Source organism: Thermobia domestica, chromosome 17 (assembly GCF_964235325.1).
Source record: "Thermobia domestica chromosome 17, izTheDome1.hap1.1, whole genome shotgun sequence".
NCBI classification, from domain to species: Eukaryota; Metazoa; Arthropoda; class Insecta; order Zygentoma; family Lepismatidae; genus Thermobia; species Thermobia domestica.
Genome location: NC_137470.1, coordinates 149,075,690 through 149,219,868, shown reverse-complemented (window position 1 = coordinate 149,219,868; position 144,179 = coordinate 149,075,690). Strand labels below are relative to the sequence as shown.

Here is a 144,179-nt window from a genome sequence, read left to right as displayed (position 1 = left end):
TCATGCAAACACGCAACGCACGAAACCTTCAGCAGACCTCAATTTTGATTACACCCGAGATTAGTGCTTCGTTAGTACTTGTTAGTGTCACATATCCGACCGTTAGTGCTTCACATATAACGGATACATTTTTAAAGAAATACATTTTTGGCTTTTTAATTTCATGCCTGCAGACCGGGGACGAAATATTGGGCAGATCACAACTTTTATTACACCCTTCATTTGCTACGCTAGTGCTACTTACAGCTGTATATCCTATGGTTGGTGCTCCACAGATAATGGCTACATTTCTTTAAAAATAAAAGTACATTTTCACCTCCTAATTTCATGCCAAAAATCCATGCACGTAATTTACATCAGACCACTATTTTGATTACACCGGTCATTAGTGCTTCGCTAGTGCTTGTTAGTGCCGCATATTCCATCGTTAGTGTTGACACGAATAACAGCTACATTTTTTAAGAAGGAAGTATTGGCCTGCTAACTTGATGCCATCAGAACAAGGACGAAATCTACAGCAGGCTACAATTTAGATTACACTCGCCATTAGTACTTCATTAGTGCTCGTTAGTGACGCATATCAGACGCTTGGTACCTCACAGAAAACGATTACATCTTTCAAGAAAGACATTTTTTGCCTGCTAACTTCATTTCAGCAGACCAGGGACGATATCTACCGCAGACCACAATTTTGATTACATCTGTCATTAGTATTCCTTTAGTGCTCTTTAGTGCCGCACATCCAATCGTTAGTGTTCGTTAGTGCTCCATATCTTATACTAAGTATTCCACATATATCGGACATATTTTTAAGAAAGACATTACTGGTCTGCTAAGTTTATGACAGAAGATCAGAGACGAAATCCACAGCAGAAGATAATTTTGATTACACCTGACATTAGTGCTTCGTAAGTATTTTTCAGTGTTGCATATCCCACAATTAGTGATCCAACGATAACGGCTACATTTTTTAAGAATGTGGTTAGTGGCTTGCTAATTTCATGGCAGTTGACGAAGGGCGAAATCTAAGGCAGATCACAATTTTGATTACATTTTTAATTAGTACTTAGTTAGTGCTCGTTATTGCCGCACATTACACCGTTTGTGCTTCGAAGACCAGATACATTTTTCAAGAAAGTCATTCTTGCTCTGCTAACTTCATGCCAGCAGACCAGGGACGAAATCTACGGTAAACCACAATTTTTGTTACACCCGTCATTAGTGCTCGTTAGTGCTGCATATCTCATCGTTAATGCTCCACAAATAACGTTTACATTTTTTAAAACATCCATTTTCCCCTCCTAATTTCATGCCAAAACGCCACGCACGAAACCTACAGCAGATCACAATTTTGATTTTATCTATCATTAGTGATTCATTAGTGCTCGTTAATACTGTATATTATATCGTTTGTGCTCGACACATAACGGCTACAATTTTTAGAAACCATCATTTTGTCATTTTTTAGAGACCAGGGACAAGACCTGCTGCTAATCACAATTTCATTTACAGAAGTCGTTAGTGTTTCGTTAGTTCTTGTTAGTGCAGCAGATTGCATCGTTACTGCTCTACAGATAACGGCTATGGCTAGGTCATTACTGCTTTGATATGCCGCATACACTATTATTAGTACTCACATATGATGCCTATATTTAAAAAAAAATATATAAAAATTATTCGCCTAACTTCTACCAATAGACCTGGCACAACACCTACTTCAGAACACAATTTCAATTTCACACATCATTAATTAGCCCTTTCGGGATCTTATGGTACAATTTGTACCATACGGGTGTTTTATGGTATATTGCGTTATAACTTTCCTATTTGAGCTTTTTCGTCCGTTTATTTTTGATTTATTTATTTATTTATTTATTTATTTATTTATTTATTTTGTTTTTCAAGTCCAGAGGCATTGTAGAAGACCTTACGTATGGTTTCACACCTTCCTGCGTCGAGACATAGGAGGTGATGACGTCATAATTTTAAAATATATATTTTCTTTCATTAAGCCTATGTTCATTACTTTTTGGCGGGCTTATTTTTGCACGTAGAAGATTGATATTTTGCACAAACATTCATTCCACCGAGTAGTATTTATCAGATTTTTTTTCAGATTTCTGCTCAGGGGGGTCCAGAGGGGCAAAAAGTTGAAAAAACGGATATTTTTACAAAAAATCCATTTCTTCGGGATTTTCCCGCCTTAGATACATGATGAAGACATGTGAAAGGCAGTTCAATTCTGAAGAGAATGATTGGCGGATTATAGTCCTAGGGTAATTAGAGATGTCTCAGGGATTTTTTAAAAAATATGCTTCTGTAATGGGAATATGGGACATTGTCGGTATATATTTTTTTGGAGGGCTTACTTTTGCACCTAGAAGATTGAAATTGTGCATAAACATTCAGCCTATCTAGTAGTATTTATCAGATTTTTTTCAGATTTCTGCGTTAAAACAGGGGGGTACAGAAGGGCAAAAAGTTGAAAAAGGGATATTTTGACCAAAAAATCCTTTCCTTCGAGATTTTCCCGCCTTATATACATGATGGAGACATGTCAATGGTACCGCCTGAAAGGCAGTTCTATTCTGAAGAGAATGATTGGCGGATTATAGTCCTAGGGTAAATAGAGATGTCTCAGAAATTTTTTACCTGAGATCAGGGTCTTTTGCGGTAATTTGGAGCATTGTGGGGATTCTTGATATTTTTTTTCCCGTCCTTACTATTCAAGATAGAAACTTGAAATTTAGCACACGTATTCAGCCTGTTTATCACATTTTTTAGGTCAATATGTTCACACAGGGCCGTTCCAGAGAGGACCAAAGTGTGAAAAAAAATTCACCCCGAAATTTTCCCTTTGACATCACTTTTCCCTCTTCTGGTATTTGCTATGGGAATGAAAGTAGTACCATTTGAAAGCCTGTTCCATTCTAAAGAGAATGAGGTATGAACCATGATCCTAAGATAAATAGTGACGATGCAGTAGCTGCTTGACTAAAAGTCTAAAAAAAATACCCCAAAAACCCAAGATCCCGAGAGGGTTAGTGGTTCGTTATTGCTCTACGTTCCGCAAATTTCATCGTTAGTGCACCACAGAGAACACCTATACATTAAAAAAAATCATTATTGGCCTACTAACTTTTTGTTAAAGGGCAGGCAGGCATAACACCTATGTCAGAGCACGATTTCGGTTTCACACATCGTTGATGATTTCTTATTGGTCGTTGCTGATGCGTCTCATCGTAAGTTCCCCGCAGATAACGCCGACATTAAAAAAAAATCATTATATTCTTTCCAACTACATGTAGACGGGTCTAGCATTCTACCTACATCGGATTTTTTTTTTTTTTTTTTTAATTTTACACATCGTTAGTATTTGTTTACTGCTTCTTAGTGAAGCAAATTCCATCGTTAGTGCTTCACATATTACGTTAACTTATTAAAATAACATATTGGCCAGCTAACTTCATGACAATAGAGGTGGCAAGCCACCTGCAGCGGACCACAATTTCGATTGCATATAACGTTCAGTGCCCGTTAGTGCCACAAATCTTATAGTTAGTGCTGCAAAAATAGCGCACGCATTTTTAAAACACTGCTATTGGCCTACTAACTTATAGCAACAATCCCTACGGCAGACCACTATTTTGATTTCTCAAATCGTTAGTGTTATGTTCTTGCTCGTTTGTGCTGCAACTTCTATCGTTTGTGATACACGGATAACACCTATTGTTTCAATATAATAGTTATTGGCCTGCTAACATAATACCAACAAATATGCGAGCACTAACGAACATACAGTCAACCACAATTTTTACTTCACACGTCGTTCATGCTTCGTTAGTGCTTTAGTGCCGCAAATTCATTAGTATCAAGTTGGTCCCACCACTTTTCTACGGAGAAAAATAAATAATGCCATTCGTTTGTGCTACGTTGCGAGTGGTTGTAGTGCTGGTTAATGCCCACATAAAAACACTCGTGTTATCCAAATAACAATGGTGGGTCAATCCATGCCAAGTGATCGAGAAAAAAGAAAAATTTCAGCTCGACCTTTTCAAAAAGATCTAATTTTTTCCTTAATGTTTATACTTTATCAGGGTATTTCAAAACCACAACACAATTAATTATTTTTTTACAACATCTCCTAGCGACGCAGCTTCTGCCGCCATTTTGCGTTTTCTCCATTTCAATCGTTTACGTTGTATTGAATATCTCAGCATATGTTTGTCCTAGCAAATTGAAAATTGTTGGGCGTGTCCAACTTGTGCAGAGCTTAAACTTTGTCCTCTTAACATTTTTGCCTGAAACCACTTGAAAGAGGTGAAATCAGGGCCTACAGTAGCAACATCTTTGGACATTGAAGACATGTTTGGGAAGGGGAAGCAACTGACATAGAGGTCTGAATTTTTGTGTGCAAGTAGTCCAAGATCATAAGTTTATACTAAAAAATTTGAAGACCTGTAGCTGCTCTCAAAGGCCTGAAAAAATATCGTAAATTTGGGGAATTATGCAAATTTGGCGTATTTCACTGTCCAATATCTCCAGTGGGCCTGGATAAAAAATCTGAAATTTTGGGAATAGTTACTCCTTTAGCATACCATAACACAAAACAAAGTACGTTTTGAATTTTTGAGCAGAAGGGGATCAAAGTATTAAGGGATGACGTTATACTGTAGAAGATGTTTTGTTCACAAATTCAACTGGAAATTCGTTGTTGCTGAGATGTTCAAAACAACGTAAACGATTGAAATGGAGAAAACGCAAAATGGCGGTAGAAGCTGCGTAGTTACGAGACGATTTAAAAGTAATTAATTGTGGTTTTGAAGTACCCTGATATAGTATAAACATTCATGAGAAAATTAGATTGTTTGGAGATGGTCGAGCGTCACATGCTTGATCACTCAGAATGGATTGACTCTGTTACGAAGAATTGAAATTTCGGAGCCAACTTAATGTCAGGTTGGCCTCGCATTTCTCTCTAATTGAGATAGAATTGATTTACTAATGCCAACATTTGTGCTGCGTTAGTGTTGGTTAGTGCCCAAATTTGAGCGTTAATGCTGTTCAAATAACGCCGTTATAATGAAATTAATTTTCGTCAAGTTGGACCTGATTTTCTTCCGTAATTGACATAGAATTATTTCCTAATGACAAACGTTTGTGCTACGTTAGTGCTGGTTAGTGCCTAAATTTGCACGTTAGTGCTGTATATCGAAATGATTACGTTATACGAAATTAATTTCCGTAAACTTGGCACCAGATTTTTCCTGATTGATAAAGAATTGATTTTCTAATGTCAAGTGTTTGTGCAAAGTTAGTGCTTAGTCGTGCGTCAATTTGTCCATTAGTGGTGTTGAAATTACACGACCGTGAATTTGAACCCCAACATGACGCACTAACGATAAAATCAGTGTCAATTGTTAGTGCATCGTTACTGCTTCTTAGTGTACCAACAACTAACGGTAGTGCTTCCCTAGTGTTGATGATACAAGTAAAAACCTTTGGGGGGCAAAGATCAGGCTGCCCCCACTTCAAGCACTAACGAAAAAATTGCTGTCGTTCGTTAGTACATCGTTATTGCTTCTAGAAAATACTAATAGTTTTGTTAGTGCTTCACTGTTAGTGTAGATTAGGGATGGCCAAAAATTTTCGGATCCGGATATCCCGGATCCGGATCTTGCCGGATCCGGACCTAGATCCGGATCTCGGATCCGAATCTCAGATCCGGATCTCGGATCCGAACCTCAGATCCGGATCTCGGATCCGGATCCGATATTCGGATCTCGGATCTGGGTCCGGATCTCGGATCTGGATCCGAAATTCGGATCTCGGATCTGGATCCGAAACTCGGATCTCGGATCTGGGTCCGGATCTCGGATCTGGATCCGAAATTCGAATCTCAGATCTTGATTCGTATCCAAACCTGCATCTGAAATTGTGATGATAAAATTGAATATCTAAAATTCGTCAAAACTTTTTTCAGATTCACTAATATAGTAGATTGCTGTGCTTTTAAATGTTTCCATAACACGTTTGTGCTACCTTTGTTCTTTATTTCATTTTGACCTTGCAATATTTACATCGAAGTCTCTTTAGTAAAATATTTCCAAGTTTGCCTTCTTCCCATTTGAGAGTATACTGAATTGTCTGAAAACTGATCTAAATGGTAACAAATTCTTCTGTTTAGCTCCTCTTCGAAACTTAATGTTAACTTCACATTGAAAATATTTATTTTATTCTTAGAAAATAAACTTTCTTATTTACTCATATACAAATGAAATATCTTTTAGATAGACCCTTCTAATCGCAGGAATACTGGGCAAAACAAACTCTTTATTAATAGTAGTTTCTGACTCAGTAGAGTCCAACCATCAACAAATGTAATAATGAATATCTTTCACTTCGAAGGTACAGCAAAAAATATAGACTGGTTGGCGTGGAACAACAGTAGATTTGTAAACATACACACGAGAATTTCAGAAGAGCGATATGGTTGTGTAGTATTATTAGTATTAATAAAAGTGTTCGTTGCATGACTTTATTACCTAAGTTATGGCTTGCCCTTCTGAGGTCAGGAGTTTGTTGAATGAGTAAATATAAAAGAGATTTCTGTTATTTTTCTTCACCCTCCAGGTTTCTTTAATCATACATTGCAGGACGTAACCAAAACATATCCATGCATCGTATCATTGAAGCGTTTTGTGTTTTGTATATTAAAGTGTTCAGAAATATTTAACATATTCGCATTTCTTCATGTGATCTCAGGTTTAATTCTCGGTGGAAAATACATGAGAAAATTGAAAGCTGAAACAATATGAAAATAGTATTTAAAAGTCAGGAAATTGATATTAAAACTTTAGCTATCTGTTGGGATTGTAAGGCTGTAGTTAAATTAACCCACACGTTTCGTGAAGATATATTACGTCGTTATTGTTTATTTACTATAAGCTACCAGATACATCCTCAGAGGCCACTTTACACTGTAGTACTCAACAGATGAAAACATTGGAAAAAGAATGGAAGGAAGGTCTCCAGGGCCTTAGATCAAGGTACTAACCTAGCATTTGCCCAGTATAACTGAGGAACAACCCTGGAAAATCCTCAGTCAGGATGGCTGGTCTCCGAATTCGAACCCGGTATTATCCAATTGCGAAGCAAGAATCCTAACAAGTAGCCTGAGCTCACTCCGTATTATGCTACGATCTTGGTACTAGCATATGTTTTGGTTTCCAGATCTCAAATATTTATATTTCAGCCTGATTCTATGTCTGAATCCGAAATTTCAAATCTAGATAAGGGGCACCAAAATTCATAGTTTATTCTCGGTGCTCATATTGTGATTTACTAAATAATTATTAAATCTAATTGTAAAATATACATTTGATATTTTGAGCAGACTGAGCAAGATAAATATACGTAAAAACTAGTCAATACTTGTCTTAACTGTTTATATTTTCTTAACTGTCAATGAAATAGGTGTATTGAGGAATATTAAATATTCGAGTTTTGTACTCCGGTTTCAAATATATATATGCATGTATTTCATCTCGGTCCTGCAACAGAGTGGACCTAGATTCGACATTCGAACTCTCATCCGGATCATTTTTTTTTTTTTTTTGAAAGTAAGCCAAGCATTTGATCTTTAGAGTAGAATGAAGGAAACAAATAGACTTGCCAATATTCGTCTTAATTATCTATTCTCTTCTTTACTGTGAGGACTTCGTGAAATTACTTTCGGCGAATTTTAGATATTCAAGTTTATCATAATTTGGGTGGGATGTGGGTTTGGATAAGAATCAAAATCTGAGATCCGGATTTCGGATCCAGATCCGAATTTCGAATCCAGATCCGAGATCCGAATCCAGATTCGAGATTAGAGATCCGGATCCAGATCCGAGATTCGAGATCCGGACCCAGATCCGAGATCCGGATCCAGATCCGAAATCCGAGATCCGGATCCAGATCCGAGATCCGGATCCAGATCCGAAATCCGGATCCAAAGGATCCGGACCCAATCAGATCCGGATCTTCGGATCCGGCCATCCCTAGTGTAGATATAGCCAGTTATATGTCACGAAACTGCCATAAGAAATGCATAGAGAATTCTCCATTGTGTCAAATTCCAATGAAATTCAAAAGCACTGATGATCTCTTGTAGTGCAATCGTTAGTGCTTCGTAGTGCATCAACCCCTAACGTTAGTGCTTCATTATGTAGCTGCTACAAGTAAAACACATTTAGAGGGCCATCGTGGACTTGGCCCCCATTTTAAACAATGACGAAGAAATAAATGCCATTCGTTAGTTGATCGTTACTGCTTCTGGAAAACACTGATGGTTTCGTTAGTGCTTCACTATTAATGTACTTATGACCAATTACATATCACGAAACTCCCATAAGAAATGCATGAGGAATTTTTCATTGCGTCAAATTTCCCCAAATTCAAGAGCACTAATGATATCTTCTTGTGCAATCGTTAGTGTATCGTTAGTGCTTCTTAGTACAGGAACCTCTGACGTTAGTGGTTCATTAGTATAGGTACTACAAGTAAAAAACCTTTGGGGATCAAGTTTACGCTGCACCCACTTCAAGCATTAACGAAAAAAATACTGCCATTCGTTAGTGCTTCTTAGTGTACCAACCCCTAACATAAGTGCTTATTAATGCATTTTCTAGAGCCAAAACAATGTAGGAGTTAATTACAGGCTGTCCCCCCTTTAAGCACTACTAAAAAAGTAGTGTCATTCGTTAGTGGGTTTTTAGTGCTTCTTAGTGCACCAACTCTTAACATTAGTGATTCAGTAGTGCTGGCTCAAAAGCCAAAACATGATAGTGGGTAATTACACTTTGGCTCCCACTTCAAGCACTAACGAAAAAATTAGTATCGTTTGTTATTGTATCGTTGGTGCTTCTAGAAAACACTAATAATTTCTCTAGTACTTCACTATTAGTGTTGATATCGCCAATTACATGCGACGAAACTCCCGTAAGAGATACATCGGGAATTTTTATTGGCTCAAATTTTCCTAAATTCAAAACACTAATGATCTCTTTTAGTGCAATCGTTACTGCTTCGTTAGTACTTCTTACAGCACCAACTCCCAACATTAGTGCTTCAATAGGTTGGACACTAGAAGCAAAAATCTTTTGCCTCCAAGAAAGCACTAACAATAATACCTAGTGAAATCGATAGTGCATCATTATTGTTATTAGGAGACACTAGTAATTTCGTTAGTGCTTCACTATTATTGTAGATATAACGAATTACATGTCACGAAACTCCATAAGAAAGACATGGGGAATTTTTCATTGTTTCAAATTTCCACCAAATCTGGAAGCGCTAATGACATCTTCTAGTAGAGTCGTTAGTGCTTTGTTAATGCTTCTTGGAGCATTAACTCCCAATGTTAATGCTTCAATAGTTTGAATGCCAGAAGGAAAAAATCTTTGCGAAGCCTAACTGCGCGTTAGCCTTCTGAGAAAACACTAATGATGAAAGCTAGTGCAATCGATAGTGCATCGGTCGTGCTTCTAGAAAACACTAATAGTTTTGTTAGTGCTTCACTAGTAGTGTAGATATGGCAAATTATATCACGAAATTCCCATAAGAAATACATCGGGAATTTTTCATTGGGGCAAATTCCCGCCAAATTCAAAAGTAGTACTGATTTCTTCTAGTGCAATCCTTAGTGTTTGCTAGTGCACCAACTCCGAACATTAGTGCTTCATGTCGTGAATGCTTTTATGGGGAGGGACTAGCAGCGTGTAGTTAGCTTCCTCTAAGTTTCATCTTTTAGCGTCCATACAAATGAAGCACTAATGTTAGGAGTTCTGCAATAAAACCCACTAATGTAATAGTTACCATTACACTATATATGTTCATTAGTGCTTTTAAATTAGTCGGGAATTTCACAAAATGGAAATTACCACTTGTGTAAATTTAGCCCCGCACGCATCTGAGTTTCTACCAAAACATGGTTAGTGCTTCGTTAGTGCACGTTAGTATACTAAACACTAACATTAGAGCTATTATAGTTTAGGAGTTATTAGTGAATAGCTCTCGTGGGGCTAAATGAAATTTATTGAGTTCTACAATAATTGTCCTGTGATAAACGTTAACAGTTAGTGCATCGTTATTGCTTGCCGAAACACCAAGCACTAATGTTAGTGCTATCATAGTTTAGGAGTTATAAGTGAATAACTCACTCGGGTCTTATTTAGTTTTATCGAAGTTTACAATAATTGTCCCACAAAGATGGAGTAAACGCCAAAGGTTAGTGCATCGTTAGTGCTCCAAAAGACGCTAAATATTAAGGTTACTACTATCGTAGTTTAGGAGTTATTAATGAGTAACTCTGGCGGGGCTAATTTAAACCTTTCATTTTTTATAGAATTTTACACTACTTGTTAGACAGAAATGAAACAAAACCAGCGGTTTGTCGTCCTTACTCTATACACTAACATTAGTGCTTTCATAATTTAGGAGTTATTAATGACTAACTCTCGCGAGGCTAAGTTTAAATTTATCGAATTTTACAATAATTGTCAATAAAAAGGTAGGATAATCGCTAAATATTAGTGCTTTGTTAGTACTCAAAAACAGAGTAAACACTGGCGATAGTGATATCATAGTTTAGGAGTTAACTCGGACAAAACTCAATTAAAATTTATTGAATTTTACAGTAATTGTGTAAAAGTTAAAAACCTGATTTTATCCCCACCGAGGTACTTATTAGCAGCTCCTAAACTATAATGGCACAGCACAAACAGTGCCCTAACATTGGCGCTATCCCACCTTTGTGGGACAAATAGTGTAAAATTTGATAAATTTAAATTCAGTCCTGTCTGAGTTTTAGTCCTTAAATTCAGTCCCTAGTGTTTTATAGAGCTCTAGCAATGCATTAAGCTCTGGTATTTGTCCCACTTCTGTAAGTGAAAAATCTAAAGTTAACCTCTCTTGAGTTATTCATTAACAACCACTAAAGTCTGATAGCACTAACGTTAGTACCTTGTATTTTTTGGAGTGCTAAGGATGCAAACCTTTAGCGTTCGTCCTACCATTGTGAAACAATTAGAGTAAAATTAGATAATTTTAAATTCAGTCCCGTCCGAGTTATTCATTAATAACCCCTAAACTATGATAGCACTAACGTTAATGTTTTGTGTTTTATGTAGCACTTACGATGCACTAATCTTTAGCTTTTGTCCTATCTTTATGGGAGAATTAATATAAAATTCAATAAGTTTCAATTCTGTACCGTCCGTCTAATTCAATAATAACTCCTAAATTATGAAAACACTAACGTTAGTGCTTACTGTTTAATGGAGGCCCAACAATGCACTAACCGCTGGTGTTTATCTTATTTCTGTCTGACAATTAGTGCAAAATTCTATAAAAATTGAAAGATCTAAAGTTAGCCCAGCACGAGTTATTCATTAATAAGTCCCAAACTACGAGCTCTCCCAAACTAACATTAACTTTAGTGCCTAGATAGCACGAACGTTAGAGTTTTTTGGAGTACTAACGATGCACAAACCTTCGACGTTTGTCCTACCTTTGTGAGACATTGTTTGGAAAATTCGATAAATTTAGTCATGTGTGAGTTATTCGCTTATAACTCCTAAACTAGATAGCACTAACCTTACGGCTTAGTGTTTTATAGAGTTCTAACAATACAGTAATCGCTGGTATTAGTCTCACTTTTGTGACACAATTACTGTAAAATTGTGTAAAAGTTGAAAATCTAAACTTAGCCCCGCTCGAATTACTCGTTAATAACTTCTAAAGTATCATGACACTAATGTTTATTAACGAAGCACTAAACATGTAAAAGATTTTAGCAGCATTTGAAAACCGTGTAGGGCTAACTTTTGAGACGTAGCATTTTTCATTTTGTAAAATTACCGCCAAATTTAAAAGCACTAATGACCAAATATAGTGTAATGGTTACGACTATGTAGCTAGTAGAACTTATTACAGAAATCCAACATTAGTGCTTCAATAGTATGGACGCTATAAAATAAAATTTAGGGGATGCTAACTACATGCTAACCCCTCCCTACAAAAATATTCACGATGAGAAGCACTAATATTCGGAGTTGGTGCACTAGCAAGCACTAACGAACCAATAACAATTGCACTAGAAGAGATCTTTACTGTTTTTGAATTTGGAGACAATTTGACCAATAGAAACATTACTATGTTTTCTTTATGAGAGTTATGTGACGTATAATTGGCTATATCTACAACAATAATAAAGCACTAACGAAACTATGTTTGATGCACTAATGATGCACTAATGAATGGCACCATTTTTTCGTTTGTGCTTAAATTGGAGGCAAAACTGTAATTACCCCTATCATTTTTAGCTCTAGAAATACACTAGTGAAGCACTAACGTATTGTTTGGTGCACTAAGAAGCACTAATGATGCACTAATGAATATCACTAATTTTTCGGCACTGCTTGAAGTGGGGGCAGCGTGAACTTGGCCCCCAAAGAATGTTTACTTGTAGCATCTACACTAAAAAACACTAACGTTAAGGGTTGGTTCACTTAGAAGCACCAATGATGCACTAACGACTGCACTAGAAGAGGTCATAAGTGCTTTTGAGTTTGGCTGGTGTTTTCTAGAAGCATTGACGGTGCACTAACGAATGGCTTTAATTTTTTCGTCAGTGCTTAAAGTGGGGGGAGCAAGTTGAGACTAGCCCAACAAAAGTTTTTTACTTGTAGAACCTACACTAATGAAGCACTAACGTTAGTATTTGGTGCACTGAGATGCGCTAATGATGAAGTAGCGATTGCACTAGAAGAGATTATTAATGGTTTAGAATTTGGCGGGAATTTGACGCAATGAATAATTCCCCACATATTTCTTATGGGAGTTTCGTGACATGTAATTCGCCATAACAACACTAATAGTGAAGAACTAACGAAACGATCAGTGTTTTCCAGAAGACTAACGATACACTAACGAATGACACTGATTTTTCTTTAGTGCTTGAAGTTAGGGTCTACCATTGTTTTGACTCTAGAGCCTACACTAATGAAGCAATAACGTTAGAGGTTGGTGCACTAAGAAGTACTAACGATACACTAAAGATCGGCACTAATATTTTTGTTAGTACTTGAAGTGTGGGCAGCGTCAACTTGGCCCTCAATATTTTTTACTTGTAGCGCCTATACTAATGAAGCACTAACGTTAGAGGTTGGTGTAGTAAGAAGCACTAACGAAGCATAAACGATTAATACTAATTTTATCGTTGGTGCGTCAAGTGGAGGGCAAGTTCACGGACGTGTAAATTCAATTCTATCTCAATTAGGGGAAAAAAGCTAGGCAAACTTGACGGAAATTAACTTTCTTTGAACAGCGTTATTTGAGCAGCACTAACGCTCAAATATGAGCACTAAGAAGTAATGACAGATTTAAACAAAATTATGGTCTGTCGTCTATTTCGTCGTTGGGTACGCTGGCTTCATGTTAGCATGCCAATAATGGTTTTCTTGAAGAATATAGCCGTTATCTCTGAAGCACTAACGGTTTCTTATGCGGCACTAAAGAGCACTAACGAAGCCTAATGAGGGGCGTAATCAAAATTGTGGTTTCCAGTACATTTTGTCCCTGGTCTGCTGCCATAATATTAGCAGATCAATATTGGTGTTCTTAACAAATGTAGCCTTTATCAGTGGATCATTAACTATGGAATATGCAGCGCTGAAGCGTACTGACAAAGTACGAATTACGGGTGTAATCAAAATTGTGGTCTCCAGTTGATTTCATTCCTCGTTTCCTGGGATGAGGTTAGCAGGGCAATAATGGATTTCTTAAAAATGTAGCCGTTACGTGTGCAGTACTAACGATGAGATATGCAGCACTAGCGAAAACTAACAATGGGATGTGCAGCACTACCTAACGCAAACGAATCAATAATGACAGGTTTAATCAAATTGTGGTCTGCGTAGATTTGGTCCCTGGTTTGCTGGCATGAAGTTAGCAGGCCAATAATGGTTTTCTTTAAAAATATATTCCTTTTCTGTGAAACGCTAACGGTGAGATATGCGGGAGTAACCAAGCACTCCCGAAGCACTAATGTCCGGTATAATCAAAATTGTGGTTTCCTATAGGTTTTGTTCATCGAGTATTGGTATGAAATTAGGAGAGGGAAATCGATTTTTTTTAATGTAGTCATTACCTCTGAAGTACTAACGATGGAATATGCAGTACTAACGAGCACTAATGAAGCACTAATGACATGTGTAATAAAAATTGTGATTTACCGTCCCTGGTATGCTGGCATGAAGTTAGCAGGCGAATAGTTGTTTTTTGAAGAACGTAGCCGTTGTCTGTGGAGCAGCAACGATGGGATATACAGCACTAACGACCACTAATGAAGACTAATGAGGGGTAATAAAAATTGTGGTCTGCCGTAGATTTCGGCCCTGGTCTGCTGGCATTATGTTGAAGTCATAAATGCTTTTTCTTAAAAAAAAAATGTAGTCTTTAGCTCGAAATTATTTTCTAAGAACTTGGCCCCATTTTTTGCCTAATTGAGATAGAATTTATTTTCTAATGCCAAATGTTTGTGCTACGTTAGTCCTAGTCAGTTCCCGAACTTGAACGTTAGTGCTGTTCAAATAACACCGTTAAAACGAAATTAATTTCTGTTAGTTATGGAGCACTAACGATGGGACTTGTGGCATTAACGACCATTAACGATGTAATAAGATAGATGAAATCGAGATTGTGGTATGTTGTAAGTTCTGTGCGGCGTGTTGACATGAAGTTAGGTGGGGAAAATGAATTTAAAAAAATATATATTTCCGTTGTCTTTGGAGCACTAACGATGGGATATGCGGCACTAACGAACACTAACAAAGCACTAACGATATATGAGGTCGAAATCGTGGTCTGCCATAGGTGGCCTACCAGCTTCATAAAACGGACCCATTTTATTACCCTAAAAACTATATACAGTATATAAAAGCACTTAGTCAGTGTCAAGTTTGAACAAGTTGTGACACGCTAGTTGGCTTCCAGAGGCATAAGAGTGAGGACTTGTTAAGAGTGTATGTCGAGCCTCACATTTATTTTTATTCTAAACTGCAATAATGTGCCAAAGAAGCTCACGAAATGTCAAAATCAGTGTAGGCGATGAAGCAGTGGCATTGAAGACTGTTTACAAGTGGTATGAGCGATATGAGTGATTCAAAACCGGCAAGGAGTCGATTGAAAAGAAGCAATGATGAAAACGTTCTTTGACGACAAAAACAGATGAAAACGTGCAAAAAGTGGCACAAACTATTTCTTCAAACAGGCGAATGACTATTCGAGTGCTTTCCAAAGAACTAAACATCTCATTTGGGTCCGTGAAAAGCATTTTAAAAGCCGATTAATGGGCAAATGGCTTCCTTCTTCATCATTAAAACGCGCCGTTCCACATCTTGATTTTGATCCGCGAGTTTTTGGCTGAAAAATATTCCTGTCTGTCCACATTCCTGTGCTATCCAGATATAGCACCATGCTACTTCTGGCTCCTGCCAAAACTTAAAACCCTGCTTAAAGGAAAATGTTTTAACACCATTCCTGACATTGAGAGTGTCACAAAAGAGCAACTGAAGCCCTTTCAAAAGAAGCCTTCCAGAAATGCTTCCATTCATGAAATCAACGTTTGGATAAGTGCATTGCTAGCCGAGGACAATACTTTAAAGAAGATTAAATCAAATTCCATGTAAGCTTATTACTTTTTTTCTAATAAAATTACTTACCCTATTTTTTGATCACACCTCGTATTCGTTATACACACCGGCGCAAATCCCGGGGGGATAAGGAGGACATGTCCCCTCCAATCTTGGAACTGGGAGGGACTGTCCCCCCTATAATCCGTTTTGAAATGTGTATTTTTTGGGGATGATTTGTGTGATGATTTGTGTCCTGCCACAAAGAAAAGTGCGATTAAATTGAAGTCCCCCAGAATCTGATCCTCCATAGCATTGTTTTTTAACTTCATAAATATTTTGAACATCGCTTTACATATATATTGCAACGGTCTTACCAATGTTGAGGGCAGATTTGCGCCGCTGGTTATATATACCGTTGTGCTGTTGATGTTATTGACGGTCCCCAAAGAGTTCATCTCACACACAACACAATTCAATTGCTGTTCCTTGTCGCTGATGGTCTGTGCAACGATTATCTTCTATTTACAAGGGAAAATCCTCTACTCAGAAGTGGTGTAATCTCAACTGACCCAGAGCAAGTGAAATTCATAGAGATCTCCTTGCGAAAGGAATCGGAGGGCATACTGATACTATTTGTCGGAATTATCACTTTTCGTGACCTCTCTTCCCCATCACCATGTGAAGATTAGTAGTCAGATTCCGACAAGCACTAATTTTTGTGTAATTTTTTTATATTTTCTATTTTTATTTATTTTTTGTATTTTTATGGGAATATGTACAGTATTATCTCCATAAATGATTATTCAGTATATATTTTTACATGAGGTGATATATCCAACCTCGCCTACCTGTTTTTGTGTTAATGTTTAAAATGAAACAATTCATGCATTGATGGCTACGAAAGTTTCAAATCCTCAAAATCCAAAGTTGATGCTGTTTCATGCTTGATAAGTATTTCTCAACTCATTGTGGAACGCAAGTACGATCTTATTTGCTTCATTTTACGTTTTTCTTTTTCAGGTACAGGATCTCTTTCCTCTTTCTCTAATACGTTGAAACTGCATTTTAGTGAGCCTTACAATTTCTTGAAAGTCATACAAACCCAAAAAATAATCATGTACGAACGCAAAATTTGTATCACTTGGGAGGCCAGCCATAGCCAGTTTTAATTCTGAGCAACGAAAGAAGAGATGAAGGATAATGATCGAAAAAAAAAATGGAATTTAGATTTCAAGAAATTTAAACCAGTGGCGGCAGGTGGATTCTGGTTTTGGGTATTGCAGTACGAATGATCGAAGACAGAAGAAATAAACTAAACTCATTGATTAAGTAGCATAACTTTAAATGCAAATGCTATGTGACATATGAAATTAAATTAAATTCTGTTTATTTTTAAATAAAAAATAATTCAGAACATTTTATTCGGTCAGTCACCTTATTCAATTAGTATGTTCATTCTCTTCTCTCTGATTGGAGTAGATTTGTTTAATGCATGCTGATTTAATTCTGGTATTCCCATTATCAGGTCTTTTTCGATCGAAAGCATTAGCAATGGTGATAAACTTTCTTGGAACATTCACTTCCTTGAAAGTGTCAATTCTTTTCGATGTGGATAAACGCGTGTCTCCTTTTACTGACGTCATAGTTACAGTTAATATTAATTTCAGAAGCTTTGTAGATTCACTAAATATTTTTTTCTAGATTATAGCGAACAATTCATTCTAGCAAACCCACTCCCTGACAGTGATCCAAATTCATCTGCAGTAAAGGCTGAAGATAATTCGTATTAGAGATTAGTGTTATATATAAAAAATGTAAATTGAACACTCTTTATTCACAGATTATCTAGGAAAATTTAAAACAAATTGTGTATACCTAAGGCAAACAACATTGCTACCATAAGATGTACTGTGAGTTTGAACCGAATTTTTCTCGAACAATCTTCTGAATTGCACTTTGCTTGTTTTGTCTAAGCCTTAATTGCAAGCTTTTCCTCAGTGGAGAGCTGGGCACTTCTTTTTTTTAATTTTGTAAGTTATTTACAGAAGTCATGGTATAGAATTCATTAAAAATTTGTAGATTATTTATAGAATTACAGCACACACAACTCAAGTAAATCTAATAACTAAAAACCAAAACAGCTGATTCAGAAAAAAACAGCTGATAAAAGAGAGGTATATGAATCGCGATGTCACATGTACACTAACCAACACACGTACGTAAAAGAAAAGCTACATTCCAAATCGTCCGTCTTGGTTGTGAGCAATGCACGATGAACAAAATATATTTCCACTAGAGAGAAAACAATGCTTTCAATGTGATACGTTCTGAAAAGCAAACTTTGAAACTCGCCAGATGTAGGATCAGCATGTAACAGAAGCTAAAATTCAAAGAACGTCAAAACAAACAGCATTCCCATTTCCACACCAAGAAATGTTTGCTGGGAGGCGTCCAACATGTCTATATGGTATTAAACCTGTGTTATTCTGCACCCGAAAAGACGATAAGTAATTAATAACGGTCACCCATATTCTTAGAAAAAAAATGATAGAACGATTAATTTCACAAGAAAGTACGTGATGAGGTGTAAAATAAAATATTTAGTCTAAATCAATCATTTCTTTTTTAAACAAGTAGAATTCGTTAAGAAAGTTTACAAATATTAGTCGAGTTTCGAAATTTTTGGGAGGTGCGGACCCTTTGGACACCCTTCGTAGCTGTGCCCCTGAGCATTGCTAACTAAACGGCATGACAAACATCTTGGCATTTGAAGGCGACGCTCCAAGTTCCCTTTAAATGCTGCTAGCAAATGAGAGGCCAGCGGTATTGCCATGTTTATATTGTACACAGCCACGTCTATCCCCTGTCACCTGATTGCGCTGTAGTTTGTCTCCTTAGCCATAGCCATACCCCTTTACTAGGCAACGTCGCGCCAAAGCTTCTGGTTTATTCGTTTAGCTGAAATGCCAAGATGTTTGTCACAGGCTTTAGTCCCAAATTCAATGTGACGTTTCTCATCATACAGTTTTATGTGGAAAGTTATCAAGAGTATAAAATACATTTGTTTTATAAAACAAATATGTATATACCAAACTACCATCCACAGAGGGGGATTCTATATATTGACTTATTAATATTTGGTTCACAAATTACTGTACAAGAAGCCTTCATTAACAATATAAGCTCAGAATTAACTTGTAAATGTGTGTTTATTTTCATTTCTTTTCTACTCTATTAATATTTCTTTCCTCTATTTGTAATTTTGCTATCACTTTTTTTAATTGTCATTATATTGGTTTGCTTTAGTATAGTCCCGTAATTTAAAAATATGAATGCATAAAAATAAAATCCATTTGTAATTGAAGGTGAAAGAAAATTCAGAAATATTTAGTAAAGAAAAAAAAAACCTTATCGTTGACTGAAAACCGTGCCGCGTTCTTGCAGAACCACTGCAACGACCAGAGCCTTTAACTTCTGAGATAGGGGAAAGGAGACTTAACCTTTGTTCCAATTGCCGCGCTGAAGGAAATTGGTCGTTGTATGCTCGCTGCAACGCAACATAAATTAGAGAGTCTCTGACGGATTGTTTCTAGCTTTTTAAAATGGATTAATGGATTTTACAGTTATATGAGTAAAAAATATGTTATTTAAAGCATATATAGGAGTATCAGAAAGTATTTTTTCCGTTCTTTATTTTTACTGGTAATAATATTTATTCTTGAAATATAGGAAAGGGGGGCAAGAGTACGCAAATTTTAATTAAACTTATATATTTTGGTAAAAAATAGTTACAACGGAAAACTTTTACATGGAACACAAAACTTGAACTCTCCTTTACGAAATGTGAACTCAACTTTTATGTACCTCTATTCTTAGAGGAAGTAGAACTCATAAAATGAAAACATTCAAATTCGTACTCTTGCCCCTATATGTGGGGCAAGAGTACGAAATGAAAGGGGCAAGAATACGCACCCAAAAGAGCATTAACAATTATCACAGATGAAGGTGCTACTCCTTTATATGATGTGCATTGTTCATGTCACCATTCATGGCATCAAGCGCACTTGATCCAGTCTTCTATTGGTGGATCACTGTAAATGATATTGCATAATTGACACTCGTACACTACTTCCTCACTGACCTGAGGAGTTGTAGCTACAATTTCGGTTGTAGCTTTCCTGGTGCAAGATGATGTTTGCCATTGCTCTTTGGAGGGCGCCGTTTCGAAAGTAAGTTCTGCTTGAAAGGAGAGGATGCAAGAATCTCTGATTGACATCAAGATCTACTGGTTGAGTGCTTGGTAGCAGTTGGAGGAGGACTGACAACCACCAAAGGAATGCATAGTGTAAATGGTCCACATGGGCCCCTGCTTACCTCCCTTACTCCTAAGATCTAGTTTACTGGTTGAAAGTTTGGTAACCGATGAACGAGCAGCCAGCAGATAAGTGTTTGATGTGGATAATCCGCATGAGCTCCTACTTGCTTCTAGTGAGAATCCAGTGTTACTGGTTGAAGGTTAGGTAACAGATGAATGAGAACGAGCAACCGGCAGAAGAGTATTTGAAGTGGACAGTCCGCATGAGCTCTTGCTTGTTTCTAGTGAGGATCTAGCGTTACTGGTTGAAGGTTTGTTAACAGATGAATGACAACGAGCAACCGGCAGAAGAGTGTTTGAAGTGGACAGTCAGCATGAGCTCTTGCTTGCTTCTAGTGAGGATCTAGCGTTACTGTTTAAAGGTTTGGTAACAGATGGAGGAGGACGAGCAACTGGCAAAGGAGTGTTTGATCAGGATGTACCGCATGGGTCCCTTTTCACTTCCAGTGAATCATCTGATGAACGATTTTGGGCTCTATTCAGGTCTGATACTTGATTTTTTGCTTCAGGAATTCTTTTGTCTTCAGACCTGGCTTCTACATTTAAGCCTATCACATCCACAATAGAAGGAAGAAAATCTTCTTCAGTGAACACATCTGGATTCAGTAGGACAACTCCAGATTCTTGAAGGCTGGATACCAATGGTTGCAGCTTTGTAGTCATCATCATCATAGGTATTCTGCCTTTATTGGCAGGCCACTTACCGCAGCTGAGAAGCTTCCATGCTCCACGCTCCTCCGCTAACTTCTTCGTCTTCGCGTATGATCTTTCTGTTTTTATATCATCCATTAATTGTAGTCTCCTTCGCCCCCTCCCTCTCTTTCCCGCCACCGTACCCTCTAGGACGTCCCTCATGATACAATATCTTCTTAGGCAATGTCCCAACCAGTTTCTCTTCCTCTTCCTAATAACATCTAAAAGTGTTCTTTTCTCACCCACCATTTCTAACACTCTCTCATTCGTTTTACGCTCGACCCAATTAATTCTTTCCATTCTTCTCCACACCCGCATTTCGAAGGCTTCCAGTCGATTTTCATCACCTTTACGTAATGTCCACGTTTCCGCCCCATACAGTACAACACTCCACACGAAGCATTTTATGAGTCTTTTTTGTAGTAAGCCTCAGTAAACAAACTCGTGGGATGTTGGGATGGATGGTTCCTCATCCATTTATCACACACAGTTGAATATCAGGATTTCATCGGGTCAAAAAAAGGAGCGATCTAATAGTTTCAAATTATGACTGGAATTTGGTGGTAAACTCAACATCACTATCCTATTTTGCCTGCAGAAATCAATCGCTTCGATTGAAATGTGAGAGGTCTGATTGTCAACAAGTAAAAATACCTTTTTCGTAACCGAATTTGATCGCACATGTTGGTGTAAATAATATAACCATTCTACGAAAAGTTGTGAGTTGATGAACCAGAATTAGATATTCCCACAGAACATGGCGGCGAGCCATCGAATAATTCTTGTTTCATTTGTTTTGTGGGAAATATCTGGGGAATAAAGGAACCAGATGCACTCACCATGAAACAGCTGTTATGTTAACTCCAAAATCACTAGATACAGTTTTATTCACAACTGATTTTTAGTCGACTTTTGGAACTTTATGAGGAACCGTGTTTATTCCAGTTTCGTACATGTTGTAGATATCCCGTGGAGAAAAGAGTTTTGTCTTACAAGATCTTTTAGACAATTAAAAAAACATTCAACTTGTGGCTTGCTAAAACCACGAACTCTCCCCAGACCAGTCTTTGAAGGCTGTTGGAAAGCAATTGTTAAATGCCTACGACGGAAAGACTCTGTCCAATCTCTTTCTGCCATTCGATTCACACGACTAAAGGATATGGGGCACCTAGTTACGTTCAGCAAAATTGTATGCCATTCTTCTTAGATCTTTTAAAGTTAATTCATAGAAGAATTGATCCAGTAATGTGATATATTACACTAATTCGTTCTCCATTTCTTCGGTAAATAGGCCTACTGGCTTTATTGTACCTAAAGACGTTGCAGATTCTCATTCAAAAAAAGAAAAGAAAAATCCTTAATTCTCCTTATATCAGTAATAGGAATGCATAGGATACAAAAAAAATCAGATAATATTTAGACCCTTTATAAAAATATATTTCCAGCTTATTCCATCAGTTACAGGATGCTTGTCACCTACAAGGGTAACTTGAAAACTTCCCGACCTATCCTTGATGAAGCTACATATTGTCAAATGTTAGGTTAGGTTAGCTTCATATATCTTTATAGAATCCCTTACCAATCATTGGACTGATACCGCCTTATGCAGAGTCGTTTTAACGCATGATTACTAAAGGACTGACCACTACAGGAAACATACGGTAGTCGAACTTTTTAGTATGGCACTAATCACGCGTCAGAACGACTCTGCATAAGGCCCATTGAAATTTATTACTGAAGACTACTGACATTTAAGATAAAAGAGGACAAAGCGTAGTATTTCTGAAACCTGAATAAAATAAGGAAGCGTAACGTTATTCAATAACTGCAGATGTCACTATCTCGCACGTTTATCTGTTTCGAAAACTCAGACACCTCCTTAGATACTGTTATGTAAGGAATGGAATTTAGAATAAAAATTTATTACTCGTACACAAGAAAATATCAGGATTCTTCAGAATTCTTAACGTTAGAGGCTACATATGGGAACCAGTATTCTTAAAGTTTGCCGTCACTCTCTATTACAACGGAATCTACATTCTTTTTTGATTGTTAGTTCTAAATCAAATTGGATTCTTTTTCATAGAACAGAAGGGGCAAGAGTACGCACGCGTACCCTTGCCCCGTAGGTATCTGCGTACCCTTGCCCCCTCACTACACAATTGACTTTCCCGTGATGTTGTACAGCCAACTGTTGGAAGAAAGTCAATTTACTCCATCCTGTCAAACAATGGATATGTTAGAAACTAACGCTTTATAGAACTTTGTAATCGTTATAAAATTGTGTAAGTTATTCATTAACTACTTATGTTCCAATATTATATCAAACTATTAGAAAAACATAAATTATTACCTAGATAGTTTGTAGTTTACCGCAGCACACTCAAATTTGTTTAGGTTCTAGACGCCATTAACATCAAACTCCACGTGACGCATTATTGCCATACGCGAATATATTCACCTGATTTTAGGGAATCGTATCCTTACCCCCCACGTACTCTTGCCCCCCTCTACTCTACTTTGGTCGTTGCGCAACACTGCGACACTTACATTAGCCTCTACTGATTTAAACGTTTCATTCCTTTCGACATCTGTCAATACTCATGTACAGGCCATATCGTTCAACTTATTAGTAGCAAATTTCAAACTTAAGGTCTTTATGCGGTTCTCCAAAGCAGTTTTCTCAAATTTTCTTCCCGTCCCTAAAAATAAGTGCAGTTTACTGAAAGAAGAAAATCAATAATTCAGATTTTCACAAAAATGGCTGTAACGATTTTGTTTGTGTTGCATTAATGAATTTCTCAATAACAACTCCATACTGTGGTACAAGTTACTTTTCTTACAAAAATCAGCAAGAAGTATTTTAATCTTGGGTTCGAGTTTAATTCGGACTATTTTCTCAGAAACGATTCACGGAATCTTCATATTTCATAAATATTTCATTAATAATCTCAACTTAAGTTTTGGTTTGATACCTTGAACATTATGGTCTCTAAGCGAGTGTACCAGAGTACATATTCACATCAGAAGTATATATATATATATATATATATATATACAATGGCGGGTCCAGGATACCATCAAGGGAGCGGCTAAACCATTGCTTGCCACTTTATTCAGTTTAAAGCAGGATTGAAGCCCATTTTATCTAGTGTATACCTGAGGAGCGTCAAGAGAGAGAGAGAGAGTTTCAAAATAACACCGACAACGATTGGAAGGTGATTTCTTACACCAAGATAAGACAAAAAGTATACACCAACCTGGGGGCATAAATGCTTCCTTTCGGAGTTACAGGCTGCCGAAAACATGACAAAATGAATTTTAAAGGTGAATTGCTCCAAAACTATGGGTCCTACCGTAGTTGGGTCGAGACCACTTAGGAACTAATATGTGCCCTATCCAAATATATATGTTTCAAAATTCTGCGGTACTTCCGCAACAATTTTTATAGAGGTAGTTGATGAGTACTTCAAAGTATATACCCGTATCCTAACTCCCTCTATAAAAATTGTTGGGTGAGTACCTTTTCTGAGTATTCACTTTACACTACCTTTTATCATGATTTTGTTTTTGATATACACTTGGCACAATTTAACTAAAATTGCAAACCAAGGTTGATTTTACTGTTTGAAATAACAAACTGTAAATTGTGTGTGTATCTTTTGTACCACATTAAAAAAAAAAAAAAAAAAAAAACTAGACTTTGAAAGGTAAAAATAAAACACAAAAGTTTTAAGTTTTGGTTTCTTTTTTAAGTAAAAATAAAAATGCTTTAAAATGAAGTGCACAGGTAGCAGGCGATTTTGTCAATTAAAATGAGTTTATAAGTTTATGAAGATGTTAAATTGCTATGTTCAAAGAAAACGTTAAATTGGAATACAGTAAGTAATTAAAAAACTAGAATAATACTGAACAGAACTAACACTGGCGAAACAAATCATGACTCCGCATGCTAACACCCAATCTTTGGTAACTAACCATTAAAATTTCAAACTGAAGATAAACTCAAGATTAAGATAAACTTTTGAAATAAATAAGGTGGGTGGAAACAGTGGGGATCATTCATTCAATCAGCATCCTCCCAGATAGCATGTAAGCTTAAATCAAGGGTCGCTTTCCCTTGATTTTGGCTTAGCAATGTACAGTTGATGCGACAAGCGACAATCAACGTTTATTTTAGCTTGTTTTTAACTTGAAAAGAAGCTTGAATGCGACAAGCGACAATCAACGTTTATTTTAGCTTGTTTTTAACTTGAAAAGAAGCTTGAATTTATCAACTTTCTACTAACCCTATTTCAAGCTTGATTCAAAACGCTTGACGTTTGTCGATTGTTTAGCAAATGGAGCCATCTGTAGGATTGGTGAGTAGTTTGATTTCTTCCAAAAGGTAAACAAAGGTAAGCTATGTGTATGAAATGTAATAGTAAGCCCTACTTTAGTTTTAGTTACAAAATAAAAAGGTGATTTTTATTTTAGACTGGTGCGCTGAGCGCTTTTAGGATAGTATTACTTCATTACTTTTCAAATATGGATGGAATTTTATGTTTATACCTTTTATGTTGTTTTCTTTTTTTTAAGTGTGTTCATCCGTATAATGTATACCATATTTAGCCATTGGATTCTTTAAAGTCAGTGATGGCTCTTGACAATTAGCATCAGCATAGGCGCACGAAGGGGAGGGCGGTGGGGCCCGGGCCCCCTTTGGCTTACGAAAATGTATACGTAATATAGGAAACCATGTATATTAAATACCAGGCGTAATATAGCAACCATGGAGATGGGCCCCTCCCTAGAAAATATTCCTCGGACACCCCTGAATATCAGTACAAAAATTAGAGGGTTAACTTCAGCAGACGGCTTTATCATATTAAAAATTTATAGGTGGAATACTTGATAACTGTTAAGGCATTGCTTTAGCAGACGGCTGTACCATATTTATATCGATTTTATGGTCATTTTTCACTAGATTTGAGACAATACTGTTACATATAGAGAATTTTGGAACTTGGGGGCCAAAATCAGGTAAAACCACCGTGTTTACAGGAGAAATGAGTTGGTGTTACGTAACCGTAATTACTAACATAACTAACCAAACCTAACCTAAATCATCAAAAACAGAAAATATAGGAAGAAAGTACGAATTCAGGTAAAATCACCATGTAAAAATTATTGCGGATATTTTATGTATTTTTCCACTTTCCTCGTTTATGTGCATGTCCTCCGTCGCTGACACGCCTGCTCTCTACGGACGCATCCCCTCGCTCCGCTCGGGATACCCAGCAACACCCCTACCCTGACTCGGTTAGATGACATTCGTGCTTTTTTGTGGCCACCTAGCACAAGTTGGTTCGTGGTTTATGCACTAGCTTCTCATTTAGTAGATATTCTACAAAAAGGAACCCGGAAATGCAATGTGTGAACATTTGGTAGAACCATCTGCTCGAGTAATGCCCAAGTATCTTAACCTACCTAAACCATAAAAAAAAAAAAATAAAAATATATACCAAGATAGTACAAAATTTAAGCAAAATATTGCCCCCCCCCCCAGTTCAGAAAATATGCCGTTACATAACACTTTACGTAGCATAGCTGAGCGAGCGAAGGGGAATAGATGCCCCGCAGGGCTCGTTTTTTTTCTACTTTTTAAGTTACACGCGTTTGGTATTGCAACCATTGCAGACGGTCATTTTCCAAAGCTTCATATGTACTTACTGCCATCTCATTCCTTGCTTGTATTCGTCTGCCTACCGCCTTGTCAATTAGATCCACCATAACATACTTAATTTTCCATTTCGTAGGATTCTATATAACAGATACGATTTATGAAGTCTAAACACATTAAAATAATTTATTCAATTAGGTAGAGCCATCTGCTAAAGTTAACCCCATATTAATAATGAAGGTAGTTAAATGATAATGTAAGTGTTTTAAACTCAATAAATTGTATGTGCAAATGAGTATACATGGGAAAGTAAGTATGTTATGGTGGAGCTATTTGCCAGGGCGGAAGGCGGTTGAATACAAGGAAGGAACGAAATGCCAGTATTTGTATGTTAAGTTTTGGAAAATGACAGTCTACAATGGCTGCAAGGCCAATCGTGTGTAACTTAAAAGATAAGGGGAAAAGACGAGTCCTACGGGGCTTCTAATCCCCTCCGCTCGCTCAGCTGTGGTTCGTGAAGCGTTTGTAAAGTAGTGCCCCAAATCTAGTGAAAAAATCGACAAAATCGATTTAAATTTGGAGAGCCGTCCGCTAAAGTAATGAAAATTACGTTTTATCTCTACAATCGAGGAGAAAACTGCTTTGAATTAATACATTGCCTAAGCTTTCTTGTTTTAGCTTTCACCGATACACTAAAAATTTTAACCGATGTGGCTTCCACAAGAATCGGTACGGATGATATTTAAATGCAGCAAGCAAGCCTGGACATTTCACTCATTTTAGAATGCATCATGCTTATCTTTCGTTCCTTATGTTCTTCCATATTTATTCGGAGGTTGGGGGCAAAATTGAAGAATATAAATACTTATGTCCGACTTTATTTAGTAACAATTACTTATTCTAAGGCATACTTCATCAATCTTAGATTAAGTGATATCACTCATTTCATCGCTTTACAATAAGTGCAAGGAAACGTTCGATCGGGTATGGACTTTTGGGTTTAGGGTAAAAGAACGATGAATTTCGAAAAATTAGTTATTAGATATTAATAGACTAATAATTCAAAATGGATTATTACGCGAAACTAAGTTGGCATATTAGTTTGAAGTTTGTTAGGTAAGAAGTCGAGGGTGTAAGTTTGAAGAAAACTAGGTTTTTCGTTGCTTACATTTTTATCTTTTTATCCTCTAAAAACAGTAACTTCTGTCTCTTAATTGATTTTAGTGCTTTTGTTTACTTTTTTTTTCTACCAGGTGAATGAAGTCTGGATCTAAAATCTCAGAAAAATATTTGCAATCTGAACGGATGTAATAAAGAAATAAAGCTATTTTTCAGGATTGGCCAAAACCGTGTTTTTTTTTAACTTTTTTTCACTTAAACCGGAATGTTTGCTTTACACCAGTTTTTTTTTTTAATACGTTTACCTTAGATTAAAGTGGAGTAACCGTTGCCCCCTTTTTTTGAGAGTAAAGGTAATTTGAGGCTGATGATTCGATTGAACAAGGTCGCAACCTCGAGAAATGAACGCAACTCGCTCAAACTATAGGTCATAGGTCAACTAGTTCTGCAAATGATTTGCCTTTACATCATAAATTATTCAGCAGTCTACTCCTTCAGCATTGGTTATGCTTGAATTTTCCTTGTCGGAGGCATGATAGTCCACAAGTTGAGTGGGGGTGGGATTCGTGAAATATACTTTTTTAACTTGTCTCTTTAATTGTGATTTTATTTTATCAAGTTTGGAGTTCCCGCCGAACTGCCTGTATTGCGCTGCCACACTAGCGGACGGTCAACAAAACTTTTCCACAGAAGCTGATTAAGTGTCTAAATTTATAACATTGGAAAGTAGATCGACGAAACAGAGATTTCTATTAGGTTTGACTGGTTTGTTAATAATAATAATAATAAAAAGTTTTATTTAGAAAGATAGTATGAATGGTCCAGAACTATTAGTCACTTCCTGTATTGATTAGCAAATTAAATTAAGCCTATATTTCTGACTGACTAAATTAGATCTTCTGTACTATATAGTCTTTTAAAATTGTCCATTGATTTAATCTGTATAACTATAGAGTGATTCCATTTTGCAGTTCTTTCCCTTTTGGTTCTTAAGTGGCTCCTAAAATATTCACAAGTATGCAAAATCACTGCAACGTATTTCTATCAGTTGACCTCCGTGGATGATGGGTCTGTGGATTTATCGGCTTTGTTATCAAGGGATTCTGGTTTCGAGTTCAAATGAAGAACAATATCTCTCGAGTGCAACTGAGTAGTGGTTCGGATCTCACTTTAAGCTGTAGGTCCCGTTCTTCATAACCCCGCTGTTATGTCCTTAACCATAGAAAGACGAAGGTGGGTCAAATTTGCCCGCACTTTCTTTTTCTCTTTGCCCGAACAAATGAATTTTACAACGTTTGAATTTTTTTGTATTTTCTTCTGTAATCTAAACTTAAATTTAGTTTTATTAGAAAGCACATTATTGTGGTAGTTTTTTTTTTTTAGCACAGGAGACTAAGTACATTTTTTTTAGCAACTTAGAAATGTTAAGAGGAGTACAGTTTTACTTTGAAAGGATCATGTAAACTTATCTATTCTTTGAATGGATGACTAAATTAACATAATCTACTTTTATACATTGAGCAAACGTAATACTCTCAGGTTTAGTATAGTAAATTGTCTACACAGGCGAATTGTATTTCAAGCTACTTCATGTCTGCTAACCAAATGCGGTAGTAGTCTGTACTGGGACTTGTAATATTTCCTATTAAAATAAAATTTCACAAGTCTTAAAATAATTTTACAACTCACATTTATTAGTAGCAGTCATTAAATAACTTTAAAATACATTAGTAGGGTTAAAATTGGAATTTACAACCACGAGCAAAATTGACACCCCTTAGTCTTTCACGTGACCAATTATAGTTTAGTCTTCCTAGGGTTAATGTTAAGATACATGGATGACTAATGATAGTGAATGATTATGAAGGAATTAGTGGCATGAGAACGGGAAAACCCTCACGAATATGATATTGTTCATCATAAACTCATAAGGCCGGAGATTGAACCAAAGATCCGTCGCACCAAAAGGCAACGTTCTACCTCTGAGCAATCAACCCTTTCCTTCCGCAGTGCTGATTTATAAAGTCATACTCTAATGACCTGGTCATAATTCTGCAAAGTAGTGGTCTTCTACACACGTCTTCCTAATTGTTCCCCACTTTTCCCCCCAAGATTTCTGATTAAATGAACAGCGAAATCATATTTAAATAAAATCTTTGAGTTGTGTCCCACGGTTATGCGGGGCAGCCTAGAGACGGTGATGATGAGAATGAATTAAATAATGGATTGAAGAAAGTGGAGGGGAACGGTAGAACCCTGAGAAAATCTACGCACACGGTGTTTGTCCACCACAAACGTACACCCATGTCCAAAATTATTGTCGCATGTCTATAAATATGTTGTTGTACGAATAAAATTTGATAACGAATTCGCCCTGTATTTCTTACAATGTTGGTATGTGCGTAATCGGCAAAGACATGTATGTGGCAAATTTTATGTCAAAAGAGCAGTAAATAAGAACAATAAAACGAAAATAAAGCTTTCTTGACCATTTGTTTTACTCATTCTAATTTATGTGCTTATAATTCTTTCCCTATAAAATTTTCCACAAATATACATTTCTCGATTATACACATAGTGTCGGTATTAAAAGTATCCTGCAAAATCATTATCAAATTATATTCTTACAAGAAGACAGTTATAGATATGCGACAATCATTTTGAACATGAATGTACATTTAATTGTTTCAATGGTTTGTGAAATAATATATTTTCTAGTTCTAGTTATATTTTCTAGTTTCTAGTTAACACCTTCAAAACAATATTTCCTAAAATTTATTGCAGATATCAGAATGGTATTTGACCAAATGCAATCTACTTTAGCTGACCTTAGTGAAAGAGTATCTTCCGTCGAGAAGAAGGTCGACACACTTCTAAGTAATGGTGTGAGTGTGAAAGCAGAGTCCATAAACGAAGAATCCGAACTTCTTGGCCTTCTGCCTCTGCGAACGTTGAATGATTTTCAAACATTTGAGAGAAAGCTTGAAGAACCTAACTTCGGAAAGAAATATGTAAGTATCCTATCAAACCTGTACAAGTTATGAAGCAGGTTTCAAATCTTTGTTATATCTTTTAATTTACGTCTTTTTGGAACATCTCTCTTTTGACTCAATGTTAGCATCAACTCCATTTTTGCCAATTTAGCCATTATCATGTGCATTAGCTATGGACTATAATTTTGGTCAACTTGCCATTCATACTTGCTAATATAGCGGCAATTACATCTTTTGCAGTCAATTTTTTTTAGAAAATATGAAAAACCTAAAAAAGTAGTTTATCTTGGTATTTTTCTAATTCTTTTGTTTACAACAGCACTTACATTGTCATAGTAGATTAGATATCTTTTATCAGTCTCACCTATCCGTCACGGTAAATTGGGATTCCTGGATCTGGTTTCTCCATAGTCAAATTGTTTGATTAGTTTCTAGTGTATTTTTAGTTTGGGTGGAGTTTTTCTTGTTGAAATGCGTGCATGTGCATGTATATATTTTTGTGATAGATCAATAGTGTTATGAAGCCATACCCAGCATTAGAAGTTGAAAATAATTCAAGAGATTTTATTACTTCTAGCCAATGAAGGAACAAATTATATTGTGAAACTGTTTGATTTGAGGATATCAAAAGATAAATAATATTAAAACATCTTTGTAAACTAGTAGACTTAAAGTACCAAATATTTAGTTCCTTTATTCCTAAATTCTGTTACCTATAATTTAAGGTAAGTTGAGCCATTTTTAGCTAGTTTTTGTGCGTCATTTAGCTATTTTCTGACACTACTTGTTGGCAGCATTGATTAACCCACTGTTACTTGTTACTTTTGGAAGTGTATGTAATTTCCATATACATACACACACACACACACACACACACACACATATATATATATATATATATATATATATATATATATATATATATATATATATATATATAGTATTTTTTTCTAATTCAAACGGACAATGGTCCTTTTAAATAACCGCTATTCCGATATAAAGCTGAAAGTTACCAAATAAATCCCAGGCAAACAGTTTTTGTTAGTCACGTAGCCCATTTGATACGGCCTTCAGTGAAACTCAGAACCCCACGCTTTTTTTTCACACTTCACATTACGGTATCTAAAAATTAATCTAGTTTCATTCATGCTTCGTTTTTTTTCCACTGGTAGAAAAACATAACAATACGGACCCTTATATATATTGCTTTTCTTTTTGATTTCAGCATGCATTAGATCTAAATACTTTCCTTTCTTTCAGGTAAAAGTATTACTGTCAATTGGTGGTAAGGATTTTAAAAGGTTTCGCTCACAATGCAATAAGAAGAACTTTGTGCGACAAACTCGCAATGGAATTCTCCTACTCTGGCAGGAAACCAAGGATCATGAAGCAAAAAAGCACACCTTTGGGTCCAACCAAATGTGCAATAAGATCAACAGTAAGTTGATTTGAAAAGTTGTACTGAAATATTTAACTTCATTTATTTATTTATGCTAGTAACCATACAAAATTCCAGTTTGCTAATTATTAAATCTTACTTCTCTCGTACTGGACGTGTGTTCTCATATTAGTATGTCCCAAGCAATCAGAAGTAATTCTTCATGAATAAAGTATGCTTTGAGTACTTTAGGATTCTTTTACTGTCAAGTAGTAAAATATGTAAATGTGTTCACCCTTACTGGGTGAATATAACATCTGTGTAGAATGTATAGGAAATTCAATAACTGATCCAACACTCTATGTTGTAAACAAAGCTTTACTGGCAAAGTACATATTTAAACAAATCTTTGCTTGAAAAAGCATTCAAAAGAATTTGTAAGGTGTACGGAAAATCTAAAACCAAATAAAATTCCAAGGTAGGAATGATTCCAGGGCTAAATAAAGTCAATAGTGTCAACGAATTTAAATTGAAGTACAGTGTAGGAATCACTACTGTGAAGTATAATTTTGCACCAGACTTTTCGTGTATACATGTAAATTTGATACTGTCTACCACACGAATATAACTTTGTTGGGTTGGCAACACTGTTAGTCTGGTAGCATTACATAGTATGCCAAACTGTCTCCCCTGCCGATATTTTAAAGGTGCAAAATTTCAGAGCTCTTTGTCTAATACTGGAACGCAGATAAAACACTAGAACATAGCTTTCGAAGTTACCATAATTCCAGTATAAAAAGAGAAAAGTTGCAGGCTTTCAAGACGGCGAATAGTCAAACTTTCGTCTTTCTGTCGACTTCATCTTTCAATTTTTCGTGACAACGAAGTTAGCCAAAACACATGTGTTTTTTGTAGTGTTATTTAAGGTGACTTTAAACGTTGACTCAAAACCATATCACCACTAAGGGCACCGGAAGAAAGTCTTGCTACACTTGTATCGAAAAATGTAACTTTTCCATTATATAATATACCAAAAGTGTGGTGGAAGATAACTTTCTATAGTACCCTTACATAAAAATCACAAAATAGGGGCCTAGCTTAGGTGACTTGAAAAATAATATAGGAATTAGTTTCAGCTCTAGGTATCCATGTTTACAAACCATACCATAATTCCGTAAAGCTATTTAAGAGGGAAATTTATTTCAAATGACAGTTTTTTTTGTTTTTTTTTTTAAAGAATAAAGATCGCTAGTACTTGCTTGAAATTCTATCTTTGTTTTCAGCTGCTGTTCGTAAGATGTACACCGTCGCAAGAGAAGAAACGGTGAAGGAAGTATTGGGTGTTTGGCTGCAGCAGGCGGAGCCTAGACTACTGCGTAGGTAAGTATAGTTTTACCTATTTTCCTTACAATCACGAGAGATATCGGAAAGTTCTTACCATCACTAAGTAAGCCAGGGATCTGCAACTTAGTCCATGGACGCGTTCTTCTCTACATATACGTTTTGTATTCACTACATTTCTCACATCTATAGGTCACTAGATCAATATCATATGCATAGAATTCTGTGGATTTGGAGGAAAAAGAGATTTCCACCGTTTCAATGCCTCTTACTTTCCCGGACCCCAAGATATGAACATCTTATTATAATAATTGTAATCCTTCCCTTTTTCTTCCTTTTAGGATATGTATCATAAAACGCTTTTGTAATAATTTTAAATGAGAAGTTACTTCAATATTTCAAATCTTAAAAGATTTAGAGATACCGACATTTTATTAGAATAATTGTAATACCCACCTTTTTTTTTCTCCTCTCCACATCGTTTCTTTCCCTTTTTACTAGCATGTCAAAAAAGAAAAAAGAGGGCCGAAACACGTGGCAAAATATTTTAAATGAGAAATGGAAATACTGAACTTCAAATCTCTCACCTTAAGGAATTAAATACTTTACTATAATAATTATAATCCCCATCCATTTTTCTTTCCACCCCCCTTTCTTACCTCCGAGGCATATTTCAAAAGCGCTTGAATTCTTATCTACTTATTTTAAATAATATGAAAATACCAAATTTCAAGTTTCAAACCTACATAAATTCAGAGATTTTGACATCTTATAATAATTGTAATCCTCACTCCTTTTCTTTTCTTTCTCACCTTTTTTTTCTTTTTTTTCCTTTGTACTAAAATATCAAAAACCGCTTAAATATGTCAAATTATTTGAAATGATACATCCGAATATCAAATTTCAAGTCTGTAACCTTAAGGAATTCTGAGATATGGTCATATTTTAAAAATACGTCCCACAGCTATTTTCCTCCCCTTCCTGTCGAATTTGCAAAAATCCTTCCTTAGTGGTATCCTACGTAACAAATCCCATGTACTGTCCATATTTAACTTGTCTATCTTAAGCGATTTGGCCTGTGCAAAGATCTGTCGGTCACTCAATCACTTAGGTCTTTGTATTTTATATAGCGAGATGAGTTCATTTTTACGCACTCATGTATTAGTACACAGTGAAATGAGATGAAATGTTTACCTTGTATGTATTTATTATTTTATTATCCTTTATAATTTAGCAACTTGCCTGTTACTTTCCTCGGAGGATGGAAATATTGACTAAAATCGAGATTCATTACTGTTTACATTTTTATTTTTTTGTCTTCTGGAAGAAAGTACCTCTGTTAATTTTATTTTTTGATTACTCCTATCTGCTGAATGAAATCTTTTTTTTTCTAAGAATAACTTTTATTCCTTGATTAATTTTGGTGTTGATCATTTCTTTTCTATACTGCGGGAAATTTCATTTTTTGAAAACTGCGATGTCAGAGTAATAGAGAGATAGGCACTTACTGTTATATTTGCCTTCTAAAAACATTTCCTACCTGCTGCATGAAAAACCGAAAGCAACTAACCTCTTTTTTTCTTGACTAATTTTAGTGTTATTTTACATCTTTTCTATCTACTGAACGAACTCATCTCATGAGAGAAAAACTACAATACCACCCTCTTTCTTGATTGATTAGAGTTAATTACTTCTTTTCTATAGCAAATGAAATCATCTTACATTCTGGAAAACTCTGCAATGCCATTGTAATAGAGAAATATGCAATTGCAGAATCTTCCAGACGATAAGATTATTTCGTTTAGTATAGAAACAAGCAATAAAGTACTATAATTAATTAAGATACAGATGGTATTGTAGTTTTTTTTTCCTTCTCAGAAGATACGGTTTCATTCAGGAGATAGAAAAGAAGTAAAATAACATTAAAACTAATCAAGAAACAGTTTTTTTTTCCTAGAAGATAAAGACTTCAGCAGTTAGAAAATTTTGTTAAAAGACAAAATAATAGTAAATGCACATTTCTCTCTTACAAAGACATTCCCGAGTTTTTGGGAAGATAAGACTTCATTCAGTATGAAAAAGAAGTAATCAACACTAAAATTGAACAAGAAATAAAGGTTAATGTTTTATCCACAAGATAAAGACTTCATTCAGCAGTGGCAGTAATAAAAACATAAATTTAAAAAGTAAGAGTAGTTTTTTTCCCCCAAAGACAAAAAGATTTCAATAGGATGGAGCACGCCAAAGTATGCGTATGCGTAAACATTCAACAACAAATTACCAGGAAAATAAATAGGGAGACATAGGTCTTAAAATGCATTCAGAATTTGACTGGATTGAAGTAAATGAAGTGATTTTCCTGCCTTGTGCCATGTACACTGAGAAATGTTTCTGCTTTCAAAGATGGGATATAAAGAACTAGGACGATAGGTCGCAGAAGTATTTATTACTTCTCTATAATGAATTGTGAAACGACGCTAATGACTCCGACACGACGTTCCATGAATATGGGTCAAATAAACTTAGTGTTACATTTACGGTAATGAGTCATCCCTTCTTCATTTGATATGTATGATGAAGGCAATATGCATGTCTTCCTATCAGTGATTCTTGTGTTTTGAAAGAATGAAACGTTGCAAAGATGTATTCCTCCGCTGTAAGGCTCAGGATTAAAATCCGTTTGTTTTACTGTCACAAATAATTCCAGTGAATTGTTGTTCAACACCTCTTTACGTATTAGTCACCAGTAACTTTTTTATTTTTTTATTTTTAAAGAGAAATATTTCATTGAACCTCTAAGGTATGTTCTAAACTCGTTGCAAAATGGTACGAAGTTGTCCGTGTACACGGTGCCTACTTTAGTAAATTCTACACGTTTCCTGTGAATTGCGAACTACACTTTCCCACGCGTTCTGTTGTACGTGACGCAGGATAACGCCTTGTAGGTCATCATCTGTCATTTATGTTGCTCCGTGAAGAATACAAGGTATATAGGTTCACACAATTATGACCTATCTTTCCTGTGAATCGTGAGATCAGATTGCATTTCATACAAGGCATGGAGAGAAAATTACAGAAATAAGTAAATATTTGTTCTTCCATCTCTCAGTGATTTCTTATATCAGTGATTACTTCGTTTGTTTTTCGTAACGCCGTGCTTATACAACAGTACCGAGTGAGTCAATATGACATTTTCTGGATTTATCTCAATTGATGCTCTCACAGAACAATGCACATTTTCAGCTAGGAAACTAAAAAAAAAAAAAAAACTTTACTGAAAATTTACTGGCACTAGAACATTGAAATAGGTAAAGTGAATAAATACCATGCAGTGGTACCAGTGATGAAACGAGTAACATACTTCGTGACTCGTGGTCCCGAAGTAGTCAGATCCCTGACCCTGTATGACCCAGACAGATTCGTGCGATCCCGAGACGACTTAATATCAGACTGTGGGAGAGTATGTTGTAATTGTAACAAACGCGATTCTTTCCTTTCAAGTGTTTCTTATGAGTGATCGTCAAAATTTAATCAAATAAGGCTGTAAAACGTAAAATGTAGAATATAAGGGATGCCGCTAAACCGAAAGAGTGTTTGGGTAATGTTTATGTATAGTAGTGTTTAAAATTAAAATAGGGCAGGCGCGTTAAAATCTGTTACGAGTGAGTTAGAGAAATACAGGATGGACCTAGTAGGAGTTCAGGAAGTTAGATGGGAAGGAAATGGGTCTGAGAATTCCGGAAATTTTACGTTCTTTTACGGGGAAGGAAATAAAAATCACCAGTTAGGAACAGGGTTTTTCGTTCACAAACGAATATTACCAGCAATTAAACGGGTTGAATTTGTTACTGACAGACTTTCTTTTATTACTCTCAAGGGACGGTGGTGTGATATTATTGTTTTAAATGTACATGCTCCAACTGAAGATAAGGGTGACGATATAAAAGATAGTTTTTACGAAGAAGTGGAACGGATATTTGACCAACTCCCGCGATACCATATGAAGATTCTATTAGGGGATTTCAATGCGAAGGTAGGACGAGAGGATATTTTCAAACCGATCATAGGGAACGAAAGTTTGCATAAGGAAAGTAATGACAACGGTGTTAGACTCGTGAACTTTGCAACATCCAAAAACCTAATCGTAAAAAGTACAAAATTCCCACATCGCGACGTTCATAAATACACTTGGACATCACCAGACGGAAGAACACATAATCAAATTGATCACGTTTTAGTAGATAGAAGAAGGCAATCTAGCATAATTGACGTCCGGTCGTTTAGAGGGGCTGATTGTGACACTGATCACTACCTGGTAGTAGCGATAATACGGGAGAGGTTATCTTTCAATAAAGGTAATATTCAATGTCCGAAAACGGAGAGATTTAATTTAAAGAAATTAGAAGCGAGCCATGTAAGAAAGGAATACCAGATTGAAGTTTCGAATAGATTCTCGGTTTTAGAAGACTCGGAGTGCACTAGTGTTGAGGATACTTGGATTGAAATTAGAGATAGCATTAAAAGTTCAGCAGTAGAAAAATTGGGACACGCGGAAATACGTAGAAACAAACCATGGTTCGACCAAGAATGCATTAAACTAGCAGAGAAGAGAAAACAGGCAAAATTGCGGTGGCTACAAAATCCGAATGAAATAACTACACAAAATTTCGCAGATATCAGGCGGGAAACTTCCAAAACTTTTAGAACAAAGAAACGCGATTTTTTGAAAGCTAAAATTAAGGAACTTGAAGATAATAGTAAAAATAAAAATATTCGGGACATGTATAAGGGGATTAACGAATTTAAGAAAGGCTATCAACCTCGTGCTTATATATTAAAGAAAGCTGACGGAACAGTTCTCACCGATACGGATAGCCTCTTAAATAGATGGAAAGATTTCTTTGACGATTTGCTGAACACGCAGCCAAAAACTAATGCGCGTGGAGAAAAGGAGATACACACCGCAGAACCGTATATTCCAGAACCCTATCGAATAGAAGTAGAAGCCGCTATAAAGAAATTAAAGAAACACAAATCTCCGGGTGTGGATGAAATTCCGGCTGAGTTAATTTTAGCTGGAGGCGAAAAATTGTGGAACAAGATACACAAACTCATTCTCCTTATCTGGAACAAGGAAGAATTGCCACAAGAATGGAAAGAATCAATCATTGTTCCAATTCACAAGAAAGGCGACAAAACTGACTGTAATAATTATCGAGGCATTTCTCTTCTGTCAACATCCTATAAAATCCTTTCAAATATTCTATTAGCAAGACTGACCCCATACGCAGATGAAATTATTGGAGATTATCAGTGCGGATTTAGACGAAATCGATCAACTATTGACCAAATATTTACCATTCGCCAAATACTCGAAAAAAAGTGGGAATACAATACGCCGGTACATCAACTATTTATTGATTTTAGAAAGGCTTACGATTCGGTTAGGAGAGAAACATTGTACAACGTTCTTACAGAACTTGGAATACCGAGAAAGCTAATTGGATTAATTAAGTTATGCTTAAGTGAATCCCAAAGTAAAGTCCGGGTAGGAAAATTTTTTGTCCACGAGCTTTCACGTCGAAAATGGCCTGAAACAAGGAGATGCGTTGTCGCCATTATTATTTAACTTTGTGCTGGAATACGCTATAAGGAAAATCAAAGATAGCAACCAGGGCCTAGAGTTGAACGGCATTCATCAGGTGATGGCATATGCTGATGATGTAAATTTAATAGGGGATGATAGGAGAACAGTAGAAATAAATGCAGAGATCTTATTAAATGCTTGCAGGGACATGGGTTTAGAAGTAAATGCAGAGAAAACTAAATACATGGAAGTGCGTCGGGACCGTAATACTGCAAATTGTGGAGGCGTTAAAATATTAAATTATACTTTTGATAAAGTGGATACTTTCAAATATTTAGGATCAATATTAACAGACGAAAATCATATTCACGAAGAAATTAAATGCCGACTAAAAGCAGGGAATTCGTGTTACTATTCGATTCAAAATCTCTTGTCGTCGCGAATTCTGTCGAAGAATTTGAAGCTTAAAATATATAAAACGATAATCATGCCTGTTGTTCTGTATGGTTGCGAAACATGGTCACTTACTCTGAGGGAAGAACATAGACTGAAAGTATTTGAGAACAAGATCCTGAGAAGAATATTCGGACCCAAGAGGAACGAGAATGGGGAATGGCGGAAACTTCATAACGAGGAACTACATAGTTTATACGGTTTACCCAACATTGTTAGGGTCGTCAAGTCTAGGAGGCTTAGGTGGGCAGGCCATGTAGCTAGAATGGAAGAAAGTAGAAACGCTTTCAAAGTCTTGACTGGAAGACCCATAGGAAAACGACCATTAGGAAGACCTAGGCGCAGATGGGAGGATAATATTAAGATGGATCTCGCAGAGATAGGAATACAAAGTAGAAACTGGATGCAGTTAGCTAAGGATAGAAGTCAGTGGAGAGCTTTTGTGAACGCGGCATTGAACCTCCGGGTTCCATAGGCCATAGAGTTAGTTAGTTAGTTAGTTAGTGTTTAAAATTACTTTATTAATTTTCAGTGTGGGAAGATGAATTATATTGTATTTGACATAGTCAAGACACTTTGAATAAGAAGTGTCACACTACAAATCTAACATCTGAATAGGTGAGCTCGATTAGGGAATATTAATTCACTATAAAAAATTCTACCGTAATACTATAGAGATCATATTTGGAGTGCCTCCAAGCCATGGATCACCAGATCTGAGAAACGAGTGCCAGACTCTGTTGCCTTGTGTGGCACTTACTTCAAAGAATAATAATTTATTTTAATGAGAGCGTATTTATAAGGTAAACAATATGAATGTTTTCTTTTAACTGTGCAATCAATTACATGTTTTTCAGTACGTATTTATGATCGTTATTTTGCAGAGAACGAAGAAATTCAAAACCTGTAGTGGAAGGTCACACCGTTGAAGTTGAGGAACCCAATTAAGGAAATAAGTTAGAAATAATACAAAATATGTAAATAAGTTCAATAAATAACATTGTAATACAAGCTGGTTGTTTTCATGGAACCTTATATCAGTTGTTGTGTAGAATGTAGGGATAATTTATTTCAAATATGTAGCAGCAGGATGCGAAATCATAACAGTTATGATCGGGGAGAGATAGGAGTAAATAAATAAGTAAAAAAAAAAATGCACTGGAAAGTTTTGAAATGAAGATTTCATATATTGAACATCCAAAATTATTGATATATGTAAGGTTAGGGATAATGCTTATCCACTAGGTTGTCCACTAACTGCACAGATTTACTGTAAATAGTTTGTATACTTCTGACAGTGTCGATGTCACCTTATCTCTCCAGTAAATTATTTAGGATGAATTTTCTTCCAAAATTTTGAAGTGTGGGAATGGCCATCCTCAGTATTTCGCACCCTGTGTAGCAGTGGTTCTAGGATTTAATTTATATTTCTTTCTTTCCTGAAATCTGATAATTTAAAAGTTTGCTTAGCCCTTGACGCTTGTCTAGTGGTGTACGTCTTTGGTGCGCCTAGGGTCGTGGTCGATTCCCAGTGGAAGACCTTACAAACACTAAACGCATTACTGTTCGGATTCTACAGGTCAGTGTCTCATGTAAAACGTCGTGCTGAAACGGGACGCTCAACTTCAACATCAAACTGTGGTTAATGGTAAACTAATTGGATACTTATCTGTCAGGTCGCATAGTATATTCACCAAGGAACTCAGGAAAAGTGTTGCTTTCTATGTTGAGATAAGATACTAATCTCAATAGACTGGAGTATGGGGTATATATTCAACACCAATGTTGTGTGAGACATGGATTGAAAATTAAACTGATATCTCAATAGTGTTACTCAACAGAAATAAACCTCGTGCTGCAAAGACGCATAATGGACGAAGGAAAGAAGCATAATACAGATTGTGAAAGTATACATACTTTGCTTTCATTTTGACCGAACACAACTATTCTTTTTCAGAACATTGCTTATGTAGGTTTAACAGTTCTTTCGTCGTCACCTTTACGTTTATTTTTGCAGGATTGTTGTCTATATGAGGTTAATTTCATTTTGTATAAGATTTGATGTGAGGCCCAGTAGTGTCAACCTTGATACAGATTTGTTTCTGCACGTGAGAAAATGATTCATCTGGTTGGCGTCATGTATAATGTTTGATGTGAAGGTTAGTATAATGTTCAGTGTGTAAGTTACATAAATGATGGTGTGTGTTCTTTTGCCATCTGAGGGTGTTTGGATATTGCCACCACTTTATTGGCATTCTTTTAAAAATATTGCAGAAACCATAGCTTACTACTATGTTTACTATTAATAGTAAGTATGGTATGGTTTCCCCTATATATATTTAAAATAATGCCAATAAAGTGATGGCAATATCTAAACACCTCAGATGGCAAAAGAATACACACCATCATTTATGCAACTTATACATTGAACATTATACTAACCTTCACATCAAACATTATACATGTCGCCAAGCAGATGAATCATTTTCTCACGTGCAGAAATAAATTTGTATCAAGCTTTACTGAGAAGCTTGCAATAAACGAGACAGATTAAGCATGTGCTAAACTTGAAGTGGACAGCTTGAAATAAGCTTGAGGTGACAAGCCTGTAGCAAGCATTATGTACCAAGTTTGAAATAAACTTGAGGTAACAAGCCTGTAGCAAGCATTATGTACCAAGTTTGAAATAGACTTGAGGTAACAAGCCTGGAGCAAGCATTACGTACCAAGTTTGAAATAAACTTGAGGTAACAAGCCTGTAGCATGCTTTATGTAACAAGTTTGCAATAAGCTTGAGCTGACAAGCTTGAAACAATCTTACAGTATAAGCCTACAATATGTTTGTCGCCTGTCAACTTCGTCGCTTGAATCAGCCTTGATATACGCTTACAGACTTGTCGTAACAAGCTTGGGACAAGCTTATTTCCTTGTCACGACAAGCTTATATCATGCTTGTGGCAAGCTGTTTCTGCTATCTGGGCTCAAACATCTTGATAAACGTACTCTTGGTGTACAACAGCAGCTCTCCTCGAACAAAACGAAGATGGGACTGGAAGTTGGGTTCACTCTGTAAGTTGATTCCAAATTCTATATTTTCCACACAGTATTTGTTCAAGCTGTGGATAGGGTAGCAAAATTGGTATCCCGTGAGGAAGATATTTTATATCATTGTACAACTTGTTAAATTTTTGTAAAATAGAAATCTGTTATCTGTTAATAAATCTTTTCTGTCCAAGTTAAACTTAAAAATCTAATTTTGTAATTCAATAGCAGCCTCTACTTCTCAGCTGTTTTCTTACAATTTAAAGACACAAAAACATCTTTAAAAAACAAAAGCAATAGCAATTTCTTCTTTTTACCGTTCTCTTACTTATTGTTGGTATTATTATTATTATTATTATTATTATTATTATTATTAGAAGTAGTAGTAGTAGTAGCTGAAATACCCATTCTTCGCAGGGGTGAGATAAAATATCTATGTAAACAAACTGAACAACGGTCATTTTCTATTATTTTTACATATCCCGGTAAACGTCCCCTGAGATCCCCGGGTTCGAGTTTTAAAAAACGCCTCTGGACCCCGGCTGATGAAGGTTGTATTTGGAAGTCAACGCCTGCGGAAGTATCACCATTCATCTCAGCGACAACGAAAAGTATGTATTTGACACTAATAGGCCCATTTTTCATTTTGGATTATTTTTGCATGTCTCAGTTCCCCTCCCCCGCTGACCCCTGGCCCGCAGTTGAATGGGGGTGAATTTCAAAGTTAATAGATCGGAGTTTCTTCAGTGATCTCAGCGTCCGTAAAAACTATGAATTTGACACTAATATCGGTCATTTTCTACTACTTTTACATGTTTCGGTAAACGTCTCCCCCCCCCCCGAGACCCTCTGTTTTGAATTAAAAAAAAAAGAGTTGGGAATGCTTCAAGAGCATTGCCAGGACGAACTTAGAAAGAATGTAGAGATGGAATGGAAAGGATAACTGTGATTGTTCCTACATGTAAAAGTAAATCTTTTTATTCACACCTTCTGTTTCTTGCAAAATATCATTTCTCTGTGACTTACGGCTCCCGAGACATGGCTCCTTAAATCTCCCAAAATTCGAACTTTCCTGGCCAATATCTGGGGAATGGTGGCCACTGTCCAACCGATAATATTTGGTACCAAAATGTTCAAAATCCTCTTAGGTATCGATCAACATCAATATGATCTCTCTGTGGCTTACGGTTCCCGAATATGGCTCCTTAAATCTCTCGAAATCGGACTTATTTTTTGGCCAATATGTCGATGAGTCATAGAACGATAAGTCATAGAGAGATGATGTTGGTGTTGATCAATATCTAAGAGAATGGTAAACATTTTGATACCAATATTAACTGGTGGCCACTGGCCAACTGGCTACTGATCAAACCAGTGACCACCGGTTACTATTTGGTACCAAAATATTCACCATCTTCTTAGGTATTGATCAACAGCAATATCATCTCTCTATAACTTATGGTTTCCGAGATACTTCTTCTTAAATTTCCTGAAATCGGCCACTTTTTGGCCAATATCTCGGAAACGATAAGAGTGACGCTTCAAATTCCATCACTTTCTCAGACAGTTTTTGATGCTCTATCGCAAATAACAGACAGACACACAGACATATTATTATTTGACAGTAAAGAACTTCTTAAGTTCATTGAAAACTCTTTGTCTTGGTCTGGGGCCCGAACCAAGGTACCCGTGACCGAAATTTGGTAACTCTCGGTCCACTCGCCTGGTCCCCAGGCCACACTCAGACACACAGACAAAAAACGAACTTTTTATTTTATTTATATTAAATTATTATTATTATTACTATTCTTATTGTCATTGTTGTATCGTAATGTAGTGCTCTGATACAACACAATGGGCGGTAGTTTTGCTAACATCCAGTTCGCGACACTGAAATAAAGATTATTATTATTATTATTATTATTATTATTATTATTATTATTATTATTATTATTATTATTATTATTAAAGAATTCAATGCTTCATTTGAAGGGGCAGCGGTGGCACAGTGCTAGAGCGTTCACCTCCGGTGCATACGGTCCTTGGTTCGATACCAGCGCGGGCCAAGTGAGCTTTGTGGTGGTAAAAGTACCGTGTGCTTATGTTTTCTCGGGTTTCTCCCATTTCCTCCCTCTTTCTTCATTCCACCATTTCATTCATTTCTCATCATCCCTGTCTCCTTTTGCCTAGCCGGCATAACCGTGGGAAATAAAGATTTCATTTCAAGCTTGATCTGAAATCACAAAAGGAGTTAGACCAATGAGCCGGAAAGAGGGAGTCGTGAAGTATAGAGAGTTTACGAAGAAGAAGGTGCCAAGTGAATAAGGTTGAGAACCGTTGATTTAGGTAGAAGGAATCCTTGAGTTTTACTTGACGCGGCAATCAGAGAGCGTTCACTACAAGAGTCACGATTCGAATCAAAAGAGAGTTTCAATTGTTGCTTAATTTTTTCCCATGCTTATCAAGAAGTTTTTACTTCATAATAAGTACTTGCCGGTTTTCTCATGATATTATTTCGCTTTTCATAAAACTTAAAATGCTAATAAAAATATGTCAGCTGTTTATATTGAGTTGTATAGGAGTGACGTAATATTTCCAATGACAAAATAAAATATTGAGAACATATTGATACACAAAAGTGAGAATAATTGTAGTTGCTATTATAACTCATAAAATCAATTATTCATACTCATATCAGAAAATAATATTAATTGAACTAGCAAGGAAAGTTTTTTTTTTTGAATTCTACAGTTCAATTGAGCCTGAAAAAAATATGATCCATTTCTATCATTGTACACAATGAGCATATCCTGTAACATATAATTGAAAGAACATTAGAAATAATTGTGTTTCGTGATGCATAAAGTATTAATAAGAAGTCCTTGTTTTTCTGTCCGTAAGACTTGAGTTGTTGTTTCTGCAACCGGTATCATCTCTCAAAACAACTGAAATTGTTTCAATCCTAGATAGTTTCGTGTTTTCATACATTGTGGTAAGTACACAAAAATGTTTACTTCTGAAACAGAAAGCGTACGTTTCATTAACCCGCAAAAAGAGCATTAGAATTCCGATTTATTGCTAGGGTTGAGATATTGAGTGTAAATTACTACAGATTAATGAAATTCGTAAATAATCAACGATGTTATAAAATAGAGGATCTGCCCATACGTATCTTTATCATATGAACTCAGTGAAGCCAAAAAACAATCGAGCATCGTCTGAGCCGGCACGTCTGATTGGCTACTCTCGTTTCCGCCATGATTGTTGGCTCTAAACATTGCGATCTTAGTGGCGCGGAGCGGGCAGAGTATGTGTGGCGGAACTGTGACGTATGGCTTCATGATTTTGTTGTATGGGCAGATCCTCTATTTTATGACATCCTTGTAAATAATATTATTCACAGATTCAACCTACGATAAACACAGACCAAATAAAATACAGAACTACCTTTTGTTTTAAAGGTCAAACTCCATTAACTATATTACACAAGAGAGGTAATACATTTTATGACTAATAAACAATAATCTAATATAATCGCTCCACAGACTCCAAATACAAAGCAACGACCAACTTCATTATCATATGGTACAGATTCACTGCCCACTTATCCATATTCTAAAGTTAACTTCCAAATACTTTCCTGTAAAAGTTCTGTGTATTAGTGAGTCCCATTCCACTGTTAGATTTACGTTTGATGGGACCCTACGCTATTGAAAAGGTCCCTTTATACGTCAAACTTTCATTTTCAGTGAGAAAATGTCGTAGTTTTAGGTTTGAATATACATGCTATATTCTAATTTATGGATCTCATGGATATCTATGTAAATGGAACAAGGACCCATTACAAGCAGGGCTAGGAAAGAGTTGTCCATTACAAGCGGTATTGGACAAGAGGGCCTCATTACAAATGGGGTTGAGAAATGGTGCTCTATTACTTGCTTGATAAAAGCCTAGTACATAATAATACAAAACACCATTATTGTATGTGTGTTTTATCTTATTTGCTTTTTCTTGTTATTTGGAAATTACATCACATTAAGTTGTTTCTTTAAAATTTTTTGGGCCCCCAAGGGCTTGGGCCCCTAAGCTACAGTTTGTTTAGCTTATACGTATATCCGGCACTGCACATTGCTCTTCAATTTATACTGTAATATTCCTGTAGTTCAGTATCCATTAGAAAAGTGTTCTGTAACGTCATAAATATCCATTCTTTAGTTTCGAGGAAGATTTATATTCTAGATAAAGCATTCAGCTGTAGTGATAATTTGGTACGAGGCTAAAACAGAAGTGCTACTATTCAAGCTGGAAATAATGCCAAGATGATTGAAACTTCCTATACTACAAAGGACTTCTATTCTGTTTAGTTGAGGCAGCCAGAGTTAGCTGCATGTTTTAGGGAGGCTATTAGCCAATGCTCAGCTTCAGTCTCTTTAGTATTGAGGAGTTATAGAGAAAAATTGAACCGTTATTTTAGCGGTAATTTTTGTCGATTTAGTGAAATAGATTTGATACAACTTTACAACAAATTACAAACTTGAGAGTAATGATCACTTAGAAAACCTATTCAAAATGAATTTGTAAAACTTATGGCAAGCACAAGCAAAAATCTAATAAAAGTTTTTACGAAAACAAGAACTACTCCATTATTCTTGGTTGTACACGAGATATCGTCTGTGCTGAGCAATTCTCTGTAAGATAAAGAAAGACACCGCTGAAAACGATAATAACTCTATATCTACTTGTCGATGTTTTGACGGCGGATATTCTGTAGTTAACACTTTTACTTTTAATATTGTGTCATTCAACCGGGGAAGAGTTCCACGAAACTCCCTTACCCTAGGCCCCACAAAGCCTAAAGCTGCCTCCGCATGTTTAAAATCAGTAAGTGAACTCCCTTTTGTCTAAGCGGTTAGCGTATGCGCCTTTGGTGTTAAGACCTGGGTTCGATTTGTGACGGGGCCTCATGTAGTTCAGATTCCACGTTAAGCTGGAAGTCCACGTCTCATATAACCTCACTGCTGAAACGGACGCTAAACGAAAGTTAAACAAAAGTAGAAGAAAAAAACAGTGAGTGAATTGCTATTCTTCTCAGGGGCGTCATTTCAGACTTCACTTGAGGGGGGGCAAGAGCACCACCGACATAAGTCTTTCATGTTTTGTACTAATATATTAGCAGACAACCGATGAGAGTATCTGTATTCTTCAAATTCTTAGGAGAGACAATTGCCCCTTTTGCCCCCCTAAATAACGCCCCTGCTTCATCTCACCAGATCGTGACAAAGGGATTCCAGTGTTTGCAGAGCTCATGTTTCGCTTTCGCTGAGTATTTTACAATTTCAATATTGTAATTTAGTATATGCTATCGTGTGTTTCACAAAGGTTTCCGCAACAACTCACAAATTCAAATATAATAGACTAAAGTATAGTGATGCCACATTCTTCTCGTTGCCATTTTATTTTCTAAATAACACAAACTAAGATTCTAAATATAAAGCGAAAATATCTATATGTTATTTCCTGATTACAAACATTGCAGTTAAGAAATAATTGTATTTTCTTTTGATATCTCCAATGAATACGATAAAACTGTAAAAAGATAGAAAAAAGAAATTAGGTAAATAATATTTTGAATCCTGTTATGTATAAACAAGCATTTTTAAGTGGAATCAGCGAATTCACATGCTCTGTGAAATGCTCCCTCTGATATCGAAGATTTTGTGTATTCACACATAAATCTTGTACATTTTAATGTCACATTAAGTCTTAAAGTGTACTCGCCTTGTTCATCGTTATTACATTTAAATAAAAGTGAAGTATTCTGCAGTGTCTGTATGAGCAGCAGTATCATTGTCATATTTAAAATTACAAACGTGAACGGAATTATTGTTTAAAAGTTGTTTTGAATCTGTGCTTAACCACTTTAAATTGAATACTTTCTTATAATGTCAATATACAATATATTTTCTTAAGTTAATAAGGAATGTAAAAAAAAAAAAAAAAAAAAGTCCATTATATGTTCCACCAATCGAAAATTGATTCAGACTGAAAATTCCAAGAACACATATGACTATAAGCTTACAGTTTCTGTAATTTTGTAATAATAATTGTGTAACAATATTATAAAGGATGAGTGTAAGAAATGTAACTCAATTGTTATTAATCTAAAATTGAATAATATTGAATAATCATTTTTCTTTTTTAAAATGTGTATATTTACCTTTTTTTTTTGTATAAATCGTCTATTTGCACGTTAGAGAGTTTATATTGCTTCTCCTTACGGTAGATTACATGAAAATGGCACTTGCATTTATTGTGTGTTTTCTACCTTGTCGTTTACTTAGAGTTGGACATATGTAGAAATAAGGTCCTTAGAAATTACTCTTTCTTTGCGAATTATTACATTTTACCCAATAAATTTTGTAAATTGTGGTCATCATATTGTTAATCCGTACCTTTTCTCACCAACTATTCTCCGTTTTCTAAATATTCAAGAAGTGTTAAAAAATTTTACGTTGTTCTTTCACAATACATTTTTAGCTTGATGCATTTGTTTGGAAACAAACTTAGCAATCATTATGGTAACGGAGAGGAAACGACAGTACATTTTCAGTTTGTATTATTATACATTTATATTTTTAATGCTTTTATGAATAATATTATGATTTAATGTGTGCTAAAAAAAAATCCGATAGGTAGAACCACTGCACGGCTTTGGTTTCCACCTATATCTCATTCCTTTTACGTCCCTCGATCAGGTGAAAAATTGATTACGTACCATACTTCAGAGCAGGGGCGTCATTTGGTGAGCGAAGGGGATAATTGACTCCATAGTAGGTCCGCAACCAGCCGCAAAAGTTTGTGGGCCATAAATATGCTAAGGGGGCAAATTTGTAACAATTCTAAACCTTTCTATGTCAATAAATCCGTCATTCTCATTCCACTCTTCCACTTTAGATCTCTGCTATCTCCCTAACTTCTCCGAGGCACAACGCAACGCAAAAATCAATTACAATTCCTATGCTGGTTACCGCAATTAAATACGCACATTTCGCCTTGCGTCAACGCAAACGGCTAGAGAAGTGAATGGGGATTATAATGAAATTATTGTAACGGATCTCATAGAAATATCTAAATTTTATTTTTTGTATTAAAGGAACACAATATGATGCATTGTGGTTTGAGGGGGGGAACTAGGGGGCAGTCCCCCACTAGGCCCCCTCTAGTTGCGGCCCTGCCCCTTAATAGAACATCTTTCTTCCCCTGGCAAAATCTGAAATGACGCTACTGCTTCAGAGATCTTACAGCTTGCCAAAGAAAGTTTTTTTTCTATATATTTTAACTATAAGCAAATCTACTTTTGGTTTCATTTCAGTTGCTGTTTAATATGTTTTGGAAACATCACTTCCACACAATTTTCTGTACGATATGTAGTTACATCCTATTGGTAGTAGCAGACAAGGATTATTGTAATATTTGTGCAAATCACACAATGTGTATTTATAAGGTAAGTTTATACTTATTTCTACATCATCTCAGTATAATCCAGTTGAAAGAAGCATAATGAGAACTGCGGACCTGACAGCACTAGTTCTATAAACAACACGCTTTTTTTCTTTTTTTTTCTAAATTAAGCGACTAATTATGATGGCCTACACTGATTATGATTATTTCAACGAAATTCCATTCAAAATATTTTTGTTCCTCACTTCATTATTTGCACAAAAAACATATAGGGCCTTATGCAGAGTCGTCTTGACCGTGATTAGTGCTATACTAAAGAGTTCCATTAACATGTTTCCTGCAGTAGTCAGGTCTTAAGTATGACGCTAATCATATGTCTAAACGATTTTGCATAAGGCGTATATGGTCTAAGAACAATAAATATCATACGTAATCAATGAAAATTGACGAAAATTGTATTCATGATAAGATGTGAAGAGCTTAGTACAAATTTTAAATATTATGGTCTGCAGGCCTTTATCACCATGCATCTCCTCGCTTACAGCCTGACGTCAACCATTCACTTCCACATCATCCTCTTACCACATCTGCAGGGTGTCCAATATACAATGCATCAAAAGGTGTGTTAAGGATCCGTCTACATTATGCAATTCCTGAAAAAAATAAAAAAGAAACTTTGAAATTATCAAGATAAAACTTTTACTTGCATGCACCCGGCAACACTGCTATTCATCATGAAGTGAATTGTCAGTTCTGCAGCAGATGCTGGAAATGCCCCCGTTTAAATTCAAACACAGATTCACACGTTTCACCATGTTGGCAGCAACTTTACGAAGAGTAGTAGTGTTAATGTTCTCAGTGACACTTCAGATGTCTGTTTCCAGGTCTTGTATAGTCCAACGGTTGTTCTTGTATACGCCTTCCTTTAAGCAGCCCAATAGAAATGAACAGCAGTGTTGTCGGGTGCATGTAAGTAAATGTTTTATCATTATAATTTCGAAGTTTTTTTTTCATTGTTTCCAGGAATTGCATAATGTAGACAGATCCTTAACACACCTTTTGATACACTGAAACATCAGCAATGTTGCCAATTCAGGATGCTAATTTATAAAAACTGCGATTTTCCTAGTTACCCCTTAAAGAGGCCTCATCCGATTGCTTATCGGTGGAAATGAAAAATTCTTTTTTTTTTCGCTCCATAGTTTCCAAGCTACTCCAACTCAACAAACTGAAAATTAACGACAGATCATCCATACGTATGAGTTATGAGTCAATGTACGTGATTTGTAAAAAAAATTCATTTACACCTTTGGTTACATCTGGCAACGCTGTGTGGTTTCTAGTGTACTTCAATAGTTGTTTCATAGTTTAAAAATATGTATTAATACATGAACAAGGCTTCATTGTGGTATAACCATTATTTATGTACCGCTTCCGGTTCAAAAGTTCTACTATCCGAAACTTCGGGTTGCATTGTATATTGGACACCCTGTATTACTACTGACGAAAGCATGGCTATTGTCAATCGCAAAAGCAATTCTAACCCAGGCTTTGATATTACATATCGCCACGTTAAAGAAGGTCCACTATTTATTTCTCAGTTTGCCTGCACTCATCTACACATTCATCCTTCGAACCGGCTTTTTTCCGACAGACTGGAAAACTTCCAAAACGCTTATGTTTCTGATACCTAACAAGCCTCCCACCGACACATCGTCTTACGATCCTATTCAGTTGACATCCACTTTTAGTAAAGTTCTGGAACGCATAATTGTTGAAAGATTACATACATATCTAGAAACTTAACATCTTCTTCCTAGTCACCAAGCAGGATTCCGTCTTTCATATTTCATCAGTGATCAGCTTCTTCGCCTCACCAGCCTCATCACCTCACATTATAATTCCGCCAAACATTCTTGCCTTCTGTTATTTGACCTCGAAAAAGCCTTTGACAAAGTTTGGCACTTGCACTTCTTCACAAGCTCATTCAACTCAAATTTCCCGTTCCTTGTATTCGTTTCATCTATCACTTTCTGATTGGTCGCCTCGCCTACGTCTTCATTAACGGTCAGTTGTCTCATCCCATTTTTCTCTTGTCGGGAGTACCCCAAGGCTAAACTCTTTCACCTCTTTTGTAGCAGATTTTCCTCTGCTTGCTCCTGACATATATCTTTTTCAATATGTTGATGATACTACTTAGTTGGCATTAGAAAAGACTATTCGACAGATTAATCAGGACCTGCAGAAAACTATTAATTGTTTCACTCGTCGGTGCACTAAGTGGAGTCTTTCTATAAACGCAACAAAAACACAAGCCATCATTTTCATTTCACACGCAAAAGTTCCAAAGTCCACCGAAACCCGTCGTTGCTTTTTCTCCACGTCCACGATACTCCCATAGCTCCCACCCGCACCGTTACCTATTTTGGCATCATTTATGACCAGCATCTTAAGTGGAAACCATATCTCCAGAAAGTCGGAAACCTTCTCAAGCGTCTTACCGGTACTACTTGGGCCTCCAATCAGCTGCAGTCCCCAACACGTACAAGGCATTTATGCGTCCCGTCCTCACGTACGGTTTTCCTGCCTGGCTTTCCACTCCGCCCACTTTTTACGAAAAACTTAGCATACTAGAACGTCATGCATTCTGAATCGCACACCGCATACAACTCCCCAGTCTGAACTGGGCACTTTAGGATCTTATCACTGTTCCTAGCTCTACATACCATATCGAATCTCTTAGGCAGAAATTCGTCACAGTGCTCTGTAGTTCTCAACATCCTTTACTCAAGAATATTATGCGTTATCATGAACTCCATCCTGTCCTTCCTCGCTATGCTCACTCTCCACTCAGTCTGCTTTTCACTTTAGACCTTACACTCTACCACCTGACCATCCGGATTTGTTTCTGCTCGAAGACTACCAACTTCATGCTCACCTACCTCACATCTTTCCATCCTTCACTGCACAGTAACACCTTTTGTTTCTAACAGGACTCCTTATGTCTTCATTAGCCTAGAGCAGCCGCTAGGCAGAAGATAACACAGATTTGTTTTACTGATATACCCTGTGTTGTCTCGTGTATCACACATCACCCCATCTATCAATCTCATTCCAAATTCATTCAATTTGGTAGTCTCACATTCCAAGATCACTTAATTTAATCAATAATCGTATATGTAGCTAACTTTTCGTTCCTTATCTTTTTACATAATCTATCTCCTATTAAATTTTGTGCTTATATTGTTCTCATGTTTTGCTTTATCCACTCATATTTATGTTATTATGCCATTGTTATTGTGTTATCTTGTTTTAAAGATATACCTACCATTCACATATGATTATGATTGGACCCACCCATGCCTTACTTCTCTATCACAATTCCTTCACTTCTGTCACCTAAGAGAGGGTGTAGCCCTCTCAAAGGAAGCTAGTCTATGACTAGCATTAAAAAACAAAAAAAAAATATATCACCATCATATCTCCTGAAGTAAACAATGGCTTTGTAGGCTTATACTATATACTAAAACGTGTTTCTGCGCTTGAACGACGTTTAAACCCTTAAAATGCTTTTGAAAATAGCGCTTCTTTATACATTTATTAGTTGGTAAAATCGAGTATATGGTAAGTGAAGTTGCGCTTGAATGAAGAAGAAAACCAGTAATGTTGAGATCGGAAGAAGAATCAGACAAGGCTGTAGTATGTTGCCACAATTATTCAACATTTACAGTGAATGGTTAATGAAGGAAGCATTAATGGAAATTGGAGATTTCAAGATTGGAGGGCAGATCATTAACAAGATCAGGTATGCAGATGATACGGTTATTATAAATTGAACCGAAGAAAGACTACAGGCAATGGTTGACAAAATAGTTGACATCGGGGAAACTACATGGAGTGGAAATCAGTATTGAAAAATCGAAAGTCATGAGAATATCCTGTGAAAACGTGCCCTTATAGGTCAGAGTACAAAAAGAGTACTTGAAAAGGTCGATCATTTCAAGTACCTGGGAAGTATTTTGACAAGAGACGCTTACTGCACCAAAGAGATCAGGTCAAGAATAGCCACAGCCAAAGAAGCATTCAACAAGAAAAGATCACTCTTAATTAGCAGACTCAATATTGGGCTTAAGAAGTTGGTCAAGTGCTATATATGGAGCATTGGACTGTATGGTTCAGAGACTTGGACATTACGAAGTTAGAGAAGAAATATTTAGAAAACTTTGAAATATGGTGTTGGAGGAAAGTGGAGAAGATAAAATGGACAGAGAGAGCAACAAACGAAGGATAGGAGAGAAGAGGACACTTCTATTCAGCATCCTTCGTAGGAAGATCAATTGGATGGGACACATCTTGCGAAGAAATTATCTTCTTCATACCGCCATAGAAGGAAAGATGGAAGGAACGCGAGGAATTTGAAGAACACAACTTATCGATGATTTGAGAAACAGAAGAAAATATTGGGAGTTAAAAGAGAAAGCTGAGGATCGAAAAACGTGGGAGAAACATTTCAAGGCCTAAATCTAAAACGAAAAAAACACCTTCTATAGTTCCAGAAACTGCCGAAAGGCAAAATACATAATAAGAATAATATTAGGATGTAGTTCGCAAACTCTTGCTTTGCATGCCTTGGAACGTAAATAGTAGCATATGTATTATTATTATTATTATTATTATTATTATTATTATTATTATTATTATTATTATTATTATTATTTTCTGAAACTTGAAATTTATTTTAAAAATAAACCAGTATTTTTGTTTTATAACATAGCGTGTGGCTCTGTATTTGCTTTTTTAAAAATCTTTCACTGCGTAAACTGTATGTTTAAGAACTGTGTGCATATAAGAAAAGCAGTACCTGCAGTCCTTATATCTTCTATATATCCGAAGTATTTCTAGATTCTGATTTTAATTCAGACAAGGCTTCCTAGCAATAACTACTAATGTGAATTACCGGTTATTAGGAAGCGTGAAACGTACACAACCATGACCGTGTGGCGTAATGGATAAGGCGTCGGACTTCGGATCCGAAGATAGCAGGTTCGAGTCCTGTCACGGTCGCAGGAATGTTTTTTTCAAGTGATTCTTGAAAAATTAATTATCAGAAGCAATCATAAGTTAGTCAGTAAATTTCCGTGTAGTGGAAAAATCGTACATCATTGGCTTTTAATAAATATTAATTACGGTATGAAATCATATTGCACTTATAATAGATTTACTTAGTCAAGCCCAAGATTTGATAGCCAATAACTCGGTAACTAAAGGTTTCTACTTGACAAAGTTTTAAATACTGGTAGACCTTAACAAGCTTAATATGCATGTGAAATACTGTGGGGTTCAGGCTCTTGTTTCTTGAGTACACATAAATTTTAAACTTCCCAATATCCAGGAATTCACATTACGATTTGTTGCAAGAAAGCCTTGTATGAATGAGTCAGAATCTAGAAGTACTTCGGACATATACGTAGAAGATATAAAGACCTCAGGGATTAGTTTCCTAATATCCATACAGTTCTTGCACATACAGTATACGCAGTGCAAGCTAAGAGAGAGAGAAAAAAGAAAAATGAATAAATAAAAATAGAGCCACACGCTGGGTAACAAAACAAAAGTACCGGTTAAATTTTAAAAGAAATTTCAAGTTTTTGAAAATAAAGAAAAAAACATGCCAATAGCTACGTTTCAAGACACACAAAGCAAAAGTTTGCGAACTATATCCCAGGGGCGGATCCAGGATGGACTTCTGGGGGGGGAGGGTCGGTAGTAATACTGCTACTTAGAGCTACTTTTAAGAGCTCCGAACTTTTTATGGATGGGTTTATTTATATATAAAATAAGAAAGTTTTCTCTTCAGGGGGGGCGATCACCCCGATCGCCCCCCCCTGGATCCGCCCCTGCTATATCCCAATATACTATACAATTTTATAAACTAATAAATATGTGAAGAATCGCCATTTTTGAAAGCATTAAAAGGGTTAAGCGTCGTTCAAGCGTAGAAACACGTTTTTGTATATATGTAGTATAAGTCTACAAAGACATTGTTTAATTCGGGACATATGATGGTGATAATAAAAGTGATCTTTATTGATGTGGATCCTTATTTAAAAAAAAAACACTTCAATCTTTAAGCTTTATTCCCATCTGGCAAGTTTTATCAAAATGTAAACCAATGGGCTCATTCAGTAACTGTCTTCTCGAAAGTTTCAGAGCGTAACGCAAAGCAAAATTCATCTTGCTATGCTTATTACGGAAACTATAACGTATATTTCTGTTACTTTGACGCAAATTATTACGGAATAGGGTCTGAAGATGAGAGACTTTAGAGTTTGTGAGAATGAAAGGCACTAAACCAGCTACCGAAAAGGCACAAAGGTACTGTACAATCTAAAGTACCGTTTAGGCGGGCTATACACTATAGGATAGATCCTAGGAAATCTCTTACGATTTGTCCTAGAGTCGAAATCTCAACGTGTATGGCATCAGATCGCATGTCATTTCCTGTGTTCTGAGCGATCCTATAACATTTCTCTTGTTTAGAGCACGCTCTATTTCGGAAAAAAAAAATCGTAAGATTTCGATTTAAGCGACATCAGGTGAGAGAAAGTGAAAACAAAACAAGTGAATACACAACTGGTGAGGTATCTTCTGATCATGCAGGTTTACTTTAGGTGTACCACCCGAAATAATTGTTGAGAAAATAAAATTTATCACTGTTTCCTAAATGATTCGCTATGACTGACATAAAAATGATTCACATAGCATAGATAAAATCCCCTCAGGGGGACGATCAAAAGCAATTGTTCATAAACTACAATTCTTTTACGATTTGCGTACAAATACGGGGTCCGGATATATAGTCTAAAATCTATAGTGCAAAAAACGCAAACCAAGTTGTGCTAGGTGGCTTCTGGAAAGTACGAATGCTATCTAACAGAGTCCGGGCACTGCGAAACGGGGGCCCGAGCGTCAATCAGGAGGTGCGAGCGAAGGAAGCAGGCGCGTCAGTGAATGTAGTGAAATCGAGTGGGTTTCGGCATTGGTACGAGTTTGAATAGCAATTGTCATGGTATCGTGGTAGTAGCGCTCCACTTGTAAACATAAACTATAGCTTCTGTAAACTATACAGATATAAACCGGTGGTGGAAAATAGTATCACCGTTCATCTTTCATATGCACTCACTTAGGAAAATGTTTCGCAGAAGGGGTCCAGAAGTAGGCAAAACATACAAAATTTACAGGAGAAATGGAAGATGCAAGTACTTAGACCTAACACAACCTAACCAAATCTAAACTAACCTAATCTAAACTAACTTAAACTAACCTAATATTAATAGAAGTAAGCGAAATTCTATCACTTTTTGAAAATTAGCTGGAACCATATACTTATATAACCTAACGTAACATAACAGTAACTAACCTGAACCAGCCTAAACTAAACTAATGTAAATAGAAACTACCGAAATTGTAACATTTCTTAGAAAAATTAGCTGGACCCTTTCTGCTAAACATTGTCTCTCACCTATTTTATCCGTCGTTAAAACATTTATAATAATTTTACACTAGTAACCCTACAATTTTAAACATAAAATACAGCTGTATTACTTTGTATTTAATTCTGCTGTTTGCAGAAATTTGATCCTTATAAATATGTCTTTTTATGCAAAGTATTAAATTTTATTTGTAAATCTTCTAAAATGTGGTGCGCCAAAAATACACCAGCACCCTTCTGACATTTATTTATTTATTTATTTTAGAGATATCCAATTTAACAAAAGAGCGCCTGATATTAATATCAGTGGGATGTGTAGTATGGTTAGCATAGCAATTCTTCAACTTTGTACTTTTTTAAATAGAACTATTTCACAATGTTGATAAACGTCATTCGGTCAGACAGGAAAACTCTTCACGTGTATGGCATAAAAAGGGTAGGATTTCCTACAAGATATGCCATAACATTTTTCCGAAGATTAATCCTAAGAGATTTCCTAGGATTGATCTCGTAGTGTATAGCCCGCCTTACAGTATAATGTACCAAAGAAAAAAGCATATAATAAAAAATAGCTGTAAATAATCCATTATAGCTGAGCTAACGTACTTAAGAGGCTTCATCCCGGCTAAATTAAGATACCTACTAATTTTACAGTAATTATGTGATATCTTCAAATAGATAAAAGATAATCGAAATGTGGAACAAGAGCGCCCTAGACAATATCATATTACATGAGATACCGTCATGACGACTCACTTATCCGCTCTCGATTTCGAGCCATTTTGAAAATCGGCATTTATTTTCGCGTTTCTAAACGGCTGAAAACGGAAAGCCGCTAGGTGACTTGTGATAACGGCAAATCACGCAAAATAATATTATCTAGCGCGCTCTTGTTCCACATTTGAATTATCTTTTATCTATTCGAAGATATCACATATTTACTGTAAAATTAGCAGTATTTTAATTTCGCCGGGACGAGGCCTCTTAACATTTACATCCACCACCGTAGTCAGAGAAGGGCTTCACCGGGTGGCGCACACCATAGATAATTTTTTGCCCTTTCTTAAACAGAACATTGCATAATATTTTTCAATTGACTCAAAACTAGATATGAAACTGTTACAAGTTTAGAAGTAGCTTATCTGAGTGGTAGAGGGCTCACCTCTGGTGCGTAGTCTCTGGTTCGATCCCAGCCCGCACGAAGTGAACTTTGTGGTGGACAAACTCTGTGTGCGTGGATTTTCTCGAGGTTCTGCCCTCTCCTCCTACTTTCTTCATTCTTACCACTGTCATCCATCTCATTATCACCGTCTCTCTTAACTTTGGTATATGAACATGGGACGTTAATCCAAAAACAAGTAGCATGTGAGTAGACGTGTGTGTATGTAGCCAAGAACAAAGGATGTGCTTTGTTAATTAGCAGGAAGAAAGTCAAAACTAACAATATGTTTTTTAGTGACAGAAAGTTTTTTTTTTTTAAATTATTATTTCGTTCAATACACTTGCCCTCAAGGATGTTATTTTGAGTTCGATGTAATCTATTGACTAAATCTTATTAATCATATTATGTGCTGTCATGCTGCTAGTGTTGTAATGAAGATTTTAATGAGAAATACACAGGGTGGCCCAAAAGTAGGTATACACCCCTGCATTGATCAAGTATAAGAAGGCTTTATTTAGTTTATGGGTTTATTTGTTCGACTGTTTCGAGCTTAAGATATAAGCAAAAACACACTAAGAACAAATAATAAAGAAATTAAGTATATTTGATGGATAACAATTAGAAATGATATAAAATGCAACGAGCTGATCAGTACGGTACTGTATACCTACTTTTGGGCCACTCTGTATTTCATTATGAACTCAACTCCAATACGTAATATATTTTTCGTATAGTCTCAATTTTTATATTACAAAGAAATTAGTTTTTGCCCATATTCTCAAGAAATACGTATGAGGTGTTAGGTTCATACATATCCTTCACTTCAGCTCTATCATATTTATCGACTGGTGTATCGTCATTGATTTTTTTTTTAATTTTATTTTCTATTTTTATTTTTATTTATTTATTTTGTTAAATACTAATAACATCGTAGAAAATGAAATATTTCAGTTTAACGTCCCACGCTTATGCCCGTTTTGGCTAAGGGAGACGATGATTAAAGCAAGTGAATGATGATGGAACAGTTGGTGGAATGAGAATGTGGGAGAAAACGGGAGTATCCCGAGAAAACCCACGGACACGATGTTGTCCACCAGAAAATCACTTGGTCGGGATCGAAACAAGAACCCCACGCACCAGAGATAAGCGCTCTACTACTGAGCCACCGTGCCCCCCAATAATATCATAGAATTCACGAAATTAAATTCAATTTAGCGTATTTTATTCGTTGGTGCGTAAAATTATATTATTCTTTCTAGATGAACCAATTATCTAAGTACTGAATGTAATTAATCTAAATTATATACCATCGAATTACATATAATCATATATATGGTAATATTTGTCAATATAGTCAATACTGAAGTCCTAAAATTTTTCATATAGTATACGCTGGCTTGTAAACATCTTTGATTGACATAAAATACATATATGTGAAAATGGAGAAGGTATTTTTTAAAAAATGAACAAAGTAAAACGCATATATTAATAATTCCATTAAAATATAAAGGTGGCAATGCTGTGTTATATAGTTCAAAATAAATTTATGCTATTTTCCTGATAGTTCTTAGATAAATCACTCCATAAGTGGATGTACGTACGGAGAAGAAACAGAAATGGGACTTGGAAGGAGCAGCGAAAATCGCACCTCATCTTCCAGAAAGTATTAAAATAATTGTGGTGAGGAGTAAGGTGAAAATACGAATATCACAGTTAAATAAAGCTTTCGTGTTAATATTCACTGATGGGAACGACACAAACTTGAATAGAGACAAAGCTGACGTAAATCTTAATCTTCCCATTCCTTTCTCTCTCTTTTGTGATCGCAGAGTATCACAAAAGTAAAAGACGGTGTCGTTGTTTTTTCTAATTGTTTGTCGCAGAATACACTCGCACACAAGGCACACGCTGTTCCAGAGACAACCTTTTCTCCATCCTGTCTCTCATACGCTAACAGTTCTAAGTCCAGTGACCGTTATCTCCACTCTCAGGCTACACAGTGTTGCCACATCGAAACTTTTTGTCCAGAATTACAAATACTACACTTAGCCAAACATCATATACATAACTACCCAGATAGCACGAATACTTGTGGCAAATTTTTGCTTCGTTTAGTGGAGCAAACAATCTGAAAGTTTGCGAAGGCAAAATTTCTTAATATTTATTACAATCTTTTAATATGATCTGCAAATTTTCACAGATTTGTAAAAATAAATTATCCACTGCAATTAACTTGCATATTTTTTTTTGAAAATATAGCGTTGAAAGTTTGCCGTCGCAAACAGTTTGCATTTCTTTAAAAAACTTGTTTTGAAAATTTGCTGAAGCAAATATGTGATAATATATCCGAGTGCGCGCGCATCGTACCCAGAATTCACTTTGCTACATCAACTGTGACAAAACAAGCCGGAAGTGAAAATCGAGAAAAGCCAATACATCAGAGAACTCCAGAATAAACTCACTGGTTTCTTATCACATGTTTTTATTGACCTAGGCAGCCTGACGTTATTTTGTGAATGTGTGTGAGAGTAAGTACAGGGATATGATCGTTATCTTATCTTATCTTATCTTTGGCAAGTAGCTAAAGATGTTTAATGCTAGCCACTAAGAAAAGACGAATCCACATTATAAAAAATTTGATGTTTCATAAAGTTAGGTTTCACTTTATAAATTTGCAGCAAACATTACCTGATACATTTGCAGCAAACATGATCTTGCGATCGTGAAAACACTTTCTGCAATGTTGCTGCAAACCTTTTAATATTTTCATCAAATTTATCAGCTCATTTTCGGAAATTTTGTCAAAGAAAATTTGCACAAAATATTTGCAGCAAAGTCCTGACAAACTTTCTTGCTGTGCAGTCGCAAACATTTCGTTTGTATTGGTAGATGTTTTCATTTTCTGAGGCAACTTTGCTGCAAACTCAGCCAGCGTCAACTTCGTTATTTGCATTGAACTTTCGGCAAATTTTCTCATTTGAAAAGGCTAGTTTTTTGCACACTTTTTAGTTTGCCTTTGCAATTTTTTAAACATTTTTAAAAATTTTTCTGTGCTATCTGGGTATGGGCCACTCTGTATATATCATATGCCCTCAACTATAACCCTGAGTACAGTAAAGTTTATACAATGAGTTAAAGTTCTGTTATATATTCCATAAATAATAAATAATTAAATAGCTTCGTGGTGTTACTTGATGTCATTTCATCGCCTCCTTAGTACGTATTTATTTGTTCTCTCTAAGAAATCGGACTGCCTACCGACCTGTTTATAGCTATGCCTCGGTATCATTCTCAATAGTACCCTTCAGAAAGTTTAGTATCATGTAGTTTCCTGAAACATTTTTGGGGTTTCTTTAACTAGCTTTTTGATATTGTTCCCACCATAAAGTCTTGATTTTACCTGACCAGTACAAATCAGGTCTTTTGAAGCGTTAGTGCATATTTTGGACAAATAATAACAGCCTTATTTTTTATTAACTGCAATTCGTATGTGATAATCTGATACCCAATTTCGAACGACACATGTGGTAACAGTGTGCGTATATATTGCTGAGTTCTGTATTACTTACTTTATTTGCTATGAAATGACTAAGTGACCTATGTTACTCATGGTTCGCACCATAGAAATATCTTCCTGATAAATATTTGTTGCATTAAATAAATAAATAAATAAATAAACCTTCGGGAAATCTTGGGAAAGTACTCACTGTTTACGGAAGTTCCGCTTGGGTAACTCATATTAAGTTTTGTAAAACATTTTCTCATTTTTTTGGTTACTTTTTTTTACAATATACGTAAATTCCGCAAAATTAATACGTAATAATATACGAGGGACAGGCAGAAAGCCCCGGGAATTCTGTTGTAGCTCTTTATTACCACAATATAAGTACATATTTACTTAAGCACCTTCAAATGAGGTACCTTCGGAACACTCATACACACTTATTTAACAATCACCAGATACAGCTCAGATGTCATTTTACACTGGATATCTAACAATAACAACAATAACAATGGAAAGAATTTGGGAAGGTATCGGCCAGGGATTGTTTAGTAGGTACCATCCCGGCATTTGCCTGGAAGGACTGAGAACTCCAGTCAGGATGGTCGGCAGCGGAAATCGAACCCACGGCCTCCCGAATGCGAAGCCAACGCTCTACTACTTGAGCTACTTAGCGATCCTGTGATTGCTGGAAACATCGGAGAAAGTCCTCTTTTGGCATCTTCCGAAGTTCAGCCGTCGCGTTCATTTTCAACTTTTCTTTGACGGGTACCTTTGAGGCCCATTTTTAGTTTTGGGAAGAGCCATACATCCCTTCGTGCTAAACTGTTTTTAAGGCTATATAGTCTCTGAAGCCGATTTTCCCCCATTTGCACATGATGATAGTTGAACGTTACTCGATTAGTGAAATTGAGCCAACTGGTCAGTACACACTCCTCTGTTCAGCTACACTATTTGTACACTGCCTGTTAAGACGTGTTCCGTCGTGTTGGCACTTGTTAGATTCATACACTGAGAAAAAAATGTAGGTGGCGTACTTAAAAAGATAGGTTACATGGGTAACTCCTGTAGTTTTGGACTTAAAGTACAGCAGACGTATAACCGAAAACGCATGTTTTATAATACTTTCTGTATAAGTGTTCCATCTATACGTACTTTCCGTATGAAACAACGTAGGCGGTCAGGTTCTCACATACAATAGGACGTATATAACATATAGCTGAGGAATGTAACATAAGTATATGCATGTGTTATACGGAAAACTGTTAGATGTCAGACATCCTGCAACGGCATGAGGTAACCTCTAAGGGCAGTGTCTATATAGCACACGGATAACGTATGCTCCGTACTGATTTCTACAGTAAGCAAGAGGATACCGTATATTTGTACAATATATCACTGTCCGGAGAACGGATTTTTCCCTGTGTAATTAGGCATTCTAAAGACTGTACTGTACAAGATCCATTAAGATTGTATCACACATGCCAAAACTACAACAACATTTCTGAAACTTTTTTACTGCCCCTCGTATATCAGGTGTAGCAAATTTTCTGAAATGTAAAAAAAAATGAAACCTTTAAGTTTAACGTCCCACGCTTATGCCGGTTAGGCTAAAGGAGACGGTGATAATGAGAAATGAGTGAAATGGTGAAAGTGGGAGGAAACGGGAGAACCCCGAGAAAACCCACGAGCACGGTGGTTGTCCACCACAAAGACCACACGGCGCGAGCTGGGATCGAACCAGAGACCCCAAGCACCGGAGGTGAACGCTCTACCACTGAGCCACCGCGCCCCGTTTCTGAAATGTAATAGGTGGATATGTTCGTTTCGATTTTTTTTATTTACATATGTTTAACTTTATTCCATGTATTTTGTTAATTTAAACTGTATAAAATCCTGATTTTAATAAACATAATTTATTCCCATGTCTCTGCATGGAACACAAGTATATGAGCAATTAATTACATGTTATGCGCTTTCATGAAAGTTCAATGAAAGTGGACTGCTATTTCTATTATTCTTCAGGGTGCTGGACCCCAATGTGAGAAAGGTCCTCCTATCACAAACGATAATAAGAAGGTCATTGTACAGGAACACAATAGACTAAGGCGTCTTGTAGCGAAAGGATCTGAGGAGCGAGGAAAACCTGGTCCACAACCTAAAGCGAGCAATATGAAGGAAATGGTAAGACTTGGTATTGTTACTGTCTCTTAACAAAAAAAAGTTCTCGAGATAAGATGAGTGGTTTGATAAGGCACCGAATCTTCTCGATAGCTTCTTATTAACCTCTACTCATAATCCTAAACAAGTAATATTCTCCAAGTTTCTCAATACTATCTTCTTTCATATTCATTATACAATGAGTGCGCACTGAATTGCGACCACCTTTCACACAAGAAAAGTGTGGCCACCAGCCGAGCTGATTACATGACCACTCCGACTGGTAGTATTCCAGAGAAAGAACATGCTCGAGGCTACATGTTGGTAGACACCACACTGTTATAGTCGGAAGTGGACAGGATTTATCCGATTTCTAATAGGGCATGATTCTGGGTACTCGAGCAATACGTGGGTCAATAAACCAGACAGCAATACTTGTAGAGTGTGCCCATTCCTGTGTAATGAAAGTGTACAAGGAGTGGGAAGAAAATGGAGTAACGGACTGCAAGAGACGGAACTGCAGGTGCGTACGCAAATTCAAAACGTAACAGCTTGCTACAGCCAAACGAACCATCACTGTCCAAGAATTACATGATCAATACAATGGGGAATGCAGAACACCCATATCCCACACTACTATACGGCTTACACTGGCACACATGAAGTTCCACAGCAGACGATCCACTCGTCACCCAGTCCTTACGACTCGTCACTGCCGACTTCGTCGTGCTTGAGCAGGGACACGCTAATTGGGCCATGTATAACTGGATAAGGGCGTGTTGGTCTGATAAATAATGGTTTGTGCTACTCCTCTCGGACGGGGATGTGCATGTGTGGCGCCAACAGCACGAAGATATGGACCCCTCGTGCATAGTGGGTACTGTACAGAGAGCGTATGGTTTGAGAATGCTTCTGGTGGCATGGACTGGAACTGTTGGTGTGTATGGACCACAGTGATACATCCGTTGTGTACCTGCAGATGTTACAGGATCACGTACACCCTACAACGCAACACTTCTATCCACACGAAGACGGCATTTTCCAGGACGACAATGGACGGTGCCACTAAGCCAGGACACAACTTGCTTGGCTTAAGGAACATTCCACGGAGCTGCAGCGTATGAATTGGCCCCGTAACTCCCCGGATCTTGATCCTATAGAGCATTTATGGGATGTTATGGAACGAGCTCTTTGCACCACGACTCCTGTACAGACATCTGTGGGCTCATTGTGGGATACCATCGGGAATATATAGTGCCAGATCCCCGTGGAAACATATCAGCAGCTATTAGAATCCATGCCACGTCGTGTTCAGGCCATCCTCTGAGCAAAAGGTGGAGTAACAAAATATTAGCTAGGTGGTGGCAATTCAGTAAGCACTCAGTGTAGAATCCATAGAACTGTGTATCTCTGGCAGTCGAATGCATTAAATGAAAAATATTATTTTTGGATAAATAATTGAACAAATTATTATTATTATTATTATTTGCTTATTATACAAGAACTTAATGAACTTAAATCGCGTTAATACCTAAATAGTACACAACATTTCATTCAACTCAGATCACGGTCTATATGATATGAAACTAAATATATTACCTGTTTATTGTGAATTGAAACTTGTGCAATATAACCATTGTTTCAGCATAGTTTATAAGGTACGACTATTATTTTAAATGTTTTAAATCTAATAGTACATTAATCACGGCAAAATCTAGAATACAAGCAGTAAACTGTATACAAACTGTATTCACATTCAGGAATGAATTTTCGTTTTTAGAAGAATATTTGGAAGGCAATTGTTAATTAGATTAAAGGTTATGATACCTTGAATAAAATTGGACTAAACAAAAATTATTTCATTGTGCTTTGTACTCTACAACGACTTATCAAAAAGATAGTCGTAAACCTGGTTCGTTTGCTGAGATAAAAATCCGAAGTGGTAGTATTTCTTTGGCATGAAAATATTAGCTTCGATATTTAAATACCATTAATCTCACCTTTTTAATAAAAATGACAACGTCTATAAACGGTGCTAAACTGGTTTATTATTTGATATAACTTATAATATCCTTTTCTTAAAACTGTTAAGTACACAAACTCACTGACTAGGTAACCATAAAACATGTCCATAGCAACAACTATCCCATAATAATCATTTACATATATTAAAAACATTCTTCTTTTGTTAATATGAAATGAACATTCTACTAAGTATAGTGCACATGTATGAGTACTTTCTGCCCAAGGTACAGGTAAATATTACTCAAACCAAAGTATTTTGTTATATAAAATGTCGCTCGACAAAGGGACTGAATATAAAAGTCATGAGTAGGCTTGGCATTTATCTTCAAGAACCACTGGTCCGTTTACATTAGTGTTCTTTACATTGCATATGTCCATCATATTTTAATCGCACCTTGTATATCTATTCATTACATTTCACATATACATTAAACAAATCTTACATTTCATCAATATTTATCTTTAATTACATTAATTATATTTATTTCATTATTATCCACTATATTATTATTATTACATTTTCTTATAAAAAATATCGTCGCTTATTTAATTAATCGATGAAAGGTACGATTTCAAAGAATGTAAAGGACAAACGTTGGTTACAAATAGTCAGAGCGCATTATATAATAAATAAGTTAGATGTTGCATTTAAAGGTATACATCGTAGCACTAAGATGTTATAATAAAGAAGAATCTCATTCAAGGTAGTCGTTGAATAATTAATTTTATAGAATGGATCTTATTCTTAACATAATCTTTGACAATTAAGTTTTCAACACAAATCAATCTAATATAAATAATCTTTGCTTTTAATTAATTATAAATCGAATTATAATTCCTCATATTGCTTGTATAGCGAAGTTATGAGGATTGTTTTCATTATTGATATTTACACATAAACTTTAAAATGAAAATTCACAAGAATCTATAACTAATATGGGTTTAACCTAATTTCATTGACGGTAATCATGTTACATTCGTACTTGCATATGAATCTAATAAAGTGCATTGTACCGCACAATCATGATTAGGTTCTACATTATGTTGTACATGTCTTTCATCGTGATTTTGATTTTGATATGAAGTGCCATCTCTTGATCTCCAATTACGTCTATCCACATAGTTCGCTGTATTTCTAGAATTTCGCCATACATTACGTCTATTTTTAAACCTATTTTGACTATATGGTCTAACATATGAATTGCTACGATTAATTAGGTTAGGCGGATTCCCTACATAACCTTGTCTATTTTGCTCATTTTGATTGCTAGAGTATACTCGGCTTAGGTTAGGTTTCATATCGTTCACACTTCGGATATCTAAATTCCGAACTGGCACCAAATGATCTGAATTATTCTTATTTTTACCCATTCCTGATTGTGGATTCATGGCATGGTATTGAGTTTCGTAGCATTGGACAAGCATCAATAAATGGCTGAAACTCATACACTGTGTGGAAAATAAGATCTGTTGCAATTTAAATGGAAGCAAATTTCGAATCGATGCTATTATTCTCGATTCCGATTGCAAAGGATTAACGACCTTTAATTCGTTGTAGACATTTACAACAAACTCTACAACAGATTTATGCAGTCGAGGATTGAAGTGTTGATTTCTAAGGGTGGCATCTCTATTTGCCAGCAAAAAGTCATTTTCATAATTTGCGATCAATGCCGCTTTGAATTCCTCATATGTACTAATGTGATCACGTATTGCTTTAAACCATAAGGAACAAGGTGGGAGTAATACATGGGGTATTAATTTCATATATTGTGATCGATCGATACACATTATATTGCATTCGTCTTGGAATTTCTCTAAGAAAGAAGTAGCATTCTCATTACACTTACCACTGAATTTGCTCATAGCTCGAATTTCACTCATCTTAACACTTAATTTTACCTTCTTTTTCTCATTCCTTGTTCTTGTTAAGTGATAGTTCCTATCCATGACGTGCTGTGTCGTCGCACCATCTACGTTTCGCTCATCAGTACTCTTCGGACAACTTTCTTCTAGTATAATATCCTCATCAGACCCCGGCGAAAGCGAGTTCATCTCTGGTGAGTGGGGCAACTCAAAGCGATCACTACCCAAGTTATTACGGTAAATGTTGTCTTTAGCCTGTAACGTTCTAATCTCTTCCTGAATAGTAGCTAACAACTGTGTATTTACACGTATGTTATTAGAATTGTTGCTGACCTGTATCTTCTGCTGTTTAATGGAAGATTCTATTACTTCTAAATCTTTTTTTACAGCACTAATTTCTTGGTTTTGGTGATTGTGCTTTTCTTGACAATCATCGGATATCCTTTTTAACTTTTCCTCGAACTGTGAGGATATGTCATTCACCACCTGGACAATCGTTTGTTTCGTTTCATCTGATTTCTGTTCTATCCGTTCTATCCGTCTACTTAATTCTTCATATTGCTTGTTAGCTTCGTCAAACTTCAGTTCTATCTTCTGTTCCATGGTCTTGTTAGATTCGTTAAACTTCTGTTCCATGGTCTGGTTAGATTCGTTGAACTTCTGTTCCATGGTCTTGTTAAATTCGTTGAATTTCTGTTCCATTCGTCTACTTAATTCTTCATTTCGTTTGTTAGCTTCGTCAGACTTCTGCTCTATGGTCTGCTTTATCTCGGTAGACATCTGCATTAATTGTCGCTGTAAAGCTAACAAGATTCGATCCTCCGATGTCAATCCTGGTGTTACACTAGTCTCATCGCTGTCACTATTATTTGATTCATGCTGCATTGTTACGTTGTCCATTTTCTTATAATTACTTTACCACTTCGCAATATGGTCCAGTTCGTATTCATTAACTGTAGTATAAAAGTAAATTCAACCTTACTCTTCTTCGGGAATTGAATTTACAAACTCCCGGGTGAGGTAAACCAAAATTTTTACAACGACTTATCAAAAAGATAGTCGTAAACCTGGTTCGTTTGCTGAGATAAAAATCCGAAGTGGTAGTATTTCTTTGGCATGAAAATATTAGCTTCGATATTTAAATACCATTAATCTCACCTTTTTAATAAAAATGACAACGTCTATAAACGGTGCTAAACTGGTTTATTATTTGATATAACTTATAATATCCTTTTCTTAAAACTGTTAAGTACACAAACTCACTGACTAGGTAACCATAAAACATGTCCATAGCAACAACTATCCCATAATAATCACTTACATATATTAAAAACATTCTTCTTTTGTTAATATGAAATGAACATTCTACTAAGTATAGTGCACATGTATGAGTACTTTCTGCCCAAGGTACAGGTAAATATTACTCAAACCAAAGTATTTTGTTATAACTCTGATTCTGCCTGCGAAATATGACGTGCCACGATGACTTAGTATCGAAAATTCAGTCATATACATGCATACATCTGTGCTATTATAGACCCTATGGTATAAGGCAAAAGTCTTCTGCGCCCTTGTCGAAACGGCTGGAAGGAATGGAAAGGGCTGGATTGGACAGAGTTAACGAGAGTAGGACCGCACAGGATGTACTAGCGTAATCGCGGCCATCTTGAAAATCGCCATCTTGGGTATACTTCGAAAATGTTAAATGGGAAGGGAATCGTGTGATATATCATTTAGGGGTAGGTTTTTACCGAAAATATAAACCTAATGCTATTTATGGACTAATGCCGTTTAAGAGTTATCTGCAAAAATGGAAATTGACATCCTACAAGATGTACTTAACATGATCAATCTGGTACTGGTACGTAATGCCAGACTTGTTTTTCAGACAACTTAAAGTCATCTTATAAGGGAAGATATTTGGAAAATAATGGACAAAGTAATATTTTCTTGAAGGAGATCAGCACTCTAACCTCCCTAAAAAAAAAAAAGAAGCTGGATACTAAGATGACGCTATAAGATCTGCTATTTCAGAAATTAAATAACGTTTTTCAGTCGAATGGATGTAACGAACCATTATTGCTCTTTAAATGATTTGCAATGCCCTTAAACAATGGAGTTTTCCATTCATGAGGAAGCAATCTATTGCTGTCTTGATTTACCAGATAAGACCAATTAATCCTAGCACTGATATACCCTTGCTTCTAGATAAGTTTGGTGAATTTACCGGTCGATGGATTAAGGAAAAAGATCTAACTGGATAGAAAATTATACAGTTTAGTTGGACATTTAGTATACACCGGAGATATCTGCATTCACCAAGAAGATTAGCAGAACGACTTTCGATGTGAACGTTGATGAAATAAAGATCTTACCCAAATCCTAATCATTAGAGGTTAGTTAAGCCTCAACTTACCTCAGTGTTGAATTAAGGCATGTTCAAGGGGGCTGAGGCCCCCTAGAATATATATATGTGCCCCCAGAATATCTATTCATATGCATTGAAATATTTACTTTTTCTGTTTTTTTTCGAAAATAAAAGAGCCTTATAAAAGCAAACATTTCTTTTTTTTATTTTTTAAAGGCAATTAGTTTCTTGTTTTGCCCAATCTAATTGTTTCCCAATTAGTTTCTTCTTTTGTTCTAACTAATAAGCCGCGTTGTCGTATAGGTAAAGTTGAAGTTCAATAAAAAAAAAACTTGGAAATTAGATACAGACGCGCACAAACGCTTTACAACGTTGCTTAGGGGAAAATGACAAAATGTTGGTTATTGCAACCAACCAGACAATAACAAGTCGCAAGTTATGTTGCGACAGATTCCTGCTGCTCTACTGCAATCTAGAACAGAGCGGGTTAGCCAATCGCAGCAAACATTGGTTTAATACACAGCGACATATCCAACCTCCTGGAATCCCCCCTTGCACTGTTGGGAGAAAGGGAGGAAGGCAGAAAGTCCAAAAAGAGAGTATCTCACATGGAGGTGTAATGTGAGGGTTTCCCACACTGGCTTTTAAAGAAAGGTTTCTGTGTTTTGTACTTCTTATGCATTCCGGCATTCACCTAGTGGGCCTAAAGAAATTCTTTGAAAAAAAATTGAGTTAGAATGGCCTTGCTGGAGTAAATCCGGAAGTGCTTTTTTTAAGTGTACCCCTTAAATTTTATTGCCCCCCCCTGTATAAAAGTCTGAATTCAACACTGGCTAACCTTCCGTTGCTACCGAACTTTTCCAAAATATCTTTTGAGGAAATCTATTTCAACAAAGCGTACAACTACTGGATCAGAAGAAGGACAATAAGAGAGAGAAAATAGTATTATGTTGTTGCAGAAACTGAACACATATTAAAGTTTGCTTTTTCTGTACGATTATGAGACCAAATTAAGGAAAGTGATGTCGGGGAAAAATAACGGAATTTCCCAAATGAAAGTATTAAAAAGGAGTTTTACTCTATTACAGAAAGAAATACGATCGTTCTTGATAAAACAATAAGGATGCAACCTGTTAAGGTTAAGGAAGATGGGATCCGGATATTAAGTTTAAAATCTCAAAGTGAAGAGCCACAAAATTTACGGAACATTGCAGAATTGGCTGCCGATCCATAACACACACATAGTAGAAACATAGCTTACATGATGAACAATGGCACTGACACAAACAGTTGCTGGTTTTGTGCAGAAAGAGTGCACCAAGTACGACGATCTCCAAATGATACACTGTATGCTAATAAACACTCATAAAAGTAGATTTTATAAAGAATAGTGCTACTTTTATAAAGAATAATATTTTATATGATTGCATAGTTTTGCTATATAAGGATTTATAGTAATCATCTTCCTTGAATGTTGTGTTCAATGGATCACATAACATGACTAACGTTGTGTATCCAAGAGCAGAATGATCATTGTCAGTACATTCTACAGAACTGCATTTTCCATTTCTGCAGTAAATAATTCTTAAACGAATAACGTTAGTTAAAATAAAAAGCATCCTATTTATATTTTTCGTAAAAAGCTTTCCCTAGACGATGTGCGGTACCACATGATCCAATTTCCATTTAAAGTTAGGAAATGCATCCAAGGTAGCGTCTTCCAAGGAGGCCGCAATGGCGGTAGTGTATCCTGTAAAATGCGGTCTTACCAATGTTAACTCTATCCAAGATACGGTCCCATTCCTTCCAGCAGCTTTGATATTACAAGGATGTAGATTAATTTTGCCTTATAATAGAACATGGAATATAAAGAAAATGATATTCTGAATTATTAGTGAGTAAAAGCCTGATTACTAGGATTTGGTCACGTTTCTCAAACAAGTAATATAATTGGAAGTTGAAAGAACAAAATTGATTATTTCGTTTTCTATAATGAATATCTTTTTCATATAGTTATCTTATTTGTCCTAATGAAGTGGATGTAAAAGAGAAAACAATATACATTTGAGTTGGAAATACTGTTTATTTATCATCTCGACAATTAAAACATTACTACACTAGGTTAGAACACAATATCTTCAACGTGGAACGTTAAACTTTCATTTCATTATTTTTACAATATTTTCCAAGAGTTTTTACGTTCCACGCAAATGAAATAAACTAACTTCTAAGATTTATTTAAAACGGGTAAATCATCGAATTCGTTTGCTCAAATGTAAACCATAAGTTGTTTTATGACCGAAGATATGATCCTTGATATGTCATTCTTCATAACTTAATGTCGGACTGCGGTGCTCAGTGGTAGAGCGTTCACCTCTGGTGCATGAATTCCTTGGTTCGATCCCAGCTCGTACCAAGTGAGCTTAGTGATGGACAAACAACATGCGAGTGTATTTTCTCGGGGTTCTCCCACTTTCTTCATTACACCACTTTATTCATTTCTCATAATCACCGTCTCCTTTAGTCTAGCCGGCATAACAGTGGGACTTAAAGCTTAAATCTTTCATTTCTTTCTTTTTTTTAAACTTAATGTTTCAAAGGTTGCGTATAACCAATTAATATTTTCATAAAGTATCACAAAATGAGTAAGATAAGTTAATATCTCAGACCAGCATTTATAAAGTACATGTCTCCGACCCTTCACCTGCTCAAATATCACAACACAGATTCGTTCTCAGTGGATGCATGAGCCTCATCATTGAAAATTATTTGTTTTGCGAAATGCTCATTTTCAGTCAGTCAGTCTGATAACCCAGTCAAAAATCATTTTCGCATACCATTATCAGCAGGTTTCAAATGTTCCGTAAGTTTAATTGCGGATGCATGCATATGAAGATTTTCACGCAGAATTCGATGGAGCGAAGTTGACGGCATGTTCAACTCCTGCGAACTTAGACAAATCGATTTTGTAGGACTTGCGTTAACACTGCCCTGCACGAGAGCGACGTATTGCTCTGTCCGACGAGGACGCGTCCATCCAATTAGTTGTCTGGAACTTCAACATTAGTATGCGAACTGTAGACTCATTAGGTGCTTCATTCCTTCCAAAAACCGTACGGAGTTTTCGCACTGTCTGTGTTGCACTTTCATCACTTTGGTAAAATGTCTTCACCATCAACACACGTTGCTGCATCGTAAACTTCTCCATGTCTGTAACAAACAAAAACAAAAACTGTTTAAAACAATTGAAGCTACATTATCGGAATGACAACAGATAACAACTATGGTAAGAACAGGCTTGCCAAATGCAAAACATTGTAAACACATTCAATTCAAATTCGACATCCTTTATGAAACACCTTTTATAACCCATGTCCCGATTTCAATACCATTGCTCTAATGTGTTGGTTGATGAAAAAATCCTGGGATGGGTCTCTTAGATCAAAATCCCAGTTTAATTGTTTGTTATTTGAGCTATAGAGCTAACATTCCCGTACTGCATACTATGCACCTTTTACTAAGAATTCTTCCGCATGTGTACTTATCCGCATCTGGAAGTGTCGAAATGCAGGGCTACTACATGAGTACATAGTTGAATTTAATTCAATCAATAGATAAAACTAATTTCTTTGTGCAACTTGAAAGAAAAGTAATTGCAAAATTTAGCATATTTAAGTATTAAGAAAATACTGAAGTAATTAACCCCCGTTACAAAAAGCAAAAGATGGTGTTAATTTGAATTATTTTTGTAGTGAAACGGCATTTTAAATTTTATCAAAAAAGGTAATCCTCAACAGGAATTATAATAGCCCACATCTGTAGTTTCTATACCATAAAACTTTTGCACACATCAGTTATTGTTTGTGTTTCACCAGTGGCGTACGTTGATTTTCGTCAAGGGGGATTCAATCTTCAAAGTTCATATCATTTCAGATGATTGTATACATATCTAATAGGATAAGTCCTTTTCTCATTAACATCGTGCTCAACGGGGTTTGGACCCGGAAAATTTCCCCTTCGTATGGCAATTTCCCTTCTTTCTGTATGACCGTAGTAGCAATATGGATTTGTGTGTATGACTCGCATAACAGATAAATCTAAATAGTTGTATAGACTAGTCCAGGATGTGATATCATAACAGTGGAAATAGGGAAAGACAGGTTAAAAACAATTCTTCTCACTGGAATGTTCCAACAAGGAGAGTTCACATATTTGAACATCCTTAATTACCAAATTGTGTAAGAAAAGGGATACAGTTAACCACTACTTCACCCATTAATAAGGCTTACATGTGAAATATACGTCAATTAGCCCTATATATGAATTACTGCAATTAATTTGCAAGCTTCTCACAATAGTATTATTTTATTCACTTTCCAGTAAGCTTTTAGTGAGATGGAGTTTTCTTGCAAAACTATTTAGTGGGGGAAATTCCCTCTCATCTCCCCCAGGATTTTGCACTCTTGTCTCGTTATCTTTAGCACATATTCACGAGGAAAGGGTGTGATGTCACTCAGAGATAATTCCACCAAACTTGATGTAGGAGTAGGGAATGGGAATAGAGAAGAACGTGTGGAAGCATTCGTTTTGCAGGGGTTCGAAATTAAAAATAATGGGTCCTAGAGTTCTGGAGAAGAATCAGATATTGATGAGACGGAGCCTTTGCTCGCTGTTGCGGACAATGCAGAAGTTAAATAAAGTAGAATGAAAACAGAAAAGATGAGCTGAAGAGAAAATGTGCTAATGTCCACCCTCAGTCGCACCAGGCGAATACCGGGATACTAAATCTATCAACTGCCCCGCCCTTGCCGTTACCAATTGGGTATGTATCACTAATTAGCTTCATGAAATTTTATTAAAAAATAAAAAAGTATATATACAGAAATTAAGCATGGGCGTCGCCAGAAGTTTTCTAGGGAAGGGGTCGAAATGAAGTTGATGAATTTCTTTACACTATAAGATGCTGTCAGTAAGCAAGTATTAAATGTTTGAACCCACCAATATTAACTGATTTTATTTGTGTGGGTGTTTGATATCTACGACTTGGCGCCCACCAAAATTAAAGTATTGTGTGTTTGTGAGGCGAAGTTAAATATATACTTCGGGATTAGTGATGTTTAAAACGGAAAGGACTGTGGACGGCCATAACAAAAATAACCGTTCCAATACATACAAGACTGTTCATTAACACAACTATGTTAACGCAAAAGATAAAGGAAATATTTGAATTTGACCTACTCACTACTAGAAAGCAGCAAAATGTATTGGACAGAAACAGCCTCGTAACAACTGCGTTCCAGGCTCCAAATGTAACTCACGCATGTTTCACAAACACTGCACTTTAATAGTGTGAACACAAAATGAACATGAGCGTTTCACTTCTGTTGTTAGCACCTCATGAGACAGAACGCCTTTACTGTTTACACACGCGCCTTGTTCGTAAAGTTAGCTTCCAAATTGATCTCAACAAGATTAGAAAATACCGTAGTTAACCTTAATATACATACCGTACAATGAGTTATATACTGTTTTTTTGACATAATCAAACAGTTGTTAACAGAAGCATTAAAAATATAACAGGCACACATAGTACCAGGTACTGTATTCAAAAAATAAATGTGCTAATAGATACCAACACACGTTCAGTCTGAAACAGATGAGACTGCTTTTTCAAAAATTGATTTCAATTCCCCTTAATAGAGATAAGTTGGGTAATGCAAGGGCAGTTGATTATTTAGTATCCCGGCATTCGCCTGGTGGGACTGAAGGCGGACATTGGCGCATTTCCTGTTCAGCTCATCTTTTCTGATTTCTTTCTACTTTATTTAACTTATGCATTGGCCAAAACAGCGAGCAGATGCTCCGTCTCATCAATATCTAATTGATAGGCCATACTTCTCCAGAACTCTAGGGCTCATTATTTCTGTTTTCGAACGCCTGCGAAACGAATGCTTCCTCACGTTCTTTTCTATTTCCATTCCCTACTCCTACACCAAATTTGGTTGAATTATCTCTGAGTGACATCGCGCCCTTCGCTCGTCAGTTGAAGAGATTTATCATCATTGATTTAACCAACACCCGTTAAAACTTATCTAATGATTGTTTAAGTAACAATTGTATAAAATGTTTACTGACAAATTAATGTAAATTAGTTTTCCCCTGTGATTCATGTTAACAGGGGCGGATAGGCATCATTAGGATGGCACCGGGGGCTTTTTCCCACAAGGGCCACTACTAACCTTCACAAGTAAAATTAAAATTGCTCGGTTTTCTTTCTACAGTAAGTCAACAGTATTAACAATTAACAATTAAAATTTTATATTCTTTCATCACTATATTACACTGAACTGTTCAAAGTATTACATCAAGTTCAAGGAGTACACATATTATATTACAAAATTCGCACATGTTTTAGTGTACTACTTTTTGATGCTACAAAGTCTGTCACCTTTTCACTCGAAACATTCCTTAACAAATCTATTTCAATAGACATCAACATAAGTGTTTCCAAATGTTCCTGAGACATGATACTGCTTAACCTATTTTGAGTGTATTTCAACTTTGAAAAACTTCTTTCACATGCTACCTGAGATACGAGCAAAGTCAATAGAAATTTGTAGCAAACCTGGATAAACATTACTGTGCAAATTACACCTCTGCAAAATTATAAAGCGCATTGTACAATTTTTGCAACACGTGTTACACTTGCCTTCCTTGTGAAGAAATGTATTTTCTTGTAATTCTCAATCACTTGTGCCATCAGACCGTGTGCGTGGGTTTTCTCGGGGTTCTCCCGTTTCCTCCCACTTTCTTCATTCCACCATTTCATTCATTACTCATCATCACCGTCTCCTTTAGCCTAACCGGCATAACCGTGGGACGTAAAACTTAAAGATTTCATTTCATTTCATTTCACTTGTGCCATCAGCACAATCAGTTGTTTCTTCTTGGTTGTACTCATCGTCAAGACTGACTTTCAAGAATTCCCACTTCCTTGAAAAGTTCAAGAGAAGACTTCTATAGCATCCTTGTAAACTTCTTTACTGAACTTTCTTAGGAGGTAAGTAAGTTTATCGAAAGCCGTGTCTGGAAGTTCTCTTACTTGATTTAAGTCTCTAGGGTCCAAATAATCCATAAAGAATCTTGCTTCTTGAATCTTGAAGAAATATCCGAAATTACCGTATTCAATATTGTGTTGAATGCTTCGATGCAGTACCTGGTCATCGGATCACAAGCTGCTTCAGCGTCTTCTTTAGCCTAACCGGCATAACCATGGGACGTAAAACTCAAAGATTTCATTTCATTTCACTTTTTCACAAGCAGCTTCATCTTCACATTCTTAGGGGAACATTCTTGTCCACTTCCAATGGCGAGTTGTCGACAGGTCAATAGAAACAAACAAATCACGTTTCAGTTCTGATTCTTCAAATTTATTATTGGCCCATTCTGAAAATCTTAACGCTGCATTTTTAACAGATTCAAAATCATCTCTCTGCTCTTTCAGTTGGGACCGAGTAGTCTGATCATTCGATACAACTACAAAAAAGCACCAGCACCCTGTGTTTGGAGATTTTCTGTAGAAGCTATTTGCTTTATTGTTATGTTCAGATCTATGTATAAAGCACTTTCTGGGTTCGAAAAATGGCCAAATTTTTCTCCAAAGTAGAGTGTTTTCCACCATCTTGTTTCCGCAATAACTGTAAGACGACTTTGTTGACATCTGATTTTCCAAATGTCCATTCACAGGTAATAATCTCTCATAAATATCACACAGTCATTCAGCTGAAATGACACAGAATCAATACAACTTTTTGTCAGATCACATGTAACAAGATTGAGTATATGAGGGTAACACGACACATATAACTGATCATAGGTGTTTTGAAAAATCCGAATATTGCCCATGCATGTTACTTGCGCCATCGATTGAATTCCCGGTGTGGTGGATATGCATTTTACAAATGGCAACAATTCTTTCTTTAACAACGGTTTTAACAACATACCGAAAAAAAACAGCACTGGACTGTTGAGTAGTATCCAACAGAACAGAAGACATTCAAGCTTAGAGACTTCTTTTGAAATATCTTCTCTGATAAATGTGTTTATAGCATCCAAGACATATTCACCGGATTTTTTGAAAGTTATGTGACCACCACCCTGCTTACTTCCTTGTACATGACTCAGTTTACTCTTCTGGATGGGGTGCACCTCGTTTGCGCACAGTTTTCTCCCAAAGATCTACGATAATCTGTAGTTGATTGACAGCTGATCGAAAAGCATAAAATCGTGGTTTTGCGCACAGTTTTTAAATGCGACGTTCCCAAATCTCAATATAATCATGCTTAAGCAAATCATGAAGTTGTACACAGTTTCAATACTTTAGAGAATAAGGGTAAATATCAAAGATACGAAATAAATATTCAATTCTGCTGTTCAATGCTTATTATATTCAATTCTGCTGTATGGTACATTTTTTACAACTTTAGTCCTTGAAATTTGTGTCCTACAACTTTAAGATATTTCATTCTCGAAACTTCGCTGTATGTGGAGTTTTGAAAGTACCTGTATAATTTCATGATTTGTTCCCTCCTTTGAATTTCTTCTTTCCTTTGTGGTTTCGAATCACCTTTCCGTACCGAAGCGATCTTCAAACGTGTTTCATGCTGTATTTCAAGTAACACTGATACTACCTTATGGACATCAGGTGCACTAGAATAGAACTGGCTGTTGTAGTGACGGTGGAAAGATTCTGGTCCATTTGTTGTCCTAGGTGCTGGAGATGGTTCACAAGCCCATATCACTGGAGGGTACCTGAAAAGAAAAGGCAATCATGAATACCATATCCTATCACTGTTTATTTTTTTATTTTGAAATAATATTTTGATTTCCAGAACTGCTATAAAATAGAAACTAATTTTCGGATCTCATTTCATATAATACTTTACTATTTCTGTGCGCTATTTCTATATTAATGCCTTTAATTTCTCAAATGAGAATGCTTCTAGCCTATATACTAGACTGTTTTTAATTACTTTGGCTGGAGACCCTCTACCTCCTTAATTTTGATATTTATCATTCTTTAATAGTTAAAACTAAGTTAAGTGTTTTTTTCCAGATCGGGACGGGTGTAAGCCACAGGGTTGTTATTGCCCCCAAAGTTATAAACGTCAACATAATCTGTAGAAATTAAAATTATTCACAAAGCAATCTGAGAAGAACAAAAGTTTCTGCTCTCACTAATTTAGTAAATCTATTTTAACTTACCTCCATATTGATCCTTCTCTTCCTTCACGGAAACGACGATATTTATAACCTCCCATTATTATGCATGGTGCGCCTTTCTTCGTAGTTGATATCTCGAAGTCCATACTTGTCGTCTCAGTTTCAACAGATTACAATTATTCTCAGTATCCTCCAGTATATATATTCATATCTGGTAGTTAACAAGTTCCAGAGACACAGCAAGTGGTTCCTGATTGGTTACCGCCAGCCAATCCCGTGACAGCTACCCAAAGAGAACTACAAAAACGAACTTTTAATTAACGAGTTACTGCCAAGTGAAAGTCGTTAATTAAAAGTTCATTTTTGTAGTTTTCTTTTGGAAGCTGTCACGGGATTGGCTGCCGCCAGCTGGCGGTAACCAATCAGGAACCACTTGCTGCCTCACTATGTATTCTGTTACATAAGTGAGTTAGTGTGTTTGAAGAAGCCAAGAAAGTAAGGTAGTCGGAGTTACTTAGGTAATTTAATAAATTAGTTTATTTTATTTAATCAAATGAGTCCTGTCTAGTTTTGCAAAAAAAAAACTACAAAATATATTGTACGAGGGCTATCCAGAAAGTAGATTACGTTTTCGTCTGTGTCCGCTAGGGGCGGGGCTAGCGCGGCCATCTTGGGGTCAGAGCGTTGCGCAGCTCAGTCGGCATCTAGCCGTGCTAGTGAGAGGTTCGTGCTGTGCTCCGTTAAGATACTGTGACGGTTTGAAATGTCTGCGTTAATTGAAAATCCCGCGAGCTGCGAGGTGCGTGCAGTAATAAGGTTTCTGACAGCAAAAAACTGTAAACCGATAGAAATCTATCGGCAGCTGTGTGAAGTGTATGGGGACAACATTATCACTGAAGGTGGAGTGCGACAGTGGGTCATAAGATTTAAAAATGGCCGAACCAATGTTCACGACGAAGATCGAAGTGGGAGACCCAGCAAAGTGACTGCCGAACTTGTCGAAAAAGTCGATGTTAAAGTCCGTGAAAATCGAAAGTTCACAATAACGGAACTTTCTTTGAGTTTTCCTCAAATTTCGCGAAGTTTGTTGCACGAAATCATCAGCGAAAAGCTTGGTTACCACAAGTTTTGTGCAAGATGGATTCCAAAAATCTTGACAGAGGACCACAAAAATCAGCGAATGGCTGCAGCGTTGCACTTTTTGGACGCCTACAATAAGGATGGTGACTCTTTACTCGATCGCATCGTTACTGGTGACGAAACATGGGTGAAACACGTGAACTGTGAAACGAAATTGCAATCAATGCAGTGGGGGCACACAGGTTCTCCCCAAAAACCCAAGAAATGCATGCAAACAATGTCGGCAAGGAAGATGATGGCAACTGTTGTTTGGGACAGAAAAGGTGTGATTTTGGTGGACTTCCTGGAAAGAGGCACTACAATAAACGCTCAAAGGTATTGCCAAACTCTGCAAAACCTCAGAAGAGCAATTCAAAACAAGCGCAGAGGAATGTTGAGCTCTAAGATCTTGTTGATTCACGACAACGCCCGGCCCCACACGGCAAATGTCACGCGTGAAGTTCTTGAATCTTTTCAGTGGGAGTTGTTTCCTCATCCGCCGTACAGTCCCGACCTGACACCGAGCGACTTCCACCTATTCCCAGCAATGAAGAAGTGGCTGGCTATGCAGCGTTTGATGACGACGAACAGCTGCAAGAAGAGGTAACGAAGTGGTTGAAGTCGCAGGCGGCCGAATTTTTCGACGAAGGAATTTCCAAGCTCGTACATCGCTACGATAAATGCCTTAATTTGAATGGTGACTATGTCGAAAAGTAGTATTTGTGTGTGGCTTTCATCTGTATATAATAAAATTTGTTTCCTATACTTTGTTGATTTTTTATTCCAAAACGTAATCTACTTTCTGGATAGCCCTCGTATATTAAGATCAAAGAATGAATTGGCAACGTTGCATACCATTTTGTGCGCAAAAGCATTAAAATGATTATTTGTTTTGCTTCTTAACTGCATGGAATGATAAGCTGGAAGAAAGTGTGCGCAAAAGCATTGCACCCTTCTGGATGACCTTCTCTAAATTACTTTTATGCAGAAAGTCAAATTTGGTCTGCAAAAGAATAATGGGTCCAAGAATAATATCCAAAAAGTTTCCATGATCCGTAGCTGTGTCTTCCAGTCTGTAGACTGCTTCATTTCCTTTCCTCTGTAAGTGAGTCCTCTTTTACCAATGAGTTTCAGCACTTCGACAACTCGATACATTACCTGTCTGTTCTTCTCAACTTGATACTGCCGCTGTTTTATTTATCCATGAGGAAGTAGTTTCTTAACATTATGTTCTCTGTTGTTAAATACATAAGCATCCACGCTGATCTGATGTATTTTGGAAGTTTCATATTCTCTTACTCGCTGATGTACAGAATCTTTAAGAAACGTGTTTATTCAATCTGCAGAATAAGCTGTGCACACGCTGAAAAAAATAAATACGACAATATGAAAGCCAGTCCCTGTTTGTGCCATCTGCTCTATTATAAGCAAACTCAGTATTAGAGGGTATGTTCTATTTTGGTTCATGGAGATAGAACTCGAAATCTTGAGAATAATATCCTCTTGTGGACGTAAGAAAGACTTCGTTCCTGTGTTCTCTGCTGCATCACGCTTTTCAATGTTTTCACTGACTTCGGAATCGGCATCACTAGAACTGAAGCTTTTCTGTTCATTTGCATTTTGATAGCAACAATCATAGCTCATTTTGGAAGCGCACTAACTTCCAGACTCATGGAAGTGGAATCTTCTTGTTCGTTTTCCACTCTCACAGTGACATTCGTAGCTGATGTGGTGGAAGAACTAATTTCACCATTTACGAAACTAGACTTTTCCTTTCATATTAGTGCAGTGAGAGTGACTGCCATTACACTAATATGAAAGTTGTTGCTATTTCATTGTTGATTATAAAAAGACTTGAAAGAAAATATAATTAGAAGTGTGCAATGACAGTGAGTGCCATTCCCATGTGTTTTATTTCTTGACAGAAGATTTGTTTTACATTTCTTAACCTTCTTTTGCCCTTCCAAATTCTCCTTCATGTTTTAAATCCTTTTTAAATTTTAAACAAGCCGAAGTAGGGAGAGGATACTTCCGAAAGCATTATTTGTTTCATGTAGAAGAAAATTCTACTATATATCTTTTGCTGTGAGTATTAGCCCTTTTGCTTTTCTCATTAAATATCATCACCGCTCGCAATACTGTGATGTAGAGTTTTCTTGTTCATTTTCCCCTCTGACAGTAGCATTCGTAGCAGATGAGGTAGGATCGCTAACTTCATTACTGTATTCAGTTTGCTGGCAGTCAGTAGTTGAGAGTCTTGTAGGTTTGGAGGATGATCATTTTGCAAGCATCAGCATCTGTATCTAATAACTTTGCCTTCTTTTCACGACGCCGCATCGATTTTCACGATTTAAAACCTGGTCGATTCAGTCTGAAATCTTCTTTTATGTGTTGCATCTTGAGGGCGATTCGTTGAGGGGCCGCACCGGGCGCCACCCAGTAGCCCATTGGCCCTACCCGTCCCTGCATGTTAACAGACTTGTGAGAGGTGAAATAATATTTCATGACGTGCTAATTTTAATAATCGTTGATGAATTCTGCGATTAGAGCAGAAAATTCTATGCTTGATCTTTCAGAAGTGGGATGAAGAGCTCGCTTCCATCGCACAAAGGTGGGCAGAACAATGTTCAATTGAAGAAGATGAGTGTAGAGACGTAGGTAAGTCAGAACAGTCTACTTCATAAAATTAAAGCTAAGATTCAAAAATAGACTTATCTGTATCTAACATTGAGTTGGAATAAGTTTATAGGATTAAATACTTCGAGGTAACTGGAAATTTTATTTTTCAATAGTATCAGCATTCGATTTTTTAAAATGTTCGAAATACAAACTGTAGGACGATTTTAACACTACACTGCTCGCGCGGATTACTATTGTAGTCCAGTGGGTTTCAGTTTTCTGGTATCTGAGGATTGGCAATGCTTGTGACCTTGAGCAGTCGTCTACCTTCCTCCTCCATTTCTAGAACACCATTAGTCGAGTGATAGCACCGAAAGTCAACGCACTAATGTTATACGGATTGTTATTTTCGCATGGACTACTATTGTAATCCGTGCGAGTACTGACGTGATAGTTTGTTTTCTGGCTAACGTTTTAACTGTTCTCGTTTTGAATGTATTAGTTCACATTATTCGCTCAAATATAGAGGACGATGTTGTCAAGTAGTGACTCTGAAGAAAGTGACGATTTGGAAGAAATAGAAGATGAAGAAAGGAACAGTGTTATCCAGGAAGGGCGGTTTCACGGAGAATTTTACATTGGAAAGGGCAGAATTACCAGAAGGTATATTGATCCAGTGCACCCAAGAAATACGCGAACACAGCGTCATAACATCATACCTACACTGCATAGTTATTACTCCATAGAACAACACTAAACTTGGAGTTGACATATTGGACAAATTGTGTCGCCAGTGTGATACAGTCAGGAATTCGCAAAGAAGGCCACTCACTCTCTTCTTCCACGTGTTAAACGTTGTTGGAGTAAACGCTTTCATTGTTTTCAAAGCAAATAACAATGATGCTATGATCAACCGTAGAGAATTCCTGCAATCTGTGGATATGGAACTTATCGAACCTTTTTGTGGAAGATGAAGAAACAAGAGTACCCGAAAAGGATGTTTCAGGTGCAGTAAGTGCATCTGCTCTGACCACAAGCACACTCTTTCCACTAACTCTTATGACTGAAACACCCAAAATTTTGCCTACTTTGACCTTGTTTTCAAGTGCAAAAGTCAAACTTGCAAACAATTTAACCACTTTTTTATTTTTGTAACAGCTTTTAACACTATAAATGCAAATTTCTTCTTTTATTTCAATTTTTAATCAAATATAAAATAAATAAATAAATAAACGAACATTTACAAAAAATATAGTAAATTGCATACGCATTTAAAGTTTTGGCTTCTAATTCTTTTTGTGCATTAAAAAACAAAATGTTTGCACTGAAATGTGTTCTTTATTGCTTGTGAAAACCCACAAAAATTATGTAAAAAATATCAATTGAATAACCACTAAGATATATATATTTATCAAATGGACTACAATCGTAATCCGCGCGAGCACTCATGTTTCAACAATTTCATGCGAGTACTGTAGTGTTAAAGAAACTTAATAGCATTTTTTTACGTATTCCAATCCAATACATTGTTTAAAATTGTATATATGAAATTTTAATGAGTAGACATGCAGCGGAGCAGGACGTTTGAGCGCGACAATTTGGGCGCGAGACGTTTGGGCGTAAAGCCGTATATCTAAATAAGTTAACCTATTTAAATGGGTTGTAATGTATTTCATAACTAGAACCCTGATGTCTATGTATTAAAGCCTTGAAAATAGGCACTAATATCACAAAGATAAACAAATAACTGCACAACTTAAAATTTTTAAAAAATCAGAAAGGTGAAATTTAATCCCAATTTTCTTTAGAAAGGCATCTTCAAAAACTAAATTTTCGTTACGTTATAGTATGACCTACAGTAAGCAGTCACTGAAAGTATTAGTTGGATTAAATGCTTGGTTTAGTTCTAGTAAGTTCTTGTATAACGCAGAAAGAAAAAAATATACGGGTCTAATTATTTTTTTTCTTGAATGATATATCCTAATTTCAGGAAAATAGGAGACCATGACGTGTAAGTGAAAACAGTAGTGAAATCCAACACACTTCCCATCGCAGAGTATAAAAGAGAGCCCAAAGTATAGTGGCCTGACAATACAATTCTTGAGAGTTTAGTTTCTTGGCCCAGGAAAAAATAACAATTTGAATCCCAACAGAAAGAGATCTGTCAGTGAGATTACTTCCAAGATTTATATCATAGCGTCGAGACGTCGCCCCTGTAACAATATCCATGGGTGGTTTTGCCATTGTTGAGTCACTCATGAGTATTTGCTTTCATCTTTCAATAGATGCCAATTTTATCAGCCAAGAAGTCGAGCAGCGGTCAGTCATTCAGTCTGTTACTGTGAGATAGTGTATGTCCTTATCGTGTCCTTTCAAAAATTACCGTGGGAACGGAGGTTAGTACTATTGTAACGAGTGGATTATAAATTCGGACTTCGTCAATGTACAGCACTGATAAGTGAAAAATTATTAACTCCTTTGTACGTAGATGTTTTTTTTTTTTTAATAAAACTGTAGCTGCTGCTGAATCCGGCTTCACGGTTGTCGTTGCGTATTCATATACTACAATTGCTATTACAATAAAACTAGATATACATTTAAATTTGGAATAAAATTACGTAAATCAAAACGAAATTTCATTACACCAATTTCTGGTAGAAATATTAATATTTACTATTGATAATTTCTTTCCTGATCCTTTATCACGTTGCAATTCCATTACGACCATAAGTCGTCGCATTCCATAGTAGAGAATTCCATTACGATCACCCTATAGGCCTATTTGTGCACACGATTTGCATAAATACACACAATCTAGGTACTTGGCATAGTTTGTGGGCCACAAGTGGTTACTGATATTGATGTCCTTACGAGAACATTTTGTCATACTTGTTTCGGAAGGTTTATCCCCTTACGGAAAAATAAAATATTTCGAGCAGTAGGCGTTCCTTTGCAGCTTATCGTACCCCCTGCTCACGAATACTGAAACCGCCAGTGCTAACTTTAAATTAATTTGTCCGTAGTTTTTATTAACAAATTACAAGTTTCAGCCATCCCAAGACGAGATGAAAAAAAAGTATGCTAATGATTACTGTCTGTGTTACTCTCATAAATATTGTTTCATAACATATACCCTGATTTTATATTATGATCTTTATGGTATAATGTATGGTGTGGCTAATAAAGAATAGTGTGCTTTATCTAAGATAATAGTGTATTTTTATCGTTGGAAAACATTGGGCATTTGGGATAATGGTAGTTGGGGGGATTGAGAATTCGGGTCCAACACAATATGTCAGCCTCCGGGGCCAACTAGTAGCCAATCCGGCCCTGTCTCTTGTACTAAACGAAAGAATGCTAACCGTTTCGTCAAGACGAATCTCATATATATTATGCTCTTGTGAAAGTATTAGAATTACGATTAACAAGTCATCTTGCTTTTCCTTTGCTCATTTATTACGTTGTACAGAATTGCATACATACACATGGAAAAATCATGTTGCATACTACACGCATAGAAAATTTTAATTGTATTTTTGTAATCTACTTGAATAATTTCATCTATGCATAACATGTGTTCTATATTATTAAGTATGTACACTTTCCTTATAATTATTTAGATTTAATTTCACACACCATTCTCCATTTCTTAACAGAATTTATTTATTTAATTTTATCTTTAACATTTTTTTCAAATTTAAATTAAAATTTATTTAAAAAACAAACATTTTTCGTTCAATTTCTTTTATTACCAGCAAAGAGTAATATTGAGTTTGGTTCCTATGGAACGTCATGCTTCAAACATGTTACAAGTTTTAAATGTAGATTTAATTAATAAAAGTGCTACAATCTATTTATTAAGAGACAAAATCTTATTTATGATACGAAGGAAAATAATAATTTGCTTGAATGTCTTTCGTCTTCTGAAGTTGGTATTTTTATTTCATATTTGTTTTCATTTAATGGAAATAACTTGATATTTTTCATGCAAATATAACTTTAACATTGCACTTGTTTCACTGTTTTTATTTTCAAGATCTCGTGGGAATAAAGAAATCCATTTTTTCACTTATTCGTTATATCAGAGAATGGCTTTCAAATAAATTAATGTTCTGTAAAGAGGCATCAATATCTTGTTCTTGCTAAGGTTCTCTTATGTTTCAAGGTTTACTATCGTCCTTATAAAATATGTGATGGTTCTATGTATAAATATTCTTGAAAGAAAAAGTCAAGTTTCCGGAGCATTAGACATAAATTATTATTGCCTATAATTGCCTTATTTATGTTAATAACGGCTATAGGAATCTGCAATTCAATGTCTCCCATGATATTGTTTATTTAATTCTTCCATTTTTATTCAGGTTGTTTTAATTGACTTAATTAAATTCATTGTAATTATAATTTATATTGAAGGTTTAAAACTCTTATCTGATGCACAAAAGATATCCCCATGGTTTTATATTAATATTATAGAAACGTATTTATTGAAATATTTTTTCTTAACCTTTTAGCATTTGAGGAACGATTTGCTGCTATCTTTATTTTCTCTTTGAAATGGTAGCAAGTGTACAGTCCTTAATGGCAATAAAATGCATTTAAGGGACAGCAGAATATTGAGGGGATTGGAGCACAAGATGCTCATTATTTAGAATGTAGCTGAATCATATTCAATCGGTAATAACAAAACAACGAATATATTCCTCAAAATGTTACAATAGGGATATACTTGAAAATTCATTGTTAACCTTATGATTGTTGAAAAGTAAATAATAATAAGTTCTGAACAAGGTACTACGCTTCAAAAATTATCCACTGATCAACTTTATCACAATTTCTACATTGTAATAATGACATTAAGATACACACACAATACTATCTTCGTCACATCAGATATCAGATAAAATTTCTGATGAAGACATTATAAGGCCAACACTGTAACATAAGTGACAAGTATATAGTCTTAAAACTGTAGTGCCTTGCTACGAGTCTAGTATTTTATAAAGACATATTTATTCAATATTTCTATTATATTATGATATAATTGATCTTCAGACATATATTAAACTTCCAAATTATTGTGGAATTTTATCACAAAATTTCTTAAGAGAGTACGCAAAATTTGAAGAAATCAATATTTTTTTTAAAAAATCAGTAATTATGTAATAATCTGATGTATATTGAAGTTGTATAAATACAATATTTTCTACAAAATATTCCGCATTCTACTGTAAACAATAAAATGTTTGAACTTCAATTTTTAACAAACTAGCCATCTTCTGTTCAAATTCTCTCTAAGACCTATTAATTACTGGATAATGAGTAAGATTTATAATTTTAGTAAACATTTCCGAAATTCAGCGACTACTAGTGTTGCTCGCAAAAATAGCTAGACACTAGTTTTCTTACGAAAATTTTTGAGATAATTCCCTACGTAAAAGTCTTAACTGTTCTTATTCTGCAATTATTTTCAGTTACAAGAGCCACAAGTATAAAATAAACTTTTCTTCAATATCACTCTTAGGATATAAAATGACTTTAGTACTGAATTCTTTCAAGGTACGGTATTAGTTGATTAAGGGTATCAAGATTCCGGTACATGATGCAGAAGAAAATAATCAATAGTCGCTTGTATGATTTCGTGTGGTTAATGATTATGGTTACCGCGGCTTAACCGAAAAGTATTCTGACTAACTCTTTCCATTAACCGTTAGAAGGCAAGTTTTGTGTCTATTGTCAACCCACGTTCATAAAATTTTGCGACTGTCTTCTTATCTTATGTACAAAGAATCTCCTCAGTGTGTGGTGAACTTAGGTAATGAGATTGTTTTGTTAATTTCTTGCGTACCAGTGACACCCATGTGGATGTCATAAAATACTCCGTTTCAAAACACAAGTGACATTCATTGGGATATCATGAAAACATATCCTTTATTAGAGGTCGTATTAATCCTGGAGATGATGAAAATTTTTAGCAGGGTGGATTGATTTAAATCAGTCTGATTTAAATCACGATTTAAATCAAGATTTAAATCACTTGATTTTTTTAATAAAAATCGTTGATTTAAATCGAATTCCTAAATAAATTAATTTAAAATGAAGATAAGTAAAATCCCGTTTCTGTTCTGTTATTTCGATTATGGAAGTTAATAATCATAATACAATGAGACTCAAATGTACAGTATAGTATGAAAACAAGTGTCATGCAGAGGATGATTAGGGAAAATCCCGTTTTGAACAGGTAACGGAGCAATCCTTCTTTCTTCTTTTCGTAACATTGGGTTTGGGTTTTAAAATCGTTAACTATTCCAACGGGGAAATCACCATTGACATTTAAGACGAAAATTCTTTTTTGTGCTTGTCTGTTTGTTTGTCCTCAGATAATAGGGCGTATTTAGAGGGGTCCTATCCCCTCTCCAATTTTTTTGTTAATTTTATAACTTTAGGCGAAATTTATGTATTTCATGCCGCAAGCTGGTTCTGAGTTTTTAAAAATAGGCCCCTGCCAAATATCAGTAACTTTTGTGAAAAAAAAGTGTCTTTTTGATAAACGTTGCTGTACTTTTTCCTTAATGCTTGACGTTTTAAATTATATCACCTATTTTTAGGTGATATGGTAGAATCTTAATTATTCGATTAAAAAAGTACCAATAAGGCATTTTACTTCGTTTTCTGTAAGGCTGGAGGCATTTTAGAACACGTTACATATGCTTTCACGCAGGGTTGGCTGGTTTAAACCATGCAAAAAACGAAAAATGTTTGTAAAAGTGTAAGTTTTCGTAAAATCTTCAACACACACATTAGTGGGTTATCGCATGTCACTCCCGCATATTATTCCTATTATATTCAAATTTAAATTCCCCATTCATTACTCAAAGAAATTAGCCCTATACTACAAAAGCAACTTTTTTGTAAGGTTATGAATGTTTCTTTTGTGATTTTTTTAATAGTTTGTTATTATTATGCAATTGCAATCAAAGGAAAATTCTAAATATTGTATCGTTTTAGTAATGTTTACTATTGATAATATACATCAAAATATCGTACTTTGGGGAAGGGGGTCATACAAATCCCCCGCGAGGCATTTACTGAAATCAGAAATATTTTTGGTATCTATTTATGTATAAATGGGTCAGAGCCAAAGTCGACTCAAATAATTCTTATTTTTATTCACTTTTCTTACTGATATGAAAATTACGTCGTTGTATTTCTTTAACTTGGACTAATCAAAGTCGTAGTGAACTAATTTGGACTAAATTAGTTCTGTACTCTGCAGTATTTTGAAACTGTCCATATGTAATTCTGTATAATGGTTTCAATTGTGCAACTGTTTATCTTTTTGTTCTTCTGAAATGACTCTTGACAATTAGACAATTATATTAAAAGTATGTAAAGATCAGTACAACGTATCAGGAGTCCTTCGTGAGTGAGTCGGCAGACGTATTGCATTTGTGGCCAATTAGTCCAGTTTTCAAGTTCAAATGGAGGACAATTTGTTTCGGATGTAAGAGACGAGAAACGGTTTGGACTCCGCTTTAAGCTTATGTGATCCGTTCCAGCACAACCCGGTTGTTGCATAATAACACCAAAGTGAAACAAACTTATTTTTGTTCATATGTGATATAAATGCATAGAGTAAATTATTTAATTAAAAAAAAAAACTGGTTTAAACCAAAAAACCAGGTTTAAACAACAAAAAAAAACTGATTTTTTTTGGGTTTTTTTTTTCAATAAAAACCATGGTTTTTGCCTACCTTGCAACGCCTTTCTGCGTTGAGGCATAGTGTGTGATGTGATAAATTTAAAAAGATATTTTTTGTTATGGGTATTATTATTATTATTATTATTATTATTATTATTTGGCGGATTACATTTTGTATTCAGAAGACTGAAATTTTGCACACTCGTTCAGTGCACCCCTTAATAATTTTCAGATGTTTTCAGATCTCTACGTGGAAACAGCGGGGTCCAAAGGGGCAAAAATGTTTAAAAAAGGATATTTTTAACAAAAAATAGCTTTTTCCGTGATTTTCCCGTCTCAGATGAAGACATATGAATTGTACCGTTTGAAAGGCTGTTCTATTCTGAAGAAAATTATGTACATACTATGCTCCTAGGATAAATAGGGATGTCTCAGGAAACTGTTACCTGAGATCCTGTTTTATACGGGAATCTGGGGTATTTGGGGAATATTATTTTTCACGGACTTACTTTTGCACCTACAAGATTGAAATTTTGCACATTTACTCAGTGCACCCGTCAGTATTTTTCAGATTTGTTTCAGATCTCTGTCTTAAAACAGGGGAAGGGGTCCACAGAGGTAAAATTTAAAAAAAAGACATTTTTTAACAGAAAATTCCTTTTTTCGTGATTTACCCGCCCCAGATACATGATGGAGACATTTGAAGGGTACTGTTTGAAAATTTGTTTTATTCTGAAGAGAATAATGTACAAATCATGATCTTAGAATAAATAGGGATGTCTGAGGAAATTTTTATATTAAATCCGGGTCATCTGGGGCATTGTGGGAATGTTCTTAGCTCATTGTTAAATAGTTTCCTCACTCTTACTACTCAAAAGAGAAGCTTGAAATTTTGTACACACATTTAGTACACCCCTTAGCATTTCCCAGTTGATTTTGAGATCCGTGCTGTAACACAGAGGTATTTAGAGGGGACCAAATTTAAAAAAAAAAAAGTTTTAAAAAATGCCGATTACTCTCAAAATTTCCCGCTTCAGGGACATGATAAGGAAATGTGAATGTTACCGTTTCAAAAGCTGTTCTGTTCTAAAGAGAGTGATGTATGTACCATGATCCCAGGATAAATAGGGATGTTGATGTAGCTGCTTGACTGAAAGTCTATAATTTACCTTTAAAAAGAGCCATAATTTAAAAGGGTTAAGAAACATTGTTTGGGATTGATATAGGTTAACGATTGGGGATAATTCAAAATTCAACCCCAATACTTTCACTTAAATGGCATAATTAGCATTTAATACTAATTCCTAACGCTTTATCTTCAATTCGCGACTTGTATTATACCAGGAGAAAGATTTGATTTAAATCAAAAAAATCGATTTAAATCAAAAAAATCAACAAAAATGATTTTTATTAAAAAAATCATGATTTTTTTCCACCCTGATTTTTAGTGGATGTAAGGCATGAGTTCTATTATTTCTTCTTACTGACAGGAAAGCAAAAAAGTATTATCTCCGTAGATGGCAGGCCTAAGGGAGCGTTCGATTAAGACACACATTTGTTATTTTGACGATAAACAATTAGTAAATTCGAGATCGTATTTCGAGATCGGAGAAAAAAAGAAAAAACTTTGTACTCGATCTTCGGTCAGTGTTGCCAACCTAAAGCAGTATAAAATCCCTTCAGAACATCAAAATTTCTCCTTTTCAGTCCAAATGTTCCACAATGAAAATATTTTTATTAGTAATATGAATGCTCTCCTCGCGTGCACACAATAACTATGCCCTATATAATGGTTTCAATAGTCTTTTAACAGTAAATGAAAACCTGGTATTACAACACGCACACAGGAAAATGATACCTGGAAAGCAAGGACTTAACTGTATTATTGCGTATCTGTTGCTAATATGTGTTTGTTTTATTTTTGTATTTTTGATTTATATTGTTATTATTGATATTTCATGAGTGATAGATTTTCAGTTATCATAAAATTTATGAATTATATTATAAATTGTTTTCAAATTATAACAAACAATGTTGTTATGAAATATTTTCTGTTTTACATTTCTGTAGTACGTGTTCAATAGCAACTGCACAAGTTCTAAGGAAATCTTAATCGCTTGAAACATTTTCCTCCTTGTATTCAAATTCCAACTTTAACCCTGCACGTACACACTTATTTTCTTACTCACAAAGCACATACTGGGGTTTCCCAATCATATTTCTCTAAATTATGGGGTTTCTTTCTATTTAATGAACTCATACATTTTTACACAATATCTATCAACAACGCTCCAACATTTTACTGAAAATAGCATTTCTAATGCCATTCTTGTAATTACTGTATTATTTTGAAAATAATGAGGGAAATTTATAAAATAATTCTTCCTTTAAAATACATACTGGGGTCTGCGGGACCCCAACAGCAGTAAATGTTATGACCTTTCTGACAATTATGAAACTAAACTTTGTGACACCTTGTTGTAAGTAGTATATGTAAACGGAACATTTTAGACACAACTAGAGTTTCGAAACTGTTTCCAAATCCATTTTATCAAAATGTTTTTTTTTTTTTTAAATTCACTCACAAAGTACACACTGAGGTATGCTGGAGCCCAATCAACGCAAGAGCGAAAATAACGTTTATTTCCAACAATGAGTCTCACTAAACTGGCTAGACTGCTATTATTCCGCATAGACAGTGTTGCAAACTTAATTTACATTGATGGCCCAAACTGCAAAAATAAATAGAATTGTTATAGTATTAAAATGAATATGCCTTGGGGTCCCACAGACCCCAGTGTGTACGTGCAGGGTTAATTCTCAACACAGGATTTACAATCTCAAATATAATGTACTATTTAAAATAACATTCTAATGGCTATTTTTGTCATTTGTTCCCACAGCGAAATTTAAAGTTGAACAAAATGGATTCGAAGTTGGATATGAGACTATCGATTGGAAACATGTAATTGAACACTGGTACAATGGTGTGAAGCAATTTAACGTTACTCAGTTGAAGGATCCGAAACTATCTACGTGAGTATAAACATTATTTTATCTACGAATATTTACCTCAGAAGTAAAGTCAACCAAAGGAATAAAATTCCCATAATAGTATTGCTTAAAAATGAAGAAAATAATAATTGACGAATTTCTTTTGATCAGTGGAGGACTTTTGAGGCAATATTGTCATGTTTTTTTTTTTTTTTTTTTTTTTTTTTTAATTTGAATTTCTCTCCATAATCTCATTTATGACCTCCTGAAAAATGATCTGTAGTTTCAACTTCTCCCTCCTCAATCTCTTCTATATATATATATATATCGACAGAATTAAAATGTTAAATTAATATTTGAGTTTCTTAATATCTTCACAGCACTACGATAAATATAACCATTAAAGAGGAAAAAAATCTCGTAATCGAAAGCTGATTACAATTGTTTATTCATAATTTAATCGAACTTCATTACAGGCGTATATTTCGTGCTGACTTAGTGATGTAAAATATTCAGCTATTTATTTTAATGCGCAAATAGCATGGGTAACACTCCAAAGTAGGTATTCATGGTTCCAACGATAAATATAATTTATTTTCTTTTTCTTTTGGAAATATAATTCTTATTTATAGTACCAACATCAGGATTAGTTAACGTCTATCTAATAAAGATGACTTTTTTTTACCGCAAGTACCTAAAATCGTGGCCAATCTAAGCTTGCAGTGACGTAAGCACTGGCACACTCACAATCAGAAAAAAAGTATTGTATTCATGCGCGCATTCAGAATATCTTTCTACAACTGACAGCCCGTGTGTGAAGCGATGCTTAGGAATCGAAACAGAACTTCCGACTGATGATCACATAGCAGTCAGTGACGTTCGAGGATCAGTTCACAAACAGTACAAAAGAAACATCCGAAATTTCTTTATCCATAGGATCCTTGTTTCTTCCATTGCACCAAAATTTATACACTTTCTGACCCCAATCAAAAGTAAGCTTTCTGCCATTGAGCTGCCGTGCAACCATATAGAATGGAAGACAATGAAAGTTCTTACAAATCTCAGATCTTGAAAAAATAAAAAAAAAACATCGCTGTTTCTCTGGGTTTTATACAGTAGAGTTTTCGTCAATGAAAGGCAAAAATTACATCTTAATTTGCGATAATATGCATATCAATTATAATCGCTCATTGCTTTTTACCAGCAAATTGTGCGATTAAACACTCTGTCTTTAACAATTCTGGGAAACCTTGTGGTAAACAGGAAAATTTTAAAGATGAAAATGATAATAGAAAACTGGGTATCAATAAGGTACATTGTGCTATTCCTTGTGCTTCTGCTGTATGTTTATTTAAAAGTGCGTAGTTGTTTGGTTAGCTCGGAGTTTCTTTCAACGCTGAGGGTAAATGATACGTGCACCTACAGCTTAACATAAGTTCCCAGAGGGGATCGAAGCTGGGTCTCCCACACTGAAAGTGCGTACGCTAACCATATAATAAAGGAAGCTCAAGAGTGTGCGTAGGTTTTATAATATTTCTGTCGTTTACATTGAAGTTTGTAGAAAGAGACGATACAAATCGCATTCTAAAGCTTAAAAACTTTTTCTTGTAAATCAGAATCACTGTTGATATCAGCCGAAATTTCCCTCATCGCGGGATCCTTGTTGCTTCCATTGCATCCAAAATTTATGCACTTTCTCACGGATGACACGCTTTGTAAAATCATGCATGTTTTCCAATCGTGTACCTTTGTTCATCACTCCGTCTCTTGTCTTTACGGGTGTTGACACTTTCGCCTCTTCCAAACATTCCTTTTTCAGCGAGAAAGTCACCTGTCATTAAAGCAGTAAGGCTAACAACATCATTCACACTCTCACAGAGATCAGCACGTCATAAATATGAATACATGTTTAAATCAATTTGTCTTCCTTGGCAACATAGGCGGAGCTATGGGGTATAGGGGAGGCATTGCTCTTCAACTTTTTGACAAAAAATAAAAATGCCACCTATAAGATCCTTCACTTCTAATTTGAATTTACCGCGCCCTCCAGCACACAAAAGGTCTGCCCCCAGGAGACAATTCCTAACTCCGCCCATGCTTGGCAATTCAATGGACTGCCTTCTCTATATAATCAAAAATGACAGGCAGATGAACAGACACACTGAATTTCCCTTGCAAAGGACGCCATATTGCACCTGTGCAGCAGAAAAAAAAATATATTTTATACATATGCATCTATTATTGTATTTCACAGATATATTGTAGGTCTTTTGTCAAATCATAACTGCCCAATTTGTTCTACAGAAAGGGTAATCTTTAAAATGTGGGATTATTTGTTTGCGCGCATCGACAAATCGCATTGCTTGTTACAGAAAATATTGCAGCCCTGTGTTCGTTTCTATAACTTAAGATTATTGCTTATTTGCGAGCATGCATTATGTATATGTTAACTATTTGTTACTTCAAAATACTAAAAATTTTAACTATGTGCAGGTAAATGTGAAAAATGAGGTTCTCTGAGGTTCTCTTTCATAATGGTATAGTTTCAACATTACTTGGAGTTACTTATGATTAGTGATTTGGAGCTACTGAAATTACGTCACTGAAAACTTAGGTTGGCCTTCTATACTTGAAAGCAAATATTTAAGATTTTGAATTTCAAATTCAGAAGTCATCTTCCTTTAGGGAGTTTTCTAAACATGAGGCTTGGTTTCAATGTACAGTACATATCAAACAAATGTTTGAACATATTGAGCTGTCACATTTGCAAAATATAATTTAACATTTGTTCTTCAATTATTAACATGCTGAAACAGATTTTTATAAGTATTACTAGTTTTATATATAAAAAAGTCCACTTTAGATATTTTGAAAACAATTATTTAAAGAAATTAAATATATTTTTGATGTTATTTTTAACAAGAATACACTAAACATTACTCTGTCTATAAGAAGCACTTCATAGATTTCTTTAACCCTTTCACTGTGGAAGGCGACGGAAAGAAATTTCCCTAACCTGCGAATGTCGATTATAGTCGACGTGTTAAAATTTGTCTGTATCTTGGTTTTGTTTTAGTTAACTATAGTCGCCAAAGTTTTTCTGTGTGATTTCTATTGTTTATCGAAAACAATAGAACACAAAAAATTGAACGGTACAACTTCGGCGACTATTCTCGACAAAGCCAAGATACGGACAAACAAATTTTAACCTGTCGACTATAGTCGACATTCGCATGTTAAGGAAATTTTCTTTCTGTCGACAAAAGTCGACTTCCTCTGTGAAAGGGTTAAACCAAACTAAATACAGTAAGTTGGAGATTAACAAAAATAAGACAAATAATATTAAGCTTTGAAATATAGCAAGAAAATCATACTTTCAATATAAAGTCTTATTATATTATTTAAGTCTGTAAAACTGTTATTAAACATCTCAGCTAAAGTAAATGATAATGTGTTGAATTCCTCTTCTTTAATTTCAAAATCAAAAGCAAGCTTACTTTATTTTCTGCTTCCTTATTTTACAAACTTTAAGTTTTACCTCATACTTATCATCAGAAGTTAAATCGGAATTAGAATCATCAGAGTTCTTCAACATTGAAATCACCAAAAACTTGTTTCCTCTTTATCTTCTTTTATTTCCTCTTCTTCACCCTTCTTCATAGCTTTCCTTCTTTTTTCTTGCTTTCTTCTATGTACCAAACCAGAGATTTTGATTCATTCTCTTACATTTACCCAGAATGTGAAAGTTGTAGTGTTATACTTGGATGGTTGATTTCATTGAAGTTTAGTGTCCTTTTCAGCAGCGAAATTATGCAGTAGGTATATATTTACATAATGAATGAAGAATGAACTTTTGTAACTCACATTAAACACACTTGTTCCAAATAAAGCCTTTCTTTAACACTTAAGTAGAACATACTGTAACGTCATTTGATCTGTCGTTCTAATTTAAGGAGAGTCTACTGATCAAACAGAAAATGTATACTTATTACATGTAATGAATAAATTTACACACAGTGAACAAACGGAATAATTCTGCTTATTACTACCTATATTCTTATTAGCAAAAATTAATTAATTAATGGAACTACAATTTTCTTTATTTCTCCTTTCCTTCCAGTGAGAAAGTTAGACCTTACATAAACATGATTCGAGCTGAAACTAGCATGATTGGTTGTGGTGCAGGAAAGAAAAAGAAAAATGGTTTATACTGGAATTTCGTGTTTTGTAACTATGGTCCAGTAAAGAATTATTCAGAACCATTGTACAAGGAAGGAGATCCTTGCACTAACTGTCCTGATCAGACAAAATGCAACGACGGGCTTTGTCGTGAGTAACATGAAGGTACTTTGTCATTTGGGAAATAGTTGCACGACTAATAAAAGTAGGCTTCATTTCATTGTAATTTCCGAATTTAAAGTCGATTCTAATATTGTTATGTAGATTTCAAACGGAACACAATTCGTTTCTAGAATTGTTCGAAACAATACTAATTATAACGTTATATCTATTACATTTTCTCAGTGATGCTGATATAGCTACATTGACGTTCCCATGATTTTGGGAAAGGAAATAGTAAAAATCTGAGTTTTTTGTTGTTGTAAAACTTAGCTTTTATAAGTTGTATATTGTTTCCGTTAGCGGTAGTCTATTTCATATTGATAAGCTTATATGACAATATAAATGAAGTTCTGAATTAACGACATAAGAAGCCTTTTAGGTATATAAGACTTACATCTTTTATTTGCTAGTATATAAGTTTCAACACCCATTACAAGATCATCACACCTGCCACACCACATAGTGGAAATTTTTACAACAGTTATTGTAGAAAATACGTTGCCTTTCCAATGTTATAGTTGGTGCTACCAGATACATTTCCACGGTTATGACAAGTGCAACCATATTAGAAACACCAAGTGAAGAAAATAAATACATTGATAGATCTTGGTTGAGCCAAACAGGGATTACATTCGGAACCTGTGTACAATCTGTCGAACCGCCTATGTGTCAGTTATTGAAAATACACAAGAACACTAAACTGTACGTGTAGAGTACATTTTGGAATTGATCTATTGAGTTCTATTTCAGAAGATGGTTTAAAGTGCTTTTTCAGTTTCATTGAAATGTATAATTTAACTCTTGAAATTATCGGAGACTCTATCCATAAGACTCGGGAACGTGTTAAATAACTAACATTTCCTGACCAGAGCGTAATACACTTATTTATTAAAACTAAAACAAAGGGTTACAGTTTCAACAACTTAACGTTGTCTTCATCAGACACTCAATATTTGCATACACATTTTAAAATCAATGTATGCATAACATAAGTCATGTTAACCCAGATGATTTGACTTATGATAATGCATAATATTTAGTGATGTAAAAACTTTGATTAGCATCATGTCCTTTTATTTTATTGGTATTATTTGAATAGGTTTAATTGGATGCAAGTAGAACAAGTGTCATATTATTCGTGTTGAATATACATTAGGGTGAGTCTAAAAAAACTTCTTTTCTTTTGAATTTCGTTTAAGCAACTTGCGTAAAAGTTCTCATTGCGTTAGAGTAGTTTGTATGCAAAATAGCAGATTTTTTTTTGTCAACTCCTTTCCCTGCTTCTAGAAGGACAACGTTTTCAGCGGTCGATGGTAGGTAACAAGCACGTCACTTTGTCCTATTTTTTGCGCTTGTAATATATTTTAATACTAAAAAAGCTGTTTGTAACATTGGGCTCGCAAGATTTAATGTTTCTAATGAGGGAGTCGCCATGAGGATGTAACTGCAACTCGAGTTACAGGCACTCACCCTAATCCGTTATTATTCATTCTTCTGTTCAAGTTAGCTAGTGCGTCTTCACATGATATAGTAATACATCGTTTCCACTGACATATGCTGACGAGAGCCTAGTTTTGCTAGGATGTGACTGTCTCTTCTCTCGGGTCCGCACACTGTCTTCGAAGCCTCCGCTACTACACATACGATCCACTTAACAGCTTGAGTGTGGCACGGAAATGGCACAATGTTATAATCAGCTTTGACTCTGTTCTTGATAATTTCCTCAAGTTGGTCCGTCGTTATTAATTTAGCGGTGATTCCGTTATCTGAATGGGAAATCAATCGATCATGTCCTAACAATCAAGATTTCGTGGACGTTGAGCTCCCGTTAGCCTCTTCTTTTCTTTGTTGTCGTCATTTCTTGATACGTCTCCATCCCAAAGTCCTAATGTTGTTGCTTTTGTCCATCATAATACAAGGCTTTAGGGGTGAACGAGATACCCATTAACACGTACAGATTAGTGGACAACTTATTTAATCTCTTCTGGAAGCAACTGGGCCAACTCAGCGATTTACCATAAGAGCCGAGATCCGTCAAAGCACGATGGATGTAACTTAATTTAGAACCACACAAAGCCATGGAACTGAACCGTGTACTGAACAAGTTAATAACTTATATCCTTCGTCAGGTGCAAGGGTAATTACCAAAAGACACAGTAATCTTGATGCAGTTGTTAAGCAACAAGATTGTGCATTGGTTCAGGGATTTTCGTTGAGAAGTCCGGCAAACATATGTCACTAGAGACAAATCGACACATATCTAGTAGAAGCTGTTGGCTGGCTCTCAAATCGTTTAAATCAGTCACTGTTTCTAGTCATTGGACTTCAATCGGTTGAAAAGGAACCACAGGTAATTCCTCACAGGCATTCATTTTTTAAAAATCGAACAAAATAGTGTCTTTGGACCAGTAGAAGCCCCATTAAGATTTTTAACTAGGTGATGGAGAGGAAGTTCATTTATATGAAGCAGACACAATCCTCTGTGAAGTATCTGTTCCACTTTGTTCAAAAAACCTGGAGAATCGCTATTGCTACTTTATTTCCATGCCCTAAAAATGGAGCATCATGTCCAAGATATTTTGAGCCGGACCCTTTCACTATCGTATCGTGCTCTTCTTGTATCTCTCATTGAAACAAAAGCCGCGACGTCTATATTTCGCAATGCATTGTAAACCACTGTGTTTGCTCCTATTCCTCCAATTATTTTTTTTAATTACTTTACTATAATTATAATTTATATTAATGTAACTATCTATATTGTATTATCTATTGAATTTAATCAAAGAAATTTAATATATAATTTCATATAAATTTCGAAAAAAATAATTATTTTAAAGTTCGTTCTGGCAATGCTCTTCGAGCATTCTAAATTGGTATAATTCCTTTCTTCAAGATAGTTTTGTAGATAATGAAACTTTCGAAAATATTGTTTAGTTTTAAATTCTAATTTAATTTTGTAGTAATTCGTATAATCGACGGGATAGAAAACACTCTTTTTCTATCGTGTTTTGCATTATTATTTTTAAACAGGTGGTATTGATGATGAGAACACTGGTGATAAGAATGTACCAGCAAATAACACAAAAAGAACTACAACTTGGAAAGCGCAAACAACTCAAAAATTTACAGAGGTAACCAAATCTCGCCTCACGACAACAAAATCAACTACAACTCCCACTTCTGTTGGTATGTACCTACTAAAAGTAAGGAAACAGAATAGGAAATACAGTAAAACCAGCTTCACTTATTTGTCCTATACCGTATATACTCTAATCTAAGACGCACTTTTTCTGCCAAAATTTCAGATATAAAATGGGGGATGCGTCTTGGAATCACACACAAAGCGATAGTAAAAGTTTCTGTTCAGATAGTGAAAGTGCTTAATTGGCATGTTCTCTGTTTACACTGAAGGTAAGATTGTAAGATATAGTATCTTTGTTCTCCTTTTAATCTTGACATTTAAATGTTTTAGTTTGAGCAAATAAATCAGTATGATTTAATTTGTACTAGCAAATTCTGAGTTGCTTAATTGTATATTTAGGATGCGTCTTAGAATTGAATATAATAAATTGGCACAACTTTTGAAGTTTAGAAATGAGGGTGCGTCTTAGATTCGAGTACATATAGTATGTATTAAGCTGAACCATAAAAAGTATTTTAATTTGATATATTTCTTTGTTAAACACGTACCAACGTGTAGTCTTAAAATATGGCATATGCTTCTGATAAAGTGTTGCTAATATTATTGTTTAAAGGTAAAACTACATGAAGTGACATAAATTAAAGGGGTATTTCCCTTTGACGTGGAAAGTTGAAATTTGGCATAATTGTAGCTTTTCCGGACTAACCAACAGGAAAATTGGTAAAAGTGAATACTTTTTAAAATTTTTAGAGGGTATAAAGGTGGATGAATAAATTTTCCATGTTATTTAAACGGATCTATAATCTCATGTTTTAGGTACTTGGAATAAAAACTTGAAATTCGGTATGTTTCTACGTTTTCATTAGTATTACTTAAGTAAATCGCCATAAATAAAAATTTCCAACTGTAGAGTGGTTTTACGGGGAACTGAAAAATCTTTCCCATGTTATTTTTATGGGACATCTTCTACACTCCAAAATATTTAGGCACTTCCGGCAGGGTTAGAATGATGGAATTTGGCATAATTGTGGCCTTCTGGAAAGAACCTGCAGTAAAGTTGCCAAAAGCGAATATTTTTCGTTTTCAAGTTGTCTAAAGGGAGAATGAAGAAATACCAATATTACTTAAATGGGCGATTTTTTTCGAATACAAAATCTTATGTTTTAGATAGTTGAAATAGGAAAAGGAACTTCAAATTCGTCAGAATTGTGGGCTTAAGAGGTGCGTTCACATGGTATTAAAAAATATACTAATTAGAATTACTGACAAGACACTGACAAGAAAAAGATCAAGGAATATAATGCAATAAGTAATTTATTCTAAAGATGCATGATTGTTTCCTACTAAACGAAGTTTCAATTGAAAATACAGTAACTTTCAAGACTGAAAATCATTTTTTAGAAAGGAAATCCACTTGATAAACAATGTTCTTAAATGTGGGGTCACTAATGTGAAGAATGAAATTCTTTGTGATTTTTTCATAATTGCATTGAAATCTGGAATAAGTATTATCACCATCAATCTTAAGTTGGATTCCACATTAAGACCATTTCGCTTTAAGGTTATAAGGTAATATTTCGCAACGAGCAGAAAAGGTCTGCTCACATAAGTAAGTGGTAGGGAAAGGCATCAAATGTGTCAATGCCTTTTTTAGACAACTCTTCCTACTCAAAGCGCATACGCAACCAAAAGCTACAAAGTTAATTTTCTTTTGAAAACGTTTTTCCATGAAGTATTGCAGAATAGTTCCAATAGCTGTTCTTGTTCTGTGTCAGAGAGATTCACATCTTGTATGTCATGGATTTCTACATTAGTGAAAGGATTTACAATCCAATCATTACAATATTGTGGGGCAGGGAAATATTCTCGAAAACTTGCAACTAATGCTCTCAAGTGTCCTACACTGAGAAAAAAAGTATGTGGCGTAAGTAAAATCGTATGTTACAGTTGTAAATCCTGTAGTTTTTGGATTTAACGTACAGCAAACGTATAACTGAAAACATATGTTTTATAATACTTTCTGTATAAGTGTTCCATCTGTACGTACTTTATTTCCATACGAAACAATATAGGCGGTCAGGGTCTCACATACAAATGGACGTATATAACATATAGCTGTCGAAGGTAACATACATATATGTATGTAATATAAGGAAAACTGTTAGATATCAGACATCCTGCAACGGCATGATGTAACATCTAAGGGCAATGCCTATGTAGCATTCGGATAACGTATGCTCCGTACTGATTTATGTAGTAAGCAAGATTATACTGTATATTTGTACAATATATCGCTGTCCAGAGAACGAATTTTTCTCAGTGTACAGGTGTTTTGTGCACTTCAGCAAAAGTGCATTAACAAAGAAGGGAGTAGTCCTATATAGCAGTTGACCGGCTTCAGGGCAGAAATTTAGTAAAGTAGGAAAATATTTAAATTTATAAACGTAGGTATAATTTCTTAATTGCTTTCATTTTAGTAATTGAATAAACACTTTTTGCATAACAGCTATGAGTTTCATTTTATTACAACACATTTCAATTTTTAGGCGTCGCGGACCACTTGGCTAGGTCCCCCGGACCCCACTTTGAGAATTACTGACCTAGAAGATCAGAGACTTTTTTTTTACTTTGAACTTCATATAGATTTCCGTATACTTTTGAAATAGCTCTAACTTCTTTGTCATTTGAAACTCAGTTAAGAAATCTGCTTAGAAGTGATTCCTTACATTCATTGAACTGCACCCCTCCAGACGGCGATTCTTGTTGGAGGTGTGAAATCATGTGGCACCCAACAGTCCTGGCTGATTGCACGGAACTGCTGAACGACGGTGACGTAGTGTATGCCTAACTCGTCTGCAATAGCACGAACGCTTTTCTGAGAGTCTACTTCTTCCAAGGTCTTCCGGAGGAAAACATACGCACATCATGTTAGTAGGTGGTCACAGAATTAATTTTGCGAAGATGTCATGGGAACAAAATCTGACAAACCAAGGACGAATGGAGAGTTCACTCGCCATTCCTGGTCTCAATGCACTGTCATAAGTTATGACCAGCAGAATGGCCCAATTTGAATCCATAAAAAGTCGTCTGCCATTGTGTGTTCTCCATGGTGCACTTTCATACGACTCTGTTCAACAACACTCAGCCTTCCAACTCTCTGAGTACACCAGCTTGTTTGCTGGACTTGTACAAAGTGTCTCTGCTAATTATGTGTTCTCCATGGTACATTTCCATATGGTTCTGTTCAACAATGCAATGCTTCCCTAGTCTCTGGATGGCCCAGCCTGTTTGTTAAGCACGTACAGAGTTTGTCGTTAGATGTGTGACTTTAGACAACTCTGTGTTGTGCTTCTGAGTTGAGTTTCCAAACAGACATCAAACGGATATTTCATTTGCACCAACTTAATACATTACAACATTACATCAAGCGCAAATCTGTTCTAGTTTCCACATTTATGATTTGGAATACTACTACTACTACTACTACTACCACCACTACTACTACTACTACTACTACTATAATAATAATAATAATAATAATAATAATAATAATAATAATAATAATAATAATAATAATGCAATAATAAGACGTTCTTAATTTTCACCTTAATCGAATATTCACTTAATTGGGTAATAATGTTCCAGCGGTAATGTTAAATAAATGCTTACATTCTGTATGTTTATATTTCAGGAACGTCACCAAAGTATCGCAAAACAGCGCAGTCAGCAGCTAAGAAGATCCCCACGAAACGCCCTTGTCGACGTAAGTGCAATGTGAATAATGTTTTTGTTTCAACATTGATGCATCATGTCTGACTGTCAGATTACACAGAAAAAATTGGGGGGCCACTGTATTTTATTAATTTAATGTCAATATCTCTTGCAACAATAAGCACAAAGAATTAAGATTCTCGCGAGTTAACTACAGGGTTTTTGTTCTGAGGCCACCTATCACGTTACATAAACATTACAGCGTGGTACCTAAGGTAGGGATACGTGTGAGTTATATTTGGACCATGAGGACCCGAGCTTAAAATTAGGTGAGCTAAATTCAAATTATTTGGCAGTTAACGCGTTAACGAATTGTCTCAATGCCTTTACTCTTTCGCCGCAGAATTAATTTTCCGGTGATTCCTGAATAAAAGCAATTATCCGACAACGTGAAGATGTCTATTTTCTTGAAATTTGGTTCTAAGACACTTTATATTAAAATAACACTTCAAATTTTAGTCTTTTTATTGTCGAATACAATATATATATAACAGATGAAATATATATATATATATATATATATATATATATATATATATATATATATATATATATATATATATATATATATAAAGTAACGTAATATGAACATTTCAAATTCACAAAGTGCAACATTGTTTAGGTGAGTTGATTTTAAGCTTAACGTCCCGTTCAGCAGTGACGCTATGTGAGATTTGGACATACTGGTTAACGTAGAATAAAAACCACATGAGCTCTTGCCGGGAATCAAACCCGAGTCTCCCAGGTCAAAGGCGCGTACGCTAAACGCTTAGCCGTGAAGGAGCTCAAAGTGCAATATTCCTGACACCAAGATAAGACAAAAAGTATAGACCAACCTGGGTGCACAAATGCTTCCTTTCGGAGTTATAGACCGCCAAAAACTTGAAAAAATGAAATTTAAAGGTCAATAGCTCCAAAACTATGGGACCTACAGTAGTCGGGTCAAGGTTTCACTTAGAAACTAATATATGCCCTATTCAAAAATACATGTTTCAGAATCCCAAGTTACTCACGCAACAAGTTTTATAGAGGGAGTTTTTCTACGAACATTTAATTGGAAGTAGGCCCTACTCACCAACTACCTTTATAAAAATTGTTACGGAAGTAACGCAGGATTTTGAAACATTGATATTTGGATAGGGCACATACTAGTTCCTAAGTGGAGTCTTGACTCGACTACGGTAGGTCCCATAGTTTTGGAGTTATGAGCCTTTAAAGTTCATTTTTTCATGTTTTCGGCAGCCTATAACTCCGAAAGGAAGCATTTGTGCACTCAAGTTGGTCTATACTTTTTGTCTTTCTTGGTGTCAGGATTCACTTCCCAAACGTGGTCGGTGTTGTTTTGAAACGCTCTGTGATATATATATATCGTATATATATATCGTGATGAAAATTCCAATTATCCTTTTTCTAGAAAAAAAATGTTAAATAATCCCACAGCTAGTGTTGTAATAAATAGCTTTATGAGACAATATTCTCAGTATGTCTCATTTCAATAGATGGTGTGATTTTCATTCAATATAAATTTTTAAGTTTGCAAAATAATATTTTTTCTCATTTTTTCTTTTCGAAAACTACGCGAGAGCCAGTTTTTACATCGATATACATGATTTTTTTGTTGTGAGTGAGATATACCAAGGGTATATGTCTGATATTTTGACACTTATCTTTCGTTAAGCGGTAGATATTTTCATCTTTCAAGTTTCATTAATTTCAGCCACGTAACTTTTGATAGATCCCCTAAAATTTCAATGACATACCACGCTGTGGGTTACACCCAATTCACCCCTTTGGCCATTCCTTCTATAAGCTACAAACTTAGATATTGGGAAAAAAAAACTTGGTGATATTTCTAACATTTGCGTATCGTTTCTACAGTATTCTTAGCATGGAACCGATGATAGCACCACAAGAGATTTTTAGAACTTGGCTGTTTTGAACCTGTGCCGTTAGGACTAGAGCATGTGAGGTCCATTGTAGCTAAAGCTAGGTTGCCATGCTGCAAGAATCTTGTAGCTGTAATTAAAAAATCTTGCAACCACATCTTTCTATTTACTACTTACACTTTACAACTTTCTAAAGCAAGGAAAATATCTCCACCCATGCACTACTGCACTCTAGTGAACAAATAGTGAATCTTCTCATTAAAAACGTGTATTTTAGCGCACTTTCCCTCCCCGTCCAAAAGAACCCGTCGTTTCGGAAGCGGCGCAATTCTTTTCTTTCTTCATGTCAATGGGAGAGCGATAGCAGGTTGCAAGCAAGAGGAAACAGAAAGTTGCACATGGTTTGACTCTTTGCAAGGTGATAAAAATGTTGCATGTCTCATTCAAGATTATGTTTACATGGAGAAATATTGTAGGGTTCCAAGATTATTTTTATTTTTAATGACAGATACAAGATTCTTGCAGCAGGGCAACCTAGCTTTAGGACTTGTGTCGTTTTGGAGTAGTGTTGTGTCCCTGCCTCTGCAGCATTAGAATCATTATCGATCTTGTGACCGAAACGACCCTTCTTTCCAACTCGACATTCCATACTTCAGACAATGCAAAACAATAATTCATCAATCACAGAAAAACTACAAATAGTTTTACACATTACTGATAACATAGTTGGAATTGATATATTCCACAGTATTGAAATCATCAATGTCTGGCAAAAAAAAAAAAACTGAAAATGAAAATGAAGGGCATGAATTAATTCATCAATCCAATACATTTAGCAACAAAACATTTTTCACTATATTAGCAAAGTCATCATGTTCTTCTGGTGAGTTGCAATGTGATTAACCTATCTGTATATTAAATACAAGGTGTTTCAAAACAACACCGACACCGTTTTGGAGGTGATTCCTGACAATAAGATAAGGCAAAAAGTATAGACCATCCTGGGTGCACAAATGCTTCCTTTCGGAGTTATAGGCTGCCGAAAACATGAAAAAATAAATTTTAAAGGTTCATTCCTCCAAAACTATGAAACCTACCGTAGTCGGGTCAAGATTTCACTTAGGAACTATTATGTGCCCTATCCAAAAAATGCGTGTTTCAGAATCCTGAGGTTCTTCCACAACAATATTTATAGAGGGAGTTTGTCTACGGTCATATAATTTGAAGTGCTCCCCAAACCCCCCATAAAAATGGTTGCGGAGGTACGGAGGGATTCTGAAACATGGATATTTGGATAGGGCGCATACTAGTTCCTAAGTGAAGTCTTGACCCGACTATGGTAGGTCCTATAGTATGGGAGCTATGGACCTTCAAAATTCATTTTTCATATTTTCGGCAGCCTATAACTCTGAAAGGAAGCATTTGTTCACCCAGGTTTATTCTATACTTTTTGTCTTATCTTGATGTCAGAAATCACTTTCCAAACGTTGTCGGTGTTGTTTTGAGACACCCTGTATATGTCGTCCACATTTTAAATATATACATTCACGTGATTAGGTGCTTGGAGAAGGCTGCAGAGCCTTAAGTTTGCAACGTAAAAGAAGTCATAAATAAATAAATAAATAAATACATAAAAAATAATTGTGCCAATTCCCATCTCAATTTTATATTTATGGATTTAAAAGGTGCATTTTGTAGTGACCAAACTGTTTAAAGCTTTAATTTCTTCATAGATTACTTTTAAGATTCTTGTATTGTAATCGTATCTCGTGTAGTTTTACTTCACACAGTTCTGTCTTGTAAGCTGGAGACGACGAGAAACGATGAAAGAATAATAAATCACAACCATGGTTTGTGCGGAGATCAGGGGGCACGGTGGCTCAGTCGTAGCGCCTGTCTATCTTAGGTGTGCCCTCGGAAAATATGTGGAATATACTTCGGCCCCACCTCTGCCACAGGGGGGCGCGGTGGCTCAGTGGTAGAGCGTAAAATTCCAAAACAGCCTGTGAAAAAAAAATAAGTTTTTCAGGAGACCATTTTTGTGTTTGTTTCCAACATTCTATTTCTGTGAAAGAAAAGTAATCTACGTGAAAGAAAATTGCAATTGCCTACTTTTCGTACGATAACAGTGAAATTATCATCTATAGCAGCGTTTCCCAACCGGTGTGCCACGGCACACTGGTGTGCCGTGAATGAGCCGCTGGTGTGCCGCGGGGAAATCAAAACAAAATTATTTATTCTATAGTAATCAAATTGCAAGACATAAGGGAAAATGTATATTCGTATTTCACATTACTATGAACCTCTACTATGAATCTACAATTTTAAGTTTCATACCGTGTACAATTTTAATGTTGAAAAATGTATTTATCATTGTTATGACCATTGTTGCTCCATTATTGTTGCAGACTATTTCGTTACCTGAAATTTTAAAATATAATTAAATACTTTCGACGAAGCAAACATACATACAAATTACCAACATTTGTGTTTTAAAAGTAAAAGAGATTTGTTTGTCCGTTCGTTATTTAGTGATCTATATTCTTAGTGTAAGGTTGGTTACAGTTTTCGAAAAAGAAAGCGTAGTTTTGCAAACCTGAGTCCAATATTTCATTGAATTGTTTTCTATTTTTAAATTAGAATGAAAAGTAAGCATAATGATTAACCACGGGGGAAAACCAGTGATTGAGCTTTCTTTGTGAGAAGGGTCATTAATCACAGGAAAAAAATATACCACGGTATTTTATATTTACAAATAATAATATCTACGAGTGTGCCGCGAGAATTCAAGTTACACCCATAGTGTGCCGCAAGTTGAAAAAGATTGGGAAATGCTGATCTATAGCGAGAGATTTATAAGTGTTTTTAGGCATGAGTCAGAAATTAGCTTCGGAGAATACTGTTGACTTAGGATACCTTGGAAAGAATGTTGTATTCTTTTGCCTACAAATAATTTGATTTATGAAGTTTTGGCATGAAACCCTGTTCAGTACACGGAGATATTAAAATGGAACTTAATACAAGCAATATCTCAAAATTGACAAAAATTGACTTAGAGTCTTTTGGAATACATCCCTTCAATTTGTGGTGTCCTGGCAACCCTTGTAGTCATCCTTCCCTGTGTATTTAGGCAACACACTTGTGACAATAATATTAAAAAAAAAGCAGCTGTTGCTGCAATACAAACCGAGATAAAAATTCAAAACGAAACTCATAGTAAAACAAACAAACAAACAAACAGAAAAAAAACACTATTGGGGACTGTGACACTGTTGATAGAGTGTGGAACACAGAGTGGGAGATTGCAGCCAGTACAAAATGTCCAGGTATCTTTACGAATATTGCTGCCCGCACAAACTCGACAACGTGTAAAACAAAATCTCTTTTATGTTTTCCACTTGTCAACAATCACCTGAACTTTAATAAAGAATGACACCCCTTGCTGGCTCTCTACTTTTAGCTTATCTTCTAGGCAAGAATGTACGCGTGAAAATGATGCTACTTACTCCTTTCTTCATATAAGAAATTACTGTGATGTGTGTATGTGTCAAAGTAAATAGAATATTTTAGAGTTTTACTAAAAGAAAAGCGTAATGAATTCGTTTTATGTGAAGGTGGAAAAATACCGTGTGCCTGGGTTTTGTCAGAGTTCTCCCGTTTCTTCCTACTTTCTTCATTCCACCATTTTATTCATTTCTCATCATCACCGTCTCATTTAGCCTAACTGGCATAACCGCGTTACGTAAACCTCAAAGATTTCATTTCATTTTGTTTTGTTTTATGTGGAAAACATTCTTTAAAAATGTTAAGCGTAGAAGAAAAATTCATTGAATTTGATATTCGCCTCTCCCAATGTACCACGTTATATGCACATCATTTTTGCTGCACACATCTTGTACAGCAACAAGAATTATGCTTCTAGACCAATACATATCAATACATATATTGCCTTACATGGATCGTTCTAAAATTAAATGTAATTTACATAAAAAAGCTGAGATTCAAAACATTGGCCAATTTCTCTACCCACCCCCTCTTTCATACAAGAACATACAGGGTCTTACCATGTAGAGGACTACTTCATTGCTTCACATACCAATTTTTTATGAGTGTACCCTCAAAAAGAGAATGCCTCCCAAAAAAACTTATGCAAAAGAACAAGAAACACAAGCTTTACCCTCCCCCTCCGCCGTGGTACCCCCACATACACAAAATGAATATCTTAAGAAAGTTTCATCCCTCAGGAACACATTGATACCAAAATTATATTTCTAGCTTAATTAAGGGCTGAGCTATTGAGGTTTAAACTCTTTATGCAACAATTGCATCAATGGGCGCTTAAAGGTTAAGAATGGTCCCACAATAAATTAATAAATAAAAAATAATGATAATTTGAAATCTAGTATTAACCCTCTGTCCAGCAACGTATAAAAAGTTCAAAGCAGGTCAAATGATAATAAGTAACAAGGAATGAAAGTACACTATAATTGTAATTCAACGTTTGCGTCATATTGAACTTGCAATGCGGCGGTTAAAGAGCATGCCTAAATTACACAACAGGTACAAATTTTAGTTACCGTGAATTCATTAATTAAAAGTAGAAAATAGCTTTTAATTAATTAATTCAAAACGGTAAATGGCAATCTGTCACTGTCTGCTTTCCAAAGTAGTGTAACGCAAAAATGTCGGGCTCCCCTGCAGGATTATTTTTGGGCCCCCCTTCCCATGTCCATTAACTTCCCACTATATTATGTCCCTGTACGACAATGGTTAATAAATCCATGGAATATAATAAAATTACAATTAAAATTAATACTTCCCGAGAAGGTAAAAAAAATTTTCCCTTAAAATTCGAGTGCTCAGATGATTTTTTAAATTGATGTTGCTAGAATGGATGAATTTTCACCCAGAACATATTTGTCATTTCTAAAGTAAATAATGTTGTTCAGGGAAATAGATATTCCGTATTTACCTCACTTTTTGTAGCCTATAGATCTTGGCATTTGCTTCGCGGTGGGCCCCCAAACTCTGCGGGGCTCCCCGCACTGTAGGCCCTGCGGGCCCGTCAGTTACGCCACTGGCTTTCCACACTTAATTTCCGAGTACCCGTTTGCGTTACACCTCATGTAAATCTGTTCTATGTTCCCAAATCTAGCCTTGAAATAATGCAGAAGTCGCTCATGTATGTGTTTCCTACTAAAATCAAGAGACTCCCACATACTATTGATGTTTTTATCCTCAAAAGGATTTTATAATACGTATTCTGCAAAATTAAGTAGAAAATATTGCTATGGATGAATTGTTATTTTGTTAATAAATTTTTGTTAACATTCTGCTGTAATACATTACTACGTTTTTGTTGCGTATTGTTGGTATTACATGTTTCAGTCTAAAATTGCTAACGTCTTAAAACTAGAATTTATAGAGACAAATAAAAAAAACTACTTCAATTTCTTTGCAGAATCTGATTTGACACGTTCAACTCAACTACCTAAGCAAATGGAAGATATGGAATCACCAGACGAAGATTATGACAATTCTCCAGATTCTGTGATCTCTATGTTTGAGCAATCTGGTAATTAATCCAAAACTCACTCTAATATAAATAATTCACTAATACTGGATTAAGAGAGGTCTCCTAAGGCCCGAGCAGCCTAGGGAAGGATCTCCACAGAGCTCTGAGCAAGCTAGGTGGAGTGGATTTAGGATCTCCAATGCTTCACGCAAGCAAAGGGGGGGGGGTTAATGCCATAGAGCTCCATGCAAGCTAGGTGACTGAGGTTAGAGGTCCCAACAGAGCTCCGAGCAAGCTAAGTGAGCAGAAAGAGGTCTAGAGCTTCGAGGAAGCTAGAGGCTTTGGGTTAGGTTACTCCTAGAGCTCCAGGGCAAGCTAAAGGAGAGGAGGTGACCAGTCAAAGACTGATGGTTGTCGCTGAGATCCTCCTGGTTTAATAGGTGTTCCCGTGTGACGGTGGCGCTGGTCGTCCTTCGTTGTCACATGACCAGTGGTGTTGCTAGTGATCTCGTCGTATACCAGTGTAGTAAGTCTTACAAGTAAACCTTACGTTTGGGTGAATCGAGTTGCTGACTGAGACACATATGAGAAAATAGTACTAAATGTGGTCAGTATTTCAGTGAAGTTGTAGGTGCGAAGCTCCAGGGGTTTAGGAAATACAGCTACCAGAACATCACATGGAAGTACAGAATAGTCTTTATACAGTTGGAGGTAAAATGGCGGAGTTCAAAATGGCGGATTTCAAGATGGCCACCGTCAGGTATACCCTTACTATATGACTTCCCCCTAGTCCTAATATGTACCCATATATTTGTTATTCACTTTTTGTCGTTACAAGAGGTCTTACAGAGCTTTTACCTTCAACTGTATGAAGACTATTCTGTACTTCCATGTGATGTTCGGGTAGCTGTATCTCCTAAACCCCTGGAGCTTCGCACCTACAACTTCACTGAAATACTGACCACATTTAGTACTACTTTCTCATTGTATCAGTCAGCAACTCGATTCACCCAAACGTAAGGTTTACTTGTCAGTAGGACACATTTGGTTAATATTTGTAAACCTATGCACATGTAGGCTGTTTGTCAACAGGGTCATGTGCGTGATACCCTAACTATATATAAAACTACATGAACTGATACAAATTAAAGGGGTATTTCCGGTTGACATGGAAAGTTGAAATTTGGCATGATTGTAGCTTTCCGGGACAGAAAAATTGCCAAAAGTGAATATTTTTAATTTTTAAGGGGTCTAAAGGGGGAATGAAGAAATCTCTACGCAAAAGAGGGATTGGGCAGGAAAAATGAAAACACCCGTACTTCCCCGTAATTAACATGTAGCTGATGTAATATCCTTGATATCAGCAGTCTATAGACAGTTAAGGCTACGTCAATCCCCACCAATTCCAGCTGCGCGGAACACAGAGACTCTATAGGACGTGGATCTACCGCTTAACTTAGGATTTATATCGCATGTGCTCCTACAGAGAATCGAAACCGTGTCCTGTCACTGGGGTTGCGTATGCTAATAATGTGCCATGAGGAATTCTTTCAGATTATCACACCCACTTTACATGTCACTGCAAGTTGATGTGAGCCTCTGTTTGCACTTCATAATATTTTGAAACCAGAGAGATTTGAAAAGCACGCAGTGGTTTGTAATAGATATAAGTCTCAAACACCTTTACACTGGAATATTTCTTGACTATATCTTACATTTGAAACTAAATCTCGAAAAACGTTTCTTTTAGTCTAATATTATAATAAAACAGGAACAAACAAATTTCAAATATGTGTTCTATGTACAAATTAAGGTCTAATCTCAGGTATAAACTTAACGTTATTTACAACTAAAATCAAAATAAAATGTATCTGTAAAATAAAACAAAAAATTCCAAACAAAACTAATTAAATGGAAATAATAATATTATGCAAAATATAACATAGGTAACCAAGAAAGTTCTGTCGCCTTTTTACTCACCACTTTCGAACATAGATATGTCACCTAAGACGTGCCTGGAAGATCAAAATTAGTTCCCATCAACATCGACGACCTTCTGTCAACGTTCTGAGAGGCCATGGATTCCATTGCGGTAGAACTGAAAAATGTATCTTGTGCATTTTGCAACTCTACTAGGGACTTGAACTTACGCCCTCTAAGATTATTATCCAATTAATGGAACAGGTGATAATCGGACGATGCAATGTCGGGGAATATGACGGATGCAATAGTGTTTTTCATCCAAGGCGTAGAATGGGATCCCGGGCCATCCTAGCCACGTAAGGCGTAGCGTTTTTCTGTGACAGGAGGACCCCTTTGCGATTCAGAAGTGCTGGCTCCAGAGTTTTGAGTTTTTCTTGAACACGGCTCAACTGCTGACAGTACACAGTTGCATTGATGTTCTGACCAGCTGGTAACCGTTCCCAGTGCACGATGTTGCGAACAATCCACTAAAAACACAAGGTGACCTTCTTCTAGTGCAGTGCTTGTTTCGGCTGTTTTGGAACCTGTTCATGGGATGCTAATCAATGATGATGGCGCCGTGAAGCTTCATACAGGAACCACTTCTCATCACATGTCAACAAGCTTCTTCCTCAGACGAGACAGCAAAGAAACAGGTATCTGCTCGCGTTGCCTTCTGGTCTGGAGTCAAATCATGTGGGACCCATCGACCCTACTTGTAGTGCTTCCCAAGTTGATGGAGGTGCTCCCTAATGGTTTCTCCACTCACACTGAATTGTAGTCCCAGTTCCTCATATGTCTGGCCACTGTTCGCCTCAATTGTTGCCTGAAGATCTTCATTTTGTACATGTGTTGCTCACCTGACACGTGGTGCTTCTTCGAGTGTTTTGTCACCGTTCTTAAACTTGTAAAACCACCGCTGCACCGTCCGCGTAATTATGACACTTTCATCAAGGGCCTGGCATATCTTCCGCCCCACTACAGAGGCGTTTGTCCTCAGTTTGAACTCGTACAGCATACACGCCCTTATGACGTTCTGTAAAGGTCCCATGTTCACTCTGTCCTTACGCAAATTCACAGTGTAATTGAACTGCCGCAACCAGGTAGTAGCTATGTTGGATATACTCACACCAACAACTGACCTTTGCCTTTTCTCCATTCGCATTCAATTCATGGTGTATATAAGGGCCAACGGAACACAGATCTCCACAAAAAAGCGACATAACTTTCTTGGTTACCGTATAATAATAATATCAAAACTCAAATAAAATATTATACTGTTAAGAAGTATATAATTTTAAAGTTAACCACAACTCGAAGTTGATTTCACTAGATTTCAAGATTTTTAAAGTAAACCTTTCTTATTTTCAGGGCCATTTCACAAAATGATGCATAAAGATAATTTAAGGTATACACTACAAGCTATTTCGGAAGGAACTATGGATGATAACGTTAAACATAATTGAAAAACTATAGAATGTGTTCCAGATTATAAATATTCATACAATAGTAATAAATTAAAACATTTTTCTCCTATTTGTATACATTGTTGTATCAATACGATCTGCACTACCACGCAACACGAAGATACTTTATTTAAAAAAATATATAGTAAGCTCCGTTGTGTAGCGGAGACGTTTCCCTCACGTACTGTTTCAGAAGCTCAAAGGCTCAGTCCTCTTTCCTTTTTGATTGCAAAATATCATCCAAATGATGTCAACAACCAGCATTTCCTCTGTCACAATCTATCTGTCAACGTGTACTTTGACGTTTCGTTATGACCGAAACTTTGCGAAACACCTTAAACTTATTTCGAAAAGAATCCAAAATATTATTACCACTTAAAGAAAGAAAAATGTTTTCTTTTTTAAGGTGAAACACTCATCAATAGGTAGATTTTACTGAGTGAAGAAGATAATATGTGTGAGGGTAGAAATGAAATGAAATGAAATCTTTGAGTTTTACGTCCCACGGTTATGCCGGCTAGGCTAAAGGAGACTATGATGATGAGAAATGAATGAAATGGTGGATTGAAAAAAGTGGGAGAACCCCGAAGAAACCCACGCACACGGTGTTTGTCCACCACAAAGTTCACTTGGCTTGAGCTGGGATTGACCCCATGCACCAGAGGTGAACGCGCTACCACTTTCTTTTTTTTTAAAAGTAAACTGGTTCACCGAACATGGTTCATTAACTTGCATAACTACTTATTACTGGGTTTTTAGATGTTTAACTCGTTTTCCTGTTAACTTAGAACGACAGGAACACGAACATAGAAACATCGAAGACGGTTAGAATTCCTTAGGCTCTCCCACCGTGAATCGAACCCGGGACCCAGTACACCAAAACCGCACGTGATAGCCACTAGACCAACGGGGAGGGCACCACTAAGCCACCGCGGCCCCTATGTGTGAGTGTAAAAGATCATGTGTAGTTTTTGAGAAGGTGGAGGGAAACCATTTCCTTTGTAAACATAAAAAATGATGTTGCACAAGAACGATGCCACTTATTGAAATGAAACTGATTGTAAAATAGGCCTATACCCTCATTAAACTGTTCATTATGATAGTAGAAAGGCAACAATTCACAGTATGGTTAATAGATATAGCCTAAAATTATCACTAACTTTTAAATTTTAATTTATGTTTAACTAAACTATCTTCGAAATAGAAAACCTAGATATCAGTTGACAGCGAAACTGAACAAAATAGCATGATTTTGGGTATATTTTTGTGTACCAGACAATTTTCAAGAAATCCAAAAATAAACTTTTATCCTTTGCAATTTAACAGTAAGTCCACAGTTCATTTTATTTCAACAGGTCTTTTTTGCCTCTCAGGAATAATTTGGGAACCATTGGTCTATTGAATGTATTAAAAAAAGATAAAAATGAAAGTAATATGAGACGTTAGTGCTGAAGCATGAGCACCTATTGAGGATCCCAAAAGTCGGCACCCATGGTCATTACAAAATATACTCCAATAATAAACATCGCAATAGAGCTCTTTATTGAAAAGTTTCTCTGTGTATTTTAAGCGTTCTTCCGTTTCCTCTTTTGTCTTAAATTGATACGCTTTTTCTAAAAAAAATAAAAAAAAAATAAAAAAATGGGTCCTTCTAAGGCGTTAAAAGAAATTTCATGCCCTTCCTCAAGAACTGTCACTGGTGTATTCCCTTTTTAAAGTGACGCTATTGCCATTGGGATTTGAAATTAAAATTGTCATTTTGTTCGTTTCTATCTTCTGGTCGAGGGCATTTAACCTGTGTTTTTCGCGTATTACAGGAAGCAATGATATATGCAAGAATTCCGCGTCAGCTATTTTTTCTTTCCTGCCACTTGTTGCAATATTATCTGAGTCGTAAAAACTGACAGCGTATTTTCTTTGCTCTCAAGTGGTAGCTTTGGCTTCCTTGGACGATTAAAGAAGGAGATTGTGTTCTTATTTAAATCGATGGTGGAATGCGAACGTTGGAGAAAGTCAATTCCTATAATTATTGGCATTTTCCTGTCAAATACTCCAAAGTAATGAGTAAATGTTGTTTGACCTATTTTAAATTTTATCAGTGCTATTTGGTTCAAACAAATATTGTTTCTTCAAATTCCTTTCACTACTGTCTGGAATGGAATTAGACTTGTCCCAGGGGGTACGGCTTCGGCTGGCCAGAGGGATACCGCACTTCCTGTGCCAATTATTGCAGTCTGAGGGCCTGCTTTAGTTTTAATTTTTAAATGGGACCTGTTATTGTCATCCTCTAATGCAATGTTTTCCCGTTTTTCTGCCAATTGTCCTGACTGTTCTTTTATTACAGGAATTTCGTAATTTTCGCCAGTTTCTCTTACGTCTCCTCGTTCCGTGTAATGGTGACTGTCGGTCCCCTTGTCAAGGGGCTGCCTTATGCGTTTTTTGACGCTTGTAGCAAACAGATGCACCATGCCCCCGCTTCTGGCATATCGCGCATACCAAAATTTGATCTTTTGTGGGTGTAGCCTGCTGGTTGTTCTGGGTTTGCTCCCGCTTTTTCTTCCCGTTATTGTTGTTATTTCTCCTTCTGTTTCCCTGGTTTATATTCTTTGGTTGGTTTCTATAACTTGTCTGTGCTATCACCAGCGACAATTCTGCCATTTTATTGGCCAAAGTAGAGAGGTCATTTTGTGGAGGATTTTGCTCTTTGTGGGGAACGGTCTTAGGTTCTTGCTTTGAGATTTGAAAGTCTTGAGGGTTAGGTTGGGAAATCGCTATGGAAGGATTAATTTGCTGTTGATATGTAGGTATATAGCCATTCATCGGTTGTGTAACAGGTTGCGTTTGTACAGGATAGGTATGATGATATAACTGTTGCACAGAATACATTGTCTTTGGTTCGGTTGGTAAGCCATAGAATGTATTCTGTGGGTTAGGCATATGATTCTGGCCGTATAACATGTGCAGTTTTTGTGATAGCTCTGCACTCTTCCTTTTCCTTAAAAGGTCATTGGCGGCTTCCAAAGTGTTTAATTTAGTCTGTAGGGCGTCTGTCTTCTCACATCCATCCTACGTCTGTCATTTCCTTCTTCGATTTAACCCATTCATTTAGAACATTCTCATGTCGAATATAATAAGAATTATGATAGTAAAAATTGGAGAAATAAAAAACTGTGGTAATGACAATAAAGGGGATCATGCGCGAGTTACATTATCCATGGAAGGGATATGGATAACCAGCGTTAAAGTCACTGTTAGTCATGAAGATACAGCGGGGTGACTCCATTAACGAGCTCGACAGCGATAATCGTTGTAGCTGTTTGTTGAAAAAAAAAACAACAAAAGTAGCTTTCTTTCGAGATTTATATGGAGTAATGTGCAGACGGAATAATGTGGAAAAATTAATGTACATTATCGTCTAATTATCTCCGTTTTTCTCTACACCCACATTTCGAAACCTTCCAGTTTTTTTTTTTTTTTTTTTTTGCGTAATTTCTATATTTCTGCCCTTTACAGTACCAGGAGAGATTGGAAAGTGACGCACAATATGTTTTTTTTCCATAAAAGTTTAACATGTACCAAAAAACAAACAAAGCACAGATGAACTTAATCTTTGACCTACTTTTCTACATATTCACAAAGTTTCTCAACACAATTCTTCTAGCGTGGTACGAGCTACAAGATGACCTGTTCATAGAAGTCTGTTTGGTTGGAGTATAGTTATCTGTGGGCTGCTGATTTCACTTCCACATCTGTTGCAGTGTTGGCCGGCCAGGAATTTATTCATGGGATCAAAGAGATTAAAGTCCGACGGTGCCATGTCCGGACTGTACGGAGGATGCCCGATCACCTCCCACCCAAATTTGTTGTAGTAGTAACTGGCCGCCCGGAGCGTGGGGCATTGTTAAGGTTCTCACGGACCTCTTCAAAGAATGCACACCACTTGGGTTATTACTACGGTCCATAGAATCGTCCCCATACACGCCACGCATACTCTGTGAATTTCCCTCGTTGTGTGCCCTTTGGCCCCAAAAATCTAACCACACTTCGCTGCTCTGCACACGTGGACGACACTAACATGTGCGCCATGTTTGTTTCGCAGTCCAGGCTTCTCTCGCTAGAGCTGCATAATAGAACAAAATATCATCTGTAGCGCAAACTTCAAAGTCTCTCGTCGTGCAATTTCACCATTTCAGCTGCAATACCTGGGGAGAAAAAAATATGTTCGCTACTTTCAGACCTGCCCTAGTACAATACTCCTCACGAAGCATTTTGTATTTTTCTCAACTCTTTATTCAAAGTCCCACAAGATATACTATATTTTTCCTCCTAAGTGCTTCTTTTGCCCTTCCTATCCTTGCTTTTTTTTTTACTTTTATTATTCGTACTATCAATCACTGATAATATTAACCATGTGTCGGAAACTAGTCACCTGTTCCATTCTTTCCCCTGCTACTTCTTTATAATGCATACGTGATGTTAGATTTTTAAAGTAATTATAATTTTAAGTGACAAAAACCTGTGTGTCCTTGTACCCAGTGCCCCTCTTATTTGGCACCCATAAGCCATAGTCCCACTAACATATAATTAAAGAGACCCTGACTATTAATACAAACGAAGAATTCGTTGATTTTCATACAAGTCAGTTATCCGTATTGGCAGTGCTAAGGTATTTTCCTATGTTAGTGACAATGTAACAATTAACCCTTTTAAATTATGGCTTTTTTGAGGTATTTTGTACACTTTCACTCAATCATCTATTGTGTCAAGACTATTTATCGTAGGATCATGGTTCATACTCCATTTTGATTCTAGTAAAGCAGTGTTTTCAACTGCGTTCGTCAAAGTTCCCTAAAAAGAAGCAAATGCGGGAAATTAACGCTCAAAGTGTTAAAAGGGATTTTGTTTTTAAAAATCCCTCTTTTATCGCAAATATCTCCCCTTTGGTATAAGATACGATCATGCGAATGCTACTTAAAACAGATTTGCATTATGGTGAAGAGAATGAGATACAAAGAGTGGCCCTGAGATGAATAGTTTTGATGCTACAGCCGATTTACGTATTTTCCCTTGATAATACCTTTTTAGTGAATTTCTATACTATCATTATCATCATCAAGACTGTTAATTGTGGAACATGAATTGTACTTCGTTTTCTTTGCGATGAACCAGGCTTTCAAACGGTACCACTTGCATGTCTCTAGCGTGTAACATAGTGGAGAAAATTCGCGAAAAAGGGAATTTTTGTCAGAAAATACCCTTTTCCCCGATTTCCCTCTTTAGCAAATTTTTTCCACTATGGTACATGCTATAGACATGCGAGTGGTTCCGTTTGAAAGACTGGTTCATGCCAAAGATAACGAGGTACGTATCATGACTTTAGAATAAATAGTGATAATACTGTAGATACTTTACTAAAGTAAATGACTAAAAATGTGTAAAAAATTTTAAAAATGAAGAAATCGAGATTTTTTTAACACACGTGTGTTGACTCTAGCAACATGAGTCATACCTAATTTTCTTCAGCCTAAGGCAACCTTTCAAATGATACCACTCAAATTTCGCTATCGTGTAGCTGTGAAGAGAAAAATGGGGAAAAGGAATATTTTTTCTTTCAAAAAACCCTTTCTCCATTTTGGACGAGATTTTCCCGCTTCTGGTACACGATAGAGAAATCTGAAAGCCTGTCTCATAACGAAACCAGCGATAGTAGCGTAGCCAGGATGTGTGTTTGGGAGGGGGGGGGGCAAGTGCTGTTATAGGTACATATAGAAAAATTACAAACAAAAAATATAAAACATAAAAATATATAAAAAAAATTACAAACATCAAAGTACCAAAGTACATTGTCGGACCTCTTTGGGGGGGCCTGGCCCCTCTGGGCCCCCCTACCCTACGCCAATGACCAGCGAGGTACAAACCACCATTCTAGGGTAAATAGTAATGTGTCAGGGATTTTTTGAAAAAAACTTCTCAAATATACCCTGTTTTTAAACCCATAATCCATGTTTGTGACGTCACAGCCCCCAGACAGAGCACGGACGGCTACAAAATGCCCATAAAATATGATCTATGATGCTTCCATATTTGAATGAATGCAAAAAGCCCGGCTTCCTTTAAAAAGCTTTACTAGAGACTTAAAAAGCAAATTCTGAAGGTCGACGCAATGACACCGGTGTTTTGTCATCATAATTTAAATGGGTTAAATCATAACTAGCTCACTAGGTGGTGGGGAATGCTGTGTATTTACAGAGCAACTTCTAAGTGAACTGACGTTTCATGGAGATGGTTCAATATTTGCAATTACTGTAACATAGGGAATAATTTACCATTTATTATTTATATCTAAAAATATTTCATTATTATTATTATTAATAATAAAATAAAAAAATAGCTCACTGAAAATTTGTTACTCAACATGCAGAAAAGCTCTGAAGTGTGACGGTTTGTTGAATACAAAAACATTATACCCTGTAACTATCTGTAAAAGATCTCTTAAAATTTATAGAGTTTTTATGATTGTCTTTACATTTAATAAATCTAATTAATACTAGGCATCAGTGACGTTGCCAGAAAAACATCAAGGAGCTCGTACACATGAGCATATATATATATATATATATATATATATATATATATATATTGTGTGTGTGTGTTATTCCAGGGATTCTATGATTTGATTTTGACAAACGGTTATATATGGTCAGTATAGAAAGTTGTCTGAATACTGATATTATTATTATTATTATTATTATTATTATTATTATTATTATTATTATTATTATTATTATTATTATTATTATTACTGTCAATTCCAATTATGCTACTGATAATAACTTGGAATGAATCATATAACATCTTTATAATTGATAATTTGTATATTGATTTTCAAAAACAATATTTGAGTTTTTCAACGATCTTAAAAGTTCGTTACTGAATTCTCTCTCTCTCTCTGTGTGTGTGTGTGTGTGTGTGTGTGTGTGTGTGTTTGTCTGTCTGTTATTTGCAATTTTTTTCAATTTTATAGAGCTTCAAAAACTATCAGAGAAAGTGATTAAATTTTTCGCGTCACTCTTACCGTTCCCGCGATATTGGCCAAGAAATGACCGACTTCCAGAGATTTAAGGAGCCATATCTCGGAAACCGTAAGTCATAGAGAGATCGTATCGATGTTCTTCATTAGCTACGATGATGGTGAACATTTTGGTGCCAAATAGTAACCGATGGCCACTGGCCAATTGGCCAGTGGTTTGGCAAATGGCCAGTTGTATAGTGGCCAACAATTAATATCGGTACCAAAATGCGTACCATCCTCTTAGGTATTGACTAACACCTATATCATATCTCTATGACTTACAGTTCCCGTGAAATTGGCAAAAAGTGGCCAATTTCTAGATATTTAAGAAGCCATAGCTCGAGAAACATACGTTGTAGAGAGATGATATTGTATCAATCAATACCTAAGAAGATGGTGAACATTCTGGAACCAAATAGTAACCGATGGCCACTGTCCAAGTGTCAACTGGTTTGGCCAATTTCCAGTTGGCCAGTGGCCACTAATTAATATCGGTACCAAAATTGTTTACCTTCCTCTTAGGTATTGGTTAACACCAATAACATCTCTCTATGACTTACCGTTCCCTTGATATTGGCCAAAAGTGGCCAATTTCTAGACATTTAAGGAGTCATAGCTTGGGAACCATACGCTGTAGAGAGATGATATTGACGTTGATCAATACTTAAGAGGATGGTAAATATCTTGTATTAAATAGTAACCGGTGGTCATTGTCCAACTGGCCAGTGGTTTGGCCAATGGCCAGTTGGCCAGTGGCCACTAATTAATATCGGTACAAATTGTTTACCTTCCTCTTAGGTGTTGATTAACACCAATATCATCTGTCTATGATTTACAGTTCTCGTGATATTGGCCAAAAGTGGCCATTTTCTAGATATTTACCGAGCCGTAGCTCGCGAACCATTAGTTATAGAGAGATGATATGGATGTTGACCAATACCTAGGGGAGTGAAAAATGAAATGAAATCTTTAAATTTTACGTCCCACGGTTATGCCGGTTAGGCTAAAGGAGACGGTGATGATGAGTAATGAATGGAATGGTGGAATGAAGAAAGTGGGAGGAAACGGGAGAATCCCGAGAAAACCCACGCACACGGTGCTTGTCCACCACAAAGTTCACTTGGCGGGAGCAGGGTTTGAACCCAAGACCCTAACACCAGAGGTGAACGCTCTACCACTGAGCCACAGCGGCTCCCCTAGGGGAATGGAAAAGATTTTGGTACTAAATAGTAACCGGTGGCCCCTGTCCAATTGAACCACTGGTTTGCCCAATGGCCAGTTGTCCTCTGGCCACCAACTAATATCGGTACCAAAATTTTTACAATCGCCTTAGGTATTGATTAACACCAATGTCATCTCTCTATGACTTTCAGTTCTCGTGATATTGGCCAAAATATGGCCAATTTTTAGATATTTAATGAGCCATGGTTCTGGAACCATAAGTTGTAGAGATGTGATAATAGTGTTGATAAATACCTAAGAGGATGAAAAATATTTTGGTACCAAATAGTAACCGATGGCCACTCTCTATCTGGCCATTGGTTTAACATCATTCTCTTCAGAATAGAACTGCCTTTCAGACGGTACCATTTAAGTGTCTCCGTGATGTATCTGAGGCGTAAAAATAGTGAAAAAGGGATTTTTTGGTAAAAATATATATATATATCCTTTTTTGCTCCCCTGGACCACTCTTCTTCTAACGAAGAAATCTGAAAAAATCTGGTAAATACTAATAGATGGACTGGATGATTGTGCAAAATTTCAATCTTCTACGTGCAAAAATAAACCCCCCTCCCCCCAAAAATTGAACATACTCTTAATAAAAGAAAACATTTTGTTTAAAGTTAAGACGTCATCACTTGCTATGTCTCGACGCACGAAGGTGTGAAAACATACGTAACGTCTTCTACAATGACTCTGGACTTGAAAAACAAAACAAGAAGAAACTCGGACGATGAAGATCAAATAGGAGAGTTATAACGCAATGTATATACAATAACCCTTTCGGACCCAGGTGGCCAAAGTGACACATACGGGTGTCACTTTTTAAATCCGCTCCTGTGTGGACACTAATTAAGATATCGGGATACATATTTTTTGCCAAATATGGTTGGACCATAGTTTATCATTTTAGATTATTTTTCCTCTCTGTGTCGAATTTCCTTCTCAAATTTCACCCCAGTAAAAAATTCAAGAATTTTCGAATTTCGAATTTTCTTTATTACTTTTCCCCTCTAGCTTCATTCGTTGTAGAGAGACCTCCTTAAGACTTGTCAGGTACATACGTCGGATGGATACCTAATTGTTGATATAAATTGGGTTGGCCTGCGCGCAGTGTTGCCAACTACAGAAATTAAAATCTGCTTAAATTTGGGCAAAAAATTCTAAATTTTTGTTATAAATCCGTACCTATACGTCCGAGTGCAAGTCAACTTACGCCACTCGAACATTTGTCCTTACTGAACAAACTCGGGTACATATCTTACAATGGGGTAATTAGAGAACGCACTAAAAATTCGGATTTAGGTTCTAACTCTCGATTTTCCCCTACTTTTCTGTTTATCGAAATATATTTTTGGTAATTAGAAGCTTTGTTTCTTAAATGTCACCATGATACTTGTAGGATATATTAGTAATGTACCAGTGTTAATTTTAAGATAGTTTTCGTCTGTTTGGTAGCAGTGTTGTCAGCTATGGAAAATTTTAATTCCAGATTTTAGGGGAATATTTTAGAAAAAATACGTGTTTTGTCTATTATATCCATCTTGTTGGCTACATCGGAACAAACGTACCAGTATCTGAAAGTCTTGTTTTTGCTCTTCACAATTCACTATAGAAAGATTCAATAGGATAGTTAGGAGAAGTACAGTTGAGGTTTACAGTAGACCTTGTTCTTTAAGTGGAAAGATAACTGTGATTTTTTTCAGGTAGAATGAAATATTTTTTAATGACCTGCTTACTTTATTAGATACCGTCACAATACTTGTAGGATATATTAGAAGGATACCAAAGCTTATTTTAAGATAGTTTGTGTGTGTCTGATAGTAGTGTTGCCAGCTACAGAAAATTTTAATTCCAAATTTTAGGGGCAAATTTTGGAAAAAAAATCCTTTTTTATTTTTATTATTTCCTTCTTGTTGGCTACATTCAAACAAATGTACCACTGTCTAAAAGCCTCGTTCTTAGACTACACAGCGCATCATAAAAAGTTTCGGTAGAATAGTTAGGAGAGGTACAGTTGAGGCTTAGAATAAACCATGTTCTGTAAATGGTAAGAAAATTGTGAATTTCTGAGGTAGAATGAGATTTTTTTTTAAAAAAATCATGCTTACTTTGTTAGATATCGCCATGATACTTGTAGGATATATTTTTGGAGTACCAAGGTTTACTTTCAAATAGTTTATGTCTGTTTTATGGCAGTGTTTCCAGCCAAATCAATTAATTACTGATTTTAGGTAAAAAGTTCGGCAAATTTCCCTTTTCCCCTCTATTATTTCCCTCTTGCTCGCTATGTTGGACCTAATGAACCACTACCTGAAAGCCTTCTCTTTAGCCTATAGAACGCATCATAAGAAGTTTCAATAGGATAATTAGAGAAGCTGTAGTCCCGGCATACCTGTTGATTTTTGCTTCTGAGGCGTAAAAAGTGTCAAAATTTCATGTGTATGGAAACAGAAAATTTTTTTCTTTCTCTCTTTGAATGGAAGCCAGCGACTTCAGGTTTTCACTGTACCTTGTCAACGCATCAAAGAATTTTTAGGTGACTTGGACCCATATGGCAACAGTGGTGCTAGATACAAAAAAAAATCTTTAAATTCGGTTAGGGATTTTTGGTAAACTTTCACCTCTGTATTTCCCTCAGTAATTTCCCACCCGCTGGCAACACTGCAATGTAACTTACACCAAAAATAGCTTCACACCGTTTCTAAAAACAAGGTCTTAACCATATCAATCGGGTAAATGGTTTTTGAACAATAAGTCACTAACTGACAATGTTGGAAAACGCAAAACAATGACCTGGGTCCGAAAGGAGTAATCGCACGATTTTGCTCGTATAGGTACAAGAAAACAAACGATTTGTAAGTTACGAAGGCTTCGACTCAAGTTCTATTGATTATTTAAAAAATCTGCAACATAAATCAATAAATAATAGTTGCCAGAAAAAAAACAGACATTTGAAAAAAACATGAAAAAGAACGATCTTTTTTATTGAAATAAAACTTCACAGAAAAAAAAACTTTTTTTTTTACAAAACTAGTTATTTAATCTGAGCATTGAAATAACAATGACTTAGTCAGGAATACCAAATTTGTTTGGTCAGGGTATATGGTCATTATGTGTTCAGTTTAATCAAAGTTTGCTCAGTTATACCAACTGTGTTTGGTCATTAACACTATATTTTTTGGTCAGAGCATTTAGTTGATTAATTTTGCTATGCCAACCAAATCTTAAGTTTCTATAAACAATGAAGATAAAAATAAAAAATAGAAATTTCTTACAAATACGCCACTTTAAGCAATACATAAAATTTTACAGTTTTTCTTCATATCTCTTAAATGGGTTGAAATATATCAAATTGCTGTAAACGGCATTACTATCTCTACGTCTACTGAAAACCATATCGTCGGCGGCAATTCAAAACCTGCTATGTGCATTTTGCAGGAGAAGCGAAAAACAGTATCCTGGTTAGCTTTTTGGCTTTATAAAAGTGATGTTACAAGTAACTTGAGAAGGTACCAGTTACGTGCAGCATCAAATATTACTTATAACATCACTTTTATAAAGCCAAAAAGCTAACCAGGATACTGTTTTTCGCTTCTCCTGCAAAATGCACATAGCAGGTTTTGAATTGCCGCCGACGATATACTTTATTCAATGTTATACTTATCTGAACGGGCGGACATTTATTTGTAACCACTCCGTGTAATCTGGTCGCTGTTCGTGGTTCGTGGTTCTACGAATAAGTATTCTCCTGAGGCCTGAACTTACCTGGATAGGACGATGAAGGACCTCTCCAAGAAGGGTTACAATTTGTTTCCAAATCGCTCGTCGGTGTCAATGATGAGATGGGCATTAGGCGCCGAGAGGTTCGGGTGTCTCTTCTCGAAAACCCCACGGACGATCAGACGGTCATCCAGACCACAACGCACGCAAACATCACTCACACAAACAACGAAAACACACTAGATTAAATAACACTATACTTATTTATTAGAACACTATTATATAAAAAAAAATAACGAAGAGGAAGGAACACAACACTGAACATAGAATGTGTATGATAATTTTCATCACTAAAATCACACTTTGCCTTTCTAATGCACTGTAGCCCTTTATATATATATATATATAAGATTATAATTCAGATTTCACTGCAATTGCCTCTCACACCATTGACGCACTTGGGGGATTAGCACCGGGGAAAAGTTGTCGGGACAATTCCACGTATGAATCCAGTTGCTGCGCCGAACAATTATGAAGCGTAAAGAGGAGTATTCAGCAAATTAAAAAAGAAGAAGAAGAAGAAGAAGAAGTAGAATGCAGAACAAGAGATTTTTAATGCTATTTTCTCGAAAACTACTCATGGAGATTTAGCACTCATATATCTTATATTTCTCAGCTCAGTGACGGCTATCGATTAATATTTCTCTTTCTCACATCTTTGGACATTTTTCAGTTACTCGCTGCTACTATTAAAACATTTAAAGTGAAATTTGTGAGGTATCTACCTATCAACACGGCGTCCCGGGTTTGATCCTCATTGTGGCCTGGAAATTTTGCTTGTTCTAACTTTGTTCCAGTGTAAGTAAGGAATTCACTCATCCTGTGTAAAATGGAAACCTGCGGATCTAAGATGACCTACCACGGTGCTTCTACATCAGCACCAGTATTTGTCGAAGTCTCTAAAATGTAGAGCCTTTAGTATTGAACACGAAATGGCATTCGAAGAGAGAAGCATATTTTTATATTCGGGAAAAGATCAGAAATATCATAATTCTCGCTTAGTTTTGGAGACAAGACGAGAAATTTCTCGTGTCTCGCTCGCAACACTAGTTCACTGGATAAGTCTTAGATCGCAAGCACTGTTTCAGTATTCCATAATTCATAGTATAAAATCTATATATTGATGAAGTGATTGTTCGAACATGATGAAAACTATACCCTCCTCAGACCTGATGGCGAATTTTTGTAGCTATAGTTACGTTGACTATGACTTCATTGTTCAACATTGTTGATAGGAAACCTCCCCAGGTCCGAATGGGATCTCATCTGGATGTCATTTACTTCTAGCACCCATCTAATAAATGTTAGTTATACTTATAGTTTTTTTATACATTAGTTATACTAGTTCAGTTATACTAATAAATGTTAATTAACAAACACATCTTAGTCAAGGTAAGTTGTCAATTATTGGCATCTTACCTCGACTTGGTGTTCTGCATTCTCGATAACATGCTGCCACCTACAAATATTTTGTGGTAATTTTTCGAGTTTCCTACGATTCGTTCAAGGTTAGGTTAGATGCTATTCGGAACACGGGATGTTTCTTAGCATCAGTGTTGAGCAATGACTACATAGGCAACGGTAGCTCCAGCTATCAAGATTCGCCTTCAGGTCTGAGGAGGTTAATGCAACTCATTACAACAATATACTCCAATAATAAATGTCAGGGCCCCGGAGGCTCAATGGTAGAAAGTTCACCTTTGGTGCTCCGGGTCGTTGGTTCGGTCTCATCTGGCGCCAAGTGAACTTTATGATGAACAAACACCATGTGCGTGGTAGAAGGAATCTGATAAGTCCTAAATAAAATTCGGGGAAAACCATCAGGGCAGAGATTTTGTCCATAAATTTACAAAACGAGGGGACAAAAATTTCAAGACGAGACCGAAAAAAAATCCGATAATCAAAATGAGACGATAACAACATTCTGCTGGAGTTGAGACGAGACAAAAGTTCTACAAATTGTACGAGACAAGACGATACGAGAAGCCCTTATTTCTCTTCTTATCTAGTGGACAACACGAGTAGCCTTGTATTGACAGTCCTCAACCAACCTACGTTCTCGGTTCTATCCCCGCATACTTTTCCTACGAAACAAAATAATGACTGAGATGTAGTGAGAACCTATAATATTGGGTTCAGTCTATAGTATTCGCAGATTTTTCTCAAACTCTGAACATTCTGTCAATTTTAGTTTCAGATTCCGATGTAAGAACATCATGTGTAAACCGAATACACTGAATAAAAAAAGTTTTTATTATATACAGATGGGAACACGGTGGCTCACCTGAAATGCGTGACGTCCCTGGTTCGATGCCGGATCACGTGAGTTTGTGGTTAGCATAATTGTTTCCTTCGTGGGTTTCTTCATTTTCTCTTTCCTCCCAGATTTTCATTTCAATACTTTCTTCATAATCGTTCACTTTCGTTAATTATCCATTTTGTTTAGCATGAAGAGCGACATTTTGGAATTATGTTAAACATTTCATTTCCGTTGTTTTAGTATATAAACCGTTTTCTAAATAGATGTTGCTTCATATTAGTTAAACCCCATCTTAAACACTTCCTTCTGTCATTTGTACTCTTTCAGAAAACAAAATGTCTTCTCACATCCATCCTACGTCTGTCATTCCCTTCTTCGATTTAACCCATTCATTCAGAACATTCTCATGTCGAATATAATAAGAATTATGATAGTAAAAATTGCAGAAATAAAAAACTGTGGTAATGACAATAAAGGGGATCATGCGCGATTTACATTATCCATGGAAGGGATATGGATAACCAGCGTTAAACGCACCGTTAGTCATGAAGATACAGCGGGGTGACTCCATTACCGAGCTCGACAGCGACAATCGTTCTAGCTGTGTGTTGAAAAAAACAACAAAAATAGCTTTCTTTCGAGATTTATATGGAGTAACGTGCAGACGGAATATCCTAACAGTACAATCTTATAACGCCCGCTGCATGATCCTAAAACTGCGGAAAAATTAATGTACATGATCGTCTAATTATCTCCGTTTTTCTCTACACCCATATATCGAAACCTTCCATTTTTTTTTATTTTTTTTTATGCGTAATTTCTATATTTCTGCCCTTTACAGTACCAGGAGAGATTGGAAAGTGACGCACAATATTGTTTTTTTCCAAAAATGTTTTTCATGTACCAAAAAACAAACGAAGCACAGATGAACTTAAACTTTCACCTACTTTTCTACATATTCAGAAAGTTTCTTAACACATTTCTTCCAGCGTGGTACCAGTTACAAGCTGACCTGTTCGTAGAAGTCCGTTTGGTTGGAGTATAGCCATCTATGGACTGCTGATTTCACTTCCACATATGTCGCAAAGCGTTGGCCAGCCAGGAATTTATTCATGGGCTCAAAGAAATTAAAGTCCGATGGTGTCAGGTCCAGACTGTACAGAGGATGCCCGATCACTTCCCGCCCAAATTTGTTGTAGTAGTTACTGGCCGCCCGGAGCGTGGGGCATTGCTAAGGTTCTCACGGACCTCTTCAAAGAATGCACACCACCTGGAGTTATTACTACGGTCCATAGAATCGTCACCATACCCGCCACGCATGTCAATGTGAATTTCACTCGATGACCCATAAAAATCTAACCATACTACGCTGATCTTCACACGTGGACGACAGTAACGTGCGCGTCATGCTTGTTTCGTAGTTCAGGCTTCTCTCGCTAGAGATGCACAATAGAACAAAATATCGTCTGTTACGCAAACTTCAAACTCTCTCCTCGTGCAATTTCACCATTTTAGCTGCAATACCTGGGGGGGGGGGAATATTGTGCGTTACTTTCAGCCCTGCCCTCGTACAATACTCCTCACGAAGCATTTTGGGTTTTTCTCAACTCTTTATTCAAAGTCCCACAAGATATACTATATTTTTCCTCCTAAGTGCTTCTTTCGCCCTTTCTATCCTTGCTTTTATTTTACTTTTATTGTTCGTACTATCAATCACTGATAATATTAACCATGTGTCGGAAACTAGTCACCTGTTCCATTCTTTCCCCTGCTACTTCTTTATAATGCATACGTGATGTTAGATTTTTAAAGTAATTATAATTTTAAGTGACAAAACCTGTGTGTCCTTCTACCCAGCGCCCTTCTTATTTGGCGCCCATAGGTTATAGCCCCACTAACATATAATTAAAGAGACCCTGACTATTAATTACGAACGAAGAATTCGTTAATTTTCATCGAAGTCTGCTATCCGTATGGGGAGTGCTGAGGTATTCTCCTATGTTAGTGGCAATGTAACCATTAACCCTTTTATATTATGTTTTTTTTTTTTTATGTATTTTGTAGACTTTCGCTCAATCATGTATTTCGTCAAGACTATTTATCGTAGGATCATGGTTCATACCCCGTTTTGTTTCTAGTAAAGCTGTGTTTCCAACTGCGTCCGTGAAATTTCCCTAAAGTGTACCAAATGCGGAAAATTTTTGCTCAAAATGGGAAAAAAGGATTTTCTTTTTTAAAGATCCTTCTTTATCGCGAATACCTCCCCTTTGGTATAGGATACGATCATGTGAATGCTACTAAAAAAAATTCTTTATGGTGAAGAGAATGAGATACAAAGAGTGGCCCTGGTATGAATAGTGTCGATGCTACAGCCGATTTACATATTTTCCCTTGATAATACCTTTTTAGTGAATTTCTATACTATCATCATCATCATTAAGACTGTTCATTGTGGGAAAATGAATTGTACCCCCCCTTTTTTTTGCCACAAACCAGTCTTTCAAACGCTACTACTTGCATGTCTCTAGCATGTACCATAGTGGAGAAAATGTGCGAAAGATGGAAATTTTTCTCAAAAAATCCCTTTTCCCCGAGTTTGGGTCCCCCTGGCCGGCCCCTGTGTCAACACACAGAGCCCCAAAAATCTCAAACATACTACGAGCACATACTCGTACATACCATGTGTAATACCTGTACGAAGTTTCAATGTTATATATTAAAAAATAAGAGAGGAAAAAAATATTGCCCCATGTGCAAACAGTATCAGCTTTCCCCTATGTGAACAATGGATAACCCATTTTTATATAAAAATTCTCTGACTCATTCCTAATTATCGTAGAGACATTATTGATAATTGTTTTGTTTGGCCAAAGCCAGTCTTTCAAACGGTACCACTCGCATGTCTCTAGCCTGCACGATAGTGGAGAAAATTCGCGACAAAGGGAAATTTTTGTCAAAAAAAACAAACCTTTTTCCCCGATTTCACTTTTTTGCAAATTTTCTCCACTATGGTACATGCTAGAGACATGCGAGTGGTTCCATTTGAAAGACTGATTCATGCCAAAGAAAAGAAGGTACGTATCATGACTTTAGAATAAAAAGTGATAATACTGTAGATAATTTACTAAAGTAATTGACCAAAAATGTGTAAAAAATGAAAAAAAAATAAAGGAATCGAATTTTTTTCGACACACGTCCGCTGACTAGCAACATGAGTCATAACTAATTTTCTTCAACATAAGGTAGCCTTTCAAATGGTACCACTCAAATTTTGCTATCGTGTACATGTGAAGAGAAAAATGGGGAAAAGGGAATTTTTTCTTTAAAAATCCCCTTTTTCCCATTTTGGACGAGATTTTCCCGCTTCTGTTACACGATAAGGAACTTCGAGTGCTACATTTCGAAAGCCTGTCTCATGACAAAACCAACGAAGTACAAACCATGATTCTAGGGTAAATAGTAATGTGTCAGGGATTTCTTGAAAAAACCTCTCAAATATACCCTCTTTTAAACCCATCGTCCATGTTTGTGACGTCATAGCCCCCAGACAGAGCACGCGACGCTGCAAAATGCCCATAAAACGTGTTCTATGATGCTTCCATATTTGAACAAATGCAAAAAACCTGGTCTAAAAAACTTATAAAGAAAATTCCGAAGGTCGACGCAATAGCACAGGTGCTTTGCCATCATAATCTAAATGGGTTAAATCCTAACTAGCTCACTAGGTGGTGGTGAACGTTGTGTATTTACAGCGCAACTTCTAAGTGAACTGACATTTGAGAGAGATCGTTCAATATTTGCAATTACTGTAACATAGGGGATAATTTACCATTTATTATTTATATCTGAAAATATTTCATTATTATTATTAATAATAAAATAAAAAAAAATAGCTCACTGAAAATTTGTTACTCAACATGAAGAAAAGCTCTCCAGTGTGATGGTTTGTTGAATACAAAAACATTATACCCTGTAACTACCTGTAAAAGATCTTTTAAAGTTTATACACTTTTGTTAATGTCTTTACATTTAATAAGTCTAATTAGTACTAGATATCAGTGGCGTTATCAGAAAAAAAACATCAAGGGGGCTCATACACATGAGTATTGTGTGTGTGTGTGTGTGTTATTCCACGGGTTCAATTTTTAACAGTTCTATAATATGACCAGTATAGAAAGTTGACTGAATACTGATATTATTATTATTATTATTATTATTATTATTATTATTATTATTGATATTATTATTATTATTATTATTATTATTATTATTATTAATATTATTATTGATATTATTATTATTATTATTATTATTATTATTATTATTATTATTATTATTATTATTATTATTATTTTATTCCAATGATATTAGTGATGATAGCTTGGAATGAATCATATACCATTTTTATACTTGATATTTTGTATTTTAATTTTTAGAAATAGTATTTGAAACTTTTCTTTGTAAATACTGGATGAAGAGCTAAAGAAAAACTTAACAATCAGTTGGGGGAAGCTGACAAAATTTAACTAATTCAAGCAAACCGGTTAGAACTGACTGAATGACACCATTGTAATTATATAGGCCTATTTCAGAGGTGAATTTTTGAATTCTAATTTCGGTATTAGGCATTTGCTTAAATTAAATGTGCAAAAAATGGGGATTGGGAGTGAAATTCTGTTATATATATACAGGGTGTATTAGACCACCCGTCCCAGGGATTTTTCTCAGCTCGTAATGCACGTAGAAATTTCAAACAAAAAATTGAATTACCAAATCGTACGTGAGGAATCAAATGGAGATGCTTCCATGTCCAGTGGCGTAGCGGGAATACTACTACGGGGGGTCAACTCCCAAATTTCAAATAAAAACTGGTAGAAATTTCGATTTCTTTGGAAGCACTATTGAAAAAGAAAAAAAATTTACAGGAAACACTTTTCGTTGAATTCTACGCTTTGGCATATACAGGTACATCTGTTATTTGTTGTAGAATTGCTTTTATCAGACCACCAGTCCCACGGATTTTTCTCAGCTAGTAGTGCACGTAGACATTTCAAACAAAGAGATTTGGTGCTAGGCAGACTGTCACAGTGAAAACAAGGAATAAAATTACATTTTGCACTTAAGTTAGGAGGATTCGAAAATACTTTTCCTGATATGTATGAAAAAGAGCTGAAATGTCATGCAACCGCCCAAATGTGACAGGAAGTATCTAGATTTTGCTTGTTTTGAGAACAACTGCAAAAAAGGTAATTTTTGATCATTAACGTTACTGTTAAAGACTTTGTTTTGTCAATGGTCACTAAGTGTTCACTGATGCCGAATAGAAAACAAACTTTTTAACAGTAACGATCAAAAATAACATTTTTTGCCGTTGTTCTCAACACAAGCAAAATGTAGATACTTCCTTTCACCTTTGGGCGGCCGCATGCGAAACAGCTAGCTGATCGCTTAATGCTATTATCACGAAATGAACACCTGAAGCTTGTTTGACTTAGCCGAAGAACTGAAAATGAATCACAGTTTCAATAAAGATAAACAGAGTTCTGTGAAATATGTTTACTACGAGTTTATGAAGTGACATCCCGATTTGTTTCTTAGAACTCCTGTGTCTACAAGTAGCTATATTGAGAACAGCAACTTTCAATAAGGAAGAAGTTGCAAAGTTCTTTCGAATTAGTGCACACTGATGGAGAAATATTCTTTTCCACCATCACAAACATTGAACGTGGATGAGGCTCGTGTGTCGTCGTATCATCCCAAAGTAATACGTGAAAAAGGGAAACGAGTTGTGGACAATTTGACGTCGGGCGAAAGAGGTCGAATATAACGTTGATGTTCTACGTGCTAGGTGTTCTACGTTCTACGTGCCACTGGTCTGTTTGTACAATCCGCGGCAAAAAACCTGCAACATGAGAATGTAAGTTTATTGTGATACTACGCCTAACAGCACAGGGAATCAACATAACGTCTAAGTGGCACGAATCACGCCAGGATAAACCTCGACATCCTCCCGTGAACACTTATTTTGGAGCAAAAGACTTCGTCATTTCACAATAAACTTACATGATTATGTTGCAGGTTTTTTGCCGCTGATTGTACCACCGCTCTTCGTATTTCCGCATCAGAGAATGAGTGAGATACAGGTGGTTGATGCTCCACCCGAGAGCATTGCTGTAGCAGAAAGTACTGGTTGGATAACATGTGATACTTTTTTAACTTGGTTGCTACACTTGTGAAATTCTGTCTTCCTTTCCCTCACAACTCAGCTCTGCTAATTGTTTATGAACATGACAGCCATAAAAAACTGAAAGTTATTTAATATGTGGGGGGTCACAGTATTCAGTGCTCAATACTTCTCCACATATCACTCATAAGACTCATCCCATTGACAGGTGTTTTATGAAACCGTTTAAAGGTGTAAAGGTGTATACAATTAAGCTTGATCACTGTGGATGTGCAGGAAGCTGGAGTAAAGATAACAGAATACGATGTAGCGCAACTTGTTTCAGAGGCATACCGAAAGATATGTCGCATGGACATTGCTCTCAATTGACTTTGCGTGCACCGGAATATATTCACTGGACCCACAGATATTCACAGACACCGACTATCTGTCCGCAGACGTGATTCGTGTTGCAAGATGTTACACTAGGCCTACCGGTGAAGACCCACAATCTTCAACTTCGGCTTTGGTTTAGGAAAAGGGGGCTACTTCTTGTTTGTCGTATGCAGCGGATCCACGTTTTTCATATATGACCGAGGAACCAGAATCTTCTCGTCCATCAACTAGTAAAGAGCTCTCAGTGAATAGTTATCATCACTACCTGAAAATCGTAAGAGACGTTTAGCGTTACGAACCAGAAGAAATGGAGCGAGTGCGATACTAGTGTCTTTACTATATAAGATGCAAATTGAAAGAAAAGTGACTTCAGCACACGAACTACTAAAGGAAGGTCGCAAGAAGCTAATGAACCACCACACCGACAAAGAGAAAATACAACCAGACGAACAGGTAAGCAGCACTGAATGCATAATTTGTGGTGAAACGTTCAATGAAGGCTGGGTGTAGTGTGAATCTTGCGATGGCTAGGCTCATGAAACTGCACCCCTATCGAATTAACAGACATCCATTATACATGTGATTCCTGTCTGCTTCGTGGGTAGGTGTTATTATTATTTCTTCTAACTGTAGAATATAATGTTTTTCAAATAAGGCAAGTGCAGGTAAATACGCCATGTTAAGGGTGTTTGAGTTTTTATGGCTTTAATTTTCATTAAACACAAAGAACAAGACATGTGTGTTGCAGAGTAGCCTTTTCTGTGTGTAGAAGAAACTGTGGCAATGATGCGACTCACTTCTATTTTGTACCCAAGCTAAAAGAGAAAATGTTACAAAGTGGCGTATATACTAACACGTGCATTTAATTACTCGAAGTCTAGAATACTACTATAAACCTGTAATAAATCTTGTAAGTGCATACATCATGTGTATTATACGAACTCATATATTACTACACAAGATGGCTGAATCAAAAAAAAAGAAAAAAAAAAAGAATAACCAAAGTTAGGATTGCCATATTTCAAAAAATGCAAATCTGGGACGCTACTAAATTAGGAAAATCTTTGAAATGTTTAAAATGAAAAGAAGCGTTATATAAAAATTTACTTTCTTCCATTAGATACAGTTGTTCAAGTACTAAGTTATCACATTTTTAGTTATTTCACTAGACCTTCTCCCTACTTAAGCAAACGTAAGCAGATGACTTACTCCCTCCACCTGGTAGAATTTTTTCCCCCTCAGGATCTGTTATGTTTCACCTCATTCAAGGTATGTTGTTTCCTTTCACACGTTGTACACTTTTTTTGACATATAGAACGGTAAATTCATTGGTTCTGGCGGATTTTGTTATATTATATTCTCTTGTTAGCAAACTATAATATTTCCTTCTTTTCTTCTTCGCTGAGATCCGGGACATTTAATCTTCCCGAGAAATATTTTCAGGACGCCGGGAACCAGATCTCGATTCCGGGACGAATGGCAACCCCAACCAAAGTGCAAGATGAAGATAAAAAGATATAATGTAAAAACTATCATCTTTAAAGCTGAAATGAAGTTCCAAACTGAAAAGTTCTAGTCCATAAGAAGATAAACAAACAGTGTCACTGTACTATGACTTAAAAAAATAATAATAATAAATTGCCCCGATATTACATGGAACATGTGAGACAAATAACATCTTTGTCTTCTGCAGTCATTTCTTTCGTATTTCGCTGTACCATACTTGGTATTAATTTAGTAGCCATGGAATCACAAATACTGAAATTACACTTACAAAAGAAAGTGTTCCTAGACGGACATGAAACAAAGCATACATTGCTGTAAACAATCGGCAATGTTGTGAATTAGCACGGTAGTAATAACAGATTCTTACCTCCAGTGAAATAATAACGTCCTTTTACGGAACCTTTCCGAAGCAAACAACACTGCACGTCGTGTCATGGTGGGTTGTCTCCCGGAGTATTCGTCAAATTGGACTTGTACAAGACCGTGGCACATATTGGAGGCGCATTTTAGCGGATTTCGTCGGAAAGGTCCCAGTACTGAACACTTGTTGTATTTAGCTGCATTAGCGTACATACCTGCAGTTACCATATCTCACGTGTCCGGTTGTACCCGCCAATATTCGAAATATGTGAAATGTAGCGATTTTTATTGTCAATTGTTTATTTCATTACTTTTGCATTTATGTCGATATCTTTGGTTTGTTAATGAAGTTCACATTAAAAATAAATATTTTAGTCTTATTTTAGAACAATTTTACACCTTATTATCAAGAGGCAATTCAATGTGTTTAAATGTCGGGGGCTACTCCTTTTCCCCTTAGAATGTGAACCAATATTCGCATGTTTAACTTGCTAAATTTATTTTCGGAAAATACTTTGGATTTTTCAGTTAAGTACTAATTTGAGCAAAATAAAAAGTTGGACGTCATTAAATTCCCCACCTGAAATTAGGGGAGGCAATGCCCCCGTAATCCCCGTTCCGTCTTGTTGCGCCACTACGAGTTTTATGATTCCTGATGCAGGCTTGACCATGTTTTCAAAACTTTTGTGTTCATCCACCACAGGCTGCTAGTACGGAACAGATCGTTAGTCCCGAGTAAAGGTCAATAATGTGATCAGAGCCGCAGCAGTCACTTGTTCCACTCTTGAATCCAATTTATAAAATATGGTTACTTCCTTTCACCTGATTTGGTGTATGTATGCGATGTGCATTGTTAAATCAGTGAAAAAAAAACATTTTTTTCGCTACAAGTGAATGCTACAACAGGTCAACGAAAGACACAAAAATCGTACCAAAACAAACTACACGAAATCAATAGGTTTCGTTCAGAAACAATGTCACAGGTAAAATAAGGACGTTATCAATATGGTTGTGTAACATGGGGAAAACAACATTTTAGATATTAATGTCCAGCTAAGGTTGCGCAATGTAGGAATTGCAACGAATATAATCCTTTAGCACAGTATTGTCCAAAAGAAGCACATGAATAGGTACAAAAGAAGAATCAATAAATTATCTGATGAAATCATTCAGGTGGAAAACAAGACCTTCATCTTTACTGAACTACAACAAACATTAGATGACATAGAAGCAATTACGAATGTAGAAGGTGAACAAAACTTTAATTCAATGGAGATTTTATGTTGAGCTCCATTCAGGTAGCCAATACAGAGACAAAAGTGGTAATTCATTTTTTTGTTTGAAATGTCTAAGTGCATTACGAGCTGAGAAAAATGCGTGAGACGGGTAGTCTGATAATAGCAATTCTACAACAAATAACAGACGTAGATGCCAAACCGTAGAATTTAACGAAAAGTGTTTCGTGTAAAAGTTGCTTCTTTTTCAATAGTGCTCCCAAAGAAATCGAAATTGATACCGCTTTCCATTTGAAATTTGGGAGTTAACCCCCCGTAGTAGTATTTCCGTTACGCCACTGGATATGTAGGCATCACCATTTGATTCTTCACATACGATTTGGTGATTCAACTTTTTGTTTGAAATGTCTACGAGCGTGAAATATCTGGTTCACGAGCTAAGAAAAATACCTGAGACGGGTGGTCTGATACACTCTGTATATATATGTATATAAAGCTAAACAGCTCACTTATACAGGGTGTCCCAAAAGCCATTTAAGAGTCGCGCTAAAGAAGTGTTGTTCAGAGATTGCCATGTTTGACGATATATTAATACTGTATGAGCAGGAAGAACTTGATTGCTGTTAGTGACCATTCCAGCGGCCATTTTCGTATCCGCCATATTGGATTGAGGTCATTTTTAATCTAAAGATATCAGTGTGGCACACGCTTTTAGGCTAGAATTTAACCGGAAACACGAATATGAAGTCAGTTTTCAGATACCTTTAATCTGTGTAAAGTTATTGCTCAATATGCTCGCCATTATCCCGTAAAGACATCCGTAAGCGAGTCTCCCATGAACAACAAAAATTCAAAAAAGTTTTTGGAGTTATATCGTCACAGGCTTCAGTGATTATTTGACGAAGATGGCGTATACCACGCATTGGAACTGCATAAACCATGTCTTCAAATGCCGGTAAAAGTGAAAATGAAGTGGAGTAAGGTCTGTGGACCTTAGTGACCACTACGTTGGTCCTCGTCTCACAATCCATCTATCAGGAAATTATACATCAAGGACCTGCGTAACCATAGTCCCGTAATGAGCTGATGTACCATCATGTTGAAAAGAATTGTGGGAAGGACCCATCTGGCATAGACGCTGAAGGTAAAATATGATCGCCTAACAGGTGCAGGTAGGTGCCTGCATGTCACTGCAATGAAAAATGGGCCTATGAAGTGGGTATCCCATATACTTTTTCTGCCCAACCACGTTTCCCGGAAATTATATTTCTCACGTTTCTATTTATTCTCTTTCTCATGAAAAAAAAAAGCACAGTAACATGAGAATCCAAAATAGAATTTACTACAATTAAGCATTTAAGGGAGGGCTTGAGACGGGTCAGCCTCAATGTATTTGCCCCAGTCTACGCATTTTATATTTATACTATTACCCTTAGAAAGCCTTATTTAATTTATGTATTATTATTTGTATTCGAAAATATGACGCAAAATTTAATCGGCCATAACTCGGAAACCGTAAGCCTACACAAGATAGTATTTCAAGCGATTTCATACTTTTCTTCTCCATTGCACGAGAAGATTCTGCACAAGCGCTGCAGTATGATCTGTCGCCTTATCATGAAGAATGAGTGCACCGTGCAGACGTCCAGGGCGTTCCACCCGAATAGTCCGAAGTAGGATGTCGTTGTAGGAAAGTGCGAGAGTAGTTCATAGTTTGACCACATCGAATCAAATGGAACAAAACAACACTCCTTAAGTCATACGCCATGATAACCATTAAGTTGACAGGGGAGAAATTGCGACGAAATTTATATTTGCATAAGAGCCTGGGTGATGCCATTCTGCTGACTGGTGTTTCAGTTCTGGTTCATAGCAGTGATGCTAAGTCCTCAAGTTAAAATTTCCCTCAGGAATGCTTAAAAAATGGCTTTTTAAGATAAAATTATCTCTCTCTCTCTCTCTCTCGCTCTCTCTCTCTGTATATATATATATATATATATATATATATATATATATATATATATATATATATATATATATATATATATATACAGACGCGGATCCAAGAGGAGGGCTATAGGGGCTATATAGCCCCCCTTGACGCTCACGTAGACACTGGATAAAATGGGTTTCAATCCTACTTTCTTTACACTGGATTAAGCGGCAAACTATGGTTTACCCCCTCCATTGATCATATCCTGGACCCGCGGCTGTATATATATATATATATGTAATTGTTTAAAGAGATCATCATTGCATATCTATGGATTATTATACTTTGCTCTATCTCCACAACATACATTTGTGCTTTTGATCTTTTGTTACTACTTCAGTGTTATCTTGTATCGTATAATGACAGCCGCGGAAGGCTTGTGGGAAAAGAAAAGTTTGCCACTTTGTGTGTGGGATTCTGGAAAGAATGTCATCGTCTTTCGTCATATTACCTCAGTGCTTAGTAACATAACATTTGTTGAAAAATTAAATTTCCCTACATTTTATCTCATATTCTTAAAATCTCAATTTTTCCCTCCTTAAAAAATTCTTTGCTAAATCTCTCTACTCCGCGGGAAATTTCTTTCAAACTAGCATCACTGAACTTCATAGGCCCTAGAGCAGTGACATCATGATCCTGACAGCTAGTGAGTTTTTCGGGAGACTCCTTCGAAGGAGTTTAGATGTCACTGGCATGTACAGTCATGTCCAAAATGATTGTCGCATATCTATAACTGTCTTCTTGTAAGAAAATAATTTGATAATGATGTTGCAGGGCATTTTTAATACTGATACTACGTGTATAATCGGGAAATGTATATTTGTGGTAAATTTCATAGGAAAAGAATTATAAATACGAAAATTAGAATGAGTAAAACAAAATGTTGCTACATAGACAAGAAAGTTTTATTTTCGTTTTATTGTTCTTATTTACTGCTCTTTTAACATGAAATTTTCCACATATATGTCTTTGCCGATTATACACATACTAACATTTTAAGAAATAACTGGCGAATTCCTTATCAAATTATATTTCTATAACAACATATTTATAGACATGCGACAATAATTTTGGACATGAGTGTACACTCGTGTCCAAAATTATTGTCACATGTCTATAAATATGTTGTTGTAGAAATATTGTTTGACCACAATGTACACTCGTGTCCAAGATTATTGTCACATGTCTATAAATATGTTGTTGTAGGAATATTGTTTGACAACAAATTCGTTCGGTGTTCTTCAGAATGTTAGTATGTGTATAATCGACAAAGACATTTTTGTGGAAAATATATCAAAAGAGCAGTAAATAAGAACAATAAAAAGAAAAAAACTATCTTGTCCATTTAGCTAAGTTACATTTTGTTTTACTCATTCTAATTTTCGTATTTATAATTCTTTTCCTATTAAATTTACCACGAATATACATTTCCCAATTATACACATAGTATCAGTATTAAAAGTATCCTGCAAAATCATTATCAAACTTATTCTTACAAGAGGACAGTTATAGATATGCGACAATCATTTTGGACATGAGTGTACTTGTTTTGGGGCTTTACGCAGAATTCTAATTGTAATGACCTCTAACGTTATTCGACGTAAAACACGTATGAAACAGACGATTCAGCGTATTCACTTTTGTCGTGCTATACGCTGATGAAGTCGTCTACTGTGAATTTTACTGGGCAAAGCCATATTGGTTACAAACAAACTGTTGCTAGGGTGGTTGTGAAGCCAGTTTCAATGGCGTTGTATTGAAACTGCTGAATCTTGTGAAATATTCTCAATATAGTGTTGACGAACAACATAAATGTGTTTGCTGAAATGTGTGGTTTAACGAATAGCAGTGAATATATTTACTTTATGCGTATATGGAACCTATATTTTATCATATGAAACAAAATTACTCACATTTTATTTACTGCAATCGCCGATAACTTGCTAGACAACAAGCAAGTGACAATTCTAAGTATGTACATGACCGTCCCTTAAGAATAATTTTGGATTGAGTTTAAAATTACCTTTTGCTATATACTTTTGCCATATTGTTTGTTTAGCTTCAGCGAAAATGTTTAATATGGAAGAAAGTTGAT

General features: G+C 36.0%; 3 protein-coding genes across 3 annotated transcripts; all 3 read left to right on the top strand.

Moving 5' to 3' along the window:
• The first annotated feature begins 25,122 nt into the window (after window positions 1-25,122).
• Window positions 25,123-40,292, top strand: LOC145674399 (uncharacterized). The gene is made up of 5 exons (XM_081744415.1): window positions 25,123-25,145; window positions 30,314-30,540; window positions 31,783-31,960; window positions 33,184-33,280; window positions 40,166-40,292. Exons 2-5 carry the CDS (start codon window positions 30,322-30,324, stop codon window positions 40,227-40,229), a joined length of 558 nt encoding a protein of 185 aa, XP_081600541.1. The 5' UTR covers window positions 25,123-25,145; window positions 30,314-30,321; the 3' UTR covers window positions 40,230-40,292.
• A 9,414-nt stretch (window positions 40,293-49,706) lies between these two features.
• On the top strand, window positions 49,707-101,515 carry LOC145673766 (venom allergen 5-like). The gene is made up of 6 exons (XM_081743523.1): window positions 49,707-49,827; window positions 63,966-64,124; window positions 83,277-83,358; window positions 93,922-94,054; window positions 98,133-98,356; window positions 101,384-101,515. The coding sequence occupies exons 1-5, from the start codon at window positions 49,708-49,710 to the stop codon at window positions 98,347-98,349; spliced, it is 711 nt and encodes a 236-aa protein (XP_081599649.1). The 5' UTR covers window position 49,707; the 3' UTR covers window positions 98,350-98,356; window positions 101,384-101,515.
• LOC145674210 (uncharacterized) lies at window positions 98,901-116,118 on the top strand. Its single transcript, XM_081744045.1, has 5 exons — window positions 98,901-99,021; window positions 101,384-101,539; window positions 105,187-105,258; window positions 112,614-112,727; window positions 116,001-116,118. Exons 1-5 carry the CDS (start codon window positions 98,901-98,903, stop codon window positions 116,093-116,095), a joined length of 558 nt encoding a protein of 185 aa, XP_081600171.1. The 3' UTR covers window positions 116,096-116,118.
• The last annotated feature ends 28,061 nt before the right edge of the window (window positions 116,119-144,179 follow it).

Excerpts from the sequence above, each read along its gene's own strand:
- LOC145674399 (XM_081744415.1), top strand. The coding sequence starts at position 30,322 with ATGGTATTTGACCAAATGCAATCTACTTTAGCTGACCTTAGTGAAAGA. Across the intron at positions 30,541-31,782 it reads CTAACTTCGGAAAGAAATAT|GTAAAAGTATTACTGTCAAT; the intron begins GTAAGTATCCTA and ends CCTTTCTTTCAG. Across the intron at positions 33,281-40,165 it reads GAGCCTAGACTACTGCGTAG|AGAACGAAGAAATTCAAAAC; the intron begins GTAAGTATAGTT and ends GTTATTTTGCAG.
- LOC145673766 (XM_081743523.1), top strand. The coding sequence starts at position 49,708 with ATGTTTTGGAAACATCACTTCCACACAATTTTCTGTACGATATGTAGT. Across the intron at positions 49,828-63,965 it reads ACACAATGTGTATTTATAAG|GGTGCTGGACCCCAATGTGA; the intron begins GTAAGTTTATAC and ends ATTATTCTTCAG. Across the intron at positions 94,055-98,132 it reads AAGGATCCGAAACTATCTAC|TGAGAAAGTTAGACCTTACA; the intron begins GTGAGTATAAAC and ends CTTTCCTTCCAG.
- LOC145674210 (XM_081744045.1), top strand. The coding sequence starts at position 98,901 with ATGACAAGTGCAACCATATTAGAAACACCAAGTGAAGAAAATAAATAC. Across the intron at positions 99,022-101,383 it reads ATCTGTCGAACCGCCTATGT|GTGGTATTGATGATGAGAAC; the intron begins GTCAGTTATTGA and ends ATTTTTAAACAG. Across the intron at positions 105,259-112,613 it reads CACGAAACGCCCTTGTCGAC|AATCTGATTTGACACGTTCA; the intron begins GTAAGTGCAATG and ends ATTTCTTTGCAG.